The 101,808-nt window shown below is 42.3% G+C and overlaps 5 protein-coding genes across 11 annotated transcripts; 4 read left to right on the top strand and 1 right to left on the bottom strand.

Moving 5' to 3' along the window:
* Nucleotides 1-811: 811 nt before the first annotated feature.
* Nucleotides 812-22,578, top strand: tjp3 (tight junction protein 3). Its single transcript, XM_080472714.1, has 30 exons — nucleotides 812-946; nucleotides 8,771-8,827; nucleotides 9,343-9,467; nucleotides 9,620-9,722; nucleotides 9,811-10,102; nucleotides 10,256-10,359; nucleotides 10,443-10,632; nucleotides 10,722-10,797; nucleotides 10,878-10,978; nucleotides 11,071-11,161; nucleotides 11,513-11,692; nucleotides 11,888-11,991; nucleotides 12,564-12,648; nucleotides 13,374-13,450; nucleotides 14,015-14,111; nucleotides 15,072-15,160; nucleotides 15,273-15,345; nucleotides 15,489-15,562; nucleotides 15,730-15,793; nucleotides 15,897-16,053; nucleotides 17,493-17,601; nucleotides 17,686-17,905; nucleotides 17,990-18,195; nucleotides 18,290-18,385; nucleotides 18,505-18,581; nucleotides 18,713-18,923; nucleotides 19,081-19,181; nucleotides 20,004-20,528; nucleotides 21,282-21,340; nucleotides 21,640-22,578. The coding sequence occupies exons 2-30, from the start codon at nucleotides 8,780-8,782 to the stop codon at nucleotides 21,761-21,763; spliced, it is 3,858 nt and encodes a 1,285-aa protein (XP_080328840.1). The 5' UTR covers nucleotides 812-946; nucleotides 8,771-8,779; the 3' UTR covers nucleotides 21,764-22,578.
* Nucleotides 22,579-24,075: 1,497 nt separating this feature from the next.
* On the top strand, nucleotides 24,076-41,906 carry arhgap45b (Rho GTPase activating protein 45b). Of its 4 annotated transcripts, none has more exons than XM_080472930.1 (24): nucleotides 24,076-24,359; nucleotides 25,279-25,522; nucleotides 26,048-26,230; nucleotides 29,278-29,418; nucleotides 29,597-29,681; nucleotides 31,172-31,244; nucleotides 31,420-31,495; nucleotides 32,392-32,523; nucleotides 32,627-32,688; nucleotides 32,783-32,893; nucleotides 32,997-33,077; nucleotides 33,651-33,818; nucleotides 34,673-34,810; nucleotides 34,906-35,102; nucleotides 36,146-36,252; nucleotides 36,473-36,559; nucleotides 37,035-37,136; nucleotides 37,221-37,381; nucleotides 38,448-38,636; nucleotides 38,747-38,884; nucleotides 39,411-39,682; nucleotides 39,773-40,010; nucleotides 40,416-40,500; nucleotides 41,127-41,906. In XM_080472930.1, exons 1-24 carry the CDS (start codon nucleotides 24,078-24,080, stop codon nucleotides 41,603-41,605), a joined length of 3,831 nt encoding a protein of 1,276 aa, XP_080329056.1. In that variant the 5' UTR covers nucleotides 24,076-24,077; the 3' UTR covers nucleotides 41,606-41,906. The 4 variants fall into 4 exon arrangements, with proteins under 4 accessions (XP_080329056.1, XP_080329059.1, XP_080329058.1 ...); XM_080472933.1 differs by having other exon boundaries at nucleotides 24,093-24,359; nucleotides 25,294-25,522; XM_080472932.1 differs by lacking the exon at nucleotides 24,076-24,359 and adding an exon at nucleotides 24,374-24,864 and having other exon boundaries at nucleotides 25,294-25,522.
* Nucleotides 41,907-42,589: 683 nt separating this feature from the next.
* Nucleotides 42,590-46,614, bottom strand: polr2eb (RNA polymerase II, I and III subunit E, b). Of its 2 annotated transcripts, XM_080472929.1 has the most exons (8): nucleotides 46,342-46,614; nucleotides 45,467-45,641; nucleotides 45,208-45,323; nucleotides 45,012-45,092; nucleotides 44,842-44,900; nucleotides 44,667-44,745; nucleotides 43,502-43,574; nucleotides 42,590-42,916 (listed from the first exon to the last, which is right to left on the bottom strand). In XM_080472929.1, the coding sequence occupies exons 1-7, from the start codon at nucleotides 46,396-46,398 to the stop codon at nucleotides 43,509-43,511; spliced, it is 633 nt and encodes a 210-aa protein (XP_080329055.1). In that variant the 5' UTR covers nucleotides 46,399-46,614; the 3' UTR covers nucleotides 42,590-42,916; nucleotides 43,502-43,508. The 2 variants fall into 2 exon arrangements, with proteins under 2 accessions (XP_080329055.1, XP_080329054.1); XM_080472928.1 differs by having other exon boundaries at nucleotides 44,842-45,092; nucleotides 46,342-46,509.
* An 86-nt stretch (nucleotides 46,615-46,700) lies between these two features.
* Nucleotides 46,701-52,397, top strand: gpx4a (glutathione peroxidase 4a). Of its 2 annotated transcripts, XM_080472927.1 has the most exons (8): nucleotides 46,715-46,869; nucleotides 48,053-48,308; nucleotides 48,665-48,759; nucleotides 48,852-48,996; nucleotides 49,251-49,402; nucleotides 49,851-49,875; nucleotides 50,035-50,094; nucleotides 50,448-52,397. In XM_080472927.1, exons 2-8 carry the CDS (start codon nucleotides 48,258-48,260, stop codon nucleotides 50,478-50,480), a joined length of 561 nt encoding a protein of 186 aa, XP_080329053.1. In that variant the 5' UTR covers nucleotides 46,715-46,869; nucleotides 48,053-48,257; the 3' UTR covers nucleotides 50,481-52,397. The 2 variants fall into 2 exon arrangements, with proteins under 2 accessions (XP_080329052.1, XP_080329053.1); XM_080472926.1 differs by lacking the exon at nucleotides 48,053-48,308 and having other exon boundaries at nucleotides 46,701-46,869; nucleotides 50,448-52,359.
* Nucleotides 52,398-52,831: 434 nt separating this feature from the next.
* On the top strand, nucleotides 52,832-100,696 carry pip5k1ca (phosphatidylinositol-4-phosphate 5-kinase, type I, gamma a). 2 transcript variants are annotated; one of them, XM_080472995.1, is made up of 18 exons: nucleotides 52,873-53,199; nucleotides 69,368-69,399; nucleotides 70,712-70,798; nucleotides 71,030-71,160; nucleotides 71,307-71,424; nucleotides 74,807-74,959; nucleotides 78,391-78,690; nucleotides 79,442-79,650; nucleotides 81,740-81,823; nucleotides 82,475-82,523; nucleotides 84,433-84,517; nucleotides 85,495-85,656; nucleotides 85,942-86,083; nucleotides 86,432-86,464; nucleotides 86,749-86,868; nucleotides 90,805-91,081; nucleotides 96,799-96,888; nucleotides 98,413-98,687. In XM_080472995.1, the coding sequence occupies exons 1-18, from the start codon at nucleotides 53,067-53,069 to the stop codon at nucleotides 98,413-98,415; spliced, it is 2,208 nt and encodes a 735-aa protein (XP_080329121.1). In that variant the 5' UTR covers nucleotides 52,873-53,066; the 3' UTR covers nucleotides 98,416-98,687. The 2 variants fall into 2 exon arrangements, with proteins under 2 accessions (XP_080329122.1, XP_080329121.1); XM_080472996.1 differs by lacking the exon at nucleotides 96,799-96,888 and having other exon boundaries at nucleotides 52,832-53,199; nucleotides 98,413-100,696.
* The last annotated feature ends 1,112 nt before the right edge of the window (nucleotides 100,697-101,808 follow it).

The following is a 101,808-nucleotide window of genomic DNA, read 5'->3' as shown; positions in this document are numbered from 1 at the left end:
TGGAGGTGTGAATGTAGATCATATACATGTACAGTATGCACCTCAAAGCTTGTGGCATTGCAATGTTTGTCACTTTCATATTCATGAACAATAACACGAAAAATGACTGAATTATCTTACGTTTTCCAGTTAGAGGCTAAATCTTGATATGGTCAAACATCACATGTTGATTAAGACAAAAAATTTGAATTATTTTGACTATTGTAATAGAATAAATGTATCGGTATTTATTTGTCATATTTTGAATAATATCCTTCAATAAACACGATTTTACTTCATTATATTTACTCTTTATTATATTTAAGCAATGATTAAAAAAATCTATATGTAATACCCAATATAACAGTTCTAACATGTTGGAATTGGTTGATTATTAAATGAGTTAATAAGCTAAAATAAAAGAGATTTTATTGATAGCGACATTTTAAACCTGATTACATACATACAACCTGATTATATGGTTCTGCTGTTCTTATTCACTGTTTGTTGGTGAAATAGTTTTGGTTGACGTGTCCACTTTTGATTTGAATATTTGATCTGAGAATGTCCGAAATAAAGAATAAAAAGAAAAGAAAAACGAAAAGTAGAGAAATGTGGTCAGAGGTAGTGAGAAGAAGCATAAAGTCTTCAGGGAAATAAAGAATCAGAAAAGTGAGAAATGTCCACGTTAGTGATTTCTTCTGCTAAATCCGGGAGCAGGACGTCCGTAAAAAGGAGCGCAACGTCCGTGACGTCACCACGTCAAGCTGGCGTGCTGACGTCACGAAACTCACCTGTACGCCGTCGCCGCGCCTTCCCACCTGCTTTTTTTTTTTGTTCAGGAAGATTCAGGAGAAACTTTTCAAAGTAAAGAAACAGTCGCGACGAGCGAGTGAAATTCCGAGGAGCAGGAGTGTGTGTGGAGAAAAGCGCGAGCTGTTCGGCCACAGAGAAAAACGTCACACAGGTATGTTTGTTTGTTTGTTTGTTTGTGCCACCGCTTCCTGGTCACAGGTAGAATCTACATCCATCAGTGCTGTGGAGACAAATTGAAGCTGGACGCAAAGTTAATCTTTCACTGTTGTAAACACGAGACACTTTTGTGCGTGTTTGTCTAAATTAAAGCCATTTAACCTTTTTATTAAAAGACTTAAACGGTGTTTAGCCGGGACGCAGCCATGTTGAGCCTTTTCAGATCAACGAGGTTCAGATGATGACAAGTCAGAAAGTTGATCGGGGAATTATAGAGCTGCTGTCATGTTGTGCTTTATGATAAAGGTCGTGTGTGTGTGTGTGTGTGTGTGTGTGTGTGTGTGTGTGTGTGTGTGTGTGTGTGTGTGTGTGTGTGTGTGTGTGTGTGTGTGTGTGTGTGTGTGTGTGTGTGTGTGTGTGTGTGTGCGCGCGTGTGCGCGCGTGTCAGTCAGTCAGTCAGTCAGCTGCGAGCCTCACTTTCTCTCTCCTGGCTTTACTGGTTCTGCCACACTTGCAGGTTTCTACCTGCCTGCCACCTGAGTTTCACAGTAGTTTCGACTACATTCCCCAGCCGCCTCCTGGTCGTCTCCTTTGACCCCCAGTCGCTGTATTTACTGATAAGCCGCTCGACCAAAGGCCGGATCAGGTGTTTTCTCTCTTCAGACCGGAGCCTCGCTGATCTGGAGGATTCCTGACAAACACACGAAGTCTTAAATCAAGTTGAAATGTCTCTACTATCGTTTTTATCAACATCCAGCCGAGCCAGACCTCGACCCCCTCAGCTGGAGGTTCATCATGCGGTTGTACATTTACACATCCTCAAACAAATATATTAACTCGACTGACGCAGAGGAGCAATGAAACATGCTGCTTTTTTAATAAGAGATATATTCATGTAGAGTTCTTCATCGTAGTTTTTCACGTGGAAGTCTTTGCAGAGCTGCGTGCAGCGGTTCAGTTTAATACTATACTGCTTTTAATGAGAATCATTTCACATAACGAACCAGTTGTTCTTTAGGAAACTTATTTAATAACCCTGGTTAGTCCCAGACCATTTGTGCAATGCCAAGTACGTCGTCAGTTAATGACCTATATAAAATGTGATTATTAGGATTTAAGTGAAGTAACTATTGAATTTAGGAAATACTAAAGTGTAACACGAGAGGGAAGAGATGAAACTGGTATAACAAAAATAAGAAACTTGATTTCAGAACAGTTTTAAAACTGAAAACATCTGAAAACGGGAAAAATCACCCAGTCCAGTTTTCGTGGCCCGTCTACAGGATCGGAGGAAGTTTTATGAAAATATCCAAATGTCCAGTTGTGATTGTTTTTCATGGGACTAATGAGCTTGTTTTAAACTGACCGGTGCTTTTCTACAGTTCTTGGTTGCGCGTGACTTAATCCCAGGAGTGTTTTTCCTGACGAAGCAGCAGCAGCAGCAGCACTGCTTTTAATCTTTTAAACAGTTTGTTCTGTGAGACTTGGGAAGAAAGATTTTACTTTATGGTTTCATTCTCTGTGCACAAGAGACTTCAATTTCATCTTGATGTCATTTTACAGATTCTTCTGTTAATGTGGAACGATTGTTTGCGAGGGATTATTTTAGACATAATAGAGCTTGTCGAGCAGCTCTGAGACCTTTGGTTTTATAGAGAGGAGGCACGACCTTTGAGTGAATGTTCAGAAATCGGTCAGAAGAAGCGAAGCGTTGGTGCCGGCCTTGTCGTGGACCCTCCTACTGATGTGCTGCCGAGATGTGGCGGCTCTGTCCGGCACATGAACCGGAGAACTGTGACACACAGAGGCGGTTCAGGTGACCGTTTGTTGTATGGATCCATTTATTATTGGAATAATTCATGTCAACTTCCTCTTATTGATTTTTTGATTTTTTTTACACTTCTAACAATCATAGACACTAATATAATAAAATAAAAGGTGCTCATGATGTTGCATATTATGCTTGAGGTTGTTGTACTATTACATTTCACTGTTAATCTATTTATCTCAAGCACCAGCCTCTTTTGTGGCGTCAGTTAATCCGTGTTTGTGTCCCCCCGGGCCCACCACCCAAACTCTCACATAAATTAGTAGGTGAACTGAACGAAAGCTTTGGCTTCTGGCGCTCGTCAGAAGCTTTTAGTTAAAAATCTCAATAAATAATCTTCAGCTAATCGTTTCTCTCAGAAGTTTATTTTGTGATTTCCATTTGTTTCTAATACAACTAGAATAAGTTCACACCTAATAATGGGTGTTTTAATAATAAAAAAAAGAAAAAGGCCAAGCTCTGACCCCCAGATTTCTTTTTTTTTTATTGTGAAATTCTAAAGTGTCCCAGTCGTGTGAGGCCCAACTCACACTTTGAAAACCACTGGCTTAATGTGTGATTCAGGAAAAGGTCCAAACAAGAAAACTTCAGTTGTGTACCGAGGAATCTGTAGAGGAATCGTGTGTGTGTTTGTGTGTGTGTGTGTGTGTGTGTGACAAGTCGCCGTGAGCGGAAGCTCCAGCCCTCTGATCTTTGTAATAACAGGCGCTCTGTGGCCTCTGCAGTATTTGTCCTGCAAAGCTCCCGTGTTTACCCTCAGAAGCTTGGCTGTTCCTCGTCACCCTCTAAATGCTGCGTTTGGAAATCCGTCCAAGGCTCCTTCCTTCAGTCATTAATATTTATTAGAGCTGCTCATTTAAATGGTGTCCTGTTGAAACGAGGAGCTCTGGAGAGGAGAGCCGGTAGTTTGCATGTGAAGGCAGCCAACCGGAGGAAGTGAGCGAGCGAGAGGGGGGGAGGGGGGGACGATACACCTCAGCTGAGTGCTTGGACCTTGTAAGTATAGTAGTTGGTGGCCATGTTTTCTTCGGATCAATGAGTAATGCACTACGCGGCTGAACCGAGGCCAGGACCTGACATCTGTTACGGGGCTTCCTCTGGTTCTCAAACTGTTGGAGATTCTACTATCAACACAACAATAAACTGTAGATGAAATAATAATATTGTTGAAAAATTAACTATATTGTGTGTTTATATATTTGGTAAATAAAACGTGTACATCGTGAAACAGTTTCCGCCGATGTCGCATCAAGTATTTGATTGAAGGTTTGAGATTGAAAACGATTTTTCAATATTTTGTAGAGTACAAGACAGGATCTTCAGCCTTTTTAATAAAAAAACAGCATTTTCTTCTTTCCACCCTGCTATCAGAGCGTTGTCTGAAGCCAGAAAACGTTCATAAACTTATAGTAAAGAGCACGTATAAACTTTTAAATATAAGTCTGCTCTGCATATAGCAGCTGTTGTATTTGTGAAATGAAAGGACAATTTTTTTGCTTGAATCTTAATTATTCTTATTCTAATTATTCATTATTAAGTTAATTCTTGATGTAATTTAGTGACGGGATGGAGTCACACTCGGCTCCAGTCGGTGTTTGCAGACCCCCGGTGCTGGTTGGTAAACAGTGGCCGGTCCTGTGGTCGAGGGAGTGAACAGTTTGGTTCCTGTCACTCTTTAGGTAGACAAACTGCCCCTCCCTCTGAATCATTTGCCTGCAGGTCACTGTGACTGCTGTCTTGAGGAAGCAGGGCACCGACGGTCAGACGGACTCGCCCACACTCCGGGGCGAGTCTCGGGGATGACCCTGAAGCGGAGACCTGCGTGGAACCTTCCCGGGTTTGATCCTCCTCGGCCTCGGCGGGGCCTCCGCTGGAGCCCAGGAAACGTGACTCAGGGCGGGAGAAGCTGCAGAGTAGCAAACACCCCATCAATTATTAACAGCCCGGCGCTCTCATTCCTCCGTCGTAACCATGGCACCCAGCAGACTGAAACTCAGCCAGCGGCCCGCCGCTGCCTTGTGGGAAAGTTAACCACGCATACCACCGACAGTGGCAGCGAGTGGATCTGTTGGACTCTCCAGATGAAGCTCCAGACGCACAGCTCATCTGCCTGAGGCGAGGGAGTGACCTCTAGCTTCTCTGGACTTTCAGACAATACTTTTTTGTTTAGGTTGTTTTTGCTGTGGCAGCTTTATTTTCTTTTCCTTTTTTGGGGGGGGATCTGAAGGTGTGCTGATGTCTGTCTGAGACATAAAGAGAAGGTCGTTCACTGACCTGCAGCGGGACGTTTTACTTTTTGGAGAAGGAGACCGCAGAACCGTTCTCGTCATGAATCTGACACAGCGGATTAAACTGCTGAAGCATTTTGGCTCGATGCCCCCCGAGCCTCCTCCACCTCTGCTCGTGGTCCCTGTAAGTGGAAGGCTTCCTGCGTAGCGAGACGTTATCATTTGGATTTATTTGGATTGCACATGATCAGCCTGTAGTTCCTGTTTCCCCCATCACAGAAAACCAACAGTAATATTAATGTGCTTTAATTCACAGAGGGTTGCACTTTGTATTTCACTGATTATAGCTTTTCACACCACTTCTCACCATTTTGAGCCACAATAAGACAACATAATTGAATCCTTGTGCCTCTTTTTTTGATGTGTTTTATGTGTTTAGATGCGAGAGCGCATTATTGTTCTTCTTGGAAAAGCTCAATAATGTTTGTCACCATCTGGTATGAACAGTTTGGTTTATTCAATTTAATTATGTGATATTGTAATGACTAATATCAAGGTGTTATTTGATTAGGTGGGGAAAACAAAACATAAACGCACCAAATGTGTCCTGTTAAGTAAGCCTATACATACGTTTACCATCCAAGCTTTAGTTTTAACATGCTGCTGCAGAATATTTATACAATAATGTCTATAATAAGTGTTGCAACACCTGACGACTTGTTGGTCTTTCACGACTTTACATACACAGAGTAAAGTATTTAGTCTGCAGCTGGATGATATTTACATATGAATACATTTGGATTGAAATAGTGAAACTTCAATATATTCTAGATGCATTAAACAAAACGTATTTCAAACATTGTTTAATTGTTTTTTATTGTAAATTCAAAACACGATCAAAACACAGTAGCTGAAAATATTAGAATATCTTATGAGACCAAAGAGTTATCATAGAACATCAACTAAAAGGATTTTTAGACTTTGAGTCTAGAAATGCCTGAAAGAACAACTTACTCTCCACTGATATTCACTTTTTGGGGATGTATTGCTGGAGCATGTCTGTATGCCGTCTTGTTTAAGGCACTTTGTTGGTCTGATATCGCTCTGTGTGGCTTTTTAAAGCTCCACCTTAAATCCACCTTCGCTTTGGGGCACTGGAGACTGACTGAGCGGGCAAAGGTTGATGGGGGAGGAGTAATCTCCAGGTGAGGTGCTTTTCCTCCCCCTCGTCTTCCTGCCGAGAGAGAAACACCCCAGATGGTCAAATTGCAAATAATTTCAGCAGCGAGATCGAGTTTCTGCTTTTACGGCAGCCGGCGTCCGCACACAGCCGTTCGGAGCAGGGAGTAACTTGAGTGGGAAAACTGCGGATCTGTGATTGTTGGCTGCCGCCGCCGCCGGTGTCATATGGAACATAAAGAGCTGACTGTTCACTCAGCGCTGTAGCCCACAGGTGTTTGGTTCAGGATAGAAATCCCAGTGGGAAAATGGAAGTAAGATTCAAAGACCAAATGGTGAGTGGAGAGGCAGAAACACAACCGAGTCCCCGCTGTAGGATCTGAGCAGCATTTCTGTAAATACAGCAGGGTCGCAGTCCGACGTGAACAAAGGATGTGAAACACCACGGCTGTTTGGGTGTTGAAGCTGCAGGAGGGTCAGAAAGACCTGCAGACTTCTGGATTTTCATTTCTTCTAACATCTGATTCTAATTTTAACTCTTGCCGCCGTAGTGTTGCTTCACTGAATTTGTTACTGAGATAAAGACAATTTTTTTTTTAGGCTTTAATAGAACATGAGGCGATTTTGCAAATACTCTTAATGTATTGTCAATGTGAGAAACAGATGCTTACTTTATCTCATCCTGACTTGTTCTCCACGTCGAAGTCGTATCGTTGCTTCAAAAGATTGTTTAAATAAGCTTCTGCATGATCACTTTCATCCTTTCAGCAAGCCCTCTGTAAACTGATGCATCTAAACCAGTCAGTCGTGCACCTAGTCTTTTCACAGTGGCCTGCAGCGGCTGAGACTAAACGTTTGGAAGCTACAGGAGCGAACACCAACAGCCTGAGGTATCAGCGTCAGGTCAGGTTAGAGCTTTAGGGTCAAATAGGCGCTTGGCACAAAGAGGAAAAAAAAAAACTCCACAGCAAGCTGTTAGTTTGAACAACCAGGTCAGAGACTTTAGTTTATGATTAACTTGGTCAAATAAACTCATCACAGGTTTCCTACTGTACACCTCCACTGAGCTGCCTTCACCTGTAAGGTTGATTTGTTTAGTGTTTTCCATCTTGTGTGTACGTGGCTGGCTGATGTTGCTCGATCTGGGTGGCGGCGGCACCAGTGCACGGGGTCACCAGGGTTGTTCTGGGTTCAGCAACGCCACACATGATGTGTCATAACAGATATTGTTTATTAGACCTAAATATGGTCTGCCAGCCATGCTCAGACTGAACTTACAATATGAAATAAAAAACGGTTGAATTGCCTTCAGGTGCATCCTGAGTTAAATAGGCTCCATGACTTCCTGGTGGAGGTTGTGTCGGTGGGGATTTGCCCCGCCCTCGACCTCGGCTTGTTCCACTGACGATTTGACCCGTCTGATGCTATCCAAACCCTGTTTGACTGTCTCACGCAGCTCATTAGTTGTCATTTGCGTCGGCATTATATGTTCATATAAAATGTGTTTTACACTTATCAAAGTGACGCCGCTTGAATTCGCCGTCACAAGAGGACCACATCGAATGAATTTATAGGGACATTTGTGCTGTTTGAACAGGTTTTGTGAGGCTGTGACAGGATTGCTGTCAGTGAGCAGAAAATGTAATTCACTGTGTTTCAGTGTGCAGGTACACGTCGCTGTGTGGCCGACATGTGCTTCGGTAGTTTTCAACCACATTTTTATCGGCTTGTGACGCTGACGAAAGCTACGATGCCTCCCTCTCACAAGACTATCTGGCTTTACTTGTTCCTACTGTACTACACCAGGTGTCCTCCTCACTCTGGAGGACGCTGTCCACCCTCTTGTTTTGGATCCTGTTGACAGCGAGTATGTGGAAAATGGAAACCGCGAGAGGCATGCGGCCTCGTAGGTGCAGCGAGTAGAGATGGGGGCGTGTTCTCGAATCGCCTATGTAAATCTTTTCACAACAAAGCGCTGGAATGGGATGTAGAACTGTGCTGAATGAAACCAGACATAAAAATACTTCACTGTGGCTGTTTACATTTTCACATCTACAAATGATGAAGCATGCTGTGTTGTTCAGGCAATTACAGGACGCACTGTCATTAAAATATCTTGGTTAATCAATAACATTTAGACTTTTAAGTTACTTTGAAAATAAAGTCAAACTGGACTGTATATATATATATATATACACAGTATATATATTTTTTTAAACAATCCCCTATCTATACTGTTCTGTGTGTACGCTCAGCCAACCATCTCCAGATGTGGTGTGTTGTCAGCAGCTTGAAGCTATAGGAGCGTGTAGACACGGAGCAGGTGGCTCCTCCTCCAGACCGGTCCAGCAGGCTCCAGCACGCTGACATCACGTCCAGCACTACACACACACACATACACACACGCTCACACACACACTTTACCTGCTGGGCTCCGGCTCAGCTGTTATCCTCGTAAGGACCTAGATGATATGACTGGACTGATTTATAATTACATATTTGACCTACATTTTTTATTTCTAAATGATTTAATTATTATTTTGTGTGTGTGTGTGTGTGTGTGTTTTTTTTTCTTTTCTTCCAGAAACCAGGTATGGAGGAGCTCACAATATGGGAGCAACACACAATTACTCTTTCCAAAGTAAGTGATCACTGTGTTTGTTTGTTTTTTTCACCCCTTTTTCCATTGAAAGGAAATTTAAAAACAAACTAGGATACAGTAAATATTTCAGACTGGGTATCTTCGGTGGGTTTCGTCTGGCGCGAGTGCAGAACTGAGCCTCGGTTTATGGCAGAGGGGGAGTTTCACCCTAGTGTCGGGAGGCATTGTGAAGAACTCTCCAGCGGGGAGCTGGACCATGCTTTAGGCCTTTTTAGTTTCACGGCCCAGACGGTGACAGGAATTCGGAGTGACACACCCTGCTGCACCCCTCAGCTCCAGCCGGCTTGTCGTCTCCAGCCTCGTAGTGAATACCAGTGGAATGTGCGCCGTCTTCCTCTATCTGTCCTCTGAATCTCCCCGCGTCTGCTCATATCGTCCTCTGCCCACCTTCTCTCCTGCATTCTTTCAGGCCCATTAACACACAACTTATCATTTTCTCTGTCTGATCTCTCGCTCTCTCTTCTTTCTTTTTTTTTTAAATCTCAACCTCTCAGGATCCCAAACTTGGGTTTGGTTTTGCCATATCTGGAGGTAAGGACAAGCCGAGCCCGGACAATGGGGACACGGCCGTGGTGGTGTCGGACGTTCTGCCAAGCGGACCAGCCATGGGACGCCTGTTGTAAGCTAAACACCTGTGGTATATACTGAATGCACATGGGGACTTTTTCTACTGTTTCAATAAAAAGACACATGACCGCCTTGTCTGTTTATTTACCCTGAAGGTGTATTAGTCCAATTACAGAGTCACATGTTTACCTATTTGCCTTGCAGCACCAAGGACCAAATTGTCATGGTCAATGGAGTGGCAATGGACAATGTCCACTCTAATTACACCATTCAGACCCTCAAGACATGTGGCAAGACTGCAAACATAGTAAGTGGGAAGCTCCAGCTAGAATTCTCTTTGTTTTTGTTTACTAGTTGTTCTCTTCAAACCTCACGGCCCGTTTTGCCTCCTGCAGACAGTAAAACGCCCTCGAAAGATCCAGATCCCAGCAACAACCAACAGGCCTACCCGGGCGGCGTCTCACTCCAACTTGCTGGATTACGACCCTCCCGCACGAACACGGCGCTACTCTGACGGCAGCGACAACCGAGACCGCAACCGGTACCGCGCCCGCAGCGCCTCGCCTGACCGCAACGGACACGGAAACGCACTGCCGCTGTTCTCGTCGGGCTACAAACGGCTGCCGCACAACAACTTTGCAGAGAAACCTTTGAAAACTACTTTGGTCAAAAAGAAAATCAACGACGGTGAGACCTCAGACACGAGAAAAAGTGTTCTTTATTCCTCCTTTTCCCCTCCAAGCGTTTCTTAATGCTCTGCAGAACAAAAGACTAAAGATCTGAGTTTAGCAGCTTTTATCCAAAGAGAACACAAAGCTCTTATTGCCTTTCTCTTTTCAGAGTATGGGTTGAAGCTGGGCAGTCAGATCTTCATCAAACACATGACAGAAACGGGCCTCGCCGCTAAGGAGGGCACGCTGCAGGAGGGAGACCTCATCCTCAAGGTGAAGACTTCTGCCTCTTAAGTTGTGGAGACACCACAGGACACCTGAGCTTGTGTGTTGAACGATTTCTTCCGCGCGAACAGATCAATGGTATGACGACGGAGAACCTGTCCCTGCTGGAGACCAAGCACCTGGTGGAGAAAAGCAGGGGCAAACTGACGATGACCGTCCTGAGGGACGACCGCAAGTTCCTGGTCAGCATCCCAGAGGTGGAGGACAGTCCTCGTAACAGTGAGGACGACCGCCGCAGGAACAGCAGCTCGGAGCTGGAGGGTGAGGGATCCGCCTTCACCGAGTGGTGAATATAGAGACATCGTCCATTTTGAAGGATTATCTAATCATTACTTTCTTTGTCTTGACAGACATTTCAGACATCGATGATGACATTCCCACTCGCAGGACATCGCGTCATCCCACCAGAGAGAAACGTACTCGCAGGTACAGACCTGCTGAAACTCAGACGATATAATACGTCTCTCTACAATTCTCAATTAAACTTTTCTTAATCTCTCACCTAGAACCAGAGCCGATCCTCCACCGCCCAAGTCTCGGGATCCTTCACCGACGCGCTCCACCTTGCCGCGGCCACTCGCCACCAGAAGCTATGCGTCCCGCAGGGGTCAGTATGAAGTCCCAAAGCATGAAGTCAGAGACATACACCACAACAACTCCGTTAAAATAGATTACTATATAAGCTTCTTGTTTCTTCAGCTCCATCTGATTCAGAGTCTGACCGCAGTGCCTCGCCCGTCCGGAGAGAGAGAGTCAGTTCAGACTCCAGAGATCATTCCAGCAAATACAAGTGAGCTCGGCTGGATGCTTCTGAAGCCCTCGTGAAGATTTCTGTTACACGTGTTGATGACAAATCAGAAATATGAGTGAAAGCAGTATTGAGCTTTATAATTTGAGTGTTTTAATCAAATATCAAAGTGTTTTTGTACATAGTAATAACTAGATAATTCACAAATGTTTTGCCATATAGGAGGAAATTCTGATTAATTTCTAATACATGTAACCCCGTTATTGGTACTTTAATATCCCTGCCTTCTTTGTTAATGTGTACTTTCTCATAAAATCCAAAAGTCTAACTATATAAAATCCAATAATATCATATAAGAAAGCATTCATTTAGGTTTTGTTTTTTTCAATGCAGACCTCTGCCCGGCTTGTCCGCCCTGCCCAACCCCAGGTCCTCTCCAGTGCACCAGAACTGGACGGCGCCTCGCTCCTCCTCCTCCGCCTCACGGCCCCGCAAGCCCGTGTCGGAATCGGACTCGGACCGTAGCGCCTCCCCGCCTCCGCGCAGAGAAAGCCCCCGCCCTGAACGATACCGGTACGCGCGTCGCTTCACTGACCGTGGAGATTAAATTCTTCATCACAGAGGATGTTTAGATTGTCAGCTTCTACATGGAGATTCGAGAAAAAAAAGAAAAAAAGCTCAATCTTTTCAGGATTTCCATGAACTTCTGTGACCTTTGACCCCGTCACATTGTTTCTGACTGACGTGTGATGATATTTCTCTCTGCAGAGTTCTTCCTGATCTTTCCCACTCGGGGCTCAGATCCTCCCCCATCCCTGTTCGCCAGGACTTACCCAGGAGGGTGAACTCGCCTGTCAGAGTCGTACACCGAGGTCAGTACACACACACACACACACACACACACTTAAGCTTCACTTTGTATTTGGCCTCTTTGACAATATTTACTTGATCTTTGAACGTTTGCTGACGAGCCGGTTGTCAAAACTCAAATAGGACTGAGGCTACAAGAAAACATGTTTGACAGTTCTTAAAGGAAACATCTAACCAACGCTTGTGCGAGAAGGAAAACCCTTTTACTCTTTGTTCACGATGGACTTTGTGTCTGTGAATATGCCTTTCATCCTTAATTTTAAAGAATGTTTTTAAGTTTCAGATTTACTTACAAGTTGAGACAGAAAAACCTCAAGTGTAAATAAATGTGATTTTTACTTAAAAATTAAGCCTTTTTATTCAGCATTTTATAGTTTTATATTCAGATATAAGTTACCTTAACAATGGAAATCCTTGTGGACAGGAGTCCTTCAACTGTCCTTCAGCTTTTGTGTTTTGCATTCTAGAGTAACAATAATAATGATTTTAAAAAAATAAAATAAATAAATAAACTATTCTTCTGTATATTTAAAGCCAAAGTGTGTAACATTAGAAACTTTGTGTAAATCCTCAGATTCTGATTCGGAGTCGGACAGCGTCACTTCGCCTCCTCTGAGGCAAAGCACTACGTACAGTCAGGACTCCCTCAGCAGATACAGGTACAGATGAAGGGCCACCCCCATCTCTACACCCCCCCCACCCCCACCCCCCACCCCCAACCTGAAACTACGAGATCTCATGGACGGGACTGTGAGCCGACCAGACTGCGCTCATTCTTAACCATAGCTAATCATGTGTTTTTTGCCTGCTTTTAGAACAGAAACTTAGCCCTTAATGATTTGTGGCTTTTGTTGTTTTTACTCTTCTTTTGTGCCTTAAGTACACTTCTTTTCTTTTTTATTACAAGTCTTTTGTTTTTGCTTGATTTGTGTTGACTGTATATCGAGTGTGCTGACAATTTGTTGACCAATGAAATAAAAGCGACTTTCATTGAACATGTCCCTGTAAGTGTTGATTAAACGGAGGATACTTCCCAACAAAGCAGCTGTATTCAAATCAAACGTCTGCAGAATTGCTCATCGGTCATTTTAAAATATGCATGTTTAATAGAGCATATATATATAAACTCTGGAACATGATGAACTAACTGCAAACTCACCTGTTAAAATGGGTAGTTTGAGTCCGTCACAATGCAGTTTATCATCAGAGAGAGACCGAGAGCGCTTCCCTCAGATAATAAGGTGAATATTGAATATCTCAATTTCATCCTCTCATTAATCATCATCATATCAGCCACTGGTCCCCCCCCCCCCCCTCGCCAAACGTAACTGAGATTTGTCGTCTTCCTCCTCCCTCACTCCCACCTCCCTCTCGTCTCTTCCAGAGTCCTGCCAGATGTTTCCCTGCAGCCACAGCTGGACCCGCCACGGCGGAGCGCCGCCAGCAACCCCCCTCCGAAAGGTGTGTGTGCGTACGCACAATAAATCCGTTTGTCGTGATCATTAGAAACGTCTGGTAGAATCAAATCTTATTGCTCAATAGACTGCGTTTGGTAACTTCTGCATTTCTTCCCATTTCCTCTGAAATAATGACGGTAAATCATTCCGTCACATAAAACATGATTAGGTAGTATAACTTATTTGTTATTTATAAATGGCAAACAATTGTGTTTATTTGTACTGAATACAACAACAACAAAATCACACTTCAGGAGATGAGAAGATAACTGGAAGCTCATATTTTAGAGAGAAACTCTAGAGAATAACTTTAATGTCATTTTATACATTCTATCAACATTTAAAGGATTTTCTTTAAAGTAGTGTACCATGTCAAAACTCTTAATTCATACACATAAAAATGATATGTTTAAAAAAAAAAAAACATCCATCCATCATAGATGAATAACAAAAGACGTGTAATAATGATATAAACTGTAATTTATGTGTGTATTTTAAGTTTTTTTTTCGACATGCTGACGTATGAGGTTGATTTAAAATGACGGCTTTGATTCTCTGGCTTCCACAGCTCGCTCCGGGTCTGAATCGGAGACGAGTTACACTTCTGTCCCCCGCAGAGTGTCCACTGACAGCTTACCGTCCAACACATCCAGAACCAGATACAGGTCAGACGCGTTCTTTATGCTTTGCGCCGTTTTTACTCGCTTTGCTGCTCGACACATCACAATTTACATTAATATCTGTCTGACGGGGACGAGACAAGTTTAGTCCCTCGTCAAATTAATAGGAACGTGAAACCGAACCAACTCTGGAGGTTTCTTATGGACGTGAGGCAAAGAGGACTAGAAAGTGAAACACTGAAGTTACAACTTCACTCTGGAGGTTCGACTAGTTTGTCTGCTTGACAAACAAGTTGTGCGCTCTGATGCACATGATTGGACTTCCTGTAACAATTGCTTCATATCAAATTTGAACTGCTGACAGACAAAAACAAGCTGACACATTTCACAACGTCACCCATTGAGACTTTATAGCAAATGATGAACCGTCATATCAAGTGCAGACAAAAGCAGCAAGTTAATGTTTCAGAATATGTAGAATATTATCAAATAATTCATCACATTTATATCGTGAAACCACATTTTTTACATATATTTTCTGATGAGCTGGCAGTGTTTTACTGTAGTAATACTCTTATTTTAATAAATGTAATTCTTATCTTTGCTCATTCAATTTTGGAAAGCGGTCCATCATACAAAATGAAGCATGTATTCTTCAATTTATTATTTTTTTTACTTATTTATTTTCTGTATTTTGTGCACATTCACTAACAATAAAGAATTCTGTTCAATTTAGTTTAGTGTAATCTGGTGTGGTGTTGTGGAGTTTGTGTTTTATTTTTTATTTCATTTCATTCTATTGGTTTCTACTCTAGTGTTTTTGTATTTGATGGTCACAATCGGTAATAGTGAATAATAATGTGTAGAGTGAGTTAGTTTCTCAGTGCCTTTCAACTTTTGCACATGATTAAACACGTTTATGTAAATACAAACTGTGTATATCACGCGTGTACTGACACATTGTGACATTAGCTAATATATATTTTATTATGTGCTTCCCTCCAGAGTCCTGCCTGAGAAACTTCCTTCAGCCGGTTTGAAGCAGGAGGCCCCTCGCCGCGCCCCGTCTTCGCCCATCAAGCCGCCTCCTGATGGTCAGTTTGCTTCTGCGTCACACACACTGATCCTCATTCTGTATTTGTTGGAGATTCAAAAGACTAGAGTAGGTTCTAACCTCGGTCTCCGTCGTGTCGTTGTCTCACTCAGACTCCTCCGAGTCAGACGAGCTTTCACATCTCAGGAGATCCGGCAGCTCAGAGCGCGAGGGCACTCGTCGGAGGTACAGCGGGAGGAAATTATTCACCTCATTATATATATATATATATTTATTTATTATTATTATTTTTTTTTTTATTCAGACAAATTATTTAACAGGTCCTGACATGTTCTGCAAAGGATAATCTTGACCTCTTGCCCCCACAGAGTTCCCCGTCCTGCGAATGGCACCGGCACCGGCAGGTCGGGCATTCCAGTGAAAAACAACCCTCCCGTCTACAGTAAGACCCCCAGGGACCCTCAGGGGCACGATATAAGTGTTCGACTTACAGAAATATTTACGTGTCTTTTGTGGTTCCTGTTTTGATTTACAAATGCCAAAACATTTCAGACCATTAATTATAGTCACACCAGATCGGCCTCTCACTGTTTCCTTTGTCTCCGTCAGACAAGCCCACAGAAGAGCCCATCTATTCCCTCCCTCCCGACTCTTATCCGTCGTCAAATCCGGGGTGAGTAGCGTCCTCTTTATTTTTGGGAATGTTTCTGAGCTGGTTAACGCCCCGCAGAATTTATTCAAGCGCTTTGACTCTTCTCCTTTTCCGTGGTTCCCAGGTACAGCTCTGATCTGCGCACCGTGTCATTTATAAAGGAGCGTAACCTGGGCCTGAGGCTGGTGGGAGGCAACGATGTCGGTATCTTTGTGGGTGGAGTTCAGCCCAACAGCCCCGCGTACGAACAGGGAATGAAAGAGGGAGACCAGATCATGCAGGTGACCTGATGTTGCATGTATTTTTACTATTGAGATTAGAGGTAGTGAAAAGGTCCTGTGAATGCTGAGTTCGGTATATAGAAGCAGGTTAGAGTGCACCACTGAAAGCTCTTTTTTTTTTTTTTTTCTGTTCTGGAAGAAGTGCGAGAATTCATTTTTTCCGTATTTTGGTTCTGTTCACCACCACGATGGGTTATAGATGAAACCATCATGTTTAAGTGCAGCTGCTCGGATTTATTTTCAGCGTTTCCATCCGAATCAGGTCAACGGTGTCAGAGTTACAGCACGTTTATTTGTGCCCACCGCTTCCTTTAAACAATTGAATAAAGTAATGTGTTTATTATAAACAAATGGTCTCTTTCAATGGTTCCAAATCCTCTATTCTGTCTCTGTACATAATTACAACCTGGAAACTCACAATAGTGAAAAAGAATATGTCACAGTATTGTTCAGGAATGAAGAAGTTCATAAATTTTGAACTTATTTGCAGTGAATTTACTGACCAAATCAAACATACAAGACAAAGCAGAAGGTCCAGAAATGGTCTGTTAAAATGAACTATTTTCTCTTCCAGTTTACATTAAACGGATAAACCATTTTCTCTGTTTTAGACGCACATGAACACAGTGACCAAAACTGCTTTAACAAAAAAAACACACCACAAAAAGCCAACCCCTCACTTTTTATTTGTGATCATAGTTTAACCTTTTATCAGGTAAGTGACCATATTTGGTAACTTTGTCCTTTTTTCTTCCAAAATAACAAGAATTCGTTTGACAGCAACACGTTATTAGTGCACCAGCTCGCCTGGGAAAAAAAAAAAAAAATGTGACAGTATTTATTCACAGTGCCTATAAAATAAGTGATATTCGCTTGATATTTTCAATCACTGAGATATCAGTGTATATTGATAAAGCGATATTTCACTATATTTCGCAACAGAAAGTTTTATTCAAAGTGGCTTTATATTGACATTGTTTTCTGTCAGTTTTGCATATATATATATATATATATAAATTTTCATTACGCATGATCTGCACCACAAAAAAGAAAAACTTTAAAGTTAACATTTTAAGATTATCATGACACTATTATACCTGTCCGGTCCACGCAAGATGAAATTGTGTTTTTTGTGGCTGCTGAACTAAAATGTGTTTGACACTGCTGGTCTTGAGGATTCTATAACCTCTCCCAGAAATTTAATAAAAAAAATACTGCATTGAGACTCATTTTAAGCTGCAGATCATTAAATACTTTGATCAGTTTCACACTTTTCCAAGAGAATTTACAAATACATGGAAATTAATAGTTAAAAAAAAAATGATTGGGTAATATCTGACCCTGTAAATTCTCCACTTTCAGTTGGCGCTTCAGTGAGAGCCCTGTAAAGGGTTAATATCTACATCCAAGTGTGGCAAACTTGCTTCTGTTCTGTTTAGGTCAATAATGTTGATTTTGGCCATTTCACACGAGAAGAAGCCGCGGAATTCCTCCTCCATGTGAGGACAGGAGATCAGGTGGAAATCGCCACGCAGAACAAGATGGACCGTAAGTGTGTCTGGAGGGGGGGGGGACGGGGGGGGGGACGAATCGCATGACCTACTTAACCAACCTGACATTACCTCTGTTTAGTTTATAAGAAGATCATCGGGTCCAACCTTGGAGACAACTACTACATCCGCACCCACTACGACCGTGAGCCGGAGGGCCCCATCGATCTGGGCTTCACAAGAGGGGAGGTGTTCAGGGTGGTGGACACAATGCATCGTGGGAAGATCGGCAACTGGCTGGCCATCCGCATGGGCAATGACCTGCGTGAACTGGACAAAGGCACCATCCCCAACCGAACCAAGTGAGGAAGGAGGAGGCAGAAGTCAAGTTGAAGCAGCAGCAGCAGCCACAGTTCAGTTGACCGGTCTGTATCTTTCTCCTGCAGAGCCGAGAAACTGGCCCGCCTCGAGCAGGCGCAGCGGCCCAGCGGGGAGAGGCAGGTTTCAGGGCCCAGGGCCGAATTCTGGAAACTTCGGGGGCTCAGAGGGAATAAAAAGAGTGAGAAGAATGACCGGAGGTCCCGTGACGACCTGCTGCAGCTCACCATTCAGGGCAAATTCCCGGCCTATGAGAGAGTGCTGCTCAGGGAAGGTTGGAGGGTTTTGTTCACACTTACACACACACAGTTGTTTATGTGTAACCTGTCAAACAAGTTTTTAACACAGTCAGTCGTTTGTTTGTCCAGCGAATTTTAAGCGGCCCATCGTCATTCTGGGGCCTCTCAATGATATCGCCATGGAGAAGCTGGCCAGAGAGATGCCTATGGACTATGAGGTGGCAGGTTGGTTTCCCCTTTTTCACATTTTCTGACCTTCTAATGGGGAAATGGAACTGTTTGCGTTTTCTTACGATCTCCTATACACGCATGAACCGTATTTTCCCCCCGTTGCATCATCACAGAGATGGTTCCTCGCCGTGGAGGCGACAGCAGCTCCACGGTTATTAAACTGGACACTGTGAGGAAAATAGCAGAGAAGGTGAGCGGCGCAAGAAAAAAAACCTACTCTCCCTTTCATAATGAAAGTTGTGTTTTCTCTGCATTCTTGTTTTTTTTTTTTCTTTATTTTGAAGTCTCACTCTCTCTCTCCTTCCCCCACCCACCCCACAGGACAAGCACCCTCTGCTGGACATCACTCCCACTGCAGTGGAGAGGCTCAACTACATCCAGTACCACCCCATGGTGATATTCTTAGATCCGCACAGCCGGAAGGACGTGAAGTCCATGAGGCAGGAATACGACCCCAAATCCAACAAGAGCTCCAGACGCCTGTATGCACAGGCCCTCAAGATGAGGAAAGACTGCAGCCACCTGTTCTCAGGTAATACCTGCTTCAGCAAAGTCTGCAGCATCATTTTACACCTCAACGCACGATCAACATTTTGCAGTACAGAGGGTCACCAAGCTGTTCTTGTGTATTTATGTCGTCACGTGTTGCAGATGTATTACAGCACTGTTGATTTTATTGTTGCCTCCAGCTCGTGTCGACCTGCAGCCCGGCTCCAGTGCCTGGTATCGGTCTCTAAAGGATAAGATCCGTCACCAGCAGTCCAAACCTGTCTGGGTGTCTGAAGTCACGGTACGACACACACACACACATTTATAGAGAGAAAAACCCAATTATTTCATATGGACAAGCATAGGAGACAATAGGAAAGGAAAAACTTTCTTTTACCCGGAAGAAACGTCTGCAGACTGAGATTGAGACTATTAAGAATAGAAAAGAAAAAAGAAACCTCCATCTTTGAAAAAGCTGCTGTTGTGCTGCCCGTCTATAAATAAATACTAAGGCTCTCACAGAGCTGTAAATAACAGCAATTCACCATTTTATTCCTATACCTCACATGAGTTGATGTGTACGTGTTACTTGTTATGACATACTGATCTAGTGATCATTTACTCCTCACTGTGGTCAATCACTGACAAGGTTTATCAGTTTGTACAACACAGACATTTGCGTACTGTGATTATGAAGAAGGGCCAGAAATGAATGTGTGAGTACAATAAACATTTACAGTACAAACATGTTGAGAGGTGCACAGGCAGGTCGGACGTCTATGCTGTCTCTGCTTGAGTTCTTCTAGTGAGGACAAAATCAACCCAGAATACAGAGTTCAGAGGGTAACTGGAAAACACAGACTTTCCCCAAACTGAAATGAAACGAAACACAACAATGGTGCCAACATGTGAATTACGGAAGACGTTTTCAGAGAAGTTCCTTACTTGGCATTACATTTAGAACCAGATTTATTCGGATGAGGGTGGAGGAGACACATGACAGGTGTGTTTTATGGGACAGAGTTGGAACGACTCGCTGCTTCTGATTAGATGTTTAGTTTTTTTGGTCTGAAAATGTTCTGAAGATTGTGTTGCGTCTCTCCAACTGACAATCCTGATCCAGTTGGAGAGTGGTGGAGAGCAGGATCTAGATGCCCTGGATCAAACCCAGACGGACTACCTCAGTGCCGCCAGCGACCTCGAGGACACTGACGGAGAGGCCTTCACGGACGGAGAAGCTTACACCGACAATGAGGAGCTGGAGGAGTCCTACCCCGGTCAGGACCTAGCCCGGCGCTCCGAAGAGACCCGGATGATGGGAGCCGCTTTAGCCCGATCTTCTGAGCCGGCCATGGAACCAGACGACCGCGATGAAAGAGAAATCCCACCGCTGATGCACGTACCCGAGCTCAGGTCGGTCCGGCGGGGATCCGACAGCGCCGCAGAGGAGGAAGATCCCGCCCAGCGCAGCTTCACAGACTCAGACTTCAGTGCCGGCGATGTCGCTGCGCCCGCCACGCCGTCAGACGGACCACCGGACTTTCGGCCTCCTGATCCCTCCGGCCGGTACGCAGTGAGCGAGCCCTCAGACGACGAGGGGAGTTTTCATCCTGCCAGCCTGTCGGCCATCGAGGGGAAGCTACAGCAGGTTTGTGCTCTGGGTTATTTCATAGCTTTTATAATTATAAACTAATTTGCAAGCCAATCTAAAACTGCAATGGCCTCTGTTAAAAGAGAAAATGTCTGAGCGAGTGTTTGGAGAGCCTGTATTTTATTTTATTATTTTAGCCGCCATGAGAAACAATTATGACGGTAAAACAAAGAAGGCTCAAAACATTACAGTTTGTGTGTAATAAATCTGAAATATATTGAAGTTTCACTATTTTTGACATACAAGAGATATCAAAAAGAACTTTAATTTCCATTTTATTCAAACTTGTTTAGACTTATGTCCTGCATGTAAGAAAACACAAAAGAATTATGTATTCGGTGGTCATTCATTGATTAATTTGAGTTTCCTAAGTAGAAAACATCCACGAAGGTTTTAAAATGAAATGAAAACTATTGCATTCCCTGCCATGTTGTTTTTAATAGAAGTGTTTTGCATCAAAATGATCTGTATGTTTTATAGGATGTGACCTTGTTTCAGTAAGATAAACGCGTTACCAATATGACTAAATGTCATGGATTGAGTCACGTACCAAACACTGTTTAATCTGTTTTTAAGGGACATTTTGCAAGTTTAGAAAGTTCTAGTCTTTGATATTTTGAACTGAAGTGAATGGTGTCTGATAAAGACAGAAAGTTGATCCCATCCTCTCACACTAACATGAGCCAACGAGTTAAAATGGGGTTTTCCTTTCTTGTGATCGGGTTGTTGTTTTGTACTCCTCTCCCCCAGGCTCAGGCAGCAGAGCCCCAGGCCCAGGTCGAGGAGAAGAAAGGCCCTCAGTTCATCGTGTAAGTCTTCTGTTGCTGTCTGCAGCATATTTGAACACTGTAACGGTTAACATGATAACAATATACTGCATATTCCATGTAAACAATCTAGCAGGCAGAACAAATACTGTTGTCAAAGTCTTGACAAAAGTGGAAAACAAACAAAATGGACGCACACACAAGCAACCTGCATATTAACCACGTCTGTTCATTTTGCACATTCTGGCCTCATATATTCAGCAGTGGGACGAGTGCAGTTTTCATTCCTGCCGTACTTGTCTCACACAGTCGATTTGAACTTGTCCGTCCTTCTCTCCCAGGCTGGCACATCACCACCAGGCCGTCCAGTTCAGACGCACACAGATCCGAGGTAGCGACAGCTCTGATGATGATGATGAGGAGGACGCTGAGGATTTTGAGTGGGGCCCTGCGACTGAACTGTAGACACACGGAGGACTAAAGCTGCTGCCAGCTGATCTAACGAGGACAGACATTGTTTGTGGCTCATTCTGTGATTTTAGTTTTGACGTGGTTGAAGACGCGAGGTGGCCTCCGTCAACTGGAGTCCAACATCTGAGACCGCGGCGTTCAAGATCATTTTGACTTTCAACGACAAAATGTAACATCAGAAAGAAGAGGTTGTCAGATGAATGTTACGATCAAAGTGCCTTAAGTTTGTTTTTTTTAATTTAAAAACCCTCTGCGGAACAAATCGGTTTACTTGTTTATATTGTTGCCGTGATTTACAAGTGGTAGTTTGATTGGAGATTCTATTTAAGTGTGTGAGATGTTTGGATACCTTTTTTTTTTTAATCTCAACATGAGTTTGTATTGTAAAGGTATCTATACTTTCCTAATCTACAGTTTTAATTTACAAACTTCATCACTTTATTACCACATCATCACACATTATTGAAATGGATATTTACGTCATCATTGCTGCTATAATCATTCCAATATAAATAAAGTATACAAGGAAAGGTATTAAAATGAGTAGAAACACTGAGCATCGATGTAACATGTATGAATTACCTTTGTTTTTTATACGTCCTAATTGTTAGAGGCACTTTGTTGTTGTTTGATTTGGTCATTTTCTTTTTTTTGTATGTTTTTTAAACGCATATTTGGAAAAATTAACTACAAAAATGCTTTATCAACAAAAATGTATTTTACTGTCACTTTTTTTAACAATTATGTACATTTTAATGCATTTTTAATAAATGTAATGAATTAAGGTGTCGACTAGAGGCCTTCAACTTACTGCTGGACAACAACTTACTGTGGAAGAGAAAATCAAAAATGCATGGCAGTGGAACAGAACACTACTATATATATATATATATATGTCTACATATAATAAACCAGGGGGAAATTTTGGTTAATCAAAAATCCAGAGGTTTGACGATGGCACTCTTGCCTCACAGTGGAAATTTCTCCACTTCCACTCCAGAGTTTGCATGTTTTCCCTGTGAAAGTGTGGGTTCTCTCTGGGTAATCAAATTACATTCCCATGTCCAAAAACATTCATTCACCATTTTTTTTTTTCTTGTTTGTGGTTTGCATAAAGGATACACATTTAATCTGATTATCGTACGATTCACTCTGGAAAAGCCAGAATTTGAGAGATAATTTTTAACCAGTCTGCTCAAGAGCTTCTGACTGGATGTAAACCTATACAGGGAAAAACACGTGTATATTTTTCTCTCTTCTCAAGTTTTGCATGATCTTCCTTGTGTATGGTTTTCTCTGGATACTCTAGTTTTCTACCACAGAAGAAGAAAATCCCAATAATTATTAATGAGGGTAAATTATCAATAGATGTATAAATCTGTACTTGCACTTTTGGAAATGGGTCGTACATTTCTAGAATCAAAGTTAATAATAGTTGCCCACGTTTACACTCTTTGTCCCAGAGGGCCGTGTTTTTTTTTTTTAAATTAACCCTACTTCAATTCGAAGTCTGCATCAGACTGAGTCACATTTATGAATCCTGCACTCAGGTGGTCTGTGGCAAACGTGCTTCCTGTTTCCAGAGTCAGAACCTAACATGTGGAATCTGCATTTAGTGTTTATATAAAGGAAAACTTGAAGGCTGAATCCAAGGCGGATTTCTTTTTTCCCCGTTTGGTTGAGCCCCTTTTCAGTTTTATTATTTCATATTAGTTTCAGTATGTCTGTGTCTTAATATTGTTTTCCTTTTTTTCTTTTCTCTCATTTTCTTTTCTTTTTTTGTATTTCTTGTTATTTTGTTTATATAAATAATTGTGAATTGCCTTGCTGTTGAGATGTTCTCTACAAATAAAGTCGTCTTACCTGACCGAGTTAGATTTCTGTACACCGGGAAGTGAGAAAACGTTTATGTGGTTATGACTTTTGGTGTTTGTTTGTTTGTTTGTTTGTCCTTGGTGGAGGCTGCGTTACAAAAAAACAATGACACCAAGTGGCGTCTCTTCCGTTGAACCTGTGTCTGCAACAGGTGCGCACAGTTCACGCGCTTGATTGGAAACACACGTGCGCCAAGACGCACGGGTTCCCGTGAATCTTCCACCTGTCGCTTCCACTCAGGCGGGTCTCAGGTTGTAAGTTCACGAGGCCAAGTTCAGTCTGAGGATAACATTGTATAAACATCGTTTCTCGCTGTCCCCGAGTCCCTCCTGGGGAAAGCGAAGGCTCGGGCACGCAGCGGATGCCGGGTGCGCACGAGCGGTTTGCGGTGATCTTTCTGTACGCGTCTTCGTCAGTGAGCCTGCGCGCCTCAATGAGCAACAGGAGGAAGAGGCAGAAGGCAAACAGTCCGCAGCAGTGGCTCCAAGTGGGCCCGGATGGCGCAGAGCTCCAGCTGAACGACTGCGTGAAATCACCCGGGTGGCACATCGGGGGGTGGGTGGGGGGCTTTTACGTGAAACTCAAAGAATGCAGGATGGACGGCAAAGCCACGCTGAAGATGTTCACCAGGAAGAAACGGGAACTCATCAAGACGCCATCCATCTCGAAGAAGAGCCGAGCAGGAAGCCCCGGGCCACAGAGCAGCGCCCCATCTGTGAGTGGCGCATCACTTCTGGTTTTCTATGAGTGTGTGTGTGTGAGAGAGTGTGTGGTGTGGAGAATGACCTTCAGCTGGAGGCAACAGGCTGCAGACCAGAGGGGTCTGTGTGTGTATGTGTGTGTGTGTGTGGATGCTGCTTCAACCAGGATCCCATTTTATTTGAGCTTTACTCGCCTCCTGGTTCCTGGGATGCAGTGATGGACACCTGATTATACACACCGACTCCTGTGGTGAAGTAGTTTTTAGGAAGTATCACCCTCTCTGGGTTTTTGTTCTTGCCATTAAAGCGGCAGCGTTCTGCGGTGTGCATGAGCCGGGTCCGAGCTTCAGTTTTATTTGGAATGGAGGTGAAGTGGTAGGGTGAAGGAGCATGCTGAAGCGGGTTGGAAAGGGCAGCTACAACCCTTACTCAACAAGTGAGCGAGTTAGGAGAACCCAGCCCAAAGGCAAGGACAAACTGGACATACTGCCCAGCAAGCACAACGTATGGCTGAAACAGGTACGTTTGGAGAAATGCTTACCGTGGAGGGATGTTCCTCCTTGTAAAATATTTGCTCTCGCTGAGTAAATATGCTCTGCTGACCATGCAGTGACTGGGATGTTCTAAAAGAACGAGACGGGTCAGCTTTTCTTTGTGTTTCTATGGGGAATGTGAGTAGTCGATTGTAACGCATTACATTTTCTTATCTATTTTCTGGGCTTGCCACACCCGACATGAGTTTGGAGTCAGGAAGTGTTGCACAACCCGACACAGGATCTTGTGAAAGTCTCGATGTGAGTGTTTACTAACAGCGCGGCTGCCACTGGTGTTTTACGTGTCATGTTGACCACTTCTCACAAAAAAAAGAAAAAAAAAAAAGCCTAAATCTCGGTACACTCTTGACCTCCTCTCCGCCTGCCTGTCCTCCTCCAGCTGTCCATTCTCCAGGAGCAGCCCCGAAGAGATGCGGGTGACATCGCTCTCTTCTCCTCACCATTGCTTGCATCCACCTCGACGCTCGCGCCGACCGCCGCGCTCCTGGATCCCTCCCCGTCCTGCCCGAGCACGCCGAGCGCTCAGCACAATAAGTTGGCAGCCATGCACGGGATGGGCAGCCAGTCTCCTGTCTCCACCCTGAAGAGACCCACTGCACTGAGCAGACACGCCAGCGCTGCAGGTCGGACTTCGGCGCAAGGAGTTCATGAAATGTGTTTGTTTCTGTCAGGTGTCTGTCCACACTGAACCAGCTCGCTATTTGACTGATATTAAACACTGATGGATCATGGTACATGGAAAGATGAGGCGCAGATTATTAAATCCTAATTTTTTGAAAAATAAAAGTCCTGCTGCTGTGGGAACATTTTCAGACCAACCAAAAATTGGAGTAACTAAATATTTGAGTTTTTTTAGTCTGGAGTTACACAATGACGTGAAGTAGTGGACGTAGGCAAACGATCACATTAAATATATGATCTTACTATTTCCGATTCTTCAGAAGTCACAGTGGTCTGCCTGTACTGAGTCCTCTGCCACTTATCCTAACATCAAGGCTGAAAGAGTTCCAATGTCCATCTTTTCTTCTTGATTGTATGATAAATGTTTGTCCTGGTTTGTTTAAGAAGTCGTATTCAACATGTTGTCAGCGGCTTGGATCGGTTGTATGGCGGCTAAAGGCTGAGCGATGGTCTTGGTGTCCCGTCAGGCCTGCCGCTGCAGTCCTGGGTGTTCACCAGAGGACAGGGGAAGGGGGCGCTGACCCCGACCGCTCCGTGTGAGGGTTCCGAGAGCACCGCCATCGAAGTGGAGGACATCCCGGCCCTGCTGAGGGACGTGGCGCGCTTTGGTGAAGCGGTGGAGAAACTGAAGGATGTCGTCCTTGTCGAAGGTAAGAACTGTGGTGGCCTCACACGATGTGGTCGTGTCCACGTGTTTGCTAGGCGTCTGCCTCATGAGCCGTTTCAGTTTTGCCATTTCAAAGGTCTTTTCTAAGTTATTAGCTTCGTAAATCCTCTTCCGGTGAAAGCGAACTCAGTGGTTTGTGCTTGTTTTCACCACTTCGGAGACAGAATGGGATTCTGTCCGTGTGAGCTTGGGCCTCGTTTTCCCACTTGTGTCTGCCCACAATTTTTCAGACCGTAGTTGTTGTAGTGTGGTGTCCCCGTTTTACAGCGTTGATTGGTTGTGAGCCATGTGCGGACTCTTTTTCCTTCAGCGCTATATGAGAGGACAAAGCTGATGGAGGGGGGGGGGGTTCATCCAGTCAGACTTACATCAGCCCGTCTTCGATAAACACGTGTGCGCTTCATGGGGGAAAAGAGCGGAGACGATACAGGGGGGCGGAGCCACAGTGCAAAAGCAATCTAACGCTCTTGAGCTTCCTCTCGCCAAATGAAGCGTTGCGTTTCCGTTACACTCAGAGAGTCAACCGCACTCTTGTTTCCAGCAGGAAACCAGCTTTTTGTTTACAGCTGCAGCGTACGCGCACTCTTCTCCTGCATGATGGTGGGAAGTGTACGACAGGTGTCACACCTTGACTGTCCTTTTCTGAGCGAAACGGCTGGCCGAAGTTAGATCCAACGTCCACGGTCGTTGACCTCCAGAGATCGGAGGTTGGTTATTTTGAGCAGTGCCCTGCGGTTCACGTGATGGAGAGTTTTCTTTGTGCGACTTTCTGTTGGCTGTTATCAAGCTACGTTCTCCACCCACGGCGAGCTTTCTAAACAGGAAGCCATGATGGATAGCCTTTGACAGAAAGGTCTTGTCCATACTTCCTCCTTTGTCAGACCTGCTGCATCACAGCGATGCGTCACCTCCTCCTTTCTGAGTTGGTCCGCTTTGACCAAGACCTCCTCTTTTATGTCTTTTCTCAAAATTGTGAGAGGCTTTGTTGTTGAACAACCACAGAAAGGAGAGGTATCACAACAATTTTCTTTCTAATTGTGCATAACAATGAAAAGGGCCACATCCTTTCTGGTACCGTGATCGGGGTCACTTGGCTCTTGTTGCTCTCTGCTCCACTTTGACACACTTCTTTATTTGGTTTGTTTGTTCAGACAGAGGATGGAGGATCGTCTGCCCTCTGGCCTCCTCAGAATGTAGGAGTGTGCTGTTGCTACATCAAGACAAAAAAAATTTGATGAAAACCTTTTTTTTTTTTTTCCTTTTTTTAAGAAAGGAATTGTCTCCAGCGGCGATACAGTCAAAAGTGACTCAACCTCGTCTGTCTGACACCAACTCCTCTCATCTGTGCCACTATAACTAAACAGTGAGGATACTGGCCTGCGGGGCCATAAATGGTATATTTTTGGATGGTATACTCATTCGCCAATTTATGCAGTTAAATGTTATCCAACAATAACAAATACATTTTCCATCGCCTCTAAATTTCACGAACTCTCGTAAGTATCTTTCGTCAGTTGGTCTAAAAAGTGTTTAAAGCTGTGGCTTCTTGACATTCAGAGAGGTTGGGCAAAGTTACTAAAAATTGAGACCTCAGTTTGCAGTGATTATTTTTCTTTTGATAGGAACATGTGCACTATATATATATTTATTTATTTATTTATTTTATTTCATGGATAGCCCGAGGCATCACACATCGAATACTGTACTCAAACCAGAAAATAACTGCAGCTAGATATTTAAATGCACATACCTGTCCTGACTGATTGTGACCAGTGGTAACATAACTAACCAGACTTGAACCTAATCGTAAGCGTCACATTTAGAAGCAACTACTGCATGTCTGGACCAGAGTACACGGGGGGGGGAAACCTTGATTAAAGGTATAAACACATTCTTGTTATTTTAGAAGTGAATACTGTATATCACTAGTATCAATAAATGAGAGCAAGAAAAGTGAGAAAGCAAAGAAGTGTCTACTATTACCTAAACCAGCTGAGTTAACTGAATCCTTGTTGCAATGTATTTAGGTGCGTCTAAAAAATGAATGTGTTGAAATAGCAAAATTCTTCCTGGAGTCTATTTCAAATAGCAAAACTTATATATGTGTGTATGTAAAAAACAAGAAATATCTCAAGGTTTGATTTTTCGGTTTAATTTTCACAAACATTTAAACAAATCCTAATTTAGTACCTCAAAATATATTTCACAAGATTTGTTTGTACTCAACCAAAGGCTAACATTATTATTATTTAAAAAGCTAAACTTTTATGAGGGTGGGAAAAAAGTGATTAATAGAAATCTTCATTGATTCCATTTTAGATGAACTGTGTTTATACAGTGACAAATCAAAATATAAAATGTGAATGTTGTTAGCTGGTGACCTTTTAAAAACTCGTAATCGAACTCAAGTAAATGTGAAAGAAGAATTTGACTCTGACAAAAACAATTGCATGATTCCCCATTCTGAACCAAATCCCACATGCTTAACAGGGTTTGTACTCCTCTTTAATAACGAATGTGTCTTTAAAGACATTAGAGACCTCGAACTCAACGCGATCTACTCCCAAAGTGCACAACTGCACTCTCAATGAGAGGGAATCTGGGACACAAGGAAACACTGAGTTAGGGTATTTAATCTGAAACAAAGCTTGAGTCGCTGAAGCCAAATCCTTCATTTCCATCTGAAACGGATTGTGAGAAGGATCTGAACAAAGTCAAAATGTGTTTAATGTTTGTGTCATCACCGAGAATGGTAGCAAAGTGTAAAGATGATCAGAAAACGATATTTTCCATCAAAACATTTCTACTGTATTCACTGGGGGTTGCAGATATTTAATCAGAGACGTCACAAAGGTGGCGCTTGTCTGAACTCGAGCAGCCTCCGAGGGAAAGCCGGAGCTCTGGTCGGGGTGATATTGTGAAAATAAGTACGCTGATCCCTTCAGGCATCGTGAGGCATCGCGAGGCCTCGGTAGAGACTCTCTTGCCAACCTAACCTGATTCCTCTCACGGCATGTCTCCACCTCACAGACACGGAGAGTCAGCGTCCCGTGGCCCACGAGTGTTTGGGAGAGGTGCTGCGGGTCCTGCGTCAGGTCATCAACACGTACCCGCTGCTCAACACTGTGGAGATCCTCACTGCTGCTGGCAAGCTCATATCCAAAGTCAAAGGTCAGTCAGTAGTAGAACAAATGTAGGTTCTTTGTCTTTACTAATCAAGTATTTTGCACATTTAGGCACTCCTGTGACTCTTTATGCAGCCTGTCGGATTACACCTTAATGGTGATATAGAGTCACTGCAAATTTTGTTCTAATCACACTCTAATCTTCACACATTTTGTTATTTTAGGTTTCCACTATGAAGCCTGCAATGAAGCAGATAAAATGGACTTCGAGAAGGCAATTGAAACCATTGCAGTTGCTTTTAGTAGCAAGTAAGTGTTTGTTGCCCCTTCATAAAGTGCTCTACTGTCAAACGGTGTTACTCCAAATATCGATGTATATTGGCACTCAGAGCCATGGCCGTGTGTGTTGGTACAAATGAGAGTTTTTGGGAATGAAACAAAAGTGCAGTGATGGTGACACATTTGCATGAGACAAAGCTGAAAACAGGAAGTGGTTTTTCTTCTGCTCTGTGACACAAAACCAGAACTTGAAAATGTTGTTCACTACCTGACTCTTAAATGAACAGATTGTACAGGCTGAGGTCATGACTACATGGCTTGAAATTAGACAAAGAAATATTTAGTGTGACGACTGAAAAGTCATCAAATCCAACTTTTTGAACCAGACTTTAAAGCCTCAAATTCAATATACATTTTTTTTTTTTTTTTTTTTTTAACTATATACATTAAAAAAAAAAAAAACCGCATAGGTTTTCCTGTGTGATTGGAGTAAATTACACAAACAGTGCATCACATGTCTGTCTGGGCCTTTTCAGGGTTTAGAAAATCCTCTGAGCTTCAGGAGGAAGTGAGCTGGCAGAAACAGTTGAAATCTGCTTGAGGTGTCTGTTTCCTCATTCTCTCCTCCTCGCTTCCTCTGCTTGACTTGTGGCCAACAAAACATATTCAGTTTATTTCTTTGGCTGTATTTCAGCAAACCATCTTCTTGCATCAGAATTGTCGAGGTTTTCAGTGGCGGTTTTCATCAAAAGATAAAACTGGTTTAGCTCATATAATCTATAAGAACGAAGATCAAAGTCTGGCCAAGAAAAGTGACTTTATCATTTAATGTCAAATGAAACAGGATTGCGGAAATATTTTAGGCAAGAGTGAGAAAATGTTGAAGAAAACCTTTTGAAGTAACCGTGTTGATGGTTCTTTCTGATCTGGTAATTAAATGCAAAGTGAATAAACAGAAGCGAACTCTGTATTTAGTTTGACCGCCCTGTGCACCTAAACAAATTATTTATTTGAGGCGAAAACACATTTCAGAATAAGCACACATCTTCTGTGGATGTAGACTGTCTCAAATTCTTCTGTTCTTTCGTGCAATACCAGACGGACTGCTTGCTGTTAACGTCAGGAAGCTGTGAGGTGGCCATGCCTCCTCTTCTAGGACTCTTAATTCTTCCTCGACGCGTACCTTGTCCCGCACTGTTGGAAGCACGTACACAAAAAGCACATCAAAACGTGCGGAAGGATCGAGAATAGTGTGCTATGACCTTTGGTAACGATTTGGCCGACCGTTTCCGAACAAATCGCGAAAAACCTCCCATACAGAGCGGATGGGAGAGGCTGTTGCCATGGAGACGGTGATTTCAAAGGAGAGAAAGGCAGGCACGCAAAATGTTCACCGGAATTTTCAAATTTATCTTGATACACTAAAACAGTTTTTGTTTTAATGAGATTATTATAATCTGCTGCAGAATGAGTCTTTGATCGTCGTGATCTAAAAGAGTGTTTGTCGTTTCTCTTTCAAGCGTTTCTGAACTTCTGATGGGTGAGGTGGACAGCAGCACACTGCTCTCCATGCTGCCCACTGAAAGGAGCAGGGTGAGTTTACCAGGCACTTCAGTGAACCTTTCCAATGTGGAATTAAGTGAGGCAATTATTTGAACAAATATGACTGAGTTAAAGGATAAATCATGATGCACGAATTACTTTCCAATGCCTGAGCTGTCAAGGGTTGTGGGTGTGTTTTGAAAGAGCAGGTGTTTGTGTTGTGTAGTCGATGGAGAACTTGTACGCTGCGACCGGTCACGGGGCAGAAGGTGGACAGTTTCGGAGCGACCTGCAGGACACCGGTAGGAAATAAGCTGTACTCTTTCCCTCGCTCCTTTTTTCTTAACGCTCTGTCTGCCAGTGAGGCTCATTTTAACACCAGGTGCAGCTCTTTGCTTACACTCACCGTCTACTCTTTGCTTTAACATTTTTGTGACATTTGTGTGTTCCGCATTGAACAATAGTCATGTGGACTTTACTGAGACCATAGGAGCTTTTACATATTATTTCACAACGCTATCTGTCCCTGCTGATGTCAATAAGTCACAGTTGTTGGTTTAAGTATCAATGAGATGAAAATTAAAGTCAAGCGTTTGTTTTTATAGCTTGATAACATAACCCAAATTTTGGGATTGTGGCTTTCTACAGAGTAATAGTACAGCATCGTATGCAATCAATAAATCAGCTGGACAACCAAAAGTTGACAATGAACTGCTTATTCTGGGGTTGTTTTGATTTCGTGGCTGTGGAATTGACAAAATATGTGCAAATACTGAGTGCCTCCACCCACTGTTTCATCCTTAAAATCTTGCGTAACAAATGTGTAACTTTCCTCTGACTCTTGTTTTACTGGATTGTCACATTGCAGGAGTATTGGGGGGGGGTGAATGTAATGACTAGGATATGGATGTAAAGCTCCGTTTCTCAGCCTTCGGGTAAATGTAGAATTTTCTGAGTATCATAAATGGTTGTAGGAGTTTATGAGAAATAAAAATGCCAAATTCTGTCAACTATGTCAGGATAAGAAAATGAGGGTTAAAACTTAAAACGCATGCGACAAACTTCCACTTCTGGCACAAACAGTTCAGGTGTGTCTCTGTGTGTCTCTGTGTGTCTCCGTGTGTCTCCGTGTGTCTCCGTGTGTCTCCGTGTGTCTCCGTGTGTCTCCGTGTGTCTCCGTGTGTGTGTCACTCTGCAGGCAGAGTTGAGGAAGTGGACGTGATCCTCCAGCGCAGTGAGGGAGGAGTGGACTCCGCTCTGCTCTACGCCAAAACCATTTCTAAGTACATGAAGGACCTCATGAACTACGTGGAAAAGAGAACTTCACTAGGTGAGGGGGGGCACCTGAAGTTCAGTTCTAGAAGTCTGACGAAAAACTTTTTTTGAAAATTGTCTGTGATTGTTTGTTAAAATGGTCTTTTCTGTGATGATAGAGACCGAGTTCTCCAAAAGCCTTCAGAGATTATACCAGTCCTGCAAACACAGCATATTACATGTGAGCATAATTCATCTCTCCTCCAAAGATTAAAAGCAAAAACAAAAAAAAAAGTATTATATGTATTTTCTTTTGTTCTGTTTTGCTACTTCAGCCCCACATGCCCCTCTTCTCCATCTACTCCCTGGCTCTGGAGCAGGACCAGGAGCACAGTGTGGGGCTGCAGCAAGCAAACACCACCCTCCACAACCAGACCTTCATCCAGGTGCAGATATCGGCACCATCAACACCCAATCCTGACAAAATGTTGGCATTTGTAAAGTCGTTTAGAAGTCCCGTCCAACCTTCTGTCTCTTATGTGTGTGAAGCCTCTCATGCAACGGCGACAGGAGCACGAGAAGAGGCGAAAGGAGATCAAGGAACACTGGATTCGAGCTAAGAGGAAGCTGGTACGCTCTTTGTCTTCAACCAAATGATGTGGAATTTTAGTTTTTGAATTCACATTTCTCTCAATTGTGGGAATTCGAGCATCAGATTTGATGATGCGCAGCTAAAAAGATTCTTCAAAAGCAGTCAGAAACCAAGTTGAAATAAGTTGTGAAAAGAAATCCAGAAACCGAGTCAATAAAGTGCAGAGAAATTCAAAAGCCAGTCCAACAATCAAAAAAAATGTGTCAATCCAGGTCACAGTTCATCAACTCAGCTGTCGATGTGAATTGCAGTAAAATAAATGAGCATTTCAGTTTATCATGCGGTTTTGTGGCCATCGCAGTCGCAATTAAAATGTATTTTATTGTGTAATGCACATAAAATGGCTACAAAAGAAAACGATTTCCAGTAATTTATTTAAATCTGTTGTGTACGTACATTAACTTTTAGCATTAATGGTTAACATGGTGTGAGAACTCATCAAATGTGGTCTTTTAAATGTCTATATTTTTAAATAACACAATTGAGGTGTTTATGTTTCAATGAACACTGGTCAGCACCACCAAGAGTTCATGTTGCATATCTCTCATCAGATGGAGTGCGAGTCGAACCTGCGGAAGGCCAAACAGGCCTACATGGTGCGCTTTGAGGACTATGAGAAGGCCAAAACGGCAGCCTACCGAGCTGAGGAGGAGGGCGGGGGGTCTACTGCAAAATCTCTGGAGAAGAAGAAACGACTGGAGGAAGAGGCTCGCAACAAGGTTTGTGTCAACGGCTTGAATTTAGGTGTTGGTGTTTTAAGGGCCGTTCGAATAAAGCTGAACTGAATTTGATAAAGCCCTTTAAAATAACAACCGAGATGCCAAAGAGCTGTACATAAATTAACCGGGTAATATTCATAGAAATGTTGAATTTAACAGCAGGATGTTCTCTAGTTTGGGAGCTACAACCACTGAAGTACTGAGGGAACCAGCAGGACAGGGTGTAGCACCTCTAATAAGCAGGGAGGGGCAACAACAGGAGGATTAAAAAGTAAATTAACTTAAAATGGATCTTTAAATCAATGTGCAGCCAGCGGAGTGAGGCCAGTGAAATGTGCACGATTAAACCATGATCTCCTTCACAAATCACCGCAAAGGGTGAAGAATTCTGCCGCTCACATCTTTGGCGAAACGGCAAAGTTGGTGATGGAAATGCCAGCCTTCATAAGCCACCTGCATTCATGTTTTGTGGGATTGCCCCGTACTAAATCTAATTTGGTCAACAAAGCACGGAAAAATTGGAATTGTGATATTATCCACTTTTAATTTTTTATTTGTTTGGAGACATTAACTTTTTGACATGCATATAGTCAGTATTTTTCATCTGCCTGTAAAACAGCTTTCACGTTGCATTATGTACTTCATCATACCCACATTACAAGGAATTTACAAATGTAGCGGTTGACTGTAAGATGTTTGTTTGTTTGTTTTTTCGACTGGACTAACTTTATTGAAACTGCATAATTTAACCTTTTACATTGGTGTCCAGCATCAGTGTGGTCATTTATATATACAAGCATGCTGTTGTCCTTCCAAACACAAAGCTACCTCATGTTTGTTTTGTGTGTGCGCAGTCAGATGAGGCAGAGGCCACCTACAGGACGTGTATAGCAGATGCCACGACTCAGCAGCTGGAGCTGGAGCACACAAAGGTCACGGTGCTGAGGCAGCTGCAGGACATCATCAAGCAGAGCGACCAGACCATCCGCTCGGTCAAAACAAAACGCCCGTCCTCAAAATACCCAGAGTCCTCCGGTGTTGCAGCGCAGTAGTAACCCCTTTTGCTCTGGAATTCTCTCTTCTGCAGGCGACCATCTCCTACTACCAGCTCATGCACATGCAGACGGTAGCTTTGCCCGTCCACTACCAGACTCTGTGTGAAAGCAGCAAGCTGTACGACCCCGGACAGCAGTATGCAGCCCACGTTCACGATCTCCAACTGCCAGCGCAACCTAATGTCCACTACACATTTGAGTCCTACTCCCCCTGCAGCACATCATCACAGTAAGCTTTAATCAGTCCAGACATCTTTCCCTGTGTTGCACCTCGCTGGTCCATGGGGTTAATCATTCTCTGTCTGCATTTAAAAGGTACATTGTGTGATCAAGTTGTAGAACTCGAACGGCCAAAAATGGGGACAACTCTGGGGACATAAGCGTAGCTTTCAGAAACCCTGGTATGGCAGAGATCTCCGCAGTGCAAGTGACTTGAAGTGGCACCGTGCACACATACATGCGTCAGAATTTTTCTATGAGAGGAGGCGCGATCCGGAAGAATCTATAACTTAACAGTTTGGCTGAAAGATCCTGCAGCAAGTGCAACACAACAGTCCCTTAATGAAACCTTGCCTGGATCATGTATGTGGCAATGGATGGTATGCTCAGGCCAGCTTTTTGTCTAGTGTAGAGACACACACACACACACACACACACACTCGCCACTGGTCAGGCCACTTTCATACCAATAAAGGGTGTGTAATGATGAACATGGGTCAAGTCAAAGATTTTCCGCATGTTCAGCAGCCTGAGCTCATCTGACCCCATCAGCAGTAAGGGACGATCTTATAACGGACACAGAAACCTACCACACACTCATTCACTGGGTTTCAGTACTCTTACTGAGGAGTAGAAGTGTGTACTGACGGGAAAGAGGTGCCTCGTCATGGTAAGAACCGCCATGGGAGACTCAAATTAGGGGTTTTTATTTGAAGCCTTAAATTAATGATTCAACATTTTGGAGAAAAGAAAAGTCACATTCTTGTGCTTTGTAAGATGAAGCTTTAGGAAAACCTACAGTCTTGTAGTCATATATTGACAAACTTGATGGCTGGTATCCCTGTTTTACTCAGATACTACAGTTTGAATGAAGCCAAGCTAACTAAATACTGTATGACACTTATGGGCTTTTACAAATGAGGTCAATATTACCATCTTATTACGGCTGATTGTAGGTCAATCATTATTCATTATTTTATACATTACAAATAATGTCAAGTAAAAATGCCACTTTGTGAAATTTTGCTCTTTTTTTTTTTTTTAATGTTGCAGCCATGGACACAGACCTCGGAACGACAGCTTTAACACAGAGGCACATACCAGTCAGACAGACAGCGCCACCGCTGGAGACGGCAGAGACGTGGAGTTGAACCGTAAAAGTAAGTGAGGCCTGCAGCAGCTGGAGAGTCACAGTTGAATTATTGTTCAGATATTAGGGTTCCTATTGAGCTTATTAATAGAAATTCAACCGTAAGAATCAAGCACATTAAATATTAGATTTTCTTTTTCAAATGTAGAACATTTATTACAAGTGTAAATCGAATAGGTTTTTTTTAAATACAACTGGTCTCACATTATTTTTCTATTTATAATCTTCAGAACAAGGCCATAAGTCGTGGGGCTCCACGGTGAGCGATGACAGCGTGGGAGGAGAGGGAGGCCTGGATTCACCCACCGCCAGCACCAGTCAGTTTTGTTTAAAAACAACTCTCTTTCATTGACGTTGGGGACTTAACAAGTAACCACTATAATAGGTGTCATCCAGGGAAGGGTTGAGCCGGTGGCTGTAGTGAAGATTCTCCGAAAAGTAAATCCCGTCTTGAACCATGTCAGCCCCTGACTCCTTACGTCAGCGTGTCGGGAAGTGCAAGGCGCAAAGGTTACCTTCCTCGGCGGCCATTTAATTATTTCTCCTGCAATCTTTAACTGATTTGAACTATTCAAATATCAAAACGTGCAGCTTGTTCATGAGATGAGCGCTGTGCTGTGTCCTTTCTATATCTGTAACCGCTTCTGAATAAATCGCAAAAAACAAAATGCAGATGGAGCAGGTCAGCGTCTGTTGCCATGGAGACGCAGGGGCGAGAAACGGATCACAGGAGACGTCCTCTCAAACGCATGATTCGTGAGAAACTTTACGCAAACTGCAATTCCACTTTAGGTGACATCAATAAAATGGCTCGAACGTCGTCGACTGGAACGATGTCGTCTAATGAAGACGCCGACGAGAAAGATGGGACTGTCACCTCATTTGAAACTCAAAGTAAGACTTGCAGCTCGTCCGCTTCCGGAGTGGCCGCGGAATCCGAGTTGGCCGTGCGTGTGACATTTGGGTCTTTCTCTGCAGACATTAACGGCATGGACGCAGACGTGGCGTCCACCAGACCTTTCCGTAACATCGGCCTGTCCAAGGCTGCCCTGACCCACCGACTGAGGAAGCTCCGAACTCCTGCCAAGTGCCGCGAATGTGACAGTTACGTTTACTTCCAGGGCGCCGAGTGCGAGGAGGTGAGCTCTTTCTTTTCCCGAACGCGAAACGTCTCGTCTGAGAGTATGCAGATTAACTGATCCTGAAACATCTTCCCTTTTTGATAAGCACTTTGTGTGACCGTGTTAAAACTGAAGACGACGATTTCAACATGAAAAAAAGATCAAATGAACAACATTATGCACATTTGTAGATATATGATCCCACCCTCTCTCCCTCTAAATTATTATTTATTTACTGAGAAAATACCTGCGTTACTTTCCTGAATTTCCAGTTGGCACTATTTGGAGAATTAACATCTATTAGTTTTGTATAATCGGGGGTTAGAGGGGATGTTAAATTGTTGCCATGCGTTTCTCTTTTTCACAATTGATCTAAAATGGGGCTTTTCGAAGTATGAAAGGATGAATAACTCTCTCACTGAGATGAAACAAACCACCGCTCACACCGCTTATGCTTTGTGTCTTAAGTAGTAAATATCTTGTTAATCGACAGACTTCAAAACGTTGTCTATAACTCTCAACAGCCTTCTGCAATATTATACAGTCTGAAAAACAAGTTAAATCTCCAACCGTGTTGCTTTTATTAAAGGCTTATTCTGTAATTTAAATTCATCTCAGTGCACCTATACAACTAGTTTTTAAACTGTTTTTAACAACTTTATCCTCTACCTGTTTCCTCAAATCATGATTTTCCGTAAAAGTTATAAGGAAAAAGATTCTAGCTGAGTCTACCCAGGACCCCCCCCCCCCCCCCACACACACTTTTTTTTCTTGCTGCTGTCCCCGTCCCCTCTTTAACTGTGACGCCCCCTAGAGTCGACCTGCCCCACACTATAAAGAGCCACTCTCTTTTACAGTATTTCTTTGCAGTTTTTTCTTTTGTTTTGTAACCTTGACTGTATGAACGTCAACATTTTTCTTTATGCTTGTGAAAAGTTACACTTGAGTTTATGGGAGTGAAAATCCACATGTCCTGACCATTATAGTGCTGAGAGCTTTTTTTGTGTGCGTTTCTCTCCTATCCATTGATTTTAATGCAATAAGTAAACATGGTAGATCAGTCGGGTTATTTTTCCCCGTCCAGTGTTTCCTGGCGTGTCACAAGCGCTGTCTGGAGACCCTGGCCATCCTGTGTGGTCACAAGAAGTTGCGGGGCCGCCTGCAGCTGTTCGGCAGGGAGTTTACTCAGGTGGCCAGCTGTGCCAGCGATGGCATCCCCTTCATCATCACCAAATGTATCTCCGAGATAGAGAGACGGGCACTCAAGGTGAAGGTGAGGAAGCACATTGGCGCCGTGTTGTACCATCCGCTTAATTGGCCGAGTCGCACGGGTATGATCAACTGATGTGAGCTCCTGCCTCCACCTCCTCCCGCTCCTCACAGGGCATCTACAGGGTGAACGGGGCAAAGACCCGTGTGGAGAAACTGTGTCAGGCCTTTGAAAATGGCAAGGAGCTGGTGGAGTTGTCTCAGTGCTCGCCGCATGACATCAGCAATGTCCTCAAGCTTTATCTCAGACAGGTACACACACACACACACACACACACACACACACACACACACACACACACACACACACACACACACACACACACACACGTCAGCTGATTTCAGCTTCAGGTTTTGTTGCTTAAGCATTATCAAAGATCTGTGCCTCGTCATGTTTTTCAGCGTAACCCAAAATTGAATAAATATAAAAGATCTGTTTTCTATAATTTAGTGCAAATGGAAATATCCATTTGTTTTAGATTTATTGCACAACCTGATATTGCTTCAAAGGTGTCCTTCGTGTAACGAGTTTTGAACTAAATGGTTAAACAACTCGCATTTCATTAAAATGATTATATATTTGGGAAATGCATCCTGTATTTATCTCAATGACTTTCACAAGGGTTACTTCTCTTGGTAGCACATTTTCTCCTTTTTAATCTTTGTTTGTTTGCCGACTTTCTGTCCAGTCAGCATTAACGTCAGTGCTTTACATCCTCGCGCGTCTTTACCCGACGTACTTTTCTCAGTTTTCTCCATTCTGTCATTTTCCTTGCAGCTCCCAGAGCCCATCATGCCTTTCCGTCTGTACAACAGACTCATGGGTTTGGCCAAAGAGAGCCTGCACAGTGACGCAGACGCCACCGAGGGGGACGAGGCCGAGTCGAGCAGCGTGAACGCCCTTCTGGTCCGCGCCTCGGAGCTGGTGGATCTGGGCCCAGACACGGACCCAGAGGTCCTGGTCCTGGTGGACAGTCTGAAGGAGCTCGTCAAAGAACTGCCCAAACCAAACACCGCTACCCTCCGCTACATCATCCGCCATCTTCGAAGGTCAGAAGTCGTGCTGCTCACAGCGAGACGGCAGTCCAGGCTGCGGACGTTTATGAGTGACCCTTCATGTTCCGTTTTCCTCCGTTAAAGGATTGCCGAGCTGCAGGAGGACAACAAGATGAGCCCAAGTAACCTGGGGATTGTGTTGGGGCCCACCCTGATGCGTCCCCGTCCAACGGGGGCCACGACGTCTCTGTCCTCTCTGGTTGATTACCCCCATCAGGCTCGCATTGTGGAGGCTCTCATCGTCTTCTACTCTTCCATCTTTCAGTCCAAAACTTCTCAGTCCAACAGAGGCAGCCGCTCCGCTTCCACCTGCACGCAGCAGGTAAGACCTGCAACCTCGGGTGTTTGGATTATCAGATAGTGAGTTTAGGGACTAATACACTGGATTACACGTGCTGGTGAGACTTTGAGAGACTTCTTATAAAATGTTTTATTAACAAATGTGACTACCCGTTTTGTTTTATTGAGGTGGAGGTTTATGACGCAGTACCTGATCACTTTGAGATCTACTTTTCAACGGTCATGTGTAAGGTTTAAGGAACTGTCTGTAAAAAAAAAAAAAAAACTAGCCAAAAATAAGATGCATTTGAAAGTCGGGATTAACTTTACCTTTGTCCCTGTTTTGCGTGTTTGATGGTCTGTCTAGTTTCCCGCAAAACAAAGAGCTTGTTGTCCCAATGTGATGTTCTCTCAAACAACATTTACTTCCTCCTCCTTTGTGGTTCAGGATAGTGTCACAGATGATAAAATGGGGAGTTCAGCTGACATAGACGAGGAGGGCAGCAGAGAGGAGCAGAGCAAGACCGAGTGTGGTGAGTTTAAAAAAAAAATAAATTTAAAAAGGCTGGACTCAACTATTTTAAATAAGTGTTGTATTTAATTGTGGTTCATGTTACACCCTGAGAGGAACTTTGAAAATATCAAAATTCTATCTTGTTTGTGTCGTGAACCAAACGGTGTCCTTTCTGAAAAGTGTCTTTATTAAAGAATCAACAAAGTTTATAGCATCCATTAATTACAGCACGTGACAACTGACACTTGTAATATTGCTCGTTTCCACTTGTATATTTTCACTGTATATTGTGCATTATGACCATCTTGGATTTTCTTTGCACAAGATACAGTACTTTTATCATTCCATTCCAGGGGTTTTAAAGAGAAAATATTTTACCGATGTTGCATTGCGTGTGGGGAAACCTGAAAATGTCACATTTTATTAAAAATGGGTTTTCACTCCATGGAGCAGAGGAATACTTTGAATATATTAAATTCATAAGGCGTCACTGACTCAATGGCATTGATTAAATTTGATTATCAAGACCAGTTGTCTTCCTGTTTGGAGACAAAATTAGGTTCATGTGCGCTCCACTATGAAGGCACTTGATACTTGAATAAAAGTATAAAAGACACAACACATTGAGCCCTTTTCTTTATTCAGGGAGCTCTTTGGGATCAAGCGAGCAGCTCCCCGACTCCGACTCGGAGGCGGACGAAGGCAGTCAGGGGAGTTTGCGCTGCCGCAGCCTGACGAAGCAGGAAAGCATTTGTGAAGACGAGCTGAGCAACAGGGACAGCCTGGAGCTGTCCGGTCAGTCTGCGTCTCACATCGACCCCCAACAAGATGAGGATCAGGTCAACTCCGAAGGCAGGGAGGCCCCGGCGCCGCCAAACAGCGAACCCCCAGACGACGACGACGACGACGACGACGACGACGACGACGACGACGACGACGACGACGACGACGAAGACAACACAGAAGCAGAGCAGGATCTGAACATCTCTCTGGCCGAACTCAACGTGAATCAGTCCAACAACAACAGCCACCCAGTCACCCTGTCAAGGAATCCGCTGTCCTACCTGAGTGGGAGCAAACTTTCCCTGACGAGGAAGCGGTACAGTCGGCCTGAGTTTGTCTAATGTCATGCACGAAAGTTAAGTTTTAAGTCGGTGTAGATGTTTGCCAGTTGTGTTGTTCTTCCACGGCAGCAACCTGCTATGCTTCATGCTCTGAGTCAAATAAATGTTTTTACATGTCTTTTAAAGTCAGGGTTCACCCATTGGAATCAGTAAGCTCTTTAAGAATATTTCCTTTTAAGTGCAGCTGGTTTTATTTCATCCCTGAATTAAAAAAATAAATAAACTTACTATTTTAAGTGTCTGTATTGCATATTATGGATGTATTTTGCGATCTCAAATAAAAATGCTTTTTATTATGAAATCTTTTTTTTTGGACTATTTGTACAGTGTAAATGTCTACAGGAAGCTATGCCCGTGTTTGGAACAGATTTTACTTCCTAGTTCTGGGGAATGGATGTACAGGCGTGTCTGGGTGGCAACGTGAAGCACTACAATCAGACAGGTCACAAAGCTAAAGCTGCAGCAGTATGCCTTTCAAGAAGAAAAAGGTATGCGAAAAAAAAAAAAAAAACTTTTACATTTTATTCAAATGGGAAAATATCAATTACTGATTAACTCTCATACCTTTATTACTGTAATTCTAGTCATTTATATTTTTGGAGGAGGTGGTGATTATCATCATTAGAATTTGTATATTTGGTGGCAAGTTTTCATTGAGTGTTGAAATATACAATTGGCATGTCATTTTCTAAAGCGTACCCTGTATTTATCTGCAGGGGATTCTCCAGTTACTTTTATTGGTGGTGTAGGTCCGATTCATATTTGTTAGATTTACATTATTTGTCTTTACCCAACATCTACGTTGCAGTCTTGTTTTTTCCCAAAGTCTGCAAAAAAAAATGTGGCACTGACACTGGTCTTTAAAAAAATGACGTAAAATTGTTTTGTTTTAATTCATCCAATTTGAATGTTTGCGGTCATATCACTGAAGTTTTAAATAATTATGTGCGTCTTCAAAAATGTTGTCAAAACCTTTTTTTTTTTACATTTTCAAGAATCATTTATTCCCTGGGATTTTATGAGAAGAAACATTGAATATTATTCTCTACAATGTCAAACTGTAAGGCTGCAGCAGCTAAAGTATGCCTGTCAACAAAAATAAATCGCATCTTTAAGAACAGCATTTATAGCAGACTGAATTACAAAATGGGAGTCATGTTCTGCTCAATAAATTCAGGAAGAGATGTATATTTGAAATCATTTATTTAACAAAAATCCGTAATAATATTCAAACGTTAACAAGCCCATGGGGGTGAAAGCTGTGATGCTGAATTTCCTTCACTGGTCTGGAATGCCGATTCAAAAGAATTGCTGGGAGGAAAATAAAATAAAATACACATTAATGATCACTGGGTACGCATGTTACACATCATGAGTCATCAGAATTGGGTTAACATGGAGACAGTGAGAGATAAGTGTAGTAGCAAATGTGTACTTGTTAATCAAGTGAAGTGAATAAAACTGCACAAGATATTTATACTCTGACCATACAGAGCAAAGTGTATAAATGAGTCTAAGATTTCTAAAGAAGTCATCACCTGGTATTCACACGCATCCCGTCTCCCTTAAATCATCTTTAAATGAATTCTCAAAATTAATTGGACAAACAAATCAAATATAGCGCTCATTCTCACACAGGGTTCTAAGTTTATACATCCTGTTAGCCGCTAAATTTACCAGAGGTGGGTTTATGATAGTAGCCTCCTGTGTTGACAGTAACTCAATCAAAATGTCCTGTTTTAAGAGCCCAAACAAGAAAATCAGCCACTTTCAAACTCCAATTTTTCAGGGAAGTTTCAGCTGAAAAACACCAATATTCTTTTTTTTTTTTTTTAAACAATGAAAAATATGATATCCAGGTGATGACTCCTATTTCAAAGAAAACTGCTAACTTACCTGTCTGTCACTGGACCAGCCTGTATGTGATGTACCTTCCAGCTGTTTCACTGGGTCTGATGATTTTCACTACCTGGAACAGTTGAGGAACAAAATCACTAAACGTTCAGTGAGACTGTGGAAGAGAGGCCGCTGTTGATGTAATGTTACTAACACTTGTATTGTGGTCTGACCAGTTAATTAGTATTTGGCTTTATATCCTCATTTCCCAATATTAGAGCAGAATTAATCCGATTGGGATAAACCTTCAAATTAATTGAAAATACATTATATCGGAATTCCGGCAGGACGCGTAACATGCAGAACGTGCTTCACAGTAGCTCTGTGGGAGTGTGTTATTAATATATCTTTACCATCTCATTAAGTCTGTCCACTGCTTGCCACAGTTACATGTTTGAGGGATTTGAAGGATTTTGCCAACTTTGTCTCGAACCGGATTGATTTCTTTTTCCAAGTTACTAAGACGCCAAAGGTCATTGCATCCGGTTTATGGGAAACAATGGAAGCTTTCAAAAGGGAGGAGATTATTTCTTACGCAGCTGATCAGGAAAAGTGCAGGAGGGAGAAATTAACTATGTTGTTTGTTTGCTGATTTTACACCAATAACTTTAACATTTATTAATTGGTACAAAATCACTCATTTAAATATTTTACATTTCATTATAGCTTCCTTTTCTGAAACTTCCAAGTACTCAAATTATTACAATAACATCACTCATTGATTCATTTACACACTATATTTATTTTAGCTCTTTAAAACATGAGTTACAATACCTCATGAGTTTAGATTAGTGCTGTCGAAATTAACGTGTTCATTTTGCAGATTAATTCAAAACGCTCAACTCGTTAAAAAACATTAACGCAGTTTTTATTCCTATCCTTTGGTCACGTGTGCTGCAGCGCTGAGCCACCCCGGCCACAGAGCAGTAGAATACTGAAAAAGCGAATGTCATTTACACACCGAATTTAAATACCAAAGAAATAATTCTGTGGAGTTAAACAGCAGGTTGCCATGTTGACTGACCAGTAGCGAACTATTTGAACATTGCAGGTAAAGAATTTCTTTCTCCTCCCTGTCTCCTGTGTGTGCCGTGTGTTTAATCGATTGACAGCCCGAGTTTAAATCAAATTTTCATATATCGTGCGAGTCTTCACGCTGCTTTACCTGTCCTCTTTTCAAGCCGAAGTATCTCGCCACAGGGTCACCAGCCTGGATCCTCGGCAACTGACTCTCCTTCAGTTTACTGAGGTGATAATGTTAAGGGTAACAACTGCACAACAGTTTCGCAAATACAGCAATCATTTTAAAGCTCACTGGACTGCATTGTCCGTAAGGATACTATCTTGCGAGAAGTTCAGTCACTTCCTCTTTTGTCATAACAATGTGCTCTGGTACAAGCTGGAAGTCAAGGGGATGAAAGGTATTAAAAAAAGAGAACAAAAAAGTCCCATTTGAACGTATTTTCCAAAAGAGAAATATTAACACAATGTGCTGACAGTACGCTGTTACCTCATGTTCTGTGATGTTTATAAGCAGCTCCTGTTGTAGAAACTGTTCCAGTATGTATTTGGGTGCCATGTCGACCAGAGACTGTGATAAATTTACATACATTTGTTAACGAGGATCAAAGACAGAGTGGCATTGTATTAAGGACAAGATCGTAGTTTGTTCCTGAACATGTTGGGGTATACATTTACATACTGACCTGTTTTGCTGAAGGTGTCATGCCCATCTGAACAACAATGATGGCTCTGGTGATGTTCTCCTCTTGCATTCTCTGACAGTACATCTTAATCGTCTTGATCCCTACCTTGGGCTCCTCTGTTAGGGAAACAAGTATCCACACCTTAATATAGCATCACTGCAGTTGCCCATTACTTACAGATGGACAATATATGCGTTTCTATGATGAAATGAAGGTTGCTCAAGTTCATCACACTTGATTAATATTATTCTAAACTCACCTGGAAAGAAAACAAACATCTGGTCAGTGGGGTCATCATTGTGCGCCACGAGGACAGTAAGGTCTGTGCGTCTCGGACGTCCCTCACTGGGTTTGTCCCCAAACTGACTCTTGAACTCGTCTAGTGTCTGGTCCAACTCATCCTGTGTCACAAGGTAGCCTCGATCATGGCAAAGCTGTGGGTGCACCAGAGTATCAATGAAGTGAAAGTGTGTAAAGCTGATTGTAACGTCAAACAGCATTGGGAATGCAGTGTGCTAAGGCACAGTGATGAACACAAGGCCAACTACACTGAAAGGTTACTATTTTTAAATCAGGTAGAAAAAAAAATGTTGACCAATAAAATCTATTTGTGGCTTTGATAAAAAATAGCCCTTTTAAGACAGATCCGGGTCAGCAAAAACGCACAAAAGTGTAATACGAATGCTGAATGAGGAAAAGAGAAGAGCAGCTCCGTGGAGGTTTGGTGCTACGTACAGATTCAAGTCACATTTTGCCGGAATTACCCCTGTTAGCTCGGCAAATACTTAATATTTTAAGCTTCTGCTTCCTTCATTCAGGCAAGTGTGCTCGACCCTGGATAAGATGGAAGCTCGTAGTTCGATAGGTTCTAACTGTCCAAATGTCTAATGAACATAATTAAAGCGAGAGAGCAACAAAACTTCTTTACTATCCACTAAATGTTCGTTTTTGCGGAAGCGAGGATAGCTCGACCGAAACAGAAATGAACCCAGATGAACCCACAATCCACGACATGCAGATGGAATAAAACATGAAACTCCCATCGTAGCCATTACTGGCGAGAGGAAACGCTTTTCAGCTAAGCGACATGCTAAGCTAACGAGCTAAAAACATAAACATTGAGAGTTGATTCACCTGCATAATAGTTTTGCGGATTTTCCATAGCCTGTATGTTTCTTCTTCGTCATCCATACCGTCTCGATTTTATATACACGCTAAATGTAATAATAAAAAAAAAGATAATTGTTTTCCTTCAGGCAAACACGCGACACACGTTTTCGGTCTCCGACACAGAGTGATGACGTCAGAGAGGGGGCTGGGTTGAGTTTGACAAAACATAATAATACTAATACTAATACTAATACTAATACTAATACTACTACTACTACTACTACTACTACTACTACTAATAATAATAATAATAATAATAATAATAATAATAATGATGATGATGATGTGTAACTCCGCCCACCTCGTCCTTCTCTTTCACAACACGCCGCTGCAGGGCGGAGTCTGATGCCAAAATGGACCGTGATCAGTGTTTATAAATGTGGCCTCTTCTATAACAAAATGAGGCCATTATATGTTATTTTTGCCATTGGCTGTCTTTTGAGTTGTGCAGTATTACTGGCGACCATTTTGTACTTTGTTTTTTCCACAATGGTAATGTAAATCTTTATGATTTTGTGTGCGTGTGTTCTTAAACGCTACTTTTAAGCTATCTCACGAATGTTTGCAGCAAACCACTTTCTACAGATGTGTGATGTATTGCTTTTATCTTCAGTATTACACATTTTGGGTGTTATGTAGGATATCTGTTCACGGCTTTAAATAGCATGTCCGTCCATAAAGCTACTTTACCTTTGCGATTATACAAATTGCATATGGAGGCAGTGGTATACTTCCCAACGTGTGCCTGCGCGTTGTGAGGGAGTGGGAATATGAGTATAAAAGGTACAAAAGTCCATTGCATTTGAGCTTGTGGCAGAGGATGTTTACACTGCAGCACAGAAACCCCCTCCAGCTGCTGGCATCAGCTGATAGTCTTATCGTCATGGGACACAGTCTCGTATCAGAGTTTTCTGTCACAAGTCACAAGTCTTACTTGTGTATATATATATAGAGAGAGAGAGAGAGAGAGAGAGAGAGAGAGAGAGAGAGAGAGAGAGAGAGAGAGAGAGAGAGAGAGAGAGAGAGAGAGAGAGAGAGAGAGAGAGAGAGAGAGAGAGAGAGAGAGAGAGAGAGAGAGAGAGAGAGCGAGAGAGTTGTGGGAATTAACCTTTTGAAAACACCAGCTTCATATAGCAAATAAACGCTCAGTGTGTCTGAGGAAATTAAATATACTGCTCACCTGTACTGTAATGATCCAGCCTTTAAGCTCTCATCAAAGCCAAGTCATGGAGCACAAATTTGTTGCAGTCATGTCATAAAAGGTTAAATAATCTGTTGCATATGAGATCACCAAGTTGCCCCAATTACTCATTTGTTGTGCAATGCCTTGCTGAGCATATCCACCCTGGTTCACCACATCCAGAAAATATGATTCCTAGTTTCCGAATGGGTTGAAACACTAACTCTGTTGTTTGCAGGGATTATGATTATTTGAAATTGCTTCTTTTTTTTTTTAACAGATTTGTGTTATTCATGCTGGTCTTTGTTTTGTTTTTTGCGTTCAAAAATTAATCTCATTACAGAATGAGTTTAAGTGTTGCCTCAGACTGTTGCTCTTTGCCCTGGACAGGCAGAGCTTACCCTGCCGTGGTCCCATTTTCAAGAGATTATGACAAAGTTATGAACTGTGGACTGTGAATGTGTTTTCTGATCCGGGATCTGCATTTTTTTGTAGTCAGCAGCAAAGAGGGACCTATTGCAGAATCACAGCCAATCACTTGCGTTAATGATTACCTGCTGCCTGTACATGGCCACTCAGAGGTCAGTGTGCTCTCAGTCGTGGGACTGAGGCTGAGCAGTGAGGGTGTACCTGAAGATACTGAGGAGTTCAGGGATCTGATCGCTCTCTGTCTTCAGTGGAGGCTGACCAGAGAGCAGCCATGCACCTGTTAGGGTGCGCAGTGTTTGTCTCTGTATTGCTGCAGGTTATGGTAAGAAACTCTCTGATCAGGACTGATACATTTATTCATTTCATAGTTTTGGATTTTACTTCAGGAAATTTTACTTGAGTCGTTTTTGTTTTTTTGCTTTAAATAAACTTATTTCTGTTTCAAATATGTAAATTATATATTTTTTTGTAAAAAAAAAAATTTACACTGAGCACAGGTCAATGCTTACTCAATGCTGGCTGGTTTGCTCGGTATAATTACTTTAAATGTATATTGTTTTAGATTGGATCGCTTTTCTTACATAACATTTTTGCTTCAAAATGAAAGTGTGCATGAAGGCACATGTCTCATAGCATATTCCATTGCAATCTCATCACTTTTTGCTTCTTCTTTTACAGTCTGCTCCAACAGAGGACTGGCAGAGGGCAACATCCATTTACAACTTCTCTGCGGTGGATATTGATGGCAACTTAATTTCCCTTGAAAAATACAGGTACAATTTCTTTGACGTAGTAAATGTCTTGATTTTACAATCGCATCCTGTCGCAAGTCCATTCATTTTTTATTCCGCTCATGTCTCTTCAGGGGAAATGTTGTCATCATCACCAACGTTGCCTCTAAATGAGGCAAAACCCCAGTAAACTACTCTCAGTTTGCGGAGATGCACGCCAACTACACTGAGAGAGGTTTACGCATTCTTGCCTTCCCTTCAAACCAGTTTGGGAACCAGGTATTAAATATAGTGGCTTGGTATGATAAAGTCACTGTTAATCTGAAATAACAAGAGAGACGTTTTTTTTTTTTTTCTTTTCAGAAAATGTATTTCATTTTATTTAGTTTTTATCATAATAATTTAGTCTTTTTCAGCTGTTTTTGAATTAAGCTTTCTCTATGTACACATAATTTGTTGTTTGTATCCACAGACCATTCATGATCACTAATACTCACTCATTTCTATTATCTCTTACTTGTTTCACTTTGTAGGAGCCAGGCAATGAAACTGTGATCAAACAGTTTGCTCATTCCTACAATGCTCAGTTTGACATGTTCAGTAAGATTGACGTGAACGGGGACAACGCTCTCCCCCTCTGGAAATGGCTGAAGGACCAGCCCAAGGGGAAAGGCTACTTTGGAAAGTGAGTCGGCAGATACATGACACAACAACTGTGTTGGTTTATTTACCCATGGGGAATTTACATTTCTTTAGACAGTCTGGAATGTGTTCATGATTGAATCACAAGTCCATCTCAAAAGATTTCAAAACAACAGAAAATGGTATTTTCTCTAGCTATGTTACACATTCACTGAACTCTTTAAAGTAAGCCACTATAATTCCAGCTTATAAGTCATAAAAAGCAAATTTGTGGGATCTCACATTATTTTATCATAAGATTGTATGTCTGCCTTTTTTTTTTCTTTTTTTAATTCTATCCAGGGACCATACGCATCACAATGAAGATAAATGAGTGCTTGAAATATTTAAGTTGATCTATTGTGAATGTAGAAATATTATTTAGTATTTAAACAACACATGATAAAATTAGGAATTTTTCTAACGCATTTTTCTACTTTTTATTCCTGCAGTAGTATCAAGTGGAACTTCACAAAGGTAAATGTTTTTCTGAGCGTTTAGTGAATAATTCAGGTTTCAATTACATTTCATTTAAATATTGGTATGAACAGATCAAACATTTTATTTCTTACCTGAATTGATATGAAGTTTTCGTGTTTGGTGTCTTATAGTTTTCTCGTGTCCATATCGTTGCAGTTTTTGATCAACAGAGAGGGGCAGGTGGTGAAGAGATATGGACCCATGGATGATCCGAGTGTAAGTACAGAACATGTCTGTGTGATACAGTGACTGTCGTCAATGGACATAATAGAAAGATTGCAGGTGTGTAATTCTCCCTGTGAATACCACTGATGTATTTATTAGCATAAATGAAGTAGATTGTATGTCTTCTGTACACAGTTCTACATTTCCATCCCAAATGTTAACCGAGATGACTTTGAAATTACTGAAATAAAGTAGTATTAATGCCTTGCTATTCATTAAAATAGATAGAGCAACATATGCATGCTCTCACTGTCTGTGTGGTATAGTGGGTATTATATTAGTTCTTATACATTTTGACTGGGATCTTGAACTGATGCACTTTCTGTCTCTTGCTTTGTTTTTAGGTGGTGGAGAAAGATCTTCCCAAATATCTTTAAACCCATAACAAATAACTGATGCCTGACTCATGCTTCCTCTACTGTGTCTCCATCATCATTCCCCTTGCTTTCTCTGCCGCTCCAATACCATTGGATATAGCTTGAGTCCATCCCAGACTAGTGACGGTCTGTTCATAAACCCGCATAACGGATAGGACAGACCTGATGAAAATAGCGTGCAAACCCGCTGGGAAGGATTGTCAAACTTGTATTCAGTTGGTTCTCTGGGGTCAATGAGAGAGGAGTCCTGGACACATCTCTAAGTATTGCGTCAGCGTAAAATGCTACATTGCTCTCACAATAAAATTCCCAATGTATTTTTTCTGTGATATTTATTTTCTCACCAAAGTGTGTGTAAATAGTAGGAATGATTTGTCTTATGTTCTTTAAACCCTCAACAGTCCAGCCAACAATCAACAAAGTTTCACTCAGTATGGTCCAGTTGCTATTAGAGAGTATATTTGTGAGGATGATTGGTAGTTGGGAAGAAGTATTACAGGTCTTCTGGAAAAAATGTGTACTTTAAAAAATCTGGACTTTGTTTGGCAATTTGTAAATCATCATATCATCTTGTAGGTATTTGGTTTGGGATTGTGACTGAGAGTGTAAAATGGTCTGCATGTGCATTACATAAGTGTTTTTAGAGGAAAGCCAGTGGTGGCCAATGCTCTCACAAGAAATGTCAGATCCATCTCCACTTCAGTTGTTTCGGGTGTAAATGCTGTGTTGTAAAATGCAAAAATAACACAAACTTCACTTAACGATAAATCATCTAGGATGCTCATGCTAAAGCTACCGCCAGGAGAATTTCCGAGTTAAACCTCAGGAAACAAAATACAAATGAATCAGACTGGAAGCAATTGAGAATTTGAATAGTTTATTCTTGCAGGAAGAGACAAATGTTACCATACAATGTTAGTGGATGTCCAGGGGTTTTACCCTAAACATTCTTCAACAGATCTGCTTTTTATAGACCGAGTTGTTTTCCATAACAGTTACACAGTAAAAAACCCTTAAAATTAACCCTAAACTGCTTTGAAATCACGACATTTAAAACATGTACAATGAAAACATAGTATTGTAGATTTTACTGCATGCCAAAATTATAAAAAAAAAAACTCTCTTTCAACATAAAACACACTATATTCAGGTACAATGAATAGTTCTTGTGCAAACTTGTCAAAATGGAGAGGAATTTCTGACATATCAGATCCACTGAAGAACTATTTAGAAAATCTGATTTTGAAATATGGTATATAGTAAATACAGGAGGATGTGACCAGTAGGAGGTGGTAGACATCTAAATATGTAAATAGGCTGAAATTCATTTTGGTATATCAGTACACTAATCACTATTAGAATGAGAAAATGTACTCTATTGTAACAGTTCGGCTCTCTGATTTATCAAACACATTATTTATACACTGCTTTTTTTTTTCTTTTTTTAAGGACAATTTACTTTCAGTCACATATTTATATAATGAAGCCTCTTTGTATTCTATCATCAAAATATAATCTGCACTGATTGTTGCCTATCACCTGGTGTGAGATGGCCTATATATTTTATCCATTTTAAATTATTACACTAAATTGGCTAATGAAGGCTTAAACATTTTCATTTGAAGTTCATTTGTAAAACCCATGCTTTCTTTCATAGATTTTTCTTTTTTTAAGATGAGCTGATAAATATCTCAGAAAGTATTTTTATTCTGTGGTAAATGAGCAATTAAAATGAATTTTCTTACCTAATTCACTGCATTGTAGCTATGTTTGTACAGCGTCAGTTTTGTGTTTCTGTATTCTGTTTACATTTATACCTAGTGTTTGTCTCTCTTAATAAATAGAAAACACCTTATTATCCACAATGTGGAAACTTCCCTGAAAGCATGCCATTACAAAACACATTTCCAAGAATGGACGAAGGCTCAGTTATTTTGTGCTGTCCTCGCATCAGAACGCTTGGTGTCACTGTTCATCCATCTTTTTTATACTTTTATTCCGTTCAGGGTGTCAGGGTACTGGGTAAAGGTGGGGTACACCCTGAACAGGCCACAGAGACAAGGAAACACACACTTTCAAATTCATACCAACGGCAATTTTAAAGTCAGTATGTTTTTTTGACAGTGTGAGGAAAATAGGAGGATCCAAAGAAAACATATACAATCCATGACCCGGACTCGAACTGGCGTCAGAAAAGCGAACCACTACAACACAGCCAGGTAAGGACGGACCTGTTGGTCCATGAGGGGTAGTTTTGAGATGGTGCTCCGGGGTGCGGTTTCCCGTTGCATCCTGCAGGGGGCGCCGCAGCGGCCCGTCGGCTTAAAACCAACCAGCCACGGCTCAGCGGCAGCAGCAAGTGTAGCGCGGTGGAGCTGGGAGGAGGAGCGGAGACTCCAAGCCGCCCGTCGTGAGGACACACCGCACAGATGAAGGCGCCGTCGCGGATAACCATCACCCATTCCTCCGTCTGATTTTTCTCTTGCACATCCCGCGACCTCCTCCGTCCTTCCTGCCGGGGTCGCGCCGTCGCCGCGGGTCTTTCACTCGGACGGCTTTTGCCAGTTTTTTCCTCCGGGAGGCTGAATGGAGCCAGCAGCCGAGGGAGCGGTCGGGCTGTCGGAGGCCAGGGAAGGGAGCCCGCTGTCCGTGGCCGCAGCATCCGATGATGGGGACACGGTGGTGGGGGTCAGCTACGGAATGGACGCCGGGGACATGGGTACTTTGTCATTTACTCACATTAGTCAGCGTTTATTGTCCATTTTCATTGCCAACCACGATCCTCCATCTCCAGCAGCGTTTCCGCGGCTGCCGTGACCAGAAAGTCCCGACTCATCCCGGCTAGCAGGGGGACCGATCAGCTAAGCTAGTGGCTCAATAAGACGATAAAATGTGAGAAATTATTTCAAGTTGGATTAAACACATCCTGCATGTGTTTGTAGGGATTTACTGTTGGTGTGCATCCACGTACATGCAGTCCTAGCCAAGGAAAGGGGCGATGTGGCACATTGCACAATATAACTGATAATATCTCAAATTATTTATCAGGATTACTTAAATTATTATTTTGAATTTTATAAAAAATCAATGTATGTGACAAGTCTCAAGCCTCAAACACCCACCCATGACCACCTGTCTTCCACAGTCAATAGTAAAATATGAAGATGTGAGTATAACCCATCATTTTCATCTTCATACACTATAATAATAATTATATATGCTGCCAAATTCACATTTCAGCAATGACAAGGCGAGTTAAATAATCTTGCAGCGACTGTGGCTGAAGCACCTGATGGTTAAAGGCAGCACAATAACATGTTTTATTTATTTATTTTTCATTTGAATGCTGTTTATTTTATAAATGGTAGGTAGATGACTGGTCATAGCAGCCATAGCAAAGCTGCTTTTAGTCACACTGACACCAAGTCTCTGCATTAAGTTCAATTCAATGTAATTCAGCCTCCACAGCATGAAGATATGCTTCCTTGGTGTTCCTGCTGTGTCATTTTAACAAGTCACTTGTCGAAATATTGAAAATGTTGCATGGATTGACTAAAGCTGCTGTTTACGCGACATGATTTAATAGCTGTGTTGCAATTGTCTGGTGTTATTTGATGTACTTAAAATCTCACTACTGTATTTAAATGTTTAAAATCCATACATTCATTATGTCATCCTTTCATGCATCTCCAGTACCTGCGGCATGCTTCTCAGGGTTGCGGGAGCTGGAGGCTATCATCGCTGACATTGGGGGAGAAAAAAAGCAGGCTGCATCCGTCCACCACTCTCTATCAATTTAAAGTCACTCAGTAGCCATCATGTCTTTGAACACTGAGCAAAAACCCACTGAAATCCCACCCAGGCGCAACTAGATCATGCAAACCGCAGACAGAAAGGCGGCGGTAAGAAATCAAATCCGGGTTCTGTTGCTGAGCGGCAACGGCGCTAACCTCTGTTAACCAACCGGGCCATGGCTCGTCTATTTGTTAGGAACGTTTAGGACCTGTGTCAGCAATATCCAGACGCCGTATTGTATTTGAAACTTCACGGATTGTTTCGTAGTGTTCTGAGTTACCTCAGTGCAGATTTGTCATCTCAAATGTAGCTGCGGGGACTTCTCCCATGGGTGTGGCGTCTTGTGCTTTGTGGTTGTAGTGGGTCACTCACTGGAATCGATCAATACCGACATAGAAATGATGGGAGCGGTTTAATCGTTTGGATTTCATGTTGGCTTCAAACTACCTTTTTTTTTTTTTAAATTGGTCCAAGTCAGGAGCAGTAACAGTGAGCCACTGGGGTCTGAAAGAAGTCATGACTTTGTAAAGTTTGAACAGTCTGCGCATTCACAGTTAAGTTATTGAGTCGCCTGTTGGATTTCTGCGTTGTGGTTCATTTTAAAAGGCTCCGTTTGTTCCGTGAGTGTGTGTAAGTGATAAGAGATGGAGGAGTTGTACTGAGTCGTTGCCCAGGGGATGGGGCAGTAAATACAAGCTTTCCCAGATGTCTGTTTAATCTTTGTGACTGAAATCAGTTTGCAAAACAAGTTAATGGTTCTTCTGATCTCCTTATGAAAACCAAGGCTCGATAAACTGTTTTCTGTGTGAATGAACAAGAAGTATTGAAGCTTTTGTCTTGCATTGATGGCTTGTTATGATCAAATGTCAACATTTACGCCACAGTGAACAGGACGTGGAGATATTAAAGAAACACAGACACACACTGTGATCAGGTCAGGGCAGATTGCCTGCATTAGTTTAAATCTGTGGGATTTATTAAATCAGCCTTTTTTCCATATGAGAATATCAGGCTCACTTCTAATCTGTTCTTAACCTGCTAGTCAGCACTGATGTTGTATTTGAGTCTGTGTTTGTCACATCCCTGTGTTGTGTGTTATTTGCATTTATGTGTTCATAAAAGATGTTGTCGTTTTATTATAGGAAAAGTAACAGCAGTTTTCTTTTGCATGTTTGTTCCACCATTAAAAAAATACATATGTGCAATGGGTTGACTTCCGAGCGTAACCAGTGGTTTAATCCAAATTATTTGACAGTAATCCAAAATCAGTATTTCATGGGCTGGAGGTTGAACTATAAATCTCCCAAAAATGGAAAAAAATCCTTCTTCTTCTTCTTCTTCTTCTTCTTCTTCTTCTTCTTCTTCTTCTTCTTCTTCTTCTTTTGCAGCACTTCTTTTTAGTCTTTCGTAATCAATACATTTAGGTGTGTTTGAATGTCTAAAACATGCCGGATGGGGGAACTTCCTGGACCTGGGTTGAGCTGCACTGATCTAAATAATAGGACAGCATCATCAGCATAGAGTTAATAACAACAGCACGTCATTGAGCCAAAAGTTATACACAACTGACCTTGAGTGTTTTGAGAGGTGCCTATAAATAAAATGTATTATTATTATTATTATTATGAGTATATGTATGTTAATAAAATTGCCTGGGGGCAGACTCAAACAACTGTCAGTTATTTTGCATTCACTGCACAGCTGCACATCAGTTAGTGGGAGTTTCACGGTCCATGGTAAGAAAAGTGCTGACTGACAGAAGCTCGGTACCTCCTCAACAGACCCATGAATCAAAGGAGCTGTCCGGGGATGTTTACCAGTCAAGCTTAACGATATCAAAAGAGGGAATATGGCAGTCAGGTGCTTTTGGTTGCAGATGGTTTTTACCTTCATTTTTTTTCTCAAGCGTGCTTGCTGACTGTATCTCGTTCACCCCATCTTGTAATTTCACAGGATCGCGCGTGCTCAGTCAGTAGTCGCCTCACATGCAATGAAAAGCACGGCCTTTACACGGGCCTCATGCAGCTGAATGGTTTCAAACAAATACATTACTGAGTGAAGCTCTGCTCTGCCAGATACAGTTTATTCAGGTTAAAGTCTTTTGGGCTGTTGCTGATGTCCTGACTCCTCATAAGCTTAGAAAGTAGTGCAATGTGATGCTCTCTAATACGTTGGAGTCGGCTTTAAACATTACTGAAGCAAGAAAAGATTGACATCCAACCATGCCAGCGAACCTGTATTTCAATCCAGGATGACACGGTTATTATTGCATATCATAGAAGTTATCATTGCAGTCATACGTATATGTTGTCCAAAAGTTTATGAAATTCATGTTACACAAGAGCTGATAAACTGATAAAACTGCTGAAAATGTGTTTTAGGACACTTAAAAAAAAGTGTATTCAACTGCTCCCATTTGCTGGGGTCACCAAAGCAAGTAATTGAATCTTGCACTGCCGACTTGGCTTGGTTTAACACCAGATGCCCTTTTTGTTACAATTGGGATTTTATCCCGGGTCTCCCACACTCAAGGTCAAGACATACAACCAAACACATAATCCAAAAAATTTATATTTCCTTGAAAACCTCGACTGTTCAATAAACATCGCTGTGGTGTGTTTTTAGTAAGTATTGCACCCAGAAATAATTGAGAATGGTGGAATGAACTAGTGTGTCATCTGCAAAGGTTTGACTTATTCCTCCAAAAGAGTGTTCATGTAACACGTCAAAGAAGCCAGAGTGAGAGCGTCGTTATCGCTGGATCCTGCGTGTGTGTAACTGCAGGTCTTGCTGTATAGCTGCTCTGAATGTGTGGGTGTCACAGCTGGCTGTTAAATAGCTGTCTGGGCATTTAGTCCCATTCAAAGCCGTCCTCAGGCAGTTGTAATTTGTCCCCTTCGTCTTCTGTCAGCACGACGGCATTAATCTCATTTATCTACTCCCAAAACTCCGACTCAACCACTGGCTCCTTTCCTTTCCTTTTCTTTCCTTTCCTTTCCTTCCGTATCCTATATATCCTTCACTTCAGTCCAACTTATTATTCTTTTGCCTTTTCCTTTCATTTTCCTTATCATTCGTTAATTTCTTTTTCTGTCTTTACTCCTCAGAGAGCCACAGCTTATTGTCTCTCCTCTGTGAATGATTCTCTGTGTCAAGTCACTCATTTGTCACAATCCATCAGTCCCCCTCCTCCTCCTCCTCCTCCTCCTCCTCCTCCTCAGTTTTTATCTGCACTCTCCTTCAGGCATGGCCCATCAGAATTGCTGACGAAGGCACAAAGCGTAGTTGGCCTCCGCCTGTGAAAATTACATCCTTCTGCCTCCTTCTTATTCTTTCATCAAGGTCTCCCTCCATCCTTGTGTCGAGCTCTCTTTGTAACCTTGAAATCCGTCTAAATGCTGATGGTTGGCTCAAAGAGCTCCGGGAAGGGTTTTGACCCTCTGCCAGGTGATTTGATGTCATATTTCACGCAGATGATGACGCAGTTCAGCTGCCTCTTGCGCGCTGCTGATTTCTCAGTACAAGTGGCGGATGTATGCTACAGTAGCTCTCTTAAACGGACGCGACAGCGAGGCAGGAGAATTGTCATTTTTCTGAGTAATATCCATTCTGTAGAAGCAAATAGAAAGACAGAAAGGAGAGGGAAGACATGAAAGATTCAGGCCGTAGTATTTTTTATTTTTTCTGTTGTTGTGGTGAGTGTGTAGTTGTAAAAGCGGATGGATGGAGCTCGGGCTCAGTTTCACAATCACGCAGCTGCAGTGTACTACTGCTGCGGTTTCCCTCTGCGGGAGAATAAGGCAGGGGCCTGCTGTTTTCAATTAGGAGAGTTACTGTGCCCACTGTGCAAGCTATTATTATTTCATAAGCAGCACCTGGAGCATGTGCATAGAACGAGTGGATCAGGAAGTTGCCAAACGTGAATCTCCCACATTGGATTAGTGATGATTATAGAAAGGACAACCGGTGCTTTTTGTGTGTTCACCCTTTGATAACTCATATAAGTCCTAATATATTCCTGACAACATTTTGGCTGATGTGGCGCAGCTTAGTGCTGTCACTCTCTCACATGGTTTTGCAATACTCGTTACACTGATAATAAAATAAAAACAAAAATCAAATACCTGGACAAAAAATGAGGAATAACGAATTTAACAAATATACGCTATGTATTTAATTTGTGTTTATACAAATAATTGTTTTCAGATTCTCAAAGAGCAAAGAAGTGGCAGAAGATTACTGGAGTAGAATGTGTATACTGCTGATGTTTTGCCTGTGCTAAGGTTGTCAAAGTAATTTACACGTGTCAAACTATCCCGTAATAAAAGACACCTTCCTAGAACCTGCTGCAGCCTAATGTTTTTAATGTTTTTGATAATCGCCGCGGGCCTTCGCAGCCTTTCTTGATATCAACCCGGGGGCTCCAGGGAAATAAAACTGGGAAAGTTAAATTTGTATTCCTGTGAACTGATTTTATTTTTCAATATTTTTTTACTCACTGTCTTTACAGCACAGGTCATTTGTAGTCACCCTGTTTTATTCGTGATAACCTAATTGGGTTGTGTTCTCTCTGTCTTGGCCAAATGTGGAAAAATCCGGGCCTTTAATCTGCCAGCGATGGTATGTCGTCCTCTAAATGTGAATGGCATGCAGAGCTTTGCCAGTCAAGGAAAAAGACGCTCCGGGGTAAATGAAAGTTTAATAGAGTCTTCGCAGTGAGAAAATGCATTCATTCATTAAACAGCTTGAGCCTAGTTGGCAGTTATGGCCTGAGCCTGGCGTGATAAATTGTCTTGCGATGGTGATTTCACCGGGGATGGCGAGAACAGCGATGACATGAACCACACTACTCCTGCGCCGGTCAGGCTCAGGGTGTCCTGCCACTCGGATTCAGTTTGAACTGAACCTTCGATGTTGAAAAGACTTCCTCGGACTCATTAACTTTGTCTCGTGGGGGGGACTTGTCATAGATTTTTTTTTTTTTTTTGTCCCTCGTCCCCGAGGCAATCTGCACCCTCTGTAATGATGAGCAGGTAAAAAGATCAAACGGACTTACCTCAAGAGGTTTGAAGACGTTTTTCTGACAAACCTTTTACACCAACACGCCTGCCTCGGACGAACCCGGTGACAATCAGGCTATATTGTAGTGCAGAAATGGTTTAGTCAAGTTTACTGTGACAGACACTTCTATAAATCGGCATAAAATTGGCAAATGTCCGTCGAGATTTTTGATGTCAGGCTTGAGACTGGTGGGATAAGCAGTGACCGGCTTTGTCCTCTCTTCAGTGAGAGCAGATTACTTCCTACTGAGTCACCACCACCGCCGGTGAAGATGCAGCTCTCAGCAATAACAGCGCAGCCGAGGGAGTCCGTCCGGCCCATTGTTACCTTGTTTATTTGGGTTATTTCTGTACTTGGGGCTGGAATTGATAAGATTTGATTCATTCCAGTTCCATTGAATTCCGCTTATGTTTGCCTCTGTATTGTGTTTCTGGTTGGCTCCAGATCAGTTTTCAGTGTGAAGGGAGAAATGGTAGGGTTATGAAGATTTTCTGTTATAATGGAGTTTATACACAGGTCATCTTCAAACAACTCGTGTGTAGATGTGAGGCTGCTGCACACAGAGAAACCTGGACTTCCTGCACAGATATTGCAAATATGCAATCTAGACAACTGAACTTACCTTAACATCAAAAATTAGAATGACGTGATGAGTCTATACCAGTCCACTCCTGTATGTAAATATGTCTTATTTAAAACTTCTTATAAAAAAAAAAAAAAAAAAGGCCTGTAAAAGAAATCTGCCTTTTTGTTGTCTTTCCTTGGATGATTTCTATGTGCTGTCCTCTGAGAAATTCCAGTGACGCTACCTTCAGCGGAACGACAGTGATTCACTGCTGCCACCGAGCACACAAGTGTTACATTTTCCATTCTCCACCTTTGTGATGAGTAAATATGTTTTGCCGCCATCAGAGCTGCCGTGCCGGTTGAACTGTCTTGTGGCGACTCAAAAGGAAACTCCCCTTGATCAACTATATATATATTTTTTTTTGAAACAAATGACAAAACATATTTTGTTTATTATATTTTAAGAGTGGCTTGTATTTGTATTTTCTCTGAGTTCATTTGTAATAATAACCAGGCATGTCAGGTGCATGTAACTAGAGTCTTATGACCTTGATATATTCAACCCAACAGCTTAATGTGAGAGCCCTCACCACAATGAAAGAAAGTTCACCTACATACAAGTTTCTTAAAATGTTCTCAACTTAAATTCTCGTGGAGAAATTGGAGCGATCAGCTCACTCGTTGGATTAAAAAAAGGCATGGCTGACGACCTGAAGTTATTTAATGGTGTGCCAAACACCAACTTACATATTTCCCATTTAAAAATGAAACCTTTACGTAAATACAAATGGACAGTTTAACTTCCAGCAGGTTCCTGGCTGGGTGTCTTTCTTTTATTTCACAAAGCATATTTATGCTCAAAAGACTACTATTATGATTTATGTGTTTTATTTTGAACCTCAGAGCAGTGGGAAAGGAGAATCCACCTCAGAAACTCAGTTACTCTGAGGGATGTGATTGATGTAGCTCAGGATTAGTTCGTTCTTCATTCTTTGAACAAAAAAGGAGATTGCTATTTATTCATTCATCTCCTTTATCTTCACACACAGGTTTTTGTGTTTACCGGGGGCGGGGCATATTTTAATCAGGTTTGTTTGTACTTTATTTCTTAATTTTTTTTTCACTGTTAAAAAGAAATTGATTTATAAAAGGTTTAGTTGAAGATCAAAAGGTCTCTTCTACTCTCTTCTCATCTCCATAAAAGGACCACCTTCCCCGTGCTGACAATTTTCACTATTTTGGGGATCGGCAAGGATCACGAAACTCCGTTCTGATTTGTGAGCTCAGTAATGAAAAACATACTGAAATTGCATAAGAGTGTGTGCATGCGTGTGCGCGTATCATTATGCCGGCAGGACTGAGCTGTTTTTAGCCTTGCCCTGAGAACATGGTGCTACAACTCAACCCTGTCTGCTTCTGTAGGAGCAGCAAGACCTCCCTGCAGGAGCACAGTACACACAATCTCCTGATATATCACAGATACATGCATTATGCTATTAAAACCCCACAAACGGTAGCGCTCGTGAACTTTCCCCCCCAAAAATTATTAAACGAATAAAAAATACCCATAGAAATTTGACTCTGCCTTTTGCTTTGCCTTTTGTGCTGACTCTGCATGTTGACGCATGCTGTGTGCAGGCATCACTCTCCTACAGACAGACAGGCTGACATCTGCGTAGCTGACTGTGAAGATAGTTTGTTGTATTGACTTTGGCTGATGTATGCATGTGTTTGCGTGTGTTTATACCTGTGACGCATTTAGGAACAGGCTTCTGTCACGGGACTATATTCGAGAATATATATTAGTCGAATTCACAATATAATTAAGCTGGAAATGCTGCTGGCTCCTGAGTTGGACTGGAGTCAATAGCTGCTGTCAGTAGCAGCTGAGCTCATTTCATTGTCAGTTTGAGCGTTGAATCAATCGGTACGGACACTAGTGGTGGGAGGGAATGCTGAATATTTGCTCGTGAATTGTTTTAATGATGTTTGCTTTCGTCAACATGTCAGCAGGAGATAAACGTGAGGGAAATGTCCGTTTGTGTAAATGCAGCCCACCCAGCAGTAATCACTGATTGATTCAGCAGAGCTTGAATTTCAGAGTCAGCGATGTCGAGGCAGAGCGTATACAGATCAGGTAACCCAGAAAAACAGACGGTCTCTTGACTTCCACCTGTCCTTGCATTAGGGCCATTTTATCCTGATAATCCAGACAGTTGGTCTCGTAACCTGGAGAGACTGGGATTAGCAATAGTAAAGTAGTAGTGGCCGAGATTTGGCCGGCTGTGCTGCCAGACTGCTGTCAGTCTGTGTGTTGCAAAACCCCACAACATGCACATTACATTAGAATCAAATCATAACGACACTCAGAGGTGTCAGAGTTTATTTTAGCTTCTGAAATTTCTCTTGTTTCCAGGTCAGTTTTATTGTAATCACTAAGTGTTGGTTTTTTTTTTTCCAGTATAAATGACCGACACAACAACCCAAAGCAGCTGCTCACTGTTAGGCAGAAGAAATTAAAGAGTTAAAAATAAAACTTTTTAGTTTTAGGAGCTATTCCTGCTCTCTGTTATTAAATCTGTATTTTCTCTTATCAAAATAAAAATCAGATCTGCATTATTGAGCATGGTTGATCTGCACGGTAGAATTCTACTACCCGTGTCTTCTTCTGTCTTGCATTGTTTTTTAGGTTTTTTTTTAACTTTGTGAGGTGACCTTGACTGTATTGAAAGGCGCCTATAAAAAAAAAAAGCATTATTATTATTTATTATTATTATTTTGGGGACTTTTATGGTTTTAATGGTCCCATGGACTTGAATCACATGGATGCCAAAAATGCAACAAATCAACTTTAAAAATGTTTTTAATTTACTTTGCTGTTGATTAACTAATGAAAATGATTTGATCAAACAAATTTTTCCCCAAAATTTGGATGCTCTGTATTTCAATTAGATTTATATATTTATATGTGCCTATATGCAGACTATGTTACACGTCACTCATCATATAGCCTCAAGCCAAGTGTCTCAAAGGGAGTTGTTGTTTTTTTTTCCCTTTTAAATCTCTAGCGGCAGTGTGGAGCTTTTTATTAAGCGTGCCTGCTTTCTTGCCTGGTGCTGCTGATCATAATGGATGACTTGGTATAGTAAAAAGCCGTTGTCTCCAGCTGCGCGCTCTCTCCATGCATTCACTGTACGACACAAAGTGTATGATGAGTTCTGACAACAGAGGACACTGCAGCTTTCCCGCTCTACACACACCGTGCTGTTCATTAAATCAGAGGGACGCTGAGGGGAATATAATGTAAAGAGATACTTGTGGGTATGTGCTGGCACCGTCGTCGCCAGTCCTGCTGATGTATTTAGAGATGAATGCAACTTAATTTCCTCTTCAAGTATGAAAAGTATCCGCACTTCTGTGTGTGTGTGTGTGTGTGTGTGTGTGTGTGTGTGTGTGTGTGTGTGTGTGTGTGTGTGTGTGTGTGTCTGTTTACGTGCAGAAGCAATGGGGATAAGCTCTAAGTATTCAGTCAGACTGCCGTATTCACTAAGAGCGCTTAAAGTTGATGACTCCTGAGTTCTAAGGGTCACCATACAAGTGCCTGATCATGGAGAAACTCAAGATGATTTATTGGCATGATTGACATGACAACCATCTTAGAGTATTGTGATGTGGTACATAGTTACTCTACATCTTAGATAGAGAATACTTTTCCTTTTATCCTGGACAGGGCGTCACAACCGTATTTCATCATCATTTCTGATACGTCTTTTGCTTAAAAGACAGCGCAAAGCAGTAATAAACCTTTGTCTATTCAGATAGTTATGGTATTGATCATCCAGCCAAATGTTGATGATTTTATCCAGTTGGTAAGTATCAAACGTGCCCTAAACCTTCAATCAAACTTTTTTGAACTTTGTCAAACAAGTTTGTGATTTTGTCATTAACGTCAATAAAAAACAAAGTGAAAGTGCAGCAATTCGAACATAAACGATTGTGCTGAAAATGGATTCACAACTATAAATATAACATAAACAGTAAGGTGTGATAATTGGTGTGAACTTGTCTTGGGAAAAGAAGATGAAGGCTGAGAACTAAGATCATTGTTTTCGGCTGATGTACAAGTATATACACACATTTCTTTGCTCTGCTTCAGAATGGCAGTTTATAAAACGTCCTTGATTAAAGTGAAAAAGCAATCTAATCTACTTTTTTAATTTCTGAAAATGTGACATGTCCTGACATCCATGGGAAGACTTCAAGTTCAAGTTTAGACCGGAGAAGGTGGCGCATGTATGTTAACCTTTCTGTTCAGTTGTTGCAAAGTTCAGTCGCTACAGACGGGTCTGCAAAGTTGAGGGAATTTTGCAGAGAGAAAAAACAGCCTATTATTTTAATAACTGAAGTAAGTTGAAGAATATTTCATATTTAGGCTGATGCATACTTGCTTCAGCCATGGATGATTAGCCATGGAAAGCCTGAAGAACTGATTCAGGATGGGTTTGCTTTTCCCTCGGACTACAGGCCCCTCGCTGGGTTCGGATGAAGGTAACTTCAGCGGTGCTCTGGACATGAGAGAACAAATGGGTGCCCCGTTTGAAAACACCCTCATGCTTGTTGTGAAAGATAATATTACAACACCCCAGCTGCGGAGAGCCGACTGTGCTTCACACCCTCTGCCTGGACGAGGGGGCTTCGCTGTTGATTCGTCTCCTCGAGAAATGAGCTGATTGACGCATTTCTGGTTTCTGGATGTGAGGTCAAGCTGCCCTTTGGAACAAGTGATCAAATGCTACTTTGTTGTGGCATGAAAAATTAAAGCCCAATCAATAGCCGGAGCAGCATCGCTTTGCCCCCGCCAAGATAATGAACAGTCATTTCATAGACTGCCTCTTACTTAGTTCATCCTCTGGGAGACCCGGTATTGATCCCATCCGGGTCCTATGGTCTGCTGTCAGTAAGACACATCGATGCCGCCGGCTGTCTGTGGTGTGAACAGTCAGGAAGTACATGTAAACGTTGATTTGTTTTGTTAGCAGGTTACTAGATATTCTATGTCCTTATGTGTTCTTATATCTGAACTGGCCTCTTACATTTGTTTAACTTCACCAAACGATGTCAAGCTTGTCGGAGTTCAATGTCCAGTTACATTCCAGTTTGCACCTTTTCCTACACTAACCCTTAAAATATGGCTTTGATTCGCAATAAGGTAAGTAAGCTTACCGTCTGTATGCACGTGTTTTTATAATTGTGTTATAAAAGAAAGAAAGTGTACTGTGATCTCCTGTGCTAATGCCCTATTTAACAACAGCATGAGAGGACATGTGAAAAGCGGCGTCTGTCTGTTGATTCCAGGAACATGTGCGGTTGTCATAAAAATGCTGGCTGACCTCAATATGGGGCACCATGGAAACAAGAGTTTGAGCACACGCGCGTGTGTGTGTGTGTGTACCCTTGTTTCTTTCTTGGCGGGGTCCAAAAGCCTCACACTCTCATCAAGCTACAACATTTTACATGTATTTAAAAGATTCGGTGGTTCAGAGATAAAGAAAGTGACAATTTGGTCACGGCTTGACGATTTCGTCTGTGAGTGTATCACATAAGTCACGTATACCTATATAAGTATATCTTGCTAGTACCATGACTAAGCTGATCTTGAATATAAGGGACTCAGGTTCAAATCCCGGTGTGGCAGGAAGAGCATCTGGTGCAAGTTGTCGAAGGCTACACAAGGGAGTAGCTGAATAGACTGATCAGTACTATATCATAGTGAGGCCTAATGCTGTGTACACACCTTAAGACATAGAGAGGAAGAAAAACTGGAGTATCCTACCCTGCCCTGGAACCCCATTTTGTTACGTGGCCCCTCGGGATGTGCACCATCCAGCACACCGTAAAGCAAGTTTGGGCAAGATTCAGTTTCACATGTGTTTGCATGTACTGTCTCCTTTCCTGTGACCGTTTTGGTGTTTCAGGCATCTTAATTCATGTCTCCCTGTGTAGTCAGGATAATTGGTTTTAGTCTATGTTATTAGACTGTGTATTATTTGAAGTGAGATGTTTGGTAACATGCTTTATGGAAAGTGAACTCAGGTGTGCATTTTAATTATTTGATTTAAGTCATTCCTCATGTATACAATGTTTGGTCTTTTATTTAAAGGAAACTTTTTTTTCTTTTTTTTTTAAATCAGGCTTTGCATATGAGCATGGTCACCTTGTAGTTGTTTTCAACAAGCTTCGAAGTAAATCAACCCCACTGGTAATGGGCCAGTCTCCTAAGTGCTGTGAGAGTATCCCATAAAGCAACACATTACACTCCAACCAGGCAACAGACTTCACAAGAAAGCATTTATATGGCAGAGTCTGTTTGTTGTTCCATCTCCTGAAGAGCTCTACAGTCTCGTGCAGCGTCGCGCTGGAGTGGATCCCATTACCTCGCATCCTCACTCTCCAGCCTTTAGATACTGAATCGCAACAGTGCTTTTTAAAGGTAAATGTAAGGAGGTGACACAGACGGCACATTATCACTGAGGCATTTTTCTGTATAGATGTATTTTTGGAATAGTTTATTTTAGGCTGTTTAAACTACATGTTAAAAAAATGTTTTACACCCAACCTCCCATCCCACCATGAAATAGAATCAGATATGCTCCAGTAATATATATTAATATTTTTTTACATCTGATAGAAAGAGGAGTACAGTGGTGTAGTGATTACTACTCTTGCCTAACAGTAAGAAGACTCTGGTTTGTCCAACCTTGATTTTCTTTCTGTGAGTAGTTTTCATATTCGAGCTGGGCATGTATGGGTTTTCTCTGCATAGTCTGGATTCCTCCCACAGTCTGAAGGTATTCATATTATGTTCACCTCTGACTCTTGAATTATCCATGGGAGTGAGTGTGTTTCTCTGTGGTTGAAAGTCTTCTCTGTATTACCCTTATGATGAACCGGTGAAATATTCAGGGTGAATGTTGCCTCTGACAATAGAGATTCCCTCCAAGGCGGACATAATGCGGAATACATTTTTAAAAACAATGGATTTATCTTCAACTGAATTTGGATCCAGCTGAAACACTTTGCTGTGGGTTTATAGGTTGCGGGAAAAGACTTGGGTACAGGTGCTCAGATTTCTTCCCACAGTCTAAAAACATATATTTGACATTAATGAGGGTCCTGTTTGTTTCTAGGTGTGAATTTGAGTGTGTGTGATTGTCAGTCTCTCTGTGTTTGCCCTGTGCTGGACTGCTGACCTTCCCAGGGTCAATCCTGTCTTTAGTCACAGTCAGCTGGGTTGGGGTAGCTGATGCACCATCACCCTGGATGGATGGATGGATTAAACAGGCTTTATGAGTGCTCTGCGGGACGGGCTGCTGCCGCTCATCCAGCTCTACTCTATGGGTTTACATTCTTCTGCTTTACTTGTTAAACCATCATGGTTTGTGGTTTGTTCGGAGCCGAACGGAGAGAGGGTGATTGGAAACACAACCAGGCTCACGTGTGCTCAGTCACAACACACAGTCACGTTGTTGGTGCTTTCAATCCACACTCGCATACCTTTTGCATGCAAACATGTTCCCAGGTCTGCCTTCACAGGTGCAGGCATGCAGAAAGGAAGACAAGTGGTAATAGTGCAGCACATGACACACAGTCTTGAATACTAATAGATAAGGAACAGGCACTTTGAAATGACAGGAGATGAAACAGCTCCACACTGAGCCTCCCCCATTCACATGCAAAGTGAATAATAACATTCACTTGAAAGCTCTGAGGGGCTTCCTCTTTAATTTTCCGCATCTCGAACATTCTTTCATCCAACATGTGCACCCCCCCCCCCCCCCCCCCCCCCCCAAAAAAAAAAAAAAAACATTCCTTCCTAGATTTTCAGCTTGCAGAGGTCTCTATTGGCACACTTTGCTCATCTCGTCTCAGGGCGAATGTGTGTGCAACAGAGGGAGAGGGAGAAGCAGAGCAGGAGGAGGGGAGGCAAACTGGCTACTCTGTGGTTCAGTCACATGGGCGTCCACGAGAGGCCGGCAGACAAGGAAACGCGAGAGAAAACATACCGAGTGAAGCTGTGAGGATGCTACCCAACTCCTGAGTGACAGTGTTGCGCACGCACATGCACAGCGGTTGGTGTCTCAGCTGTGTGAAGAGGAGGAGGAAGTCCAGACAGAAAACTGTTCTAGAAAACTAGAAATGTCTTAACATGAGCGTTGTCTCATCGCTGATATTTGCAATCTTGATTTGTTTTTTTGTCGACAGTCCAACTGTGTTGCTGCAGTGTTTTTTTTTTTAAAAATTTAATAAATTCCACCATCTGGACGTCTGACTGTGATCGTGGTTGTGATGATAAGAGAATTAATCAGTTTCAGCGGTGTACTATCTGAAACCTCCTCTCTCTCCATCTCTCTTTGCTTCATCTCCATATTTTGCTTTCTCCCCTTCCTTCTTGCCTTCTTCAACCTTCTCTTCATTATCATGCTGAGTGGTGTACATCTATAATTACGCATCTATTCCAGGCCTTAATAGTGAAAACACTCGCCTGATTGCTTTTCCTGAACTGCCTACATCCTGTTATCAGATCAGAAATGATCAAAATAAGCACACACAGACTGCCTCCTGAGATTTACTTGATTGCTCCCTGTAATGTAAGACGTTTACCTTTTTTTTTTTTTTTTTTGGCGCTATTTCAACATGTCAGCCTGGTAAAGCCAGCTCAAATCACTTCACTACTTCCAAGCTTGTTTATGGAGGCACATTTAATCAGGTACCCTTCATTTTTACTATAAAGTGCAGCATTAAAAATGTTTTACTTCTGTCCAATAATAGTGAAATTCAAACAAAGTCATCTTGGATTGCTCTTTACTGAACAATATTTTTTGATATGATTAACTTAATACAGAACTAGTGAAAGCCTGTAGTCCACTCTGTTCTAACCCTGGAGGTAGTTAAGAATAACAACATTTGAAAGAAGACGTGTCATTCATAGTAATCGGACCACATTTGGCAGAGCTGTCAATTTGTGTTTTGTCCTAAATGTCTGTACCCCCAAAGTCACGTACGGCGATTCTCTGGAGTTGGTGAATGTCTACAGAAACCATTCCAAGCATCCATTTAGTAAGTTGGAGATATTTCACTGTGGCTCATCTGATCAACTGTCAGACTAATATCACTTAGTTGGACGTCAGAAACAAAAGTGCTTTCAGTGACACTCCCTGGACATGAGGCTTTGAAAAAAGGACTCGGTGCCCTTGTCCTTGATGTTTCTGTTTCCTGCAGTCACTGTAGCTGACAGGGTCCCGCTTGTGTTTGACACTGTTATTACATAATGTTGAACTGCTGTGTCCACCCTGTGGGATTCATCCTGTGTCACAGAGATCAGTAATGATGGTGAAGAATGAGGCCTCTCTGCCACGGCGCGACTAACACGGCCGCCCCTGTCTCCCCTTTTCTCTCTACTTCAGATGCTGCCGCTAAGAAAGCCTTCATCACAGAGGTGAGCCGCACCATCAGCCCCAGTTTTATTTCCTTCACTTGGACCAAACGACAAAAGTGAAAGCGAGACGACCTTTAAATAACAAGAGCTAAAGTTTTCCTTTGTCTCATTCTAAACAAGTATGAATACATGATAAACAAAAAAAAAAAGTCAGAATATATTTTCTGAAAAGCCTTAAAAAGTAGACATTTGTAGGGGAAAATAAATCCAATTTCTAATGTTTAAAGGGCAACAGTACATTGAAAATATCCAAAGACCAAATCTCCCAAGTCTATTATTGCGTCGAGAAATGCGGTAAATAATTGACTTTGAGCTTTATATTACTCTCAAGATCTCAAACCCTGTCTACCGCAGTGTCTCTCTTATAGCTGCTGTTGGCAGGAGCTTGTTGCTTCATTAGGCACATCATTTCTAAAGCCTGCAGCATATTCTTTCACAAACTCACCCTCCCCGTAGAGCCTTGATGCCGTGCTACTCTTCAAGAAATTGGGAAGCTATTTTTCCACTGTTTCGTGGTTTTAAAGTGTTGTGTTGTGTCTGCAACTCTTAAACAGTCCAACCTTCATTTTGTTGGAGAATCTTAAGTTTTCAGTTAATCTTGCAAGGTCATCCGATGACCTGTATTTTGTTGACATCGATGTCCTAAAAGTTTATTGTGTGGATACTGGACAATTTAATTGAGTCTCACTTAATTCACTCTACATAATTTGTGTGTAAAAAAAAAAACGTATGTAAAAGAGTTTGCAGGGTTGTTTTGTCTTGGCTGGATCACATAGCTCACATGATTTTAATCCGCCTAATTTGTTAAATCCCACCCATCTGCTACTTCAGATACTGCAGTTTACATTAAAGCAGACCTTTCAAACATATTGCTCAGTGTGTGCAATTTCAGTCTGTTGAGTATTTAATTCAAGCCAAAAAGCCTAATCAGCATTACATGCAGCAGAACCAGAAGGTGGACTATGAAAGTATTTTCTGCGCTAAATGAAATCCCAGACTAAGCAGGCAGACGTCACGCTATGCACAGTTGGAGTTTAAGAGGGTAACGTTTCACTGACTAAAGATCCTTAAACCATATGAACCGAAGTTCAGACTTCACTTCCAAATGAACTCTTGATGTGGAAAACATCACAGCTTGGACCTGCTCTGCTCCGTGGATACGTTGTCACTCTGCAGCCTTTAATATTCAAATCATTGCTAATGAGGAGGTGTGAGAGATCCTGTCTGAGTAACACGTTTGATCCCGTTCTCTCTCTCTCTCTCTCTCTCTCTCTCTCTCTCTCTCTCTCCCTCTCCCTCCCTCGTTCATTAGATGCCCTCATCCTCAGGCCAGCCTGGTCAGGGAAAGAAAATTGGCCACAGAGGCGTCGACGCATCAGGAGAAACTACTTACAAGAAGGTACAATGGGAGGCGAATGGATTTATTGTTGTGGATTCGATCACAAGGTTTCTTTTGATGGAGACGTCAGTGTTGTTAATAAAATGACAGTACCTACTGTAGTGAAAGACAATACATCAACGTCACAGCAAAGAGCTTTTTCTCTTTAGGGTTATCGAAAAGGTGCGTATTTTTTTATTCACCATCAATCCCTCTCTTCTTCTTTTTTTCTTCTCCCTCCGCCCTCTGCAGACCACATCATCAGCCTTGAAAGGTGCCATCCAGCTGGGCATCGGCTACACAGTGGGTAACCTGAGCTCGAAGCCTGAGAGGGATGTGTTGATGCAGGACTTCTACGTGGTGGAGAGCATATTTTTCCCCAGGTCTCTACTATTCACACACCCAATGCGCGCACGCACACAAAACCACACACACACACACACATACCGTCTTGTGTAGTCCTGTCTTTTTTTCTGCCGGTTGGTGTTTCTTTTTTAAGTTTACTGATTCAATTTGTTCTGATTTCCAGTGAAGGGAGCAACCTCACGCCTGCCCACCATTTTCCAGACTTCCGCTTTAAAACGTACGCTCCCGTGGCCTTTCGCTACTTCAGAGAACTGTTTGGCATCAGGCCGGATGACTACCTGGTAAGATATCTCTCCTCTGTGCCACAAATTAAAGTGAAGTTTATTTTTTTGATTATCAAAGAAATGTTAGGATTACAACCAGATGGAGCAACGTAGCAGGAAAGGATGTGTTGACTTGGTCAGCTGTGTTCAACACTAAACTATTAACCACAGCTTTAGTGTTGTATATGCCGATTACTACGTTATGTATAGTCTGCAACTTATGTCTCTGGAACCACATGGAGCTCGTCAGCTTCTCTGTAGTGGCTCATTATTGCTTTAATGAATTTACACATAGAAAAATAATATGAGTTTGTTGTTGGTGGTGGTTTTCTGCTCTACAGACAATCTTTTCGATGTAACACAATTCAATCTAACAGAAAATAAGATTAAAAAGATAATATTTTACTATTTTAGCAACTAAAATAAGTCCCTGGAAGTCGTTCATGTGTTGGCTGCTGCCATCTGTAGTCTACCATGAGTGATGATAGTGAATTTAGATAAAACGGTAAAAAAAATAAATGAAAATGGCAAAAATGGCGGCGTTTCATATTTGTATATCTTTCAGTTACTAAGTGTAACATAAACTACAGTTTGGGTATTCAAACCAAACCGAATGTGTTTGTGGGTTTTAGACAATTTTTATTCGTGAGATTAGGGAAAACTGTTTCTTGTTTTTGTAACGGTGGCACAACCCTGATATTTATATATAGATGCAATGAGAAGAACAAGCATAAACAAGGAGGTGTGAGAGTGTGAAAGAGTTACAAAGCAGAAAATATAGAGAAGAGAAACCTGAATTCGAAAAATGACGAGAGAAATGAGAACAGTGGATTAAGAGGGGGACATTAGCAGCAACCGGAGCAAGGATGACTCGGGACAAGTCGATGAGATGATGTCAGAGAGGGCAGAGGAGAAGAAAGTGAACCCAGGTCTGCAGCTTGTCTCTTCCCATCAAGATGGAGGAGCTGGAAGCAGAATGATTCACCGCTCTGCTTGGAGCAGTCTTGTTGCATATACATACACTGCTTTGTCAGTGTTTAAAAGTGCTCCTGCTCAAAGCGTCGGTACTCCTGCCGTGTGAAAATGCTGCCGTGCGCCGTCTTTCCTCCCTCCGCCTGCAGCAAGCCTGGGGGAACTCATCACCAAATATCGTCCACACAAATCATTCAGTGACACTCGAATCTGATCATTATAATTTTAAATATGGTTAGGCTCCAATTAGTTGGTTTGACTGAGTGTTTTAGGAGGTAGAAACATCAAATTAGAAATCATACATTCAATCTATTCATCTGCTTTCTGTTCTCATTGCGCATCATGTTTGGGTGTAACCAGAAATTCACACAGCCTCCCAGTAGTCCAGCCAGACTCAGTCATTATGAGATGATGTGAATATACAAAAGTAAATGAAAGGAAAAATGGAGTACAGTTTTAGATTGTTGAACGAAGAGGTGGATTGTGTATCACTTATTCTAGAGGGCATAAATAAAAGCAGAAAGATGATTGGATGGTGAGTGGTGACGACAGTGCCGTCATTTTGACGGTATGGGGGAAGTGGCAGTGATCTGAAGGTAAGACCTGCCGAAAAACACAACTTCTTAAAGACAACATTAAAAGTGGAACGTTCAGTCAGTCAAGACTCAAAGCAGTTAAAATGGTTGATTGAATCACCATAGTATGGAGGACGAAAAGTGTCAAAAACCATCCCATGGTCTGGTGTTGCAGTTCCTCATGGACCTTCCTCATCTGTCAACCTCAAAATGTGATTAAATCTGAAATGGTGTCTGCTATTTGTGCGGATGCACGTGTATGGTCTTTATTCGCAAATGTGTTTGTGAATGTGTGAATCTACTTTGAGGCAAAATTAGGAAGTGGCGGGCCTGTGTATGTGCCATGACACTCGCTCACGATACACATCCATATATATACACACACCCTTTCATGACCATATAAATAAATAAATAAATAATAGTTTCTGAAAATATATTCAGAGAAAATAGATAATCTATATTTAAGTATACCCACACACTTATAAACAAACAAACACAATGTTACGCCCCAGCCTCGGAGATACTGGAGCGCAACACAAAGTGGCGTCACTCCACTGGTCCAAACAGCCACAACAAACCAGGTTCTCGGTGCAAAAATCATACACATTCATTTAGACAGTGCACCCCTTTCCAATATACATGTTCACACCCAAATTGTTGGTATATAAAAATATACCAACAATCACCCATGTATAGTCCTGTTCACTGTGTACGAGACAACTCTATGGTTTCATCACCGATCTTCATTCCTGTGCTTATTAACAATAATCAGTAGTCTGAGCCTTTGGAAATACTAACTGTTTTTGCATCGTATTTTTAAAATGAATAAAACTCAGTTATGATTAAAAAAAAAAAAAAAAAAAGACCACAGGGATTATGTACAGTATTTATTCAACTCTCATTCAATCATTGATTATATGCGGCAGGAGATGTACTTTATGCATAATTGATTAATCAAAACAAACTGTGTTTCGACTCAGTTCAAGAGTTTAGAAGTAGTGACCATTAAAGGCCATTATTCACTGCTGCAAGTAGGAGCAGAGCACCAACTAAGCGCGCTACACGCTTTTAATAATCTCTTGAATTTCTAAGTTTTAAGGTCATTTAATCACCTCTACTAAAGCACTTACAACTTGGCTAAATTAGGCTTGTTCATGTCCGGTGCAGCTGTGTTTTTACATAAAAATAGGTTGGCTAATTAAACAATGGATTGATCCTATAAGCTTGTGTGGGACATGTGCAGAAGTCATATGAGGGCAGCTCTTCAGCATTAGGATCGGGGCGGGGTGTCACACATTGTATGAGCTTGTATTATTTTTTGCTGGATTCCAGAAATCTAAACCAGACTAAGTTGGACTGGAGTCACTGTGTGAGGAAAAAGTGAAAGGTGCATCCTGTTAGGCGTTGGCGCTCAACACAGTCTACTGTTGTATCTGTGACACACACTTAAGCTGCTTGTTCTCTGAGTCACACCTGATTCCGTGCTGAACACACAGATAATACACATATTTTTAGATTCTGTCCATCTTATACTTTCCCAATGTATCATCACTGGTTAAGAAAATCCTCACCTTCAAATCCTTTCCAATTGTTAGAAAATGTCATGATCCGAAGTCGTCGGCACAACTTGTAAATAAGAACTGATAACGGCAAATTTAGCATAATGTTGATAATGAAGGCTGAAAAAGTAATTAGACCAAATCACAAACGATATTTGTCAAGGTGAATCGCCTGACTACTTCTGGTAACAGCACATTATAACATGTTATCACTTTCTTTTTTTTCCTCACTCTGTTCAAAGTTTGTGCGATCTTTTCACCAAGTTTTTTTTTGTGTTATCTGTGAACTTGCAGTACTCCCTATGTAATGAGCCTCTGATCGAGCTCTCCAACCCTGGGGCGAGTGGTTCAGTGTTCTATCTCACGAGGGACGACGAGTTTATCATCAAGACCGTGATGCACAAGGAGGCCGAGTTCTTACAGAAACTACTGCCTGGATACTACATGGTAAGCAAATTTTGTGAAGTGGTAGTGCATGAGTGGGGTAATGCACTTCGACGGCGCATCTACAATGTGAATATATCTGAGGGATGAAAAAAAAAAAAAAAAAACAGAGAGCAAATATGGTAAGGCCACATGTCACAGTGTTACAGCACCTTTCAAATAAGGTGCCACTGCATTTTAGCTCCTGGTTGTGAAGGTTTTTCTCTTTTCTTCATTAAGGGTAGTGAGGCTTTACTTTAAGGTTCATGATAGGCATCGCCCATGCAGGGAAGGATATCTCGAGCTGTACAAATATAATAATTGTCTAATTATCACAGCACACAGATTCATCAGGGCTGTTTAACAAGCCTGGGAAATCTGCCAGTGTGCACACACGCGTGAACATGCATCCCTCACGCTTTCGTTTTATTGCTTTTATTTATGATTTGTCCATTTACAGGTTTATGTAAGACTCTGCAAATGTCTCTTATAAGGGTGACATCCTTTTCATGGATTGCAGACATAACAGTTCTCATTTCTTAGTGAAACCTGCAGGCAGTTTCCTAAGAGGCTGGCTGGTGTGTTTCAGTCGCCGGATGTACTGAGCTTAGGTCCAACAGAGCGTGACTTTCCCCAACAGTACCCCCCCCCCCCCCCCCCCGCCTCTTTCACAGTCTGCAGGCTTATTGTGAATGAAGTCAACCAGCAACAGTTCCTTGTATGTCCATGCCACCGATCCAGTCTCTCAGGTTCATGGCTTTGGCACTGTGTTTATTCATGTGCCGACAGCCGCAGGCGACGACCACTACAGGAATTCATTTAATCATTTAGGGACGTTAAAGGCTCAGCGCATTCAGTGTGACCTTTTCCATGGTTTTGGTTGTGCTCTTAAGGGCTTTCTGGGGTGTAATTGGTCTAAGAAGGTGGTTTAATGAACGCAGAGACATTCACTTCCACGTGGAGAGGCCGTAGCTTCAGGCGAGGAAGCAAGTGGTCCAGGAAGCACAGTATTACACGTTGACTGAAACAGGCGCTCAGAACAATAGACGCAACCACAAACTAGAGAATTTGGTTTGAGCATTTCGAGTGGATAGCGAAGGCATCGCAGACCGCGTGTAGATGGTCATTGGTATAGCTCCACATGTCTCCAGCAGCTGGCTGGCTGACGGTTGTGGGCTGGCTGAGGAGTCTGGCTCTGGGCAGCCGGCAGATCAGTGTGATGTAACCGGCTCCACACTGCCACGTCTCTGCCTTCAATGCATTTGCCCTTCTCTCATATGTCTTGTCTTAGGTTTTATTATCTTATCGCCCTCCCTGCTGCCGTGACTCCAGCAGTGTAATTCATTTTCCCTCTGTTCTTGAGTTTTAATCCATTTTCTGTCACGTTTTTCTGTCGTGCTCATGCTTGTTCTTCATCCCTCTCCTCTCCCTCACGTGTCTGTGTTGTTGGCTCTGCCCTCCTCACATTGAGAGGAGGGTTGTGTGTGGCTGAGGGCAGAGGATGCTCTTTCTCTCCGTGAACTCTCTCTCTCTCTCTCTCTCTCTCTCTCTCTCTCTCTCGCTCTCTCTCTCTCTCTCTCTCTCTCTCTCTCTCTCTCTCTCTCTCTCTCTCTCCCGCTCCCGCTCCCGCTCCCGCACCCATATGAAGGTCGTGCTCCTCCAACCATTGTTGTTCTCTTCTTTCTCTTCTCCTTTTTATCTTTCCTCTTTTCGCTGGTTTGACTCCTGAATACTTGTACGTTACCGCTCTATGGATCAGCGATTCCTCTTTGCCTCTCTCATTTCTCTAATGGGGCTGAGCCGGCCCAGGTCCCAAGGTCAGAGCAGGTTGTTCGCCCAGCTTGACTAACCTCATTCCTTTTCATTGAAAATAGAGAGAGGGCTCTGTGAGAAAAAAAGTCAGAATTATGTGAGAACACGCAAAAGGACTATATAAAGTGCCAGTTGAAATATTCATCCATTCATTTTTATTTAAATTTTTTCCTTTGGTTTCCAGGCCGCACAGCAGTGTCATGTCCATCACTTTCGCCTCGCAGAAGGATTATTCCTGATTCAGGCTCAGGAGCTTTTCTTTATGGAGATTGCATGTTCTTGATGTGCACACGTGGGTTTTTTCTCCTTGTGAATGTTGGTGTTTAAGACGGTCTCTCTGTGTTTTGCCTGTAATGGACTGATGACTTGTCCATGGTGTAGCCTGCCTTCACACATTGTTTCCTGGGTTTGGCTCCGTTGCCGCTCAACTTTGAGTTGGATGAAGAGGATTTACTAAACAAGACACAAAAACCTGAATGCATCTGAAAATCTTTTTCAGTTATGTTTCTCTTCACAGATTTTTTTTCCCCATATTGAATGTAAAGCTGAATTGTAAACATTTAAGCCTTTCTGATTGTTGCACCAAACAATTACTCAAATGATTTGTCATGTGGGGGGGGGGTTCAGACGGTATCAGTGAATATCTTTTCCTGTCCGACTCATCTTATTAATGAAAAGATTTTAATTACATTTGAGGTGATGAAAGAAATTCCATATATCTTTAAAATGACTCTTAAGAACATTTGGATCATCAGAAATGACTCCAGCACATTTCTACTGATTGGCTGATCCAGTGAATGTACAAAGTGTACGAGCTATTTAAATTTTTTTCACGAGTGCCTGGAAAACTTTCAGCTTTCCTTCAACAAGTTCCTGCTCTCACAACCGTTTTCATAAAACCTGAAAATCACCTGTTCTTGTTTAAATTGGGCCTTAAATTCTACATGTGTGCTCACCCTTTCCCTCTGGACAGCCTCCACACACACACACACACACACACACACACACACACACACACACACACACACACACACACACACACACACACACACACACACACACACACACACACACACACACACACACACACACACACACACACACACACACACACAGTATTGTGGGAAATCTCAGGATTTGTGGTCACTCTGTGCTATGTAATCCTGCTGCTATCAGGTGTGAACTGTGTAACTGTAACCTGTGTGTGTGTGTGTGTGTGTGTGTGTGTGTGTGTGTGTGTGTGTGTGTGTGTGTGTGTGTGTGTGTGTGTGTGTACACTTGACAGTTGTGTCTTGTTCATCTGTTAACTGTTTGCGTAACACATATCACCTATCACATGGCTCATGTATTTTTCACACCTTACAGGAGGAGGAAGAGAAATCGGCTACTTTTTGTTTGTGTTAATGAAATTCCAGCTCGCATGTTGATGTCTGAAAATCACTTTGAGCCTCACATGTTGCAAAATGTGATCTTAGTTATCATAAGTCATCGGCCAGACTTTCACCTCAACAAGCGGATCAAAACCCTCAAATCATTTCCCATAAAATTGCGTCTGACCACAGCAGATGAAACAAAGCCAATTTGTGATCCTTTGTCCCCACCCATCCACCCCCACCCTCATTTTTCTCTCTTCTCTCTCTCAGAACTTGAACCAGAACCCGCGCACTTTGCTGCCCAAGTTTTTTGGCCTCTACTGTGTCCAGTCGGGTGGGAAGAACATCCGTGTAGTTGTAATGAACAACGTCCTGCCCCGTGTGGTACGCATGCACCTCAAATACGACTTGAAAGGGTCCACCTACAAGAGGCGAGCATCCAAGAAGGAGAGGGAGAAGGCGAGGCCCACCTTCAAAGACCTGGACTTCATGCAGGACATTCAGGATGGACTGATGCTGGACCAGGACACCTACAACGCTCTGGTCAAGACTCTACAGAGAGACTGCTTGGTGAGAAAACTGCTATTTAAAGGACTCCTCACTCCCTCTGTTTTCTCTGGAGAGATACAGGCGAGAGCGACGGCAGGGTGGAGGGAGGACAAGCTGAGGGGGAGATGGTGAGACTGATTCACTGGTTGTGAAGGAGAATCTAGACAACAACCTCATAAAGTGTCTCCAGCGAGAAAAAGCTTAAGAGGGTGGGAAGCCTATGCAGTCATGGTTGGAAGAAAGGATCATGAGCAGAGTGGAAGGAAGGATAAAGAGATGAAATGATGCAGAATTCACAGGATGAGTGATAAATGGAGAGAAATGTTGAAAAGTGTCAAACTGGATACTTATGGCACTCTGATCAGTAAACGAGGCTCATGCGCGAGAGAGGAGGTGGACGGAGAGAAGAAAAGTCTGTTTATGACAGTGTTTGGTTCTTCCCAGGATCCCTCACAATAAATTTAAGCTTTGTTATGAGCAAGAGGTTTAACAAGGTGTCTGGTCCGGTGTCAGGCTGGCGGCTCACTTGTAAATCACTGCCTGGCGTTTACATCTATGAAGCATCTGCTTGGGGGGGGGAGTGCATATGCCCACACTGGCTCCCATATACATTGTTTATTAATGTATGCGCGTTTGCACGTCACTGGGCCTCATGTGTGGATGTGATTCCTCTCTGGCACCGACTCCAAACGAAGGCCCTCGGTCAGATTTATTTATCACATCAGTCAATCAATGTTACACCTCCAACCATCCGCCCGCGTTCTGCTCCCAGGTGCTGGAGAGCTTTAAGATCATGGACTACAGCCTGCTGCTTGGGGTTCACAACATCGACCAATCGGAGAGGGAGAGGCAGATGGAAGGCTCCCAGGGCGAAAACGACGAGAAGAGACCCGTGGCCCAGCAGAAGGCCCTGTACTCAACTGCCATGGAGTCCATCCAGGGGGGAGCCGCCTGCGGAGGGTCCATCGATACCGACGACACGTGAGTTAAGCCAGACAAGCGATGAGGCTGTCAGCCAAAGAGCAACAAGCGATAAATGTGACTGCTGCGAGGAAAGAGTAATGGCCAGTGTATTAGTCAGGCTTTCCATAATAATAATGACAACGTGGATAAATAATTATCAAGAGTGACATTTATTTATTAGAGTATATTCAGCTCTTGCTTTCACCTCTTGCACTTACGCTCTGCAGGTTTCAGTTGTTATACTTCAAATCTGCCTCGTCTAACTCAAAGCCTTTCAGATTCACCTGTTTTTTAACCAGGAAATATAAAACTCTCCAATGAGTTCAATAGATGAATTTATACCAACCAAAGTTGATAAAGTTAAATGTGGCCTAGAAATTCACAATTGCAGAGAACTATTACAACCATCACGAGAAATTATTTTAATTACGTTTTAAAGGTAAAACTGAATCTCCACTTTGGACAGTGGAGGCAGCGGAAGCCTGGCGAGGTTTGCAGGTTTGAATCCCACTGCTGGCAGGTTCCCAGTGTGGGTCTAATCAGGGCCCTTAAACACCCAGCACTTCCCGGGGCACTACACTGTGGCAGCCCGTTGCTCTTGTGTAATCAAGGTTGACTATGAATAGGGTTAGGGTTAAATGTAGGGAAATAATTCCCCCAGGGGGATCCATAAAGTTTACGTTCCTCCAACAGTGATATGTTGTAACACAGATAGTAGGTCAGTACCAGAGCTTTGTGATAAAGTAAGACTGTAATGTTAAAGCTGCTGAAGCTTTGCTTTCAGCGGGATTATGAAGGTAGTTCCTCTATGGGAGAATGAGCGGTAATTTTCTGTATCGATCAAGTTAAAAGGAACACTAATGTAGTGCCTACGCAGTGAGCCTCACAGAATTCAGGCCACAGGAACATTACTAAAGGTTGGGAGAACAAAATCAAATTATATCGGATTGTCTGTCATTACTTCATAAGCTCCTGCAGAGAGTATCGGCACCTCGTTCAAACTAAGAAACACTGTGTGGTGATGAGATTACGGATCGTTGGTTTGAAGGCCGGCAGCTAACGTGACAAAAGGATAGAAACAAGAAGAAATCAGCTCTGCAGAAGCGCGTGCGGCGTGTTTGCTGAGCAGGATAGTGGATTATCAGGAGGGAGTTTGAAGAGGTATAACACAAAATAATAGAATTACAGCGCCAACTCTAAAGCTATAGTTTCCATCTTAAGTCCCTTAAAACAACTTAGAGGGCTTCTCTGATGGTAATGCAGAACCCTTCATTCGATTAAAGTTGTTCGGAGAGAACCGTTTGCAATTGATAAGGCACCTTTGATTTTATTTAAATTAAAATAACTGCCGCAGCCAACTTCCTATCAGGAGATACACTGTTTTACCAACAGTGGCAGACACAGAGAGATCAGCGATACCGCTGTGAACATTAGCATCCTTGTTGCTAATAAAGTAGCATGAACGTCGGAGCCAAGCTGTGAGGGTGACTTTGTGAAAACCTGCTGGAGGCTGCGGGAATGTCCTGCAGGAGCCACAAGCTTGGGCTCACATCAGCCTGAAGAGAAACCCTGTGTTCGACATCATTTCACATCTTTCAGCAAATTTAAAGAGACAAATGTATTGCCAAAAACAGCAAAAAAAATAACAGAATTATTTGAAGTTGTGTTGTTAATATGTTATTAATTTAATGCTCTGGCCCACACAGGATCAAATAGGGCTGCAGCTACTCAGCAAAAAACGAGTTTGACTCTCCTGCTGTTACAGCTTCATGATAAATAAATTCTCTATTGAAACAATTTTACTGTGAATGAGCAGGTAACATTACTGCACGTAGGTATTTACTTGTTTTTTAACCTGTCAAATAAATTTTGTGACTATAGGGTGATAAAAAAAATGTTGACAGTGCCGCCAAATTTTTTTTATCAAAGTCAACATTTTATGGGTTGAAAGTGGCTCCACATATTTAGCTTTGATTTCACTATTTAGGGTGCAGCTCACACTCCTTTAAGCTCTTTTCTTATTATCCAGAGTCAGCTAGTTTGTTCAGCTAGACTGAGAATTGGTGATAAAAGTTTCCTTTTTGTTTTTTGACCCGCCTCCTTTCAGGATGGGAGGCATCCCGGCTGTCAACGGGAGAGGAGAGCGACTGCTTCTCTTTATAGGAATCATCGACATCTTGCAATCTTACAGGTGATTATCACAGATCAAACGTCACAAAGCATTTAGTGCTTTTGCTGTTTGTGTTGTTTAGCGCTCCCACCTCACAGCCAGACTGTCCTTGATTGGAATCTGATCTGGGTGCCTGGTTTGCATCTTCTCCCTGTACATGTGTGGGGTTTCTCTGGATACTCCCACAGTCCACAAGCATGCATTTGAGGTCGATGGGTGACTCATTGCACAATCGGAGTGAGTGTTAGTGTGCGTGAACGTCTCCCTGCCTTCATCTATAATCAACTCTGACTTTAAGTTAGAAGAAGTGGTGTAAAAGATGGATAAATGTTTTGAGGCTCTTCACTCTGAACTGCTGGGGGGGGGGGGGGGGATCTGACATTATAAATAGTTTTAATTGTAACGTAATTTAATTGTACTTTTTTTGACAATCGCTTGTGAAGCATTGCGAGTTGCTTTTTGTTTTTTTTTTCTTAAAGGAAATAAAGAGCATCTGAGAAGTTGTATGTGTACATACCTCTCCATCCTCCTGCAGTATACCATGTTTACTGCTTCCTCACGTCAGCACACTGAAGCCTGTAGGCTTGTTGCACATGCATTCTTATGCCTCACTCCAGTGAAAGAGGAACGTTTAACGTCACATCAAGATGTGTCTTGTCTTTGTTTCTGCAGGCTAATCAAGAAACTGGAGCACACGTGGAAGGCTTTGGTTCATGATGGGGTGAGGTTTTTTTTATAGCTTTCCTCGGGACGCGCAAGATTCAAACACATGAACAATTCAGAGTTGATTTTGTTCTCGTTTTTATTGTTTCCTAAATCTTTGAGGTGTAATTCTCTAATAAAGCATTTTTTGCTTTAAATAAGAGGCAGTCCGTTCTATCTCGTCACATCTGTACCTCCCATTGCTTCTCCTGTTCATACCTGAACTCGTCATTGTATTTCCCCTCGTACTTTCCTCTCCAGCGAGTCCATCTGTTGAGACACATTTGTTTACGTGTGTGTACTCATGTGTGAAAGCTCATTAGAAGCCGGCTTTAGGAGCAGCTATGGATTACTCAAATGTTAATTACATGCATATCAACACCTACAGTGTTTTAATAGAGGCAATATTTTAATGTATTTGGTCAATAAGCACTAATCCCTGTTTTTCTTTCACTGTCATGAACATGAGCTGTTACTGAGCTTTACTTGGAGTTAATCCATTTAATAGAGTTTTTTGTGAGGCTGAGAAATTATTATTGTTATTTTCCAGCTTTGTATTCAGAGGTTGCCCTTTGATTTTCAGTAAACAAATAAATTCAGACTGCTTTGGTTCCAGAGACACCTTTATGTTAATTGTACCAATTTAAAAGCCTGCAAACATTTTATCAGTGACAAATTGACCCTGTGTTATCAGAACACGACGCTCTCTCATAAACAAACCGGACCAAAACCAATATGACTTGTAGCTGGTAAAATACAAAGTGAGTATTAAAACAAGTCTTCTCTAACACATTCAAAACAAAGTATCACCAGGACAGTTTTATTTTACACAAGAATTCACCTTCGTTGTTCAGAAATGGCTGTTCAGTAGCTATGTGCCCTTGGGATTTCTGACTTTGTCAAAACGTGATGTGCTTTTTCTAACACAAACAAAATCTGCTAATCTTCTCCAGTTGTTACTTTATTTAAGTGGTCATGTAAACAACATGATACAACCAGGGTTTTATCAATTATCCCCTCGGGTTATCTGTTGTTTATTGTCATGTGAATGGCCTCGGTGTATTAACAGAGGACGGCATCTTAAACAGATGAGGTTTGCGTCTGGATGCGAGGAGGGAAAGATGGTTGATGTTGCAGATGTCGGATGGGGGTGAGCTCCAGAGTTACTGAAAGCGTTGCTCGGATTATGCTGCGCTCTTGTTTTTGACAAGCATGACCTTTGCGCATCTATGATTTTTTTGTTGCCTCCCTGAGATGCTTGGAGAGCTCTCACTGCCCGTATCCAATCACCCTCCATCTTTTCATCCACTCAGAAGTTTAGGCTGTATATCATCACGTTCCTACTCACAAGATAGAAGCAGCCCTATCAATCTCCCTCCCTACTCTCTTTACTCACTCGTCCCGCCCACGCTGAGACACACTCGTACGCAAGATATGTGTGAGGGAGCAAACGCCCGTCCCGTGCGTCACGGCTTCTGACGATAATGGATCCCTCCACACTCTTACCATGTTACACACAACTGATGAAGGCTTTCGGAGATGCGAATGAGAAACAGTGAGGCAGAGGCAAAGCGCTGAAGACTGAGAGGGTGTCCCTCCACTTCCCCAGTCTCCTCCACCCCTCCTGCCCTCTTGTCATTCTAAACCAAACACCAAGTGTCATCTGTCAGTCTGCTAGCAGTGTTATCTCAGTCTGCTGCGACATGAATAATGAAGAGACTTGTCTGTAGCCTCGTCTGACTGTGCTTCAGAGCGTCTGTTGCGGCGTTGGCATGTGTTGATCAGCGGAGTGGTTCCACTCAGGCAAAAGTATTACCGAAGTAGGGCACCGGAGGACTGATGGACAGTTTAATATGCCGTAAGCACTAATTTAACCACTTTACTCATGCACCATTTGTCTCGTTAATCCATCCGTCTCTCCTCCTCAGGACACCGTGTCGGTCCACCGGCCGGGCTTCTACGCCGACAGGTTCCTGAAGTTCATGAACAGCACGGTTTTCAAGAAGAGCTCCTGTGAGTTCATTTTACATCAATGCACTGCCTTACATAGTCAGACAGCGGCGTGTGGGAAGAGACGCAGACACTCATGTCAGACGCCAAGCTTCTGTCTCATTTACTGCTGAGCCGCGATAGGGGGGGAGTCAGATCCTGTCGCTAAATGCCTTATTAGGCTGTGTTTCATGTCAAATGAAAGAAAACGGCTCGTTATTTCATCGCTTTTCGAAAACCTCACTCATGAACAGAGGTATGCTGGTTTTGAGGTTCTAAAATAGAGATGCTGACGTTTTAACTCGGTTTGAATTGTCTCGTTTTAAAGAGTCTTTTTGTGGACGATGAAGCGTGTAAAATTTCTGTGATACTGTACACTGATTTATACACTGATGCACTGCTCTGACATACTGCTTCAGTTGACCTTTTAACAACTTTATGAAAAAAAAATATTCTGCTGTTTCACTTAATTTACATTTCATTCCAACAAAACTCCAAGTTTTGTTTATCCCACAATAACCCCAACTGGAATACAAATCACTAATGAAAACCTAGAAAATCTTTTTTGAACTTGCAGCTGTTACATTATTTTATTTCATTTTATTTTGTTTTATTATTAAAATTTTTTCTGTATGTCAATGAAAACAAGAGAAAGAAAATAAAGTAAACAAGGAACAATAAATTGATTCTTTGTGAATTACCAACAAGCTAATTTAGGAATTGAAACTTACGTCAACTCAAATCTTTTCTAAAATCATTAAAAACAACCAAACGACAAGGCATCATTGTTTCTGCATTGACAAGCAGAATGTCAGATAGTGATTTTCCTTTAGTGGCGAGTGCAGACATGCGACTGCTATTTTAACACCACATCATCAACACATCGTGGAAAAAAAACGTGAGACTGGATTGGCTAAATCACAAAAAGAAAGCTTGTCTAAGTTATTTTCTGTGTGATCTTTTCCTTACTGTTGATTGTCATGCTGTTTCTTGTCCCTCAGCTCTGAAGTCGTCCCCATCCAAGAAGGGTCGTGTGTCTCTGACGGTGCCTAAATGTGGCGGCCCCGGGGCAGCCTGGTCAGCCAGCCAGCTGCCCTCTGAGCGAGATGAGAACATCTACGACCTGAGAGGAGCTCGCAGCTTCCCGACGCTGGAGGACGAGGGTATTTGCATAGCGTGCAGCGTCGCCGAGCAGTGACATAAACCAAGACAGACAGGCAGAGGCAGATCAGACAGAAGCGGCGTCCGTGATTGTTGTTTCTGAGCTTTGTGCTTCTGTTGATCTTCCTACACTTTGAAGTATTTCTCAGTAAAATGTCCTTCAAACTAGACTTATATGAAATCAACAAGGAAACATTATAGTATCCTTTATTCATAGTTCTACCAATGGTGCAACCAGTCTGAACAAAGAGATGACTGACAGTAATCCTTGTATCTCTCCCCACCAGGACGCCCCGACCTTCTCCCTTGCACTCCGCCATCGTTTGAAGAGGCCACCACAGCGTCAATTGCCACCACTCTCTCTTCAACCACCTCTTTGTCCATCCCCGAGAGATCTCCCTCTGACACGGCCGAACACCCCCGCTACAGGTACTGACACACACACACACACACACACACACACACACACACACACACACACACACACACACACACACACACACACACACACACACACACTCTGTTTGATTTATTGTTGTGTGTGAAGAGCAACATGTAGCTCGTTCCTCTCTAATGAAATTGTCTCTTGCTGTTAGGTGTGATGTCAAAGTGAACTTTGTTTGTATTTGGGTTTTTTTAATCAAAAGCTTTCATGTCAAAACTCAGGCTTCACACATTAGTGTGTGTAGTAGTAGTGGGTGTAGTTTCTTACTTGTACATGTGTTGGGAGCTGCTTTAGTCCGTGCACACGGCTGACAGTGTTTCCTCTGTTTGCAGGAGGCACACCCAGTCGCTCAGCCACGACGGAAGGTGAGTGGAGAACATGAATCATAAAAACCCTCCTGAGCTGCGTTGACCCTGCTGTTTTTAAAGTTTTTCACACTTGCGAGCCCGATGTTTTCGCAGCGTCAAATATTTCTGGGTGTGGTGGGTTGGGAGCTGAGAAAATGTGAAGTCGCTGTGTTTATGAGTAGGCCCCTTCTTCTTGGAGTAAAGTTGTGGCTGTGTGTTTTCTTTTTTTTTTTTTTTTTGGTGTTTCATTTCAGCTTTGCCGCGTGGGACTGTTTACTTTATGTGTGGTTGTTTGTATTTAGGACCCAGGAGGAAATGCGTGTGCGCGAGGAGGACCAACAGACCATCACAGTTGAGGTGGAGTTGAAGAGACCCGACAGCGAGCCCACCATCTCTGTTCCACAGCCTTCACTTGAAACCAGGTACTTTACCGGCTCCATAAAAGGAAAGAATCACTGCCTTGCAGTTTTCCAATAATGCGGCGACTCCAAAGACATGATATGAAGTACTTCATTAAAACTATCCTCTCTAGTAGGGCAAAAGACCAAAGTCTGCATGATAAGGACATTTAATAAGGAATGAGTCTAAAAACAGCTTATAAGAAAAGTCTTCGTTTGTCGTGCCAAAATAATTATAACAATTTATTTTAGTGGAAAGTACACTTTTAGTATATGTTTTCCTAAATACCTAGATAATTAATGGTGAAACCTAAGATGGTCTTTGCCACAGTGAATCTGTTGAGACTTATATTGACACAATTTCTACAGTGTTTAGAGTAGAATGTTTTCAACAATTCAACCCCATAGCTTGGATTTGATGCGACGCTCCTGGGTTTCTTTCAGGAAAAGGATTAGATGGTTGATTTTTGGACTGGCCATCAATAAGTCCAGAGATAAATCTCAAGTGAAAACCTTGTGGAGAAAGCTGAAATACATCTCTGGTGGTGTCTGGAACACATCAGGAAAACTGTCGCCAAGGATTTCAGTGATTCAATAACTTTATCTGGTGTACAGTTTAAGTTTTAATTTATTTATTTAGTTTTAGCACAAACCCCAAAAAAAAAAAAAATCATTATTCAGTACCATTTTCCTTACTAAGTAATGTATTTATACAACATTTGCTTCTATGTGTGAAGTGATTCTGAATGATGCACAGAAAACTGCGTGATTCTGACCAGCACCATAGATGCTGCAATTTATTAAATAGAAGATATAGAGACGGCAAATGTCATTCTGTTTACATAAACCAAACATTAGCTGTGACCCTTGTTTTCACAGAAAACTCACTGGGCGAAGTATCGCCAAAATAAAGCATGATTCAATGGACATGGTGACGAATTTACTGTCACTGGATCAGTTATGTGAAATGCCACCTTCATGAGTTCATCGCTGAAGACAAGATGGACTCATTTATTTGGCTTCACTGCCCAAATGTCGCTCCATCATACAGTGGAACCACTTTCTTTTTTTTTTAAGTGGCCTTTCAAAAATAGTTACACTATTAGGATTAAGGCAGAACTGTGTAATTACTGAAAAGGAGAAGAAGAAAAAAAACTTCCAGTAATGTTATTTTATGTTATCCCTGATTTTAGGGTTTGGACAAATTTGGTTAAGAAACTACAAATATTTATATCTTTCATACTATGAACCAAACACTACTCTTAATGTTGGGAGTTTGTTTGTATAACACCAAACAGACCATAAATAATGACAGTGACACACAGACACACACACACACACACACACACACACACACACACACACACACACACACACACACACACACACACACACACACACACACACACACACACACACACACACACTGCCCTGTGTCCTTTTCAGTGTAAACAATGACAAAAAGTGGCATCTGTTTCATACATGTGACCAGACAGGACAGATAATCTGCAGAGCCGTCGTGAGTCCCTTGTGACCGCAATCGTCTACTGACTCACTTTGACACTTTACCATAAATAACCAGCTGCCATCATGTCACCTGCACTCAGCCAGTTGTTACATTCACCCTCACCTGTTTCAGAAACACACCAGCACAAAGCTTTTAGCGGAGCACACAGAGACTCGCTGAAAGCTGCTTAGCCCATTTGTTTATTGGGCTCAGGGTTCCCCGGCTTGAGACAAATAAATGCTTTATGTGCCGCGTGGAGCAGGCGCCTGCAGTAATTAGGTTATGAGAGAGTGCGCACATGCATGGAAATCCGTGTTGCAAAAATGTGTGTGGGTGCTTTTTATAGGAAATGGCACTGCAGGGCAGACACCGGGGCCAAAGACACCCTGATGGGGGATCTAGCCAGTGGAAGTAGGGCAGTGGGCCAGGATGCCTGAAGCCTGGAGGCCGCTCCCATAAAGCCAAAGTGACCTGACACTTTGCATCTTCTAACCTGGTTTTTAATCGGGGATATTAGTATGACAGCTTGCTTTCATTTGGAAGTTAAACCAAGCCCAAGGAGCCACTTAATGGATATTGAAAAATAATGTGAAATGAACCTCCTAATGGACTGAAATGGACGTGAACATGGCAGCCAGGTCCGAAGCAACACTGATGTCAGGTCAGGGTGGGGTTGTCAAAGGAAACCAACTGAATAATTAGGTTTGATGCTAAGACAGCAGTGGCTAGACACATGGCCTGGGGTGTCTGAAGGGGGGGGGTCAGGATGAGTAGGGCAGCTGAGGCAGTGACAGTGACCTGACTCCTCTCAGCTGCCTTCAATTCACTTTTCAGTCGCGAAAACTGAGAGGATGGAAACAATTGGACATAAATAAAGTGAAGAATGTCGCCTGAGTGGAAGCGAAACGTATAATGAGAAGAGAACGTGACGTGTGATAGACAGACTGAGGCTCTCCGAGAGAAAAACAGACGGAGACAAATGAGACCAAGTGAGAAAGAAGAAGGGGTGAAATGAGGTGAGACGGGAAGAGGTAAAGCCGAGTCTATCAGCATAGCAACCACCATTCTGTCCCCCTCGTTTATTCATCCAATCACTTCGCGTTCTCGAGATGCCATGTCTGCTTTTTTGCTTCAGTGGCCAACATCCGGGCTTTTACTTTGGTGGAGCTAAGCCCAAATACAGAAGCTGAGGAAGCAGTGTGGATGCGCCTAAATCCTTCCCTAATAGTTGGCGATCTGGCTCAGAACAATGAAGGATTGTGGCTGCACACGGCCAGCTGGCAAATCGTGGAGCTTAAGCAGCTGAACCACAACCGCCCACCCACTGTCACACAGCTGTTGAATCTCGTTGAGGGACAGTTTTCCTCTAACAGCCCAGTCCCCAAAACCTGCCGCCGGAAAGTGGCTTCGGCCAAGTGACCCAATTAATGTCTCTGTGTGTAGGTGACAGCGGATGTGTCGCCAGGCTGTGGCCTTTGTCCTGAGACAATATGTGTAGAGAGGAAGAGATGGGGTGAGGTGAGGAGAGGTGAACTCAGGTGAAATGTATCACTGGGAAAAAAAAAAAAGCTATAACTATATCTACAGCTGTTATAATTGGTCCTGTTCATTTGCAAAGTTAATGATTTCAGCTGCAGCTACTTTAATTTTCAGCTCTTCCACACAGTCTGGTTTCCTTAAAATGGAGCGGATCGTCTCCCCGATCCCAAAGTTTGTACTTCGTTCCCCCCGTCTCGCTCTTTGTCTGTGTGGAAGTGTTTTTGACCCAAACGGTGAACCCCGGGTTGCTCACAATGCCGTGCGAGCCGCTTGCAAGGCAGCCGTCACTTCGGTGTTGTGAATGAGCTTATAAGGCACATTGAGACCACTGAAACGGTGAAATGTTCCAAATAACTAAAGAGCATTTACAAATCATACAACCAGTAGCTTTTTAAACACAGTTTAGTCCAAGACTTGCTTAAATATTTTATAGATTTTGCAACGTAATTGAGTATTTAAGTTTTGTGGTGATGTCAGAACTACGCAACTTTCTACAAAAATGTCAAATACTTTTTTTTTTTTTTTTTTATAAAATTTAACATTCAAGCAGCACATTGATATAGTCTTTAGCACTTTTCTAATTCTTATTTCAATTCTACACATTTGGAGCTATTTTGTTGGAGTTTGCATGTTCTCCCTATGCATGTGATGGTTTTCTCAGAGTGCTACATCTTACCACAGACGCATAATGATAATGCAGATTAGATCAATGGTGAATCTAAGTGTGTGACTGTGTGTCTCTCTGTTTGTCCTGTGATGGACCTGCAGCCTGGAACCTCTAACCCACAATAAGAGCTGGGCTCGTCCAGATCCTCCATAGTCCCAGATTGAATAGAGTCAGAATAGATCATGGATGGGTGGAACTTTTGCTTCATGCAGATTATCTCACAATCACATCTTGTGTTTTTTTGCAGTGAGGTTCAAGAAGAAGCCGGTGCTGAGGCTCAAGGTGCCGCTGCCGCTGCCGCCACAGCGGCACCTTCCAGCTCCTCATCAGTTCCTGAAGCAGCCTCATCCTCCTCGTCTACTGCCCCAGCTGCCCCTTCCTCCCCCACACCAGCCGGGGAAGCACCGTCCAGCCCTCAGGTGGCGATGGAGGCAGACAGGGCCAGCCAAGTCTCTGGCTCAGGTTGCAACAGTCAGGCTTCAGTCGATGACGACGACGACGTGCCAATCACAGATATCTACTTTGTAAGTAAAACCGCGGACATGCAAACATGTCCTCAGGCACCAGCACATCAGGGTGGCGCAGAATAAACATGTTGGTGTTCCACATAGAACCGGCAGCTTTCATCTTGTTTGTGGTTCAGTTGGACTTTTTCATTCAGCCATCACATTGTCATGAGAATTTAATCCGAGTCAGTGCGCCTGAGGTTGTGAAGCTCCTGGATTACAGTGTGTGTCGCGGTCCTACAGAGGCGCTGACACATGAACAAGAGTGGAGACGGAGGCTCAGGCGGGCATCGCGGGTGAGAGTGTGTGCAGTTCTTGTTTGCAGCGTGTGGTGCAGTCAGGCCATGGGAATGTTTTGGGAAATATTTTGGGAAATTTAAGTCACTTTCATTCTACTGAGTGAATTGGATTCATGAATTCTGTGCGAGTTCTTATGCTGAGTTTCATCGGCTGCATGTAGCATGAAAGTGGAACCATGTCGCCCTCAAAAAACCAAAGTACACCTTATTAGATGTTGGTTTTTTTTTTCTAATATCTTAATTTGATCCTCCCTTAAACAGTGTCTAATGATAAACGTGTCTCATTCATCCAGATTACACGAAATCTTCAGTTTCTAGTTTTCATTGAATAAGACAATCATATGCACTTCGTCTGAAATCTGTCATTTCATCCCTTTTTGGATATTAAAGTATGATACATCTTCCTTGCAAGTATTCGGATATTCACTTGATCTAATCCAGGGGTTTTCAAAGCACAAGCTTGGTCGCAAACAAAGCTGTATTTTGTGATTGAATGGCTCCATATTGTTTTTCACATTATGGAATATAATGTTAACAGCGGTTGGGATCCGTAGGCAGGAAAAACTAAACTCGTCTCGTGCTACTTAGCAGGGCAGCACAGTATGTCATAGATGTATCATTATCGCAATATCAGCATTCACAACACACACTTTGCAAACGAGAGACTAAAGCTTGATAAATCTTCTTTCTTTGCATTATGAATGAGCTGCAAATTTAAAATGAAAGAATATTCTGTACGTGCATTTAATGACATTTACTTAACCAAAGTTGTGCTGATAAATTATTAAGATATTTAAGTCACAATAATCAAGACAAAGTCAAGAAAGCACAAAATATTATCGTCATCTATTGTAATGTTTTTATTAATTTTGAATCGTATCATTTTCACATATTCACCAAATATTGTGCTCCCCAAGTACTTTTTTTTGTTTGTTTTTGTTTTGGGGGTTTTTAATTTTTTTTTAATAACGTTTCTTTCTTTTTTCTCTAAAACATGTGCTAAGTCTTTCTAGAAAAGTTTACAACTGTTGTAAATTAAAGTTATAATCCTAAATGCAGGCCTTTTTTTTTTTAAATAAAAAGTATTGCTCTTTATTAGATTTTAAATTATTATAAATTTGTTGTAAAAATGTGTGTTGACAGTATTATACCCTCTTAACTTGTGTTTAAAAACAAAACATTTTACTGGGAACAGACAAAATTGTCCTGCTGCTGCTCCTGAAGTTTTAAAAGGTCTTTTAGAGCTGCTGGGCTAAACCATAGAAATTAAACCCCCAAAATGTTTTGTGGTATCTCAAAGCAAAATACTTTCAGTCGAATGGGCTTTGTCGTGTACTGGAGGACGTTTTGCCTCTTATCCAAGAGGATTCATCAGTTCATGCCGTTCATGCTCGACTAGGTCGGCTATTTGATTTTCATAATTCTGTTTTAGTCCTACCTGTAAAAATAATATATATGTATAGACATGATTGTGACACGGCTGGGTTCTGCATCAGAGATGATCAAATGTTTCCAAATACTTCAAAAAGAAAAATTTCTTCTGGGTCGACTTAAAATGTTTCCCAAAACATTGAACTATATTCTACACCCAGTGTGCTGTGGTTTGGAGTGTTTTCAGAGGAATGTAGCACGCACACCTCCACTCTGGTGGAACAAGGCCGCAGGCGCACAGAGTGGATCTTGTTCAGAGAATAACAATATGAGCTTTTTGCAGTTTGCATGTGTTTGGTTTGCAGAACTGTTCCACTGAAAGCAAGTCGCTGCCATCCAATGCAGTTGCGTTGACGGGTCTAAATGCTCCCAAAAGCTTCGCTATGAATGAATGTATGAGTGTCAGGTGGAGGGTGGAGGGTGGAGGATGGAGCGGGGAGCCAGTGATCACAGCTACAGATAGAAATGTTCCCACCTGGCTGCGCTCCAGCAGGGTGTCCCCTGTCGGAAATCAAACACCCGCTAATGTGGCACGAGCGGTCCGACTGACCAGCGGGTTAGTCAACGAGCCCCCTCAGTTATTTAACAGCACTCTCATCTAACCGCCGTTTGGCCGACACCCAGGCCGTGCTTTCAGAGGCGGGGGATCCTCCCTCGGTGTGCCGCAGCAGGAGGTTTGTATCTCCGCACGAGGCAAAGTGACACTGTACGCACCCTGACGTGTAACTACACAGAATGCCGCCGGCAGTGTGATCACAAGTGGCTCCTCAGGAGGGGTCGACGGAAAGATCCAACCTGGAGTCTGAAAGCCTCCACGTGTCTCACATACAGCAAACACACAGGCACGTTTAACTACGTCTGCCACGCCGTTCAGTTTGGCAACGTCCTCTGAGTTTATTGTTTTGTTGTTGATTTTTGAACATTAATTCAGCGTTTGAAATACAAAACTGAACCTGTCGTACAAGAAACACTTGAGTTGGTGGAAGTGACTTTTCTCAATTTTTCATTTGATTAGTTAAATTAGTTTCCTTGTCTCATCACAACCAACAATAGAAATGCTGCTATATGAAGTCGATACAATCATCCAGTTTGTGCAAACCCCAGAAAAAAGAGATTTATTCTTCATAAATTAAAGTGTCTCGTGTGTTTGAGACGCTGCCATCTAGGAATTACTCTTAATCTATTACTCTTCTATCCTGTAGTTCACCAAGATTTATTTATTTATTATCTTGTCAGCATTTATGCTGCCAGACTGTTTCTACTATCTCTATCATAATTCATTATTACTGCAGTAAAGGACAAGGACAAACTGCCATTCATGCTGCATGAATTTGGAAATGGGAGATGGCTGCAGTGTATGTTTGTGTTTGTGTGTGTCGGTGTGTGTTCTTGTTTTACTGGTATAATGGTGTCCTTGGAAAGTGGGCGAGCTATGAGGAGCAGCACAATGTTTTTACAGGTGAAGCTGTAATTCCAGGGCTAAGGCTGTTTTAAGAGGAGACGGTTAATGTTCGGATCAGGGTTAAGATTAAGAAGTTGGGATAATTAAGGAAGGAGTAATAGGGTGGGTGGGATTAGTGGGTAGTTTCAATTAGTCAGACACTTCCAGATGGAATGGGATAAGGTACACTTGAGAAAATGATTAATTACCAGTAAATAAAATCAAAAGTAGTCAAGCAAAATATTGATATTAGTTCTTTATATATATATATATATATAATAGGATAAAGGAAACATTTGACTTTAAAGCACAGATGAATAGCTGTGAATTCATATATGGAAATTTAAAGGCTATGGAAAGATAAAGGTGTGTGTGTGTGTGTGTGTGCGCGTGTGTGTGTGGTGTCACTTCTGCCTGAATTATTCAGTCACTACTAACAGTCGCCACATTCACTTTTCATGAATCTTGCTCTGCTCTCGTTCACCTCTATCCTCCATATCTCATTTGGTTTTATTTTATTTTATTTTTTTGTCTGCTTTCCCTCACTCTCTCTTCCATTATCCCATCTTCTCCTCCACTCATCCTCATCCCACCTCCAATTTTCACCTCTGCTGGTTCAGTCTGGTCTCTCTTCTTCTCTCTCGTTCTTTAACCTCTCCACGCCCTCTGTCTTTTCACCGTATTTTCCTCTACGACTGTCCTCCTGAGTCACAGTGAAGGTGGAGACACTGACGTTTTGTGGAAGAGGGAAATAATAACTTGGCGGCTGCCAAACTCTTGCATCTCTCCATCATCAATGACTCATCCGGCAGGTCTCTGCTGAGTCGCACACATTGGACACATCCTTTTCCATTTTCACCTCTGCATGCTTCCTTATTTTCATTCCATTGTTTTACTCTTTTTTTTTTTTTTAATTCTTTAACATCCCTTGTGACTCTCTGTCTCACTTTAATGTTTTTTTCCATCTGTCTTTATTTGCATCTCTGTTGCTGTCAGTTTCCTGACGGGAGGACCTGGGTGGTCTCTCCCATCCGAGAAAGGAGAAAGTGCCATGCCAGTAGGCCAGTAAGTGTGCAGTTAGAGATGAGCCAGTGCTGTGAGTGGTCCCTAACCCCGGTGTTAGACTGGATTAGTCCAGGATGTACGCTCCCTTCGCCCACAACGCCCCACGACCCTGAATTTAAAAACTTGGTACATACAAATAAATCAATGGCTCGCCTCCCCTTTTATTTTGTGGCTGTAAATTAAGAAATATTGAATTGAACCAATGCTTTCCTCAGTGTTGCACGTTTCAAATGATGCAATTCGAGTTCTGAAAGTATCAAAAGCATTTTAAAGAAGAATCCAGTGTTCAGATTTTTTACTTCGGGCTGCCAAGATTATAGGACGGCGAAGAAAATCCACTCCTGACAGCTCATCCAGAATAACTGTTGAGCTGATGGACCTTTTGGTCTGCTATTGGTCAATTTGATGTCTTGACCTAAAGTGTCATCCATCCTTTTATTGCGTTTTTTGTTGCTGTTTTTTTTTTTTTTTAATTCTGGCATTGTGACAGCCCTCTACAGCCTATCTTGATTAGTGTGAAATATCCACTACCTGTGTTTTTGTGATTTGCGATGAAACTAAAAGACTGGCATGAAGAGACGGCGGCGGGTGAACAAAACCCAGGAAGCTTTTTGTTTTTGCCTTTCATTTTGTATTCATCTTCTTTTGACTCACTGACAACACATCCCAACATTTTACACCTCTGTGTGTGTGTGTGTGTGTGTGTGTGTGTGTGTGTGTGCGTGCGTGCGTGCGTGCGTGCGTGCGTGCGTGCGTGCGTGCGTGCGTGCGTGCGTGCGTGCGTAAAGATCAACCTACACCTCACCCCCTCCGTCACCACTGTACTGTGTTGCAGCTGCTTTCCTGTATTAAAGGGCCGGTACCCTTCAAAGGACCTTCGTACACTTTTTATTTTTTTTTTTTATTTCTCTTGGATTGAAACGCAATGCGACAACATGTAACACAGAAGAGTCACTTTTGCTTGTTGGAAAATGAACCTCATCCTGTTGCCTTTGCTGTGTTTTGACTGAGGATGCTTTCTATTGTCTGACTCTCCCAGCATCCTGGCCCCCCCCCCCATCCCCATCCCCATCTCCTCCTCCTCCTCCTCCTCGCTCCTCATACTTCCTGCTTGGCTGATATAGCAACTCATCCCTTGCTCTGATTGCTTGTTATAAGCATTAAAAACAAAAACCACGATCCAAACACACATATCAGCAATACCCGTTGTAATCTTTACATGCACTCCTCCGTACATATTCAACCAGATATTTTCCAAAACCTACTGTCGTATTCAACTCTGCCAAAGCACTCTCAGCATATGTCAAATTCTCACTCTCCGATGTGTCTCAGGAACATTTCCTCCTTTATGCATCCCTAATTTTCATTTCCTGTCTTGTCTTTTCTCCTGTGATCTCCTGTGTCTTTCTCTCCTGCCTGCCCCTGCTGCTTGTCTCTGTGCCTCTGGTCTTTCCTCTGTCCCTCTGGCCCCCTCTGCTGTGGTGGGTGTGTAAAAACAGCCTCCAGAGGACAGGACCTGGGTGTACTCTCCGCTACACTATGGCTCAGAGTCTAAGGCCCTGCCAGATGGGGATTGGGAAAGAGAGACAGTAAGTGAGAAGCATTGGACTAAAATGTAAAGCTCAGGAAGATTCCTGTAGAGGAGGCGTTACGTCAGCTTCCAGACAGTGTTGTTGTGGGTATCGTTTATCTGGGATGACAGGGATGGAAAAGATGAGCCGTAACGTTACACTGCGTGAGGAGCGTCGACAATACATGTAGACAAAGCTTCTCAGGTCCCAAAGTCCATTACTATTTTACGAGTAGGCTTGGTCTGCGTCCAGACACCTCCCCCTTTCACATTACTGCATCCATTCTCCATTGGAAAGTGGAAATGGTCACTAACTGCCTGCGTGATCATTTGAGTCCACGACCAGCCATCCTGTGTCCCTCCAACAACAAGCTGCTCAGAATCACATATCCATTGGCGGCGTGACGCCACTCATGCATCACCAGACTCCCACCGGGCTCACGCTGCCGGACTTTAACACTGAAAGACACGTGACCGAGCGCTCTGCTGGCGGCATATTTTAAAGCCTCCTCAGCAATATGGGAGATCATTAAAAAGATTCAGTGATGAGTTCATAGGAGGTGTTCCATTTCTCTCTTTAAATGGGCATTCAGTGAAATACTTAAAAGGACCATATATTTTAATAATAATAATGATAGAGCACTTTTCATCACATAAGATTCAGCTCAAAGGGCTTTAATGAAAAATGCATGTTTACGGTCATGTACATATTAAAATGGAGGAAAATGGTAATTAAAAAAAAAAAAGTAAAGGGTGGTAAGTAAAATAAAATTAAATACTGTCACTTGATATTTGTTTAATGTGCGTGCAATGCATCGATCAAGTGCACGGAGTGGGAGGAAGACAAAACACCGTTTAGATTACCGGTGTTTCGTGCACCGTCATCATTTTTCATAGATTCTAAAAATCCTGCAAAAACAGTCTCAACATAAAGCACATCTATAAATGGTTAATTCAAGTGTTTGGGAGTTTTAACTTTATTCGGAGTGTTAAAACATGTCCGCCCATGCAGTAAAACTGAATTTACAATGAAGTTGTAAAAAGCAGGAATACCTGACTTGGCCATATATCATATTTGTTTATAGGTTTCAAAGGAGACCATGTTGGACTTTAGTTTAGTAGCAGGAATTGATTGTAAAGTGCAGTATTGGTCATCCGGGCTTTTTAGTCAAACTATTTACTTTCAGCTTCTTCTCACACTTTCTAATAAGACCTCCGTCGCCCACAGGGAGCACAAACTGCAAGAGGTTTAAAAACTCGGTTACATAATTGTATAATACACAAAGATGCCTTCTCTGTACTTGCTATTAGGAAACGCAGAGGTGTTTGCTTCTATTAGAATTTCTGCCTGAGCTCCCCGTCCTATTTTCCTCCTTTTCATTTCATAAATGCACTTTGATTTGCTGGCTCAATGCTTCACTATCATTAGCAACTAATGACTAAGATGATACAGATTGTACCCCCAGGGGAAATGTAAAAAAAAAAAAAGAAAGATGTTTACACTCTTCTGAATGCATTAACTCCGTCTGTCTGTCTCCCACAGTAAATCCGGTTCTCTGGCAGAGAGGAGTGAACGTCTCAGTGGAGAGGACTCGCCAGTCTGAAGTCCAGACCACACACTGAGGGGGGGAAAAGAGACTTTAGTACAAGAAAGAAGGGAGAAAAAAAATTTATCACAACAGTGATACGGCGCTGATTTCCAACCATCCCTGCCTTTCACTCTTAACAAATGAAATTTATTATGCCAGTTTAATAATTATGTGTATGTGTGACATAATGGGTATAAGGCTGTCGTCTTATGTGTTTCACATACATGGGAAAAAAAAAACAAAACACATAAGTTGTTCTGTTTCAGACGAGCAGAGCCCTCCGACACACTGGCTTGCCTACTGGATCATGTATCACTGCGAGGTGAGCGGAGCTCTTCTGTTTGCCCCACCCCCAACCCCCCTTCATTTTCTAGTCACTCCAGGATCTAGTGGCCTTGAACTGGGCACGTTTTCTTAAATTCGTATTATAGTACTACCACGTTTGTATGGATACTTCAGGAAATGCTTTATGTACATGCAAAACAACTGAGTGTCCAATTACTCACTGACTGTAAATGAGACTTCCTGGGCCAATGGAGCATAAAGTAGCTCCTCCCACCTCACAGCGCCATGAAAGTATTTGTATGTGAACTGGTTCAGCCAATAAGGACGAGCCAACCAAACCTTCCCTGGTACTCACTTTATATGCAAGCGCTCCACATGCAGATTTCAGAGGGCTTGGCGACGCAGCCTGTGGCCGGAGGACTCTGCCTGTGCTCACAGAACAGGCGAAAAAGACATTAAGCCAATCAAAACACAACATCTGGACGTGTCTGTCATCCTCACATTTCTAGTGAAAATATGCAGTTTAGTTATAAGAGGAAAGAATTATGTGCTTTAGTGAATATATTACAGAGATTTAAGAATTTAAAGCATAATAATTCATAACTTCAATGATATTTTTTTTTTTGCAGCATTTTTATTTTTTAACTCTCCTGCTGTTTTACTACTGTAAACCTTTATTTATTTAGGTTGTTTTTTTTCTTGCTCACTGTTATCTGTACCTTCTCACTTTGAACTGCTTCATTTCGGTTTTTTTGCATCCAAAGAACTTTAAATAATATTTTGTTAATCTGATCACAGCAGCTTTTCAGTAGTCTTGCGCGTTCCTTTAAACTTTGAGAGTTTGTTGTGTACAGTCAGTATTACCCCATTTTTCACCACATCGCATCTTGACAAGACTGAGGCGGCAGCTTGAGGAACAATTCAGCGGGCGGCATCCCTCCGACGTCAAATACGATGAACAAAAAGGCTGTCCCCTGTTTATGGGTTCCTTGATTTGCAGCCCACAATGCATGTCCTAAGTTTCTAAAACAATAAAGAATCCAACTGCTGTATCCTTTGCAGCTTGACATGTCTCAAGACTCATATTAAGTAAACTTACTGGCGTCATCCTTACACTGGGAACAGCTGGGAATTATGATGGTTACTCATTGTGGGGGGGCCTTTTTCCCAGTTTGCCGCATTCATATGACGGTAAATAATTAACAAGGCTGCCTCCGGGGGTGCCGCTTTATCGCGGCTCTCCGGGTCCAGAAAAGAGAGAGAGAGACACGGAAGCCAACATCTATCTTCAGAATATATTTATATACACTTGATGCACGGATGTTACATTTTCTGTTAACGTGTTGGCCAGTCAGGGTTGCCATAAAGCTTCTTAGTTACAAGCGCAGAGTGTTTCACTGAGGCGTGTCCGTGTTTACTGAGAAGCACGTCGCTCTGGCTTGGTTGGTAGGGCGGGTTGTCTCTCATTTGATAAGTTTCAGGTTCGATTCCCTCTCTGTCCTTGAGCACGACACTGAACTCCCCATTGGATGGATTGACTGCCACACATGGCAGCCGCCTCCATTGGCGTGTGAATGGATGAATGTGATCAACAATGTAAAACGCTTTGGCTGCTTCTGTTAACTCTCCAGAACCTCCTATTTTCCTAAGTGGAAAACTCCCTTCAAATTCACTTACTCAAGAGCAAACCATGACACTGGGCATTAAGCTATGGAGGACGCCCCTAAACAATCCACACCAGAGGAAAGTGTGACCCCAGAAATGCCCGAAGGACGCTTCATTTCATCAGCTTTAGTCGCAGACTACCAAAAGAGAAGTCTGACAAGGCTGTGTAATTCAAAGGATGCCGCCCCTGAATTGAGACGCAGCTATTGCCATCATGGTGATCTACACATCATTGCAATGTCTTCCAGTGGTGCCCTATTTTTCAACAGACGCACACAAATCATTTGTAAAAAGAAAGAAAAAAAAAAAGGACTTTCTTTGTTCAAGGTGGGAAATAAAGCTGCATATCAGTGATGTTTTCTATATCAGGTCACCTTCATCACCTCCTCCTCACAGTAAGAAATCCATCGACGGGACATTTCAGATGTTTGTAGATGTAGAGCATCAGTTGTCGTGTTTGCGGTCAGTATCGTGTCTGTTTTCTGTATATTGGAATGAACACAGTGCGTCGCCGTGTTGACTTGGTGAGACACAGCGGTTTCTGAGTGGGTTGAATGTTGTTTGCACTTCTTAAGCGGACCTGAAGACGAACTAGTGACAGAGGCCAAATAAAATTGCATCGCAAGTCATATTTATCAGTCTTTAGATAAGAGTATCCACTCACACATGCTGAGATTTAAACAGCATTTATTTTAAGGTTGTGCGTGCGCCAGCGCGTATGTGTGTGTGTGTGTGCGTGTTTTAAGGTCAATCACAGTCATTGTAGGGTTAGTGTCTACTGTATTCTCTCTGGGGCTGACATCTTAAGACTTGCAACTAAGACTTAACGTTCAACAAGCAGATTTTTGGGGTTTGAAATCTAAACGTCACATTCGACAGTTTCTAGGGTTGGTCGGGGCGTTTGTGTCTATGGGAGGACACATCAATGTCAGACATTGTAAAATAGAAATCGTTCCGTTCTCATGATGTGCAGTGGCCAGTTGTAATCAGTTTGCTGTTGTTCATCAGATGAAGACCATAGCGGCAATATTTTGTAAAGTCTAGCTTTTGGGTTAATTTTAATTGCCTTATTGAGAAATTTTACATGAAGGCCTATTGTTTATAAATATTTTTTTTTCACTTGTGCTGTTGTATTTATTTTTTCTTTCTCATAGTTGTGCTCCTGAGAATGTGTACATAAAACTATAAATACATATATAAAGATATACAAATATATTTTCCATTTGAATCGGAGAATATTATTTTTATTTGGTTTTATTTTTGCTGCTGGGCAAGAAATGATTGCAATCTACATAATTTACTGTACCATATTCTTCAGTGTGCGTATTGAGATGCAGCTGCTGTATATTTATGGTCTGTAAACCACAGCTGTTTCTTTGTAAGATATCCAAAAATGGAAA

The sequence above is a fragment of the Lipophrys pholis genome, assembly GCF_963383615.2.
Source record: "Lipophrys pholis genome assembly, chromosome: 10".
Classification (NCBI taxonomy): Eukaryota; Metazoa; Chordata; class Actinopteri; order Blenniiformes; family Blenniidae; genus Lipophrys; species Lipophrys pholis.
Note: the sequence above shows the minus strand (reverse complement) of the source record. Positions and strands in the feature narration are given on the sequence as shown.

What these genes read in the sequence shown, in the direction of transcription:
- tjp3 (XM_080472714.1), top strand. Translation starts at nt 8,780, where the DNA reads ATGGAGGAGCTCACAATATGGGAGCAACACACAATTACTCTTTCCAAA. An exon ending in GATCATTCCAGCAAATACAA is followed by an intron (nt 11,162 to 11,512) that starts GTGAGCTCGGCT and finishes TTTTCAATGCAG; the next exon opens with ACCTCTGCCCGGCTTGTCCG. An exon ending in TCGAGGGGAAGCTACAGCAG is followed by an intron (nt 20,529 to 21,281) that starts GTTTGTGCTCTG and finishes CCTCTCCCCCAG; the next exon opens with GCTCAGGCAGCAGAGCCCCA.
- arhgap45b (XM_080472930.1), top strand. Translation starts at nt 24,078, where the DNA reads ATGAGCAACAGGAGGAAGAGGCAGAAGGCAAACAGTCCGCAGCAGTGG. An exon ending in GCAGTTGCTTTTAGTAGCAA is followed by an intron (nt 29,682 to 31,171) that starts GTAAGTGTTTGT and finishes TTCTCTTTCAAG; the next exon opens with CGTTTCTGAACTTCTGATGG. An exon ending in GAGCGACCTGCAGGACACCG is followed by an intron (nt 31,496 to 32,391) that starts GTAGGAAATAAG and finishes GTCACTCTGCAG; the next exon opens with GCAGAGTTGAGGAAGTGGAC.
- polr2eb (XM_080472928.1), bottom strand. Translation starts at nt 46,398, where the DNA reads ATGGATGACGAAGAAGAAACATACAGGCTATGGAAAATCCGCAAAACT. An exon ending in TGACACCTTCAGCAAAACAG is followed by an intron (nt 45,093 to 45,207) that starts GTCAGTATGTAA and finishes AATTTATCACAG; the next exon opens with TCTCTGGTCGACATGGCACC. An exon ending in ACTGAACTTCTCGCAAGATA is followed by an intron (nt 44,746 to 44,841) that starts GTATCCTTACGG and finishes TTATCACCTCAG; the next exon opens with TAAACTGAAGGAGAGTCAGT.
- pip5k1ca (XM_080472995.1), top strand. Translation starts at nt 53,067, where the DNA reads ATGGAGCCAGCAGCCGAGGGAGCGGTCGGGCTGTCGGAGGCCAGGGAA. An exon ending in AATGGACGCCGGGGACATGG is followed by an intron (nt 53,200 to 69,367) that starts GTACTTTGTCAT and finishes TCTCTACTTCAG; the next exon opens with ATGCTGCCGCTAAGAAAGCC. An exon ending in TCCATCGATACCGACGACAC is followed by an intron (nt 79,651 to 81,739) that starts GTGAGTTAAGCC and finishes GCCTCCTTTCAG; the next exon opens with GATGGGAGGCATCCCGGCTG.